The sequence below is a fragment of the Castor canadensis genome, chromosome 6 (genome assembly GCF_047511655.1).
Source record: "Castor canadensis chromosome 6, mCasCan1.hap1v2, whole genome shotgun sequence".
Lineage (NCBI taxonomy): Eukaryota > Metazoa > Chordata > Mammalia > Rodentia > Castoridae > Castor > Castor canadensis.
Genome location: NC_133391.1, coordinates 172,415,153 through 172,559,331, shown reverse-complemented (window position 1 = coordinate 172,559,331; position 144,179 = coordinate 172,415,153). Strand labels below are relative to the sequence as shown.

The following is a 144,179-nucleotide window of genomic DNA, read 5'->3' as shown; positions in this document are numbered from 1 at the left end:
TGTCTGGATCTAGAGACACCCCAGAGCTGGGTCCCCTGGCTCCTCTTCTTCCATTTTGCAAAGCAAGCCTGTGGTGGGAAAGCCAGAGAGTCAAAAGGTCTGGCTGTGTTTGGGATGGCCAGACTCTTTGAGTGACCTTGGACAAGTCGAGTGACCTTGGACAAGTCGTTTAACCTTTCATTTGCATCACCCTTTCACTGGTTTAAGCATTAAGACCCCACTGTGGACACTTTTACCCTGGCCACCAGAGGTGGAGAAGAGACACATCTTTCTGTAGAGATTTTGGCCTTCTGGGCAGAGATGGGCCCTGGCCTCACAGGGACAGCTGTAGGGCAGTACTGTGTGAACTGAGAACAGGTAATACCATCGCAGAGAAACTAGGCAGGGCTTCACAGAGGGCAGTGTTTGGGCAAAAATATGGAGAATGGAGGGGAGTTCACAAAAAAGTGCTCTGTAAGTGGGAGTCTGTATGTGTTTGGTGTGGGTGTGTTCGTGCCTGTGCGTGTGCATCTGTGTGATGTGTGTGAATGCATGTATGGTGTGTATGTCTATGTGTGTGTGTGCATGTGTGAGTATGTCTATGTGAGTGTGTCTTTGTGGTTGTGTATTGCCGCAGTCCAGCTACAGCGAGGGCTCCAACTCCGGTCTTGGGTGCTCAAGCAGTGAATAACGACACGAACTCAGGATTGTGCCGGGCAGCAATGGTGCAGTTTATTTTCTGAAGAGGGTATTTAAGCAGTGCAGACAAGCAGGAAGGAGTACATGGCAGTCCCCAGGTTTCCCTTGACCTCTGTACTAGGATTGGCTGTCACGTTGCTATGGCTACGAGCCCAAGTGCAGAACATCATGTTCTCAGGACCAGGTTTTCCCAGTCCCATGCAGAGAGAGAACAGGGGAGTTCAGCAACCGTCCTCTTGAACTGTTGCCATCTCTCTTAGGGCTGTTGCACAAACACTACAGTGACTCCGCTCCTTTCCAAGAGGCTTTGGGGGTCCTGAGGGTTTCCCACAGTGTATGTGTGTGGTGTGTGCATATGTGTGTGTATGTGTGAGTGTGTCTATGTGTGTGTACACACATCCACACAGGCACACACACATGCACACATGCCACACAAGGGAAGAGGCATGAGGTTTTCAGCTTCTCCAGATGACTACCAGGTGCAAGGGCTGGGTCTGGAAGAAACAGTGTCATCTGTTAATCATGAGTAGTCCAGGATTACAACAGAAAGGATGTCAGGGTGACAGTGCCCTGTACACTTCGCTGAGGACCGTGGATTGACTGCAGACATTCAGCAGTCAGCCCCCCTCCTTTGCTCCCCAGAGAAAAAAGCTTTGTTTCTCCAGTTCTATCACCAATCCAGCCCATTTTAAAAACTGAACATTGTAAAAAATGTTAGAGTTCTGGAGTCCCTGACTCCTTTGGTGGCCACGACCAGCATGGGATCGGCCCTTGCCTGTCTGTCCACACATCCACATGCAGGCACAGGTGGAGATCTCCAGGAAGGAGGTGTGTCATTCATGATGTTATCATCACCTGTCATTCATGTCTCCTCCCAGTCCCTGTTCCACAGCAATCCCATCTCACCCCCACCATCCTGGGGTATTTCCTTCCCTGTCTTCTCCATTCCATCCTCATGTAATCCACACAGACCATACACAGCTGTCCACATAGGTATGCATGCATCAGCACAGCTACATGTATGTGTGTGTGGGCATGCATGTATCCATCATGTACATTTGTGCTTTTAAATGTGTATGCATATTTGTGTGTATATTATACATATGTGAGAGCTGGCCATCTTCCGTCTCATAAACCTGTCTGCATACATCTTCTCTCTCTCTCTGCCCCTCCCCTCTCCCCCTCCCCCTCCATCTCCCTACCAGGGTGCTCCTGTCCCCATCAATGGTGGCATGCTGGATGATAACAACTTTCAGGTATACTTTCTTACAGAATGATAACTTGATTTCAGTGGGCTGGAATCACAGAAGTGGAATTTCTCAGATTAAAATCTGTATGTATTTTTACATTGTTAATATATTACTTTCCCAGAGGTTGTAAAAATTTGTATTCTATCAGCCATACAGCAGAGCACCCTTCCCCACACTTCAGTCAGCAACAGGTATCAGAACTGTCCTCAGTGTTTGCCAGTGTAAAGTGTTACCCTGCCATTACTCTAACTTATATTTCCCTTAGTATTGGTGCATTTGGGCATCTGTTTACATGATTGGTGCCCATTTGGTCTTCCTTTTCAGAACTTTGTCTTCTAATAAATTTTGTTCATTTAATATGTGAGGTGAGTTTTCTCTTTTTAATTTGTAGATCATAAAAATCAATATCTTATCATCTATCTTACAAGTATTTGTGATGGGTAGCTGACATTTGACTATTGTTTGGGTCCTCCTTTGCCATATGTAAATACTTAAATTGTCACCTTAGATACATTAAATATAAATTGTTCTCATAATATTTCTATTTTGTTTATATGAAAGAACTTATTCCATCTAGAATTTGCTGTTGTCTTATGGATAAGACAAACATTTACTTTTATTTCCTGCCAGTTAGCCAGTTGTGCTAACGCACATACAAAATAACCCATCATTCTTCCACTAAGGTGAGCTAAATGTTAGCTTCTCTAGCAGTCTAGGTCTTCCATGGAAACCTGTCCTTAGCAATACCTGACTCACACAGACTACTGACATGGCTTCGTAGCAAGATCCAGCACTGCTGGACAGCTGTCCATCTGGGTTCTTTAACTTCACAGCTTCGCTCAGGATTTCCTTCTTCCTCACCATTGATCAGTCATTCCCATGAGAAGCCCTGTTGGGATACTAACTGCAGTCCAACTAAACTTATAATTTTGTGGAAGTGAGGTTAAGCCTTCCATCTAAAATTACACCATCTTCCTATTTATTATTCTCTTGCTTTACACCTTTTAAAAAGATTTTGTGATTTTCTTCACTCTTCATAGTTTTTGCTATTTTCATTTCTAGTAACATACTGCCGAGCAGAGAACTGCTATTGATAATTGCATTTTTATCTCGCAAACAAATGTTCATATTAATTCTAATAGTCTCTTGGGTTTTCTAACACATAATATTCTTAGCAAGAAAGATGTAGTTCTACCATTTTCCCAGTGTTTATGCCAATTTTTCCATTTTATTACTGTATTTTTAGAATCTCCAAGACTATGTTAAACAAAAATCATAAGTCAGGCATTTCTGTATAATTCCTGGTTTTAATTAAAATGGTATTTGCTATTTAAAATAATATTGTTGGTGATTTTTAGAATCTTTATTGTAGTTAAGCTTTGTTTTCTATTCCTATTTGTCTTAAAGTCCTTATTAGAAATGACAAGTAAATGTTATCAGATATGCTAAATGTCTATTGATATATCATAAAATTTTCTTCCTTAATGCACTTATATAAATTAGACACTTTGATAGACTTTTAGGTCCTTAACCACTCTTGCTGAAATTGCTTAGGTAGACAGCTAGACAGCTAGCTAGCTGTTAGATAGAGATAGATATTGATGATAGGTAGGTAGGTAGATGGGTAGATAGATATCCTGTAACTGTCACTTTAAAATATTAGTGTTAGTGTTAGAAAATAAACTGGGAAATAAGTGTCATTCCATGTGACTCAGGCTACCAAGGGAAGTTTTAGTCTTCACATATTTTATAAAACTCAGCTTAGAAGCGGAGGTCCTGGGTCTTTTTCAATCACAGTCAATCTCCTCCATGCAATGCTCTGTATTTGGTTCTCCCACTCTGTCCTCTGCAGCCTTTGCTCTGCTCACAGCCTGGAGTCCTCCCTCTGCACGTCTGTGCAGACATCCACCCCATCACTTGCCCAGGCTCATCTGCCTTACTTTCCTGTTGGCCCTTGGGGTCTCAGCTTTTGGACCTACTTAGCCTTCTTCTTCCCAGTTTCATTAATTACACCTTTATATTAATTCCTTCGCTCAGTTGTTTAAGGTTTATTTGTTATTTTGTGAGATTTATACAGTAAATTATTAAAATCTTTATTGTTCTCCTTTCTGTGTTCCCCCACATAGTAATTTTCCCTTTAATTCTTTGATATCAAGAGGTGTCAAGAGCTATCATAGTTGTTTATCTCCACTTAATTCCACTTTCTTGGTTTATGACCAGAGAATGTAGCCTGAACACTTTAATTTTTAGAATATATTAGGATTTTCTCTCTAGCAAAATATAATACTCTGCTTTTATAAGTATTCCTTGAACCCATCAGTAAAATGATGTACATTGCTTTCCAGCAGACCTGTGGCTTATTTGTATCTATTACATCAAGTATGCTGATTGCATTTTTTAAATCCTGAATGTCTTGGTTATTTGTGTTATTGGTGAATATCTAATCCTGATAAAACACATGGAAATTCTCCCCTCATTGTACTTTTTTCACCAGATTCTTTTTTATCTCTAGGAGTTTTTTTGCTTTATATATTTCAACCCTTATTGGTTGGAGCATACAGTTCCATTAGGATAACATCTCTTCCCAACATAATGTTTAGTGCTCATCTCATCTAAAGTTGCCACTCCTGCTTCCTCTCAGTCAGCATCCCCTAATACCCGTTTATCCACTTTCTGTTTCAAAACCTTATTGCTATATATGGGCTTCTTGGTTTTACCTCTTATCTCAAACACTAGACCTTTAACGGTGGGGTGTCTCTCAGGGCAAATGCACCCCACTCCCATGAGGTGTAAGGGTTGTGCTCTTGATTTCATTGCTTCAGTCTGATTTCCCTGATGCTTATTTTCAATTATTGCTCTCTTTTTTTCTTTTTTCACTCTTCCTTCTGCTTTGACCTGACTCTCAATGGCTCCTTGTTAATTTTGGTGAGCTACGGTGTTTTTCAATTCCACAGATGGTCACCATCCATTTCTGCTCTCTTGCTGAGTTAAGCATGACCACATTAGGCAAGCAACATATCAGCTCCATCTTTAGTCCACACCAGGACTTCTACATCCCTCCATCCTCTTGACTATAACTCTTCAAGTATTTTTCCTTATCTCCCAAAAAGATTTAGAAAACATTTGTTTCCTCCCAGCTCTTCTCCTATTCATGCATTTTGCTACGATATTGTGTTCTTTTTAGAATTCCCCTCGTAATTATACCTCTTTCACAAATCCTCCATTAGCAATTGTGTGACAGTCTCACAAAGTCCATTCACAAATGTACAATCCTATGTTCAGGCTCCAGCCAGGTACTATCTCCAGAGAGGCTCTTTCTCCATCGCTCCCCATGACAGAGTCCTTGGCAGGTCCACCCTTGAGGGTATTGCTGGCTGTCTTCCACCCCAACAGATGTGCTGGCCAACAGGACTGTGGGCTCCTGGCCCTTTCTGTGGGTGCTATCCCACCTTGTAGCAGCAAGTGACGTTGTTTAAGGATTCAGATCAGTAGGACTTTTTCCCACTACAGGAATCCTTTCCTTTAGCCTAGACATTTGTAACCTTTTTCTCTTTCTAAGAGTTTATAGTGAGTCAGGAAATGGCCCCCAAAAGATATATCCAAATCCTAAATCCCCAACGTGAATGTGGCCTTTTTGGAGAAAGAGCCTTTGATCTTTATGTCATTACATTTAGAATCTCAAGATGGACTTGACTTGGGGCCCAAGGCCAATAACTGCTGTCTCAGAGAAAGTGTCAGGGGATCTGAGACATGGACACAAAGAAAAAGTCTGACACAGTAGGCAGACTGATGCTGCCAGGAAACACCAAGAGCTATGAGAAGCTGTAGGAGGTTGGTTGCTCCCGGAAGCCTTCGGAGGGATTCTGTGACATATACTGTGAAAGAAATAGGAAAGGACCCTCAAGAGTGACTTCCTGTTCTATAACTTCATCCCCTCCAATGGCCCCACCCGTTCAGGCTGAAGGCCAAGGATGGCAGCAGTCACTTCTCCAGTGTAGCCACGTAGTACTATCTGGGAACAAGCTGGAATGAGACTGGGACACAGAGAAGAGGGAATGTTGGTCCAGGGGTGTGTGTCTGGACTACATGGGCCTCCCCCAAAGCCCAGGCTCCTCCTACTACAGGACCAATCCCATGCAGCTAAGGCCAGTTCTCCTCCAAGCTCTGACAGCATTACCACATAGACTGCCACAGATAAATAGCTCTCAGTGCCTTCGTAAAAATGAGGGGAAACCAAGAGCAAGTCACTGTCACCAGCCTGCAAATGGCCTCATTGAGGTAGCTCTTCCTGGGACAATGTGGGTGTCCCTGAGAGCAAGTCGGTGCAGACCCATCTTCCGGATTCATCCTTCCTCACGTCTTTGCAAGCCCCCTTTAGCCCAGAGCCAACACGGGGCCACCAGTGAGGCAGCAGGGCTGTCCCTCTCAGGGGCTACAGTGAGCCCAGGACTGGGCAGCCCAAGTGAAATTGAAAAGTGGACAAAGGCCCTCAGGTGACTGTACTTCTACCTCCAAAAGCTGAGTTTCCTTCTACTGTAAAATGACCAGTCCCCAGTTTCCTCTCCTCCTACAAAGCAGCTTCCCTTCCCATCCCCAGGTCCTCCTGGTTGTCCTGCCTGGACTGAACACACATAAACACATCAGGAGTCTCGCTTCTCTCAGGTCCAGGCTTATGTCCCGCAGAGGTGGATGGAGGGTGACATTCCCTGGAGGGGGCAATCTACCAGGGCACCTTTCTTGCCCAGGGCAGTGTCAGGAGGGAGTTAGTTCCTCGCCAGCTCTGGGAACACCGCACCACATCTGCCACCTCCTCCCTTCATTTGATGTGGGCTCCAGGTCTTGGTAAGCTGGCTGTCTAGACAGTAGGGCTCTGGCCAAGAAGAGCCTTTCAGAAACTGTTTTTCCAAAAGATATTGCAGCTTTCCTGGCAGAGATGAAAAAGAATGGCCTTTAGCAGCTCAGCATGGTAATGCTTGAAGAGCAACTGACATTAGGAAGCCATGGCCAAGGGCTTCCCTCCAGCAGAGTCCTTGGAGGCTGGGCTTCTCTGGGAACCACGCCTCGACTCAGACAGTCCCTAATGTCCCTGACAGCAACAAATGGGAGAGGTGAGACCTGGCTGTCTTCAACTTCCTCTATCATGGTGCTACATGGGCAGGCAGGTGTGGTGTCAAGAGGCATGGGTAGCTTGGAGCCCCTGGGCTGAAGCTCTCAACTGCTGCAGGCTCCACTGGCTCCAGTGGCAAGAGCCCAGCAGGCCTCCTGCTTCTCCATGGGCCGTGCTCATGGCTGTCAGCATTGCTCCTAAGCCCCAAGGGGATCAGAAACATTCATATTTTCACAGGATGTGCTATGGCTTCAAATGGTGTCTAGTGCTTGTTGGTAAGGAAGGGGGACGGGGACCCTGGACAGACAAGTAGCAAAGTATGTCTCAAATGCTGAAAAACTCCTCAGAAACAGAGGAGTGGCTCTGTGACCTTGCAAGGGAGGGACAGAGATACAGCTTCCAGGAACTGAGAAGCAATGGCGGCCAGGAAGGGCAGGCCATGTCCTCAGGTGGCAGAGGGGAAGGAAAAAAAAACAGTCAGGGGTCAGATAGAGGACATTTGTCACCAAGTATGGACAAGAGTGGGGCATCACAGCCTGAGGACCAGAAGTTGCTGGGGGATGACTGAGTGGTGGAGGAAGTGATTCACTGATGAACACCATCTCCAGGAACAGAAGGAGGTCTTGAGCTCAAACCCCAGTACTGCCAAAAAAACCCCTAAAAAACAAAAACAGAATACTCCAAAAACAGAAGGGTTGTGGATCCCAACCTGGATGGGAGGCAAGAGGAAGATGGATCTCTTGGGCTGGGGGGAACTGCCTATCGGCTTTCAATTCCTGCCCGAGCTGGGGTAAGTGTGGAGTTCTGCCCTACAGTTGGATCCCCTCCCATTTTGTCCTCTTCAGTCACATTTTGAGGTATGGTTTGGTTCTGAGAAGACTGACTTAAACCCAAAATCCCATGTACAATCTTTCAGAAAATCCATAGGTGGTGACAAGGCTTTTCCTGGTGGAAGGGTACCCCCCCCGACTTGACTCGGGCACGGCAGGTGCACTGCAGTCTCTGCAGAAGTGCAGCCAAAGGTTCAAGTCCCCTAGGCCAGATAAGTTCATCCACATATCTGAATTCCAAGCCCAGGTACCTAGCAACCTCATCAAGGACTTTGATCAAGGTCCTTGCTCCACACTGACACAGTGCTTGTCCACTCTTGCCCTTCCTTTCCTCTTCACCCAGGATCTGAGCCCTTAGTTTTTCTTGGTTGTGAGATGATCCCTCATCTGTGCTGGTCCACCTGCCCTTCACTTGGTGCTGTTCCATGGGGAAGCGATGAACCCTAGAAGCCAGGGCCTGCTGGAGCAATGAGTAAAGGATTAGTCACTGCTTTCAGTCTGATTGCCTCCACCCCCAATTGTCTGACAGTGTCCTTGTCCTTGAGGCCAATCTGGGAGCCTCTGACCTCCTGCCAGGAGATGGGGAGGAGATTCTGGAGAGAGCTGACTAGGAGCCAGCATCAGTAGGGACAGCAGTTGAATCCTTCCAGGAAGAGCCATGCAGCAACGTCTTCCAGGATCTCCCAGAAAGGCCAACCCACTGCAAGCTCTGGGTGCCATGGGTTTCAGCAGTGTGGCAACTTTCAAAGGCACAATTTTACATACTTTCTGGGAGCAAGCATGGCTGACTCCTCACACTGCACTCTGAGCAGTGGGCCATCACTGAGGGCCACCTGGACTGAATCTGTGCTGCAGCCCTGCTGTGTTTTCAATTCCAGGCACAGTGACCAGCACAGGTATTCTGTAGACACTCACTGACTGAGTAAATGGATGAAGCCCTATACTCTCCAAAGAGATCAAGCGACAGTCATTTGCTGCACTGCTCATGTCCCCATACCCCAAGCCCTGTGCCAGGCATGAGACAGGAGCAGAGCCCCACCTTTGGTACTAACTTTGAAGTCACCCATCTGGAGCCCCTTTACAAACTCCTCCTTTCCTGAGTGCTCTGGATTCCTTCCCTAGGTGTTCCATTCTGTTCCTGAAGCACGGTATGACCCTAGAGTCAACTTCCAAGCCAGGCCTTGAGAAAGACAAGGCTTCTACTTCCTGTACTTTGAGACATGCTGTCCATCACCTGCCATGCTTATGAGGAAGCACAGTCATCATGGAGAGGCCACATGGAGGCACTCTAGTCCACAGTCCTACCTGAGGTCCTGGCTGACAGCCAGCGTCAGCACCAGGTGTGAGTGAGGATGCCTCTGAGATGACTCCTGCTCCCATCGCCATCTGACTGCAATACTTTAAGGTACCCCAAGCAAGAACCACCCTGTCAACCCCAGTAAACTCCCTAAAGGAGTAGGAGAAGAGAGAATAATATAAATACAGAGAGTAGCAAAAACTATTTTTTTGCTTTAAATTGCTCAGTTTTGTGGTGAGTAGATGTTCAATAGTATTAATTTATTAGAAGGCCAATAAGGGTGTGGAAACTGAGATGACAGCGTCTGTCCATCCTTGAATAAGCCTCCTCCACCCTCCCACCTTAGTGCAAATAGGTGAACCTCTTAGCAGGACTACCCTGCTCTTTTCTTTTTTAAAATCACTTTGACTCTTTTTTGAAAGACTCTACCACTCTGTGCTAGAGAAGAGAGGAGATAGGTCGTGTAGAAGGTCTTTAAATTTCAAAACATGTGTTCACAAAGCCTGCCCTAGAGGCCCGTCACACTAAATATCAGGGTCTATTCAATTTGCTCACTAATGCAGTGTTTTCTACCAGGCTCTTTCTTCGTGCGATGTAAAATTGTTTGCTCCAAGACCCAATATTTGAGCATGAATAGAATTGCTTTAATAATTGATCATTAAATAACTTCAATATAGAATATAAGTCAGAGTGGAAACACAAGATTACTGTATGAATAAATATGAGTGGGTTAACAGCATCACTATAGAAAAGATATCCCCACCCTCATGTCAAGCAGATTTAATGTTTGCATGACAAGAAAAGTTGATTACCTCCAAACTCCTTTGGAAGAGAGTCAGAATGCGTCAACCAAAACCAGGAGAGTAAAGGAGCAGTTTCGCTGGTGTGGAAAGGAAGTTTTTCAGGGTTGGGGGACTTACTCAAACAGTGGAGCTTGGATGGGGCATTGCCAGCCACTACACCAAGCCCCTGGGGAGGTGACACTCCTTCCTGTTCTCAGAAAGACAAAAGCAACACAAATGCTTTCAGGGGACTTTTGACAGAGGCATGATGGTTCCGTCCAGACCCGGATCTGTGGCTATGTTAAGGTGAAGCACAGGCTTCATTTTAAGGGGACGATCAAGATGTCAGAAAGGCTTTCACAGTGTTGTATTTCAAACCTTTACATTTTGCACAACACTCCCTTAGAACCAAGGGTGGCTGCCTATCCTGGCAAATGGAATTTGGAACTGAAGCTAATTCACAAGCTTTATAAACCTGCATCTCAACACATGATGGCTCAGTTAAGATAAGGTTTCTTCTCTCTTTCTCCTTCTTTAACTGGACCTTAGGTGCATATAACTGGGGTCAGCATAGTCCTTGATTCTGCCTATGATGTCACCATTGGTCCATGTTCTATTCTCTCGGTCTTGTGAGTCTGTCTGTGTCGTGTAGGGAACATCCTCTAGCCCACTAGTCAACCAAGAATGAGAGTTCCACTAGCACTAGTCTCCTTCCCCAGAGACAACTAACTATCTGGAATTCAGGATTCATTATTTCTTCATTTTTTAAAGCATTACTGCATACACATGTATGTCTAAACATATTTTCTTAGCCGTGTATTTTAAAAATTTATATCCTAGCCAGAGCACATAGGCAAGAAAAAGAAATAAAGGGTATCTAGATCATAAAAGAAGTAAAATGACCTCTTTTTGTAAATGACATAGTCTGATATGCAGAAAGCCTTAAAAACTGTACACACAAAAAAAACTTTTAGAGCTGATACACAAACTCAGTTATGTTTCATGATACAAAATCAGTGGCATTTTTATACAGCAATAAAGAGATTGCTGAGAATGAGTGGACTTTTCTCAAAGAAGATTACACATCGCCAACAGGTGTATGAAAAGCAGACAAGACCACAGTGCGGTGTCACCTCCCACCTGTTAGGATAGATTTTTAAAACATAATATTGTGAAAGATAAATGAGTATTGGGGAGGATGTAGTGAAATTTGAGCCCTAATGCACTGTTGGTGAGAATGTAAAATGGTGCAGACTCTATAGGAAACAATATGGAGGTTCCTCAAAATTAAAAATAGAAATTCCATACTAAATCACAACTATCGGATATTTATCCAATAGGATTGAAATCAGAATATCAAAGAGCTATTTTCTCTTCCATGCTCATTGCAGCATTATTCACAATAGCCAAATGTGGAAATAACCAAAATATGCAAATGCCCATCAGTGCTTATAGTACACACTAACTTTTCTATGTACAATGAACAAGCTGAGAAAGAAATCAGGAAAGATTACCCATGTATAATAAGCAAGGAAGATAAAGACTTCCGCAGTGAAAACTAAAACTTTGAGGAATGACATTGGATGGAAAGACCTCCCACATTCACAGACTGGTAGACTTAATATCACGAAAATGGCTATACCGCCAAAAGTAATCTACAGACTCAATGCAATATCCATCTAAATCCCAAAGTCATTTTTCACAGAAATAGAAAAAATGATCCTAAACTTCATATGGAAGCATAAAAGACCCCAAATAGCAAAAGGAATCCTGAGCAAAAAAAGTAACCCTAGAACTATCACAATACCAGTCTTCAAATTATACTACAGAGACATAGTAACAAAAACAACATGGTACTGACCCAAAAACAAACAAAAAGACCAATGGAACAGAAAGGATGACTGAGAAATCAAACCACACAACTGCAGCCATCTGATCTTTGACAAAGGAGTCAAAGCCATACACGGGAGAAAGACAGCCTCTTCAACAAATGGTGCCAGGAAAACTGGATATCCATCTGTAGATGACTGAAACTAGACCCTATCTCTCACCTTGTACAAAAATCAACTCCAAATGTATCAAATATCTTAATGTAAGACCTAAAACTTTGAAACTACTACAGGAGAAAAAGGGAAAACTGTAGAAGACATACACATAGGTAATTATTTTCTGAATAAGACTCCAATTGCCCAAGAAATAAGAGCAAGAACTGACAGATGGGACTGTGATAATTTTTTTTAAAAATCTGCATATCAAAAGAAATAGTTACCAAAATCAAGGACAACCTACAGAATGAGAGAAAATCTTCAACAGATAATATCCAGATTAATATTCAGAATATACAAAGAACTCAAAAAACTAAACAGCAAAGAACAAATAATCCAATTAATAAATGGATAAATAAATTAAACAAATAGTTCTCAGAAGGAGAAATACAAATGGCTCATAAACACATGGAGAATTCTTCAACATTCTTAGCCCTAAAGGGAATGTAAGTCAAAACCACACTCAGATTCCATCCCTTCCCAGTCAAACTGACAAACAGTAAGAAATCCTGGTGAGGATTCGGGGCAAAGGAGCGCTTATGTGCTATAGGTGGGAATGTAAACTAGTGTAACCTCTATGGAAATCAGTATGGAGGGTCCTCTAAAAACTAAAAATAGACTCACCTTAGGACCCCACCATACAACTCTTGAGCACATCTAAAGGAGCGTAAACCAATATACAAGAGAGAAACCTGCACACTCATGTGTAGCCGCAGCTTTCTTCACAACAGCCAAACTGTGGAAACAGTCAAGGTGTCCAACAACCAATGAGTGAATAAAAGAAAATATATGTACATGAAATATACATATAATGGAATATTGCAGCCATAGCAAAAACGTAAATTATGTCATTTGCAGGAAAATGGATGGACCTGGAGATCGTCATGCTGAGTGTCACAGGTCAAGCTCAAAAGACCAAATATCACATGTTCTCACTCATTTGTGGAACCTAACATGATGTTAACAACAATAATGATAATGATGAATGTAAATGAGGGACTGTCTAGTGAGGGATCAGAGAGACGGGAAGGAGAGGGAAAGGCTACTGAGGGGTGTGTACACATATAAACACTGTGCAAAAAAGGTGGGAGGAGTGAGGGGGATAAATGAGGTAGAGGGGGGTGAACTTGTTCAAAGTACACTGTACACATGTATGGAGTTTTTGCAATGAAATCCCATATTATTAATGAATGTTAGTTCAAAAATAAAATAAAAATTTTAAAAGATTAATGGCCTGGTTAATGATTTAAAGTAGCTCAATAAATTTAAGTTGAAATTTAAAAGAAAAGAAAAGAAGATACAGGGTAGGCATGGTGGCACATGCCTGTAGTCCCAGCTATTACAGAGGTAGAGGCAGGAGGATCTTGAGCTCAAGGCCAGCCTAGGCAGAGTTACTGAGACACTGTCTCAAAACAAAATGAAAACAAAAGGACTTGGGGCATAGCTCAAGTAGTAGAAGTTTGCTGAGCAAACATGAGGCCCTCAGTTCAAATCCAAGTACCACCCAAAATAAAGAAAATGTGATACACACACACACAAATGGCACACTGTTTAGTCTTAAAAGAGACAACAGAAATGAAACTGTAGGACACTGTGCTAGTGGAAATGGCTAATCACAAAAGGACAAATACTTTGATTCCATTTATATGAGGTGTCTAAAACAATCAAACATACAGAGACTAGGAGAAGAATAGTGCTTGCCAAGGGCTGGAAGAAGGCAGAAATGGGGAGTTCCTATTGATGAACATAAAATTGAGTTATGCAGGATGATAAACTCTAAGTTCCACTGTACAATACATGCCTATAGTTAACTTCATACTGTACATTGAAAACTCGGTTAAGAGGGTGCCTCTCGTGTGGAGTGAGCTGATCACTGTCTGAATGGACTGCACACTAAATTAAGACTTTGGGGACCTGCTGGCTTGTGCAATATTACATTACCATGATGCAACCATGCCCTGAATGTGGCTGTAATTCTTTCCTTCCCAATCCTGTCTATAATTTCTACAGACATGTGGGATGTTTTCACTTTGTTGCTATTAGAAACAGTGCTGCTGCAAGCATTCTTGCTCATGGCTTACTATATGCTATTACAAGAATTTCTCTTAGATACATACCCAAGAGTGAAACTGCCAGATTGTAGCATCTGCTACTATTCAAATTGACAAGGTTGATTTCCAATATGGTTGCACCAGGGGACTTTCCCTACACACTGTGAAAAACATGCTCTCCATCCACTTTCTCCCAATAGCTGATGTTATCAGGCTTCTTGATGTCACCAATCAGATATGGCCGTGCAATGCTTCATTATTGTGTGACTTATATGTCCCTAATTATTAATGGTTTATCATCTCCTTCAAATTTTTTTGGCCCCATGTATTTCTTTCCCTTTGAATGCCTGTTTATATGTGTCTTATCCATTTTTTTTAATTCAGCTGTCTTTTTCTAATTACTCTGTAAAAGATTTTTATATAACCTGTATGTAACGTGCACATAAAATATCTTCTTTTCCCCAGCTTGCCATATTCGTCAATGTTTTAGAATTAGGCTTTCTCTTATATTCTTAAAGAATACTCTTGTTATTATAGGATAAGGAAAATAATCACCTGTAATTTCCTCTAAGAACTTTATGTTTTGTTCTTGATATTTCTATTTTTTCTTTCAAAGTAAAGCTAACTTTCATTTATGTTGTGAGGTAGGGATCCAACTTCACTATTTTCTACGTGGGCAATGGAAAGTCTACTTTTCCAGGTCCATCTGCTAAAGTGCCCCCTTCAACTCAGAACTTCTATCCCAGTATCATATCTGAGGTGGCCGTAAGCCTGTGGTTCAGTTTCAGGGTTCTCTGTTTTGTCCTGCTGATCAAGTTGTTATACTGATGCCAACCCCATATTTATTACAGCTCCAAAATAAAACTGTATGACCACTAGGCAAGTCCCCCTTTTCCTCATTTATAGAAGATTCATGTTTATTCTTAAACCTTTTTTTCCCTGCACGTCAAAGTCAAGTTCATGGATCTTTGTGATTCCAAGTTGAGATGCATGAAATCTAGACATTCGTAGAGGATTTATATCATGACAGGGGCGTACCTCCAATGACCTAATTTCATTCTACTGGGACGTACTTCCTAAAGGTTCTGAGACAGATCTGGAGAACCCAACCCTTCCTAAGGGCATTTGACTGGAAATTAAGAATTATTAGAAAAAGTTCACTAAAAAAAATTGTTAACTGCATGTTAAGTCTTTGTTGTAAGCATCACTTAATGTATTTCCTTTTTAAATGACCTAAGCTATCTGCTTAAGGGCAATTCAGCTGCTTGATTGACAGCAGCTGGGCAACAGAGGCCTTTCTGGGGAATGAAACTGAAAGACTGCACTAGGACAGATGGAGACAAAGCAGGGACGGAAGAGGCCAGTGCCATCTCCGTGGCTTCTGAGTCTGCCAAGACTGAACAATACTGCTGCCATTCCTGAGGGTGGGCCAGGGTGGCGGTTGCAGCTTCATTCCCTGCATCCTCATGGGAAAGGTGAGGACACTGTTGATGGATGCCATGGAGCTGTCAATCAAGAAGCCATGCTCTCGGTGGGCTGTAGGACAATCAAGGCTGCTGCTATTTTAAATCCCTCCCAGTTGCCTGGGGAAGACTGCTTCGGTCCAGCCACCAATGCACAGAGAACACATCACACACCAGCCCCTTATGCCCCAAAGAGACTTCCTTCCAGTGTGGGGAACCACTGCAACTGTCACGGCTGCTGCCCCAACTACAACTTTGCCTCAGGAGGCTCCACGTGGGCTGCGACAGCTTCTGATCATCCTGCCCACAGCACTCCAGACCGCATTGCAGCAGTCCTCACTCTCCTCGAGAAGGAGACCGCCCCCACCTGTGACAACTAGCACACCTGCATAGCTGGCTGTATGAGCAGCACTCCTCTCACCCTGGGGGCTGCAAGTCCCCTGTGCTGCTGCCCTGGCCCCAGTAAAGCCTCATTCCATTCAAGTGGTTTTATCATCTATGTGATCTGTTATCACAGGCAGAGTGGGCTGTGCTGGTTTCATGAAGAAACCAGCCTCACGGGGCTCTGATGGCCCAGCAGCAGAAGAGTTCCAGGGAGCAGCTGGAAGTAGGAATGGCATTGCTGAGACTATGAAACACTGGAAGTGCTGAGAAGTGACAGGCAGCAGAGACTGCAGCAGGTGAAGGACCTGGAAGAGCCAAGACTGGAAGGGGATTGACTGTGGAGAGCGGAAGTTTGAGAGAGCTGCAGACCTCCAGCTGCTTCTGGGGAGCACCAAGAACTGAGGGTCCCAACACCCTAGGCTCTGGCTATAACACGAGCTGCTGGGTCACAGGCACTTACAGCCTAAAGCTACAACACTAAGAGCAATGGGTTCCCAACACCCCAAAATTGGAGCTGCTGACACAAGGAAGCTACGCTTTGCTTATTTGTGATTTCTGTTCTAATAGAGAGGAGGAGCCAGTTGGTGACAGTTCCACCATCTCTCCATAGTTCTGGGATCAAGTCTTCAATACATGCCATTTGGGGACATTCAAAATCATACTATTACGTCAGCTTAGAAACACTGTTACTCCTAATTTAAAAAGAAGTTTTAATTTTTCATTTTCAATGGGTAATTTCATCAGATGTTTTACTATATCTACTGAGATGATTTCCTCCTTCAAAACGACAATTTTTACATTTTCTCATATTAAATCCTTGGGTTCTGAGCATCTTCTAGGTATCCATCATTATCATTTTTCACACACTGTGGGTTCCATTCACTAACACCTTATTAGGATTATTGTAAGTGTCTTTGTAAAGAGGATGGACCTGCAATTTGGCTTTCTGATACTGTTCTTTAGTTTGGGTTTCAAGGTCAGACCTGGACATAAAATAAGCAAGGGTCTAATTCCTCCAATAAACTGATTTTTCTATCCCAGTTTGTTGGCCTTCTCAAATTTACCTGCCCACCGCAGTGAGCAAGATGGGAAGCAATTCAAAACAGGGCATAGAGGGTCTGACAAGTTACTGGTACAGGAGCAAGCACCTGCTTTATGCTACCTCAACCCCAGCTACTGCAGCTAGCACCACTCAGGGAGATATTTTTTAATGCTTAAAGGGCTGTATCAAAAGGGTAGAGAAATTGTCGAGCATTCATAAAACCCTATCTTGATCCTCAGCATCACCCAAAAAAAGAAATGCTTACGAGGGACCCATCCAGGTCAATTAAGTCTGAATCTCAGGTTGGAACCCAGCCAGTGTAGTTATTAAAATCCCCCTGAGGGAATCTAATCCACAGCCAGGATTAGCAACACTGGTTTATAAAAATCCGAATTTTTCTCTCCCTGTAGCAATCTCACATGTTGTCATCTTGTCCATCAGCTTATCAGATGACTATGTGTCAAATGCTGGCATATTTTGGGAACATATCAGGCTTGACGGAATTACTGGGATATAGTTGCTGCCTCCATGTGCAGGCTCATTGGGAGAGAAAGACACCACCTTAGTTCTATCTGGTTAGAGAACAATCAGTGAAATCTGTGTGGGTCCAAGGATGCTGACCACAGCATAAACACGTAACTCCCTAATACTGTACTAGAACAAATCAGGGCTCATTTAGCCAACAAAAATCTACCCAGACACAAAAAGGAAGTTCCATAAAGAGGTTAATGAGCTGGTGCCCCTGCAGAGTCAGAAACTATGGCTGCTGATAATCACATTTTGTAACATTTTGATACAAGAGAAAAAGTTGGGTAAGCCAGGAATAGTCATGTCAATTGTTTGGTGTTGAAAACAATTTTCACAGGATACAAAGTGTCAGAAAGGAGAAATAAGTTTTAATGATTTATTGTACAGGATGATGACAATAGTTAATAATCCATTGCATATTTCAAAATTTCTAAAAAAAAACATTTTAAGTGCTCTTACCATGAAGAAATGATGTGTGAAGTTACAGATATGCTAATAGTTTCCTTTAATCATTCCTCAACGTACACCTGTATCATAATTTATTATGTCACATTGCACTCTATAAATATATGCAATTTTTATTTGTCAATTAAATGTAAAATAAAATAAGAAAATAAGAATTGTTTCAATTTGCTTTTATGTTTTGTCCTAGCCTCTTTAAAATGCATTGGAATTTCTTGCAAATTAAAACCACACTAAGATTCCACCTCACCCCTGTTAGAATAGCCATCATTAGCAACACCACCAACAACAGGTGTTGGCGAGGATGCGGGGAAAAAGGAACCCTCTTACACTGTTGGTGGGAATGTAAACTAGTACAACCACTCAGGAAAAAAATTGGAGGCTACTTAAAAAGCTAAACATCGATCTACCATTTGATCCAGCAATACCACTCTTGGGGATATACCCAAAAGACTGTGACACAGGTTACTCCAGAGGCACCTGCACACCCATGTTTATTGCGGCACTATTCACAATAGCCAAGCTATGGAAACAGCCAAGATGCCCCACCACTGACGAATGGATTAAGAAAATGTGGTATCTATACACAATGGAATTTTATGCAGCCATGAAGAAGAATGAAATGTTACCATTCACTGGTAAATGGATGGAATTGGAGAACATCATTCTGAGTGAGGTTAGCCTGGCCCAAAAGACCAAAAATTGTATGTTCTCCCTCATATGTGGACATTAGATCAAGGGCAAACACAACAAGGGGATTGGACTTTGAGCACATGATAAAAGCGAGAGCACACAAGGGAGGGGTGAGGATAGGTAAGACACCTAAAAAATTAGCTAGCATTTGTTGCCCTTAACGCAGAGAAACTAAAGCAGATACCTTAAAAGCAACTGAGGCCAATAGGAGAAGGGGACCAGGAACTAGAGAAAAGGTTAGATCAAAAAGAATTAACCTAGAAGGTAACACCCACGCACAGGAAATCAATGTGAGTCAACTCCCTGTATAGCTATCCTTATCTCAACCAGCAAAAACCCTTGTTCCTTCCTATTATTGCTTATACTCTCTCTACAACAAAATTAGAAATAAGGGCAAAATAGTTTCTGCTGGGTATTGAGGGGGTGGGGGTGGAGTGGGTGGTAAGGGAGGGGGTGGGGGCAGGGAGGAGAAATGACCCAAGCATTGTATGCACATATGAATAATAAAACAATTAAAAAATGCATTGGCATTTCTTAAGCAATAATAAAAAAATAGAATAAAATACAATCAGATAGTAACATAGTATAATCAGATAGTTAACTTTACCTAAAGCACTTTATTACAAGGAAAGTTTTATTCATTTTGATTCCTAGGTAAGAGGAGGGGGGTTTGCATGGAGCTTTCACAGACATTAAGAACCACATGCGCCAAGGCGTACAACCTGGACGTGAAATTCAGTGTGGCTCCTTCTCTGAACAGCCCTCTCCAAGAGCCCACCCCTTGCTCAGTCTCCCCAGAGGTGGCTTGCTCAAGGCTGTGCCTTGCTGTGGGTTGACCCAGACTTCAGCCACGACCATTTGACTTCTTGCACTCAGTATCCATCCTTTAAGCAAGTTGCTGAGTCTTCTCAAACCTGCTGGAAGCCTTCTAGAACACTTGAGAAGGTAGCAGAATGACCTCAAACACATACTTAAGAATGAAATTCTTAGCAAAGCATCTGTTGTTGCATACAAAACTTTCAACAACTGTTTGCTATGAACTGTTTGCCCATCACTTGTTAAATCAAACCTTGGCATGTTAGCAGCATGGCTGGCGGTCTCAGGTAAGTCATGAACCAAAGCCCTTCAGGACCTCGAGGCTAGGGGAATGTTTTGGACGCCCTCCACGTCCACAGAAGCCATGCTCATGGTTCTGAGTGCCTTTGCCACCTCCACCCCATCACCATCTGCCCGGATTTTACTATCCTGGCCAACGTGGCCTGAGGAGAGAGGGGGGACTTGCCGGTCCTGGGAGTCCCAGCCTCACAGAGGACGCTATGGTCTCCATTAACAGAGGAAGGGAGCAAGGCCCAGAGGACACACCTCAACCTCCAAGAGCAAATTCTGCATGTCCAACTGACTGCACTCCCGGACCCCTCAGAGCCTGAGTGTCCCTGAGATTATACATGGGAAGTGTCACCCTCCAAAGCTCACACTCCCTCTCGCCTGCTGCACATCCAAGCACACTTGAACTTGGGTCTCTCCCTTTTCCTGTCCCCATGGTCACATCTCATCCATGCCTCTCCGAATGGCTGTATTAACCTTGAGATGTCTAGGTCCCCATTCAGCCTTGGCCCATGTCACCTAAAGGCCATTGAGACCATTCTGAGTGTCTTAACAACCACATAGCACTGGTTCCCAGGGCAAAGCCACTGCCAGGCTCCCATTACCTGCAGCCTATCTCCCCATGCAAGGTCTTGGGGTGCTCTTCCTGGGCTATGCTCTTGAGGAAAGTACTTTGGGATGAATCTATTGGTGAAAGCAGCACCCAGCCTGCCCTTCCTGGGATCCACAGTCACGGCCATATTCCAGGCTCTCTAAGAACAGAGTGCATACAAGGCTTGTTTGTTGAGCCCTTCCCTCCCCACCTTGCAGGGCACGCCTGGTATATCCTTGCACAGCATGACTTAGAAGGCATCTCTGGCCTGGCTCCGTCCACCTCCACACCTCACTTTCATCCAGGTCTCCATTCATATCCCCATCCTGGCAACTATGAAGCACTCCCTAAGTACATGGTGCCTTGTCCAGCTCACTTTACCTGTGTGCCCCAATGCTTGGCCAGTGTGGACCTTCAATAGCTTATAGTTGACTCCGATTCAGTGAGTCTCTAGCACAAAATCCACATCTGTGCCTTCTATTCTTAGCCTCGTTTTGGGCTGGGCTACAATTCTGTAAACAAAGCTGTCATGCTAAAAATGTCTCAATTTTCATGGGTGTGAGCTATGGCCTAATTTAAAGTGCAAAGATACCCCCAAATTCATCACTTGCTTCCAGACACCCCCAAAATTTATACTAACAATATCACCTGCTCTCAGAGCCGCCATCCTGAATGTGGGACACGCACGTAGAAATATCTTTCCAGAGGCAAACTATCCATTTGATTTTGAAATACATGCTGTATGCCAGGAATAGTGGTACACAGCTGTAATCCCAGCTACTCAGAACGTAGAGGCAGGAGGATCTTGATTTGAAGACAGCCTATGTAAAATTAGACCCTATCTCAAAAAACAAAAACTAAAAGCAAAAAAGCTGATAGATTGTTTGCCTAGCATTTGGGAGGCCCTGGTTCAATCCCCAGTACTGAAAAAAAATTATCCTTTTGCTGTTTCCAAAGAACTATTTTCAAAAATTTATATTCATCATTCTAAAGGATCTTACTTTTTAAAATTAGCATATACTAGTTGTACATGGGGATACATTGTGATATTTACATATGTGCTTATCATATATTTTAGTTGGATTTACCCCCTCCATCGTTCTCCCTCTCCCACCCACCCCCACTTTTTAAAACAATTTTCAGGCTTCATTCTTCTATTTTCGTAAATGAATACAGAATATCTCCATCATATTTCATGCCTGTATTTCTTGTGGGAACTCTTTAGTCAGAGTCACTGAGTCACTGTCAGTCACTTCCCAGGTCATACACCCTCCACCTGCAGAATGGCGAAGCCCATGGCAGATCCCAGATAACACTGGAGCCAACCCGGGCTTCAAGGATGGAGGGTAATCTTGAATGTAGCTGTCCCCAGCCCAAGACCCCAGGCCATAGGGACACAGCCATCTGCAGGAGGCTAGGGGAAGAGGGAGTGTGTGCAGCCACCATTCTCTCATTTTGGGTAAGTCACTTAGACTTTGTCTTCTCCACCTTTGGCTGCTGGGAATAAGACCAACGCGTGAAAGCTCTGACAAGGTTAGCAGGGCTCTACAAATGCAGCAAGGCACGATTTCCTTTGAGAACCTGGCTTCGTCCTCTATAGGTTTTCTGTTGCTACAGAACAAATTACAAAACAAACAAAAACCTCAGCAACTGAGGTGCCAGGTCCAAGTACACCAATATACACAGTAGCATTTTTCACAACAGCCAAAAGGTGGAAGCAGCCATATGTCCTTCAACAGATGACAACACAATGTGGCAGGGCTATAGGATGCAATGTTAGTCAGTCACAAAAAGGGAGGGAATTCAGGAACGTGTGCAACACAGGTGAACCTTGAGTGCATTATCTTCAGTGAGGCACACCACACTCAGAAAACAAAGGCTATATGGCTCTACCTGTACGAGAACTGACCGACTCATAGAGACAGAGATAGACTGGAGGTTGAGCACTGGTGTCTTGTGCCTGTAATCCTGGTTACTTGGCTGGCTGAGATCAGGAGGCTCATCTCAACCAATAGCTGAGCATGATGGCTTGTGCCTGTCATCCCGAACTACACGGGAGGCTACATCTAGAGGACCCAAGTTCCAAACCAGTCCAGGCAAAAGGGTTGGTGAGCTGGAGGTGTGGCTTAAGCAGTAGAAGCACCTGCCTAGCAAGTGCAAAGCTCTGAGTTCAAACCCCAGTACCACCACCAAAAAAAAACAAAGTTAGTGAGACCCCATCTCAATGGAAAGAATCTGGGTGTGGTGGTAAGACAGCAGGAAACATAAAATAGGAGGACTGTGATCCAGGCAGGCCTGGGCAAAAAGAGAGACTGCATGTCCAAATAGCTAGAGCAAAAAGGGCTGGAGGTGTGTGGGGGTGTGGCTCAAGCAGTTGAGCCCCTGTGCAAGGCCCTGAGTTCAAACCCCAGCACTGCCAAAAGAAAGTAGTCCGGAGGCTACCAGGGCTGAGGGGAAAATGGAAGGAGAGTTTTTGTTCAATGGGCATAGAGGGGTCAATCTAGGGCAATAAGAACTTTCTGAAACTTGATAGTGGGGATAATTGTACAACACTGAATTACTGTATGCCTGTGAATTGAAAAATTATTAAGGTGGTGACATTTATATTATGCATGTTTTACCACAATAAAATAAATTAAAAAGCCAAGAAAGCCCACAAATATCTCATCTCACAGCTCCATCCAGTCTGAACTTGGTCTCACCAAGAAACTGTGCCCCATCTGGAGGCTTCACTGGGACAAGATCCAATTCTCAGCTCTACCAGGTTGTTGATAGAATTTACCAGGACTGTGGTCCCTGCTATCTTGCCAGCTGTTGTCTGGTACCCAATCTCATCATTTGCAGGCCCCTTGACCCTTTTCCTCATCTCTCCATAGTCCCCACCCTTGTGCAATCCCTTAGTCCAGGAAAGACCAAATTCCTTATAAGTACTCACCTGATGAGGCCCAGCCCACCGCAACAATCTCACTCTTGATTAACTCAAGATCAACTCATGAGTGACCTAATCACAGACATGACATCCTGTCACATTTCTGGTTCTGTCTGCCATCCAGGGACGGAGATGATGTGGGGCATGCCCATTAGGGGGTGGGATCTTGGGAGCCATCTCAGAATTTTACCCAGCCCACCTTGGCACACACAGTAGACCCTTGGCATCCGAGGATATAAGGTTCCAAAAAGATCACTGTGGAGGACAAACCACGATGCTATAGATGTGTGGAGTAGGGTGCTGTGTTCTGGATGCTCCATCCATTTTTCCATAACACCACCCAACTTCTGCTGAAGACAAATCTCAAATTTTCACCTTATCACTTACAGTAAGCACATTACTTGCTCTTTTTGGTTTGAGAGGGAGGATTGCTGTAAGTTTTACCTTGCTTTTGGGACACCATTTGCTTTTTGGGAGGCAGATTTCCTCAAAATCAAGGGCAGGGAAACACTCAGCAGATCACAGGATGATTTAAACACAACTGACAATAACACGGGACTGACCAAGAGCTTCTCCTCATCAGCTGAGCTGTGTATCATATGTGCGGGATTTTAAAATTTTTGCTTTTGAAATTGCTTTTGATTTGAGAAAGAAGATTTTACTGTGAAGTGCAGAAGGAATAAATACAAATTTTTTTCTGGTAGGCCCAGCCTGGTTCTTAGACCGGGACTCCTCACTGATCACACATGCGAGGGTGACGAGAAGGGCCAGTGTGAGCGCCTCCATCTCTCCAGGAAAGGCCCCCTTGTGGTTTTCAATTAGGCTGTGCCTGCCGCTTAATAGCCTGGCTCCAGCTGTTGCCAGGACTTGAAAGACATAAAACTGGGTCAAGCAAATGATTTCAGGCACTCAGGGCAGTTAACTCCAGCTAATCCATCTGTCTGTCCTCTGGAAGTGGTGAGTGTTTGGAGGACAAGCTGGCTGGTTGGTCTCCACTGTGGGTGTCATCAGGGTCACCTGGAGCACTCATGCCTGGCTCTATGCCACCAGCTCCTCCAGGGCAGGCCCAGGGTCTCCGCAAAGTTGCTCAGATGAGCATAATGGCAGCCAGGGTGAAGAGCCAGCAGGCTGGATAATCATTTGGGCAGCAACTTCTAATCACATAAAAACTAGAATACAGTTGGTTTCATTGAAGGTGTGTTTAGCTTATTAGAGCAAGAAGTGTAGCCCTTCAGGGAGTGGAAATGCATTTTGGAGAGAAATTGGCTGAGTGCAACTGGGAGGGGGGAACGGCTTCTTTCAGACATCCAGATTCAGCCAATGAGCACTTACTGAATACTTCCCAGTGCCTGTGTAGAGACACGGCCAATTGTGCAAAGGATTTCAGGGCCCTGTCTCTGGAAGCTCACCCTGTCTTGGAAGTGCACTGCAGAACATAGTGTGTCCTTGCAGTGGCTAAGGGCCCAGATTCTTTTATCTTAACTGCAGCACAAGAGAATTCAATGCTATTACCTTGTACTTGGTTTTAAGTGAGAAAATCACATTATTGCTGTAGTGAGATGAAACATATCCTGGTCTCCTTTTCACGATAGAATGTAGTGGGGGGGGGCAAGCAAGCGTGCATGTGTGACTGCAGGGGACCCGTGCTCGTGGACCGTGCAAGCTGTGGCTTGCTGGAGGTGGGTGACGGCTGCATGAGCTTTGTCCTACCATTCTCACACTTCTGTAGGTTTGAAATTTTCTGTGATGAAAAAATGCTGACAAAACTCAATTTAATTAAGGTGGTGAATTGAAAGACAAAATAATAACACATTAATTAAAACTTTAAAGACAAATTAAATGGAAAAGTCCAAGAGTTTAAAGTGAAGTGGAGAGCCAGCGCTGGACAGGAAGGCCCTTTGCAGGGGGCGTTTTACCTGTGGGCATGTGAGAGCACAGGCTGACAGAGACCACCCATCCCGGGTGTGCCTCTCGTTTAGATGAGGTGCTGGGGGCAGACACGGCGTCAGGATCCAAGTGTCTGTACCCACCACTTGGTTCCGCATGAAGTGCCTAGAAAATCAATGGAGATTTATATTTATAGAATTGAAATGAACCAACGCAAGTACTCCTTTCCTCTCCTACTAAATCTGGTCAGGCCCCTGTGCAAAACATTTCCAGTTTGGGTATCTGCATTTCAGGAGAATGCAAGCACAGTGGAGACAGTCAAGAGAAAGAAAGCCCTTCACCATGGCCACAGGCCCATGCTGGTTGGAAAGTACAGTGACAAGAATCCAACAGAAGAGAAATGGGTTTCTCTTTTGGAAACCTGGCTGAGCTATGCCAGGACAGAAGACTCCTCTCATGGGACTCTGCATGGGCAGAGGATGGCACCATCAGCTCACCAGCTTTTCTGAGCACATAGCAGGGTGCCGGGCATGGGAGACACTGTGCAGGGAGGGAGGCTGAGAGGGAGGAATTAAGGGAAGTTATGGTGTATTTTCTACAGGTGACTTCTAACAAGGACTAAAACCCTTTTTAGATTTGGACCACTGAATTGCAATATTGACAACACAGGATTCTAATTGGTCCTGAGCCTAAAGGGGTTTTGAAGAAACACACAAAAGGACATAGGGATGACAAAACCAGAGATGGCAGCTCAGGCTTTGCATGTTATACAGCCAGCTTCCTCCTCATGGGAGGCCTCAGGCCTCTCCACTGTGGAGCCTCAGAGACCATGGTGTAAGCAGGACAATACCCAGCACTGTCCCCGGGAAAGTCCGGGGTCATGGCTTTGTGACTATGGACCTGGCTGGGCTGAATACATTTCCAGAATCCCTTTGCCCATGTGATCGGGTGAAGTGGACTGTGAAGCATGCTGTCCTCTGAGCACTGGAGGGGGCAAGAGTCAGAGACCTCTGTGTGGGTCACCTGCCTTGTTGATCGGCCCGCTCACCTGTGGGCACGGTGCAGCAGAAGGACTTACAGATGCTCCACCGCCCACAACATCCTCCTTCCACTTAACTTCTGAGTCAGGACTGGCCGGTCAGCTCGATGATGAAAGGCCTCAACTTCTGCAGGACCACAGCTGACTGACACCAGTGTGGTCACCGCGGTGGTCCTGGGGAGGAGACCTAAGTATCCTCAGACCCCTCACTCCTGCTTTCCCCGAGGTCTGTTTGCAGCCCTGGCTCTCCTTGTTTAGCAAAGCCAACGCCATCCTAATCTAATTTACCACATGTGCTTCTGCTCGTGAGGGCTCCGAAAGGCCATTCCCCAGCCTCTTCTTCACTCCGTGTCAGGCCTCTCTGGACAAGGCACTGCCTCCTTGCTTGACCAACAACTCAGAGGTCAGAAATGACCCATAGCACGTGGTGTCCACAGCTCAGCCTCACATGCCTGTCTCCTTACTTTTGCTCCCATGGGTAGCCCCCATGGGTGGACCCCACCTGTTCTTCCCCAGCCTTTCTGGTTAATCATCCATCACCGAGAAAACCCAGTTCTGATAGAATATTCACTTCTAGCATCTCTCACTAGAGACAAGGGACCCTCCCGGGGGGTGGTGTCAGCACCCCAGGGCTTGTCCCCCCCCACACACTCTGTCACACACATGGATGTGTCTCTGCTGGCCTCATTCTCCAGAAGTTCAGGACCTGCCTGCTTCATTCGCTGCCGTGGCCCCCATCTTGGCATGTGCACATACTCAACAGGTTTGTGTTGAATTAATGAAAGGACAAACAGCTGGGGATAATCCTCCCCACACCCAGTTCTTGTCCGGACCCCTCCCTCAGTAATGTCAGATAACAGCAAACAGTGATGTTCACATTTTTATTCCCTGTGGCACCTCCTGTGTGCTGTAGAGTCATTGTGAATAACTGGATGGGTTTAAAGTAGACTTGAAAAAGAGATGGGAGCCAGACCACTGCACGCTTAGAACCTTAGCATGGGCCCGAAGGAGTCAAACAGGGGAAGTAGCTCCTTCTTGAGCTCCAGCTGGGGTATCCAGTCCTGATACCATCAGGACTGATGCTTGCATTCAGTGGGGAAAGGGCACAAAGGTGGCACCAGCAAGTGGACCAGTCCCCCTCGTTAGGAGGAAACCAGAGAGGTCCAAAGGCCCTGGAGCACTGGTGCAGCGCAGTAGAGGAAGCTGGGTTTCCACCCTGGCCCAGGGGGAGGCAGGACATGGCCTGTAACCCTGGCTTCTCACTCTGGACACTTGCTGCAAGGATGTTCTGTGTGCTGTGTAAGGTTTGGGGCCTTGGCCTTTGCTCACCTGCTGAGGAGGCCTAGTCACTGCCCTGTTGGGGGAAGGCTGCCTCGGAGTTGCAGGGTCAGTATTTCCTGCTGGTGGGGTGTCCATGGTCCATTCACGCTCTCTTGAGTCAATGGCGACCATGCAGAACACTTGCATTCAATGATCCCTCCTGACCTCTCAATCACGTTTCTGTTCCTAGGATCACTAAGAAGAACTGAGAGGAGCACAGGGCAGAATGATAAGGATGACAAAGGAAGCAGCAGGCAGGCCAGAGCTGTCTGAGTGGCTGAGGCTCTGGATGTGGCTCTGGCAAAAGGTCCAGCTGGGGAAGCCAGGTAGAGTTACAGCATTCCTCAAATGAAAACACAGCAGTTAAATTTGACCATCAAAAAAGCCACACACATAGCTTCTCTAAGCTTAAGTGTATCCCATGCAATATTTGGGCTATACTTACACCTAAAAAGGTCTCTGAGAACTGTTAATCCCTACTAAGGATGGTTGCCCAGCAATATCATTACCTTCCACTGGGCCCCACCTCTTAAAGCATCCACTACCCCAATACTGCCACACTGGGTGTCAGGTTTTCGCCACATGAACCTTTGGGGAACACACTCAAATCACAGAAGCAAAGTTTCATATATGCTAGAAATCAAGCAATGTTTCTAGAACAGAACATTTAATAAAGGTCTCATAGTATGTGTGATTCATCAACAGGCTGATATTTATCTTGTTGTCGTATACCAATATTAATTACCCTTTCTGAAGAAAGAAAAGGAAAGACTCACCAAGGCAAGGAGAAACAGCAGCAGACAGAGCCTTGGAACTTGCCCTTGGAAGGAAGATTGTCCAGAAGATTTTGTGCCACTTCCCAGTGTCACTACAGTCTGTTCAGGGGTGTATTTCACATGTTGCCATCTTCTACATCCAGAAAACCTAGGCGAGTCAGAGCTATTGGGAGAATCAGTCATTGCAGAAGGTCCTCTCAAGCAACCTAGTGAGAACGGGAATGGGAGGCCCAGATGTGTCCTGCTCCAGAGCCTTGGGCTGAGGTCCTACTTGGACCCTGGCAGACAAAGGTGCTGTAAGGTCCAGCCATGGGGGAGTCTATTTCAGAATTCCTAGGAGCAAAGTTCTGGTAGTCAAAATAAGAAGCCTAACAGCATTCCAAGAAAGCCCAGATTTTTCATAGCTCATGGCTATGAGACATTAAAAAGGAAAACTTATCTTCTGAGCTGGGGATGGTCCACCACCCCTCACCACCAGCATTCAAGGGCCAGTCACGCCACATCACTTCCTCCTCAAGAAAATTTTCTATGATTCACAGCAACAAGAAAAGGAAAAATCATTTCTCCTTCCTATACCTCTCTCTTCCTAAGTGATTTCAGATCTCCATAGATTGGAAAATGTATAATAAGAACCATGTGGCTTGAATGACAAATGAAAATGAGTGCTTACAGTGGTGCAGTGGCTTATGCCTGTAATCCTAGCTACTTGGGAAGTAGAGATGGGGAGGATCAAGGTTCCAGGCCAGCAGTGGGTAAAATGTTCACAAGACCCCCATCTCAACCAATGGCTGGGTGTGGTGGTACATACCTATCATCCCAGCTATGTGGTGAAGTGCAAATAGGAGAATCACTGTCCAGGCCACCAGGGCATAAAGTGAGACCCTATCTCAAAAATAACTAAGGCAAAAAGGGCTGGCAAAATGGCTCAAGCAGTAGAGAGCCTCTGCCCGGCAAGCTCAAGCCTCTGAGTTCAAACATCAGTACAACCAAAAGGAAGGAGGAGGGAAGGAACAAAGGAAAGAAGAAAGGAGGTAGGGAGCGGGGAGGGAAAGAGGGAAGGAAGGAGGGAGGGAGGGAGGGAGGGAGAGGAAGGAGGGAGGGAAGGAAGGAAATGCTCACAGTTTGGAAAGTCCTCTGTCTCCTGGAGTTCCAACCAAGAGACAAAGAACTAGGAATATATACAGCCATGTACTGTATCACCACGAGTCACTCAACAAGGGGCCACATATACCCTAGTGGTCCCATACAATTGTAAGAGCTGAAACTTTCCAGTCTCCCAGTGGCATCACAGCCATTGTGACTACAAGGCACATGATCACCCAGGTGTCTGTGGTGCCTGGCATGTAAAGCATGAAACACCAACTGTGTACAGTGTGTCCTCCTTGATCATGACAGTTACGACCATGATTCTGGGTTATGTATTTGCCACACTCTACTTTGGGTCTTTATTCTAGAGTGTACTCCTGCTGTGCAGAAGAAAAGGAAGTTGGCTGTGCAAGGGTCACTGTGTTATGCCAGCAGCGGCCGTGTGCTCTTCGTGTTAAGTGCATCTGTCAATTGCTCATTTCCCCTGGTTTGATTTACTCTCATGTAGTTCTGTTCATCTCAGCCCCAAAGCTCAAAATCCCCTGCTAACACTGCCGGTTCAGGGTCACACAGAGTGAGTGAGAGATCTGGAAGGGAAATTGAAGGTGACTGAGGACTGTGAGGGTGGACAGACAGTAGTCGCTATTGCTCACAGGTCAGGCATGACATATTCCTTACTGCCAAGATCCTGAAGGGCAAAAACCAAGTGATGGCAGGGATGTGCTTCCCTGAAGTCAACAAGACTGTATACGATATGGAGAAAACCAACAGCTGGATTGGTGACCAAATACAGAAGCAAGTCCCTCTCACACCATGAGGAAAGCAGAAGCCTATGATGTTGAAAGAAAAGGCAGGACCTGACTGTGGTGCTGAATTTACTGCCAGCTCTAGGGGTCTAAGAGTCAAGAGTCATTATTCTTTATACAGTGGGAAAGTGAGTGCTGTGGCAACGAAGCAGGCTACAAATGGGAACCTCTGGGGCCTGGCCCAGTGCACGCTCCTGGTCCTTCAAGTACTTCAATACGTACTGCAGCCAACGCACTGCGGCAGCAGTAAGAAGTCACGGTGACCAGCTCCTCCTCCAGGGTGCCCTCTGGAATGGCTCTGCCAGCGAAGTGGAGCGGCTGTGTTTGGAGGATGACATACCTTTCACAGTTCCCCTTCCCTGGGCTCGTGTAAGCATCTCTATGGTATCTGCACAATGAAGCTGCTGAAAGCCGCATTTCTCAAAACATATCCCTGTCAGTAAGAAACACCTGACTGGATAGACAGACACAAAGCCCCAGTGAAAGGAACTGCCTTATGCAGTCATGGGTGCCAGTGACTTTAAAATCCGTTAGGCAGGCTGGAAACTGCAGCAGAAGCTAATGCTGCAGAATTTCTTCCTCCAGAAACTTCAGTTGTGCTCTTCCACTGATTGGATGAGACCCACCCACGTCTTTGAGGGTGACCGCCTTGACCTAAAGTCAACTGATTGAAGATGCTGACCACAACTACAATATCCCTCTGCAGCAACAACTAGACTCATGAATGATTAAGCAACTGGGTGCGACAGTTTAGCCACGGTGACACATAAAATGGACCATCCAAGACACTAGAGATATCACCTGGACTCATCCATGGAGAGTACTCATCACTGTGTGGACATCTGCCTGAGCAGGTAACAAAGACTGGCATCCAGAGAGGTGTGAAGCATTGGGGAATGGTTGCCGCCAGAGAGCAGGATACACACAATGGGTCCTAGTCACCCACAGGTCCTCTCTGGATGTTCATGAACAAAAAGAAAACCCTATCCTCCACCCCTTACAACCAAAGTGAGAGACAGCAGGTGTACTCTCAAGAGATGATTTCAGCTCCTCCCAGTCCCTGCACAACCCCTACTGTGCATCCGAGAAACTGAGGCTGCAAGGGAGCCCGTGTGACTCTCCCAGGTGGTGACAGATGGCAGGATTAAACACCAGGCCCCATACACTGAGATTTGTTTGGGGACACAGGTGAGTCCCTGACTCCGAACACCGTTGGCATCAGCTCTCAGTTCCTCTTTGCCCTGGATAGGTCTGAAGGGTTAAGGGTCTTCCAAATAATCCCCCAGTTCCCCCAGCTCAAAATCCTTCTTCACCCAAATGTAAGAAAGATTGTTACGTGCAAGTCTATGCAAAGGCATAGCCCCCAGCCCAGTCGGGGTTCGGAATCCCAGGAAGGGTGTTCCCGCATGTGGGTGCCTACAGTGGCCCTCAGGAGCCAGAGGGAGATCTGTGTGCTGGCCCTGCCTGGCAGCCCCAACCCTGTGTCCTGATGGAAGATAAATGTCATTCTCAGTCAAGAGTGCTACTTCCTGAGCTCTAGAAAGAGGAGGGAGGCCTGACGAATTGAGCTCCAAAGCTGCTTATCATCTCCTGCGATGATGGAAGTTTATCCTTGTTCTTTTTTTTTTTTTTTTGCTTTCATGACATCTTTTGGTTTTAACTATGCCAAGTCAAGATGCCACCATCACTTTACACCATCTGGTATTTCCATGGTTCCCTTGGAAAATACAACCTGCCTTCCAAAGCAGTTTCTAGAAATACATTACAACAAAATGCCTGCAGTGTTTGTGCACTCCCTATCCCCGTCACCTGGTAAAGCTTTTGCAAAGTCCAGAAGATCCATCTGAGGGGTCTCTACTCTCAGGGCTCCCCAAAGCAATGGTTCCAGGGGTGCAGAGGAATAGGGAAGGCTTGAGAAAGAAAGGCCCCATGGGAAAATGGCTACACTTAAGCTAATTGCACACAATTGCACTAAGCATATCTGGTAGGTAGTGGCACAGCTGCTAGGTAACCACTCAAGGACAACTAGTTGTATAATTGTAGCAAGGCTGGCATGTGCAATAGATGTAACAACTTGGCAGAATGCCACTTTTGTCTATATCAGTATAAAAAGAGTAGCTGGGAGGCAGCAATGAACAATAAAGCAAATCAAAACTCCCTACAGCTCCATGTTTCTTCTTCAGACTGCCTGATCACAGACCGACCTGCCTGGTGCAGAGCACCTGATTCACAGCCCCCAAATTATACCACCTCCAAGTCACTTCTTATCACCCCTGATGGCATGACAGTACATGTGCAAGCATTTCTCAAAACCACCACACTCACTCCCAAAGCAATCCGTCCTCCTGGGCATTCCTGTGTGTCTGGGAAGCTACTGCAATGCCAGCAGTATCTACTCACTAGTTCCAGCCAGACTCAAAGTTGCCTCCCAGCAAACAGGAAAGCATCTGATCCATCCTGCACATTGGTTCCGGTGGAAGGAGGACCGTGGGCAAGAGCTGTGGCCATTGTCCCCATGAGGTTTGTGGGCTTACCAATTGGGGCCCAAACAATTGTTTCAAAGGAGGCTCAGCTAGAGAGAGGGGCTGCAGCTCGCGGTCTGTGGTTTCTAACCACTCTCAGGAGCCTCCACCTTGCAGGTCTTAGTGGGCAAGGGCCATCTCTGTCGTAGGCAGGACATCTCCAGGGGTGCTTTGTGAGGACCACAAACCAGCCCTGACCTCTTGTGGTTGTCCAGACAGCTTTGCCCAAGGACCAAGATAGTCTGACAAAGCCCAGATGGCATTAGATGACACACACCTTCAATGCCCCTCCAAAAGGCAAGGGAACCAGCTCAAGAAAACCAGGAATCCCACCCCCATGAGGCTCCATGGGAGGTACCCTTGTACAAGGAGTGTGGCCTGAGGACCAGACTCAGCACTCACTATGGGCAGCCCCATTCCCATCTGGAGTGGGAGGATTTGTTTTCCCCAAGCCACATTCTTCACTGGGCTCAGGTGAACAAGTAATACAGGGACATGAAAGAAAATGTAAAAGTATACGTTTGTGTTCCACTCTGATTCCTATACAGCTAACACAGGGTCTCCCCTCCTGTACTGAGCTCTGTGCACACCGGAACAGGGCCAAGGCTGGTGGCTGTCTGCCTGTTTGTACTTACTGATACATATTGGAGGTGCACATCAGGGAACAGGAAGCCACCTTACTCTTTTAGCAATTGCATAATATTGTTCTGTTTTGTGGATATACATGTAATTGATTGTCATAATTGGTATTATAGGCTCACACTACCATGCCTAGTTTGTTTGTTGAGATGGGAGTCCTGTTAACTTTTTTTCTTGGCATAGCATCTATCCAACTGCATTCCTTCTTGATCTCTGCCTCCCCGGTAGCTGGGATTATAGCTGTGAGCCATCACACCCAGCTTAATCATTGATTTAATCAATTCTCTATTGACAAGTGGTTTCCAGTCTTTTGTTTTACAATGCTGCAAGGATTACCTACCCTTTCACATTTAGTAAAATAGGCATCAGAGAGCTTTGTGGAAGTGTAATTTCCTAATCCAAAGACATGGGCACTTTTAATTTGTCAAATTGCCATCCAGGGATGTTTAATAAACATGTGCCCCCACTAGTGGGGGTGTCTGGCCAATCCAATGTGACAGAGACAAAAACTAACTGCTTAAACTGCATTCTCTAACGAGACTGGGCAGATCTTCCCATGCGAACCTTCTGTTTATATGTATATTTTTTTCTGGTTTCTCTGTTTGGTGACCTTTTTCTGTTTGATTTGGAAGCACTCCAAATTTATGAAAGAAATTAGGACTTTGATTCAGCATGCTTTTCAATTTGTCTCTTTGTCTTGACCATTTTTTAAAACCTTTTTCCTCCAAGATTAGAAATCAGTAGACATTAAGCCCCTTCTCCCACCTACTGTACATGTAACTACTGCAGTCACCTTACTGCATGTCCATCCTTGGCGTCCCCATCTTCTCAGCTGGGAGGGACATGGAGACCAGTAGCCACCTCTCACACCATCCCCTGTGAGGCAACACCCAGAGAATGAGACCCCATGAGGTAACTGTTGTCACTGGAGGTCACCCAGCCAGCTGGGGGATGGGAGGGGCACAGGCCCCAGGGAACCCATCCTTTGTCTCTCCCCAACTCTGCACAGCCCCACACCCTACCTGCTTCTTGGCGGAGCCCAGAAGCCATCCTAAGAAGTAACTTCACTTTATAATCTTCATATTTCTTTTCTGGGTGAATTTCGAGTGATTTAAAAATGACACAACATCTCTGATTGTGAGCTGGCAGGAATTTGGAGTTACAGATAAAATTCTAGGGAGCAAGGGAGGACCAGGAAAGTGCACTCTTGAAACAGCTCTCCCTGGCTCTCCTCTCCCTGAGAGTGAAGCATACAAATGACATGGGCTTAATTGCTCAGGAAGGAGCTGGGGCCACACTGTGCCCTTCTGCAGTGCCCTGCCCCAGGCCATGAGGTGGAGAGGAGGGTGGAGGGACAGAGGTCCTCGAGGCTCTTTTTGGACAATGAGGGTTAATTTTTGCTTATTGGCAGCTTCATGGTGTCCAGTCTGCTGAACTGGTTTAAGAGAAGCCCCAGAACACAGTTAGAAGGTCACTGATTTGCTGGCTTGGTTTTCTTCATTATCCATCCCATGGGGGCAATTCATGCCCTGATGCCCCTGAAACCATCAGCAACTTTCTGTGACCCTTGGTACCTGATCTCACATAGATTCACGTGTGCATCCTTTTGTTGGGTGCTGTCACTTTTGAGCCTGCAGAAGCACATGGGTCAGAGAAGTGAGTTTGGGGATGTTGACCCCAAACAGCTCTTATGCCAAAGGGAATAGAGATAGTTTACTCTAGCCAAATATGAGTGACCATGGACTGGGAATATGGATTTGGCATGTCCCATGGTGGAAGAGGTGACATGACCTTGTATCGTCACAGAACGACAAATCAATGCAGTAACTAAATACACGGGAGATGGCATCAGGCAGGTATTCTACAGCGGGGTGGGGGGGTCCTTTCTGCAGGCTTCTGGTGTTACCTTACAGGATGCTTAGCTTTAGGGTTTGTGGGAGCTAGAGGTGTGCTAAGTTTAACAATACTGCCCCAAAGTTTTACCTAATAGTCACAAGGACTTTAACTCAGATACAGAAGTTGGTAATGAATGGCTGATCAGAGGACTAAAGAGAGCCCAAGATAATTTTGGCTCTCAGTCTGTGACATTCCATCTCTCCATAGTCATGAGGTTCTAGTCAGTCAGTCTGTGGGATCTACAACACAGGCGTGGCTTCTTCAGGGAACCTCAGTTCACAGGGACTTTTGTTGGACCCCAGTTCTACTACTGGATCAGCCCTGGGGGGGCTCTAAGACAGTCACAGGTGCGAAGGGTTAGACCAGCGCAGTGGTGGTCACAGTTAACAAAGCAGAGGGTAGGGTGAGTGCCTGACTAATCAGTCAGCCTACTGCTCTTTTCGGGTCAACCACAGGAGTCCCTTTCAGTGAGGCTTCTGCCCAACTCCATCAGTGCCCAGAGCTGTGGCTCCCTTAGGACGAGTCTCCATCCCTCCACCCCTCAGAGCACTGAGTACAGTCCAATGCTGGCTTCTAAGGGACATCATATTCACAGGATGAGATTGAGACAGTAGAGATCAGAATCAGTGACTTCTTACTCACCATGCCCCTAAATGCCTGGCACACAACAGTGACTGAATAAAGATATTCCTTTAAGGCCTGAGGGCGCAGCTAAGTGGTAGAACACTTACCTACCACGAGCAAGGCACTAGGTTCAACCGCCGGCACTGCAAAAACAAACAAAAGATACTCATTTAATGAACACATGTCCTTTATTCCTTCCTACCAGGTGGCATCACAGCCAGCTGGGCCCCAGCTCTCATTCCCCCAGGAAGTGGTGTCCCTCCCAGCCAGGTGGGGGTCAACATCAGCAAGCCAAGCTTTCATCCTGTCTGTTCAGAAGCTCCCAGTGACCCTTTTTTACTTATGGAGTATTTTCTGAACACCTCGTGTGGGCTTATCCTCAGTCACAGCAATTAAGAACTTCCAGGAACAAAAACTTCCATGCTCACGAGCTGCTGTTCTCCTGATAGGCCAGACACTACAAACAAAGCCATCACACACACACAAGTTTTGGAGAAGCCAGCTGCAACTGTTTTATGAATGAAACCAGTAAGTTGTCGAGACAAGACAACCTGAGAAATCCACTATGGACAGGTAACCAGCAAAAGCCCCTCTGAGTAGGTGAGATCTAAGCTGAGACCTGCGTGACTGGGGTGGAGAGTCAGGTGGGGAGGAACCCTTCTAGGCACAGGCTCATCATGGACAGTCTTTGGCCCAAAGGTGAAGGTGTGGCTGAGGGTGGGTGTGGGACCCAGGAAGTGAGGGTGAGCTATTCAGTCAGGTGGGTGGGGCCAGATGGTGGGGGCGGGGACACATGAAAGATGGGGGCTGGGTGGAAGCCTTTGTGGCCACAGAAGTTTTCACTTGCTTGGAAAGTCCTTCCTACTTCCTCTCCATCACCATTTCTCTAACAGTTTCTTTATTTGGGTAGAAAAATTTGGGCCCAGGAATCAGGAAACCTTGATTTTGTTGGAATTAAAAACCCTCCAGTGCCGAAAACAGTCACACGAGAGACAGAGAAAATCTTGACAAGGCAAAGGGTGCAAGCATGTACTCACTCCAGCTGAGCAGACACATGAGCACAAAATGGCTCGCAGTGGCTTCTCCTTATATCACTGACACAGATGTATTTGCCCCTTACCTGTGATTTGTCCAGGTCAAAGATTCACAATCTTTCTGGATTGGCTAAAAGGCTTAGGGGATGGGTTAGGGCACATAATTTCTGGAGCAATGGGGCTGTATAAGAATCCAGAAGAAGAAACAGGAACCCTAAGATGGCGACCTGAGGAATTTTAAGTAATCTTAGAGGGTGACATATACTTTGATAGAAAAGATAATTTTTTTTACAATTTCCTCTCAGGTAAAAATATCCTAAAATGAGCCCTGCAGTGGCTGACTTGCCCTGAGCTGATAGGAACTCCTTGCAGGAGGCACCACACAGACCTCGTGTGAAAATAAAATTAAATGCTGCATCTTGGTCCTCTGGAAAGTTATGCTGTGTCCAAGGAGAGCCTTTCCATGTGGTCTCCTGAACATGTCCTAGTGAGGGAAGACAGGCTCCCCTCCTAGGCAAGCCCCTCTGCTTCTCCTCACCCTCTCACATATCATTACAACGCTGCAAGGGTCTGTGTGTGTTCCCCAAAATGCTCACGTTGAGCCCTAACCACCAGGGTGGTGCTGTTACAGGGTGGGGCCTGTGGTAGGTGTCAGATCGTAAGGGTGGAACACTGTGAATGAGATTAGTGCCCTTCTGGAAGACACTCCAGAGAGTTTGCCTTGGCCTTTTTGCCACAAAAGATGAAGCAAGAAGTCACCATCTGTGAACCAGGAAGTGGCTCTCACCAGGCACTGAATCTGCCAGTGCCTTGCTCACAGACATTCAGTCTCCAGAACTGTGGAAAGGAATTTCTGTTGTTTATAAACTTGTTCATGAGCTTGGCACCAGTGACTCAGACCTGTAATCCTAGCTACTTGGGAGGCTGAGATCAGGAGGATTATGGTTTGAAGCCAGCCCAGGCAAATAGTTCTTGAGACCCTATCTCTAACACAACCAGAGCAAAATGGACTAGAGGCATGACTCAAGCAGTAAAGGGTCTGCTTTGCAAGGGCAAAGCCCCGAGTTTGAATCCCAGATACTCCAAAGAAAAAAAACAAAAGCAAGCTTTTTGGTTTTTCATTCTAACAACCTGAATGGACTAAGGCGAACTCCTCCCTTGGAGCATATTTCCATATTTCCATGTCAAAAGGAGATACTAAGCTCACAAAAGATGGACAGGGGAAGACAAGAGGGGATCACCACTGAGCTGGGAGTGGGCAAGCACAACTGGGATCTGATCCTACTACTCCACTGGCTATGATCCCTCTTCTTGAAACAATGCTGGTAACTCACACATACCTGGATGTTTTTGTCCTGTACACCTGCAAATGCACTGGTGTGAAAGACTTCACAGGCTCTTTCAGGTTTAACTCTTCAGTAGTACATGCACTTTCTCACTTTTTAAACAAGGAGTTACCAAAGATTTATCTGTTTTATCATTCAAGAGAGTGAAATTCTGAATTATTAATCACACTCTTCTATTTCATGGTCTTGTGTTTACTCAACCCTGTTAATTGACATGCAAATACCTATATGCTGATTGTCAACTTCTCATAGATATTAAAATTTCTAGATATAACTGTGGGTTTATCATATTCTTCGTGTATTGCTAATAGATTTTTTTTGCCTTTTTTCCATATTTTGTTGCAAGGTGCTTTAAGATTGAAGGTTAAGGTTTGGATGGGTTATTCCTTTTAGTATTTCTTCTGTGTACTGACTTGCCATGAATTCTAGTTTGGTACATCGACATGCTTAATGCCTACTATGAAGTGCACGTACTTCCTGACCAATAAACATTACCTGTAGAAATTTATCCTAACCTATACGCACATGTAGAATTTGAAGTGAAATGCACCATGTTATTCATGGCAGGCTTTCGGAGGAACAAGAGGGCTGGAAACAACCCAAACATCCATTCAGTGGGTCTGGTTGTGGAGGATCGCCTGATACTCAAGGGAAGAATGAGGCTCCTTCCGTATTGGTGGGAAAAGCTATCTAAAATCTATCATGCAATTAAAACGAAGTCTAGCAGCAGAACATTCTGTACACAGGTCAGTATTTGCAGAAAAGGTGAGAATGCTATTTTCTCATTTCTTATCTCCACACCATCTCTCTGTGGAAGGGAAGGGGAACTGGAACCAAGGGGTCAGGGTTCACTGAGCTGAACCTCTCAAAACATGGAACTGTTCATTCAGAACACAGAATAACATCCTGCGTGTTGCATTGGCATTTGCCTATGTCAGTCTTGTTTCAGATTTTCGGGCTGTTTTGTCTTTTCTGTTTAGGATGTTTGCTTGCTATTCCACCCTATTTCCCCTTTCCTTACATGGACGCGGTTTTGTTACTTTCGGAGATTATTCTTCCCATCTGTTTCTCTAATCACTATTGTAGTCTGTCAGCAAGCATGGAATAGTGGAGAGATGTGCTGTGCAGGGTCTGAAGTTGTCCTCTCCCAGCAGGAGTTCCAGAGTCAGGGCTCTGGGCCTCTATCACTTGGGGAGTGGGCCACTGCAGAACACTCTTCCTGGTTCCACATCGTGCTCCCTCCCCAAAGCAGCCAACCTCACAACTGGTTGAAGGTAGCAATATGAAGGCCTGGTTCCTTCACCCCCAACTCTGCAATGCCATCGCAGCTCCAGAGCACCCCACAGACACACGGAGGCTCTGTTGCACCCACGACACAGCCCCTCTCCCTGGGTCCCATTTTTGCTCCACTCATGGCCACAGGTTCTGATTCAAGTTTCCTGCATGCAAATCTCCAGCATGGAGTGTTTCCTAGGGGCCTGCCTTCTCCAAAGCTTACCTCCTAAACGCCAGCACACACAATGGAACAATGCGAATGTGGAAGACACCACCACAGAAAGGCGTATGGTTGCCTTGCTTCTGGCGGTATCCCATTGGCACACTCTCTGGACCCTTTACACACTTTTGATGTTGTCATTGTTGAAAACTGGTTGAAACGTTTAGAGATCTTTTTATTGGCAAATACTATTTCTTGTAACAAAACTCCATTTGGAAGAACAAATATTTGCTTTTACTACAAAAAGTGGTCATTGTGACCCAACAATCTTGGAAATAACCCAGGCACTTACATACTTTTAACATGGGGCCAATGGCTTCCAGTTTTTATCAATTTTTCATTTATAAATAAATGAAAGCTTTGAGGATGGGAGACCTAAGTAGCAGAAATTAGTGTATAGGGTTAAAAAGTGGCTGTTAGGCAATTCCCTATTCCCTGCTGCGGCCAGGTCCTGGGCTGTTCCACCACTGACAGCTTAGCTGTCACCTGAAACATCCCCTCCCCAGGAGATAAAAAGAAATTAGAGGCTGGGAGTGGCTCAAGTGGTAAGTGCCTGCCTCGCAAGCATGAAGCCCTGAGTTCAAACGCAGTGCTGCCGAAAAGCAATGAGAACAAGAATGTGTGAATCGCACGGGGCTACTTGGTTCTTGGGGCTTCGATCTGGTAACGGACTGCATCAGACACCGTAAGAACCAAGGACTTTGCAGTGGCAGAATGTATGAACAGAGATGATTTAATCTCTATATCCTTCACCCACCTCAACCTTGGCCGCCCTAACCAAAAGAGAAGCAGATTATCAGTGAACACAGTGTCTTAGCAAATCCCCTCTTCCAAATCAGCCTCAGCCTTGAAATGCTTGCTGCCAGGTGCTGTTCTCAGCATGCCAGTGTGGCAGCCAGCCACTGTGCCCCTCAGTGGGACTGCTGCTATGCCCATATAACAGTCAAGGAAATGGAGGCCAGAACTGAGCAATTCAGTCAGCCTGCTGTGGCTCTGTAACAAATTACCCCAGAGCTCAGGGGCTTGAGGATCATTATCTGTTTCTGTGGGTCAGGAAAGCTGACATGACTTAGCTGACATTCTGCTTCTCATCCGCCTCCGAGGCTGTGGTCAGTTCACAGATCCTCACAGCGCTGTCGGCAGGATTCAGTTCCTCAGGTGTGGTGGGGCTGAGGGCCTCAGCTCCATGCCTCCCCAACAGGGCGTCCTGCTCCATGGCAGCAACACATTCACACACGGGTGTACACAGCAGACCTGTGGAAATTCTTGGGGGCCCACGTGCACGGCTCTGGCCACTTGTATCTCAGAAGTGTACCCACCAACTAAATCACTTATGCACAATGTGCTGAACACACTTGCCTCCTCACGGGAGTCTGGAAATTGGAATGTACCAGACAGAAGGTGGCTATGTGAGCCCAGTAAAAACCCTGGGCAGAGTCCCTGCTGAGTCTCCCTAGAAGACACTGCTCCATGCTGTCACAACTCTCTGCATGAAGTGAATCTTGTGTGACTCCACAGAAGACTCTTGGAAGCTCACACCTGCTCTCTTCTGGACGTCACCAGGGGCCTTCCCTTTGCTGTGTGCAGACCTTTCACTATAATAAATCATAGCTGTGAAGATGACTACATGTAAGTCCTGGGAGTCCTCATAGAGAATCATCAAATTTAACAGTGCCCTCAGGGGTTCAACACAGGAAGAGGGAGAGTGCTATGAGCAAGATGGAAACCATCTTTCATAACCACATCCTGGATGTCACAACCAACACTGTCATCCCCTGCATTAGGAACAAGTCACTAGGTGCAGCTCCACTAAGAACGTACAAGGGCATGAATCCTACCGCTGGTGATCAAGAAGGGGACCAATGCTGAAGCACAAAGATCAACATGGAAGCACCCATACTTCATACCAAAATTGCTAACTACTCCCCAACGTGAGCAAGAACAGTTGACGGCTTTGTGCTCCATTTCCCAGAAAGTGCTGCAAGAGTCCTACTCTCTTGAGATGAAATGTATTTTAGACATTCCAGAGGTTAGGAATATTATGAAGAACCTTGTCCTTTGGACTCACATATGCATCTCTTGTGCACCATGTATTCATTTAATCATTCACTTATCAATTTATTGAACTATCTACAGTCCCCATGGATCAATATTTAAAATCTACTGGCCTCAGTCTCAGCATTGTTAGCTTATAAATCCTTCCAGGTATTTTACTGACTTCCTCTTCTTTGCACAAACAGAAGCAGAGGGAACAGTTCCCTGCCCCTTGCATCTCCCTGGCTTTCTCAATGTTCCTGTTCTCAAGAACACTGAGCCACTTCAACTCCTTGATGCCGCAGCATTCCGCTTGGTGGCTGCACCAAGTGTTGCCGGAGCCTAGGTCACATGTGGCCTTTCTGGTTGGCTTTGTAGACAGAGTATTCTACACACCTGCAGGTCTGTGAAGTATTCAAAGTTAGGCACCTGTGTCATTCTTTCCTTAGGGGATAAAATTTTATTCGTGAACAACAGGTCCTAAGTGAAAAGTTCAGGTTACTTATTCTCCACCCAGGAGGCAAGCGCAGTTCCCAATCCATCAGGCTGCCCCACTGAGGCCTTTCGGAAAGACAAGAGTACTGGTGCCGGGGCAAGAAGTCCTTCTCCAGACAGATCTTTTCTTCCACCACAAGCTTTTTGGTGATGAGAACTCCCTCACCAAGATGCTGATTATAATTACACACAAAAGACTCTTCAGTGTGAGCAATCATGTCAGAAACATCCTCCTTTTCTAAACTGCACATATATGCCCGGGATTTGAGGGAAGTGTAGCCTGAGGACTGTCATTGACCCCTGCACCAGTGTGGCACCCAGGTCCAACACCACCCCAGTCTAAGGACTCAGCCAGCAAGGGTCACAAGGCAAGTTCTGTCTGCTGAGAAGGTCTCTGAAAAGTGACATCTCTTAGTAATGAACACACCTGCTACCAGATGTGGTTTTGACCTCCAAGCTCCACTAACAGCCAGTGTACCAGGGTTTTTCTTGCTGTGCCAGAAAGTAGGATGCGGCATATAAAAAATTGGTCCCCAGTAGAAGCAGCTTTTAATGGTCAATTCTGGGACAATTTAAGCATCAAAGTAACTGACAGTAACAAACTAGAACTGACTGAATAATGTAGAATCCTTGAATCCATAGCGACAAAAAATAAACAAAGCAATAGAGGCAGGTGAGAGCACGCTGAGGATGAACAACTTGAAGTACCTCTCTGCAAGGTACCTGCCAGTGTTTTAGTGGGCAAGCCAGCAGGCAGTCACCTACCTAACCAGCACAGCTTACACTACAACCATAGGAGACAAACACCACAGTGAGCTGAGTGCCTTGCTACAACGGAAACACACCATGTGTGTACTCTTGTCAAAAGTGCATGAATCGTGAAGACAACAAACAAACCCAAACCAAAGGACATCCTACAAAGTAACCAACGCATCCAGCAAAACTATGTCCTTTACAAGACACCAAGCACAGTGAGCTGGAGGAGGTGGCCAGGGCACTGGCTGATGGTGTCTCTGGGCCTGCTGCACTTTGCTGCACTGGCTTTGGCTCAGTGGTGATCTCGTGTCAACATCACGCTTGTGATTAAGATCTGTTTTTAGGAAAGATGGGGAGATGCAGTATAGATTGATGGAATGCATCCACAACTGACTCTCAGATGGTTCAGAGAAAAGTGGGTCACACACACAAAAGAAACAGGAAAACAGTACCAGAAATGTGGAAAAATGTGAACCAGACAACTCAGATGAAGCATAAACACTGCATTTCAAAACAGAGACTCGGAGACAAATGAACCCAATGCAATGTGAGGCCTGTATTTGTACAAACCAGTAACAGGAAGTCAACAGACAAATGTGAGTGTGAAGCTGTCTGGGTTTGGTGGGAAGATGCTGAGACACTCCTCCTCTTTGGAAATGTTCACAGGTAGAATGCTGTGATTTGGAGAAGAGATAAAGTAGGGCTCAAGGTGGACAGCTAGTAACTGCTGAAACCAGGCCACAGGACTCAGAGCCTCAGCACCCCACTCTACTGCACTTCTAAAATCACCTGTCTTAATAAGCTGCATCACTGCCACCCATATTCGATTTGTACATGCACGGGCCTGGCCGCACCAACTACAGATTCTCTGCCAGAGCCACAACCTCATCACACCTGTCCTAGCGTGCTGTGGAAGGGAAGAGCCTCACCAGCTGTCCACGATACTGGCTGACAAATGGACAGCAAGAAGCCTCTCTACAATTCCTTTTACTGGCAAGGACAAGAGGGCTTTGGTTCTACCATGTCCATTTACAAACATGTTTCTTCTTTCTGCTTCACAAGACCAAAAGCAAGAATCACATGCATACATATATCATTAACTGCTCTTTATTTAATCATTCTGAGGATCCTTGACCCCATTTAAAAATAAACACTGAGCAACACCCCCTGCATAAAAAAGCACATCAAAGCCCCCCATCACAATTCCCAACAGAACTCATACTCAGAAAGTTTATTTCACCCTTTATTCAAAAGGCACTTGAGGCCTCACATGTCAACTCCACTACTCGTTACTGCTGCAAAGCCAACTTGCAATTCAAAATCATTCTTAAAGCTTACAGTACAGTTCCCTAAGACTTCATAAGGAGTTGTCCTTTAAATAATTATTTTAAAAAGACTGGACCTTGAGATTAATACAGAACAAACGGATCTGAATTTTCTGCAAGGACAGCATTCTTTCCTGACAGAAGGACAATGTTATGGTGAAAGTCTGTTGCTTTAAAAATATATACTTTACAGCTCAGGAGGTTCTGAATTTGGCTTCTGACATCAAGGGCCAGCGGGGGCCGGTTTAGTGAGAGGTGTCCTCACCGGGGTGGCTCGGCTGCAGTTGGGTCACAGCCTGGGGTGGTATCCAGGATTTCAGCCTCTTCTGCTCTTGGCTCAGTACTCTCCTGGTCCTCTCGCTGTGCAGAACCAACCTTGCTCTCATTGGTAAGAATGACCCCTTCTTTCTTCTTCTCTCCCAACACCTCCAGCCCCATCATCCTCAAGTAATGAAGCCGCTCATTCTTGGGCACAAAAGTTCGAATGGAGGCCTTTCCCCGCCATCCACACAGCACAATGGGACACTGAAGAGCATCTGGATTCCTACAAACAAAGATGGTGTCACAGAAACAAACATTCTCATAACTACGTCAAAAGAGAATGATGGGTACCGCTCAAAACCATCCCTCAAACTACTGGGCGTTTGAGTGTGCTCTCCATGATCTTATGGAGCACCATGTCCCAAGAATCCAGCTTTCCAGCATTCAGGAGTAATCACCTCCAGACTTCATTCACACAGTTGGTGTTGGCATCCTAATCCTTTCTTCTCTTACATTCAAAGTCCCACCTGTGCTACTGTGTCGTGAATAAAAAGCACCTCTTATCCTGCCCTCATGGTTCACCTTGCAGTGCCACACAGGAGCAAACTGCAGCTCCTTGGAGACTGGGGATTCTGCCACTCAGTAGGTGGCAGGTCTGGGAACAGGATACCCTTTCTTTGCCTCCTCAATGCTCCAAACAGTGTGATCTGTGTCTAGTGACCCTGACCACGAATGGAGCCCTGCCTGGCAGGCTGTGCACTTTTCTTCTCCCACTAGGCAGTGTCACTGGTGTTGCATGCTCCATTCCATGCACAGCCTCACATACAGGCTGCTCCTGGGTGCCTGGGGGGCCAGCACTTCGCCTTTCCCTGTCGCCTGTCTACTACCAACACTGCTCACAGTGCCATTTTCTTTCTCCAGAGATGCGTGTGGTTTAGCCTTTAGGTCCCTAGAGGCCCTGTTTAATTAAGCACATGGAGCACCAGTGACACAGGCTGAGGAAGGAGTGCAGGAGACTTCTAATATGTTTTGTTAAAAAACAGAGAAGGGTCTGAAAAAGATGTGCTAAAAAGCCACATTGGCTTTCCATTTTTCCCTAGTATAAAAATAAAGCATGGACAATAAGTTCATAAAAAGCGAGAGGAAAATGCAGGAAATTCGCAGACTACACCTTAAAAATAAATAAATAAGCCTAATAATTTATTCCCGAAGCTGTCTTTCTCGTGAATCCAAGTTTACACCAGGGCATTCTTTCCCCTGAATTCCTAACACCTCTCTTGAGTGGCTGACCCTAAAGTCCATCTTCACGTCCATTCAAGCATCTTAATTCAAATACGTTAATCCTTCCCTTGATTTCTGTTTTAGGAGAGGACAACTGATCAACTCAAAACCCAGGAGCCGTCATGAGTGCTCCTGCATGTCACTGCCACACAGTCCATCTCAACCAGGCCCCAATGGAGCCACTGCATGGCACAACCAGTGTCCAGCCCTTGGTCATCTCCATCCACTTCCCAGCTGACCTGTTTGTTGCTCTTCTTGCCCCACTCCACACCCTCTCCTCTTTCCCCTCCACTCCCCCCAAACACACCTCCATGCTCCTAGAGTGCATGCCCTACACAGCAGAGACCATCAGAAACCCAGGGACATACAACACCGAAGCCCACAGAGGGGGTTCAGATACCCACCCTCTACCCGGAGCTTCCCTCCAGCCCTTCCCTCTAGCCCTTCATACCACTGGTTCAATACTGACTTCCCAAGAAATGAAACTTTGGCTCTACCTAGCCACTCCCCAATCCCACTTAGTCCCATACCCTATTTCACCTCCTCCTTTTGCAAATGGCATTTTATTTACAAATAGGTTACTGCTAGAGGTGAGGCTGATTCCTCCACTCACTAGTTGGAGAGTTCTGGATAAGCAACCGGATTTGGTCCTGGTTCCCACACCTGGCAAGCAATACTAATACCAGGATCCCATCCCTATCCTCAACCCAGATGAATATGTGTGAGCACCAAACAGAGGCTCCAGGGACACGATAAATGCCCCAACAGGCTCATCCTTTCTGTGTCTTCCTTAGCACTGGATCAACACCTGATGCATTGCAGATCAAACACCCTAGCTGAATCAATGAGGAAAAAGGACTCAACCTCATCTACCTGACCAAGGTTACAATATTCTGTACCATCAATTTTTAATGTACAGAGAGTAAGTACCAAGCATTTTATTCTCCATAACTATAAGTATGCTTGTTTGTCTTGGCTGACTTCTACAATGAAGTATCTTCACAATGACCTACAAGAATACTACTTTAGTTCTGAAGCTTTCAGGAGCCTCCTTTTAATGGAACATTCTTAACAGGCAACAGGTCAAGAAGGTTCCCACCACTCAACATTCCCTTCACCCGCAAGGACAAGGACACAACACATCCCACGGCAAGGTGTGGACAACTTACGAGGAATCTGGTTCATACTTCAGCACGACACTTCCCTTCACTGCAGAGAAAGATAGGTGTTTTTCAGTTAGTAGTCACAACTGTTGACACATTGTGTGTTGTTCTGTTGTTCTCAAGGATCCAAGTGGAAGAAAGGTCTTGTGAACACATGTAGCTGAGCTTAAGTGATGCAGCAAGGACTAAGGCAGAAGCCTGAGGCAAACCACATGTGTACCTACAGTGACACAACTCAGCAAGAGCCTTGCAGGAGCAGAGATTAATTCAAGATTGGATAAAGGAGAGCTCCAACTCCTAGAAAGAGCAGGAGGTAACACATAAAAATTATCAAGAAAACATACTACAATCACCTAACTATAGAACTAAAAGAAAAAAGACAATTCTCTTATCTTTTACACTAATTTCCTTTGAACTGTGGTTCTTGCCTGGAGACAGCAGGAAGTAGTAGACTCAAGAGTATTTTGCACTCTGCAGGCAGAAATGACTCTACAAGCCAAGGTCTGATTGTGCAGTTTCCACCAAACTAAGCCAGACACACTGAACAACCAGTTGGAAAAAAAAAAAAGAAAAAAGAATGAAAACAAAGGAAAAAAATTACAATGCAATAGCACAGCAAAATTACTTTTGTGCTCAGGGGAAAATGTCACTAGGGTGGCCTAAAGAGGAAGTTAAAATATATAAAATATAATAAATATGAAATATAGTAATATAAAATAATAACAATGATACAAAATATAAATATAATCAACAAATAAAATATAAAGCTAAGGGAGAGCAATGGAAGGGGTTGAACAAACCAAAGTGGACTCATGGCAGGGAAGAGTGAGAAGCCCCTTGGAACAATGACTTAAATATTAATAACAAAGACAGGACTAAAAATAAGTACAGTGTGTGTGTTGGGGGTGGTACCTGTGGGGGGGGAGAGGGTGAATGGAGGAGATGAAGGTAAGGGAGTATGGTGGATGGACTCCATATACTTGCATGAAACAGAACAAAGAAATCTCTTGCAATTGCTTTAAGTGGGGGCAGGAAAGAAGTAGATGGGGAGAGATGATGGGGGTGGATCTAACCAATGGACACTATAAGCCTATTTAGAATTGTCACAATGAATCTCCCTGTACAACATATATATCCTAATTAAAAAAAAAATAACAAGAGCAAAATATGTATATATATATACATGTATGTGTGTTTTGTATACACACGCACACATATATATACATACATACATACATACATACAAAACCAACAATAAACCAGTAATTTTGGCTGGCTACCAGAACTTTAACAAGGTTGGCTAAGATGTCAAGTAAACCAGATACTTTATTAGCTGGTCTCATGTGCCTTGTAACAGGTGAACCCAAGCCCGACAGACCTCTTTCCATCTCTAGTAGCAGTTGACCAGTAGAGGGTCAAGAGGGCTGGCTTATGGGCTATCTAGCCAGGTTCTGCAGAGATTCTCTCCAGCTCAGCATGGTCACCAAGTGGCTCAAGAGGACAACCCAAATGCCTCAGACTTAGCATGAGCTGGTGGGTGGCACCAGGGGCTCCAGGGCCAAGAGAGCAGAGCAACTCCCAAATAAGGAATTTGATCCTTCACACTTTCAATTAGCTTCTGCAGAGCCCTCTGGTGTTTATAACATAGTCAGTAAAGAGAGCCACGACACACAGCCGTCCCTTGGCATACATGCGGGATGGATTCCAGGACCCACACAGACACCAATATGCTTGGAGGCTCAAATGCTTTATAGAAGCACGGAAACCACCCACATTCCCCCATATCCTTCAACCATCCTGCTGTGTATACTTGCAAATACAATGCAGATGCCACATGAACAGTTGTGATACCGTATTTAGGGAACGATGACAAGTTCAATTGTCCATGCTCAGGACAGACACAATTTTTTCCCTGAGTATTTTTAATCCATGACCGGCTGAATCTGAGGATGTGGAAGCCACACTCAGAAAAAGGACTGGTTATAATGATATGATTCGAAACCACGCTCCCCACCCCCAGCCCAAAGCAGAACTACCTGTATTTCTGCTGTTCTTATAAAGAGAATGCAAGTTATGCCCTTTGGCAATTCAAACCACTTACCCAGGTCCTTGGCTTGACTGTACGTATCACTGCTGAGTTTTCTAAAAAACGGGTTTTCCTGGGTCAACAGTATCTTCACATCTTCCATGGATACAGTAATAATTCTTGAATTAATGAATGGATACAATGTATATATTCCCTGTGGGAACAGACAGAGATCACTGAGAGGCCTGCCACCCATAAGTGCCAATAATCACCTACACTCAGGGCTTTCCTGCATAGGGTACGGCTCTCACCATGACCCCAGGAAAATGCCAAGTTTCCACAGGAGGAAAGCCAAGTCTTCGGAGCTCAATAACCCTCAAGGGTCCAAAGCTGGTAGGCACTAGTCAGGCTCTGAAATACTTGGACCCTGCTGGCTGGCCAGAAAGCCCCAAACATTAACCCAGGGCTGGAGCTTTGAAATCCTTCAAGATTACCTCCTGTGCCAATCGGAAAGCACAATCGAAGTCTTCACCACTGTTATTTCGACACCAAACTTTTATCCCCGTGTTAATAACCTGTAAGCAGGAAAACGAGACAAACAAGCAAATTCAGGATAACCATTAGAATAATCCCTTCTACAAGGCAGCAAGGCTGTATGTGAACAGCTGCAGAAGAAGGGGAAGGAGAAACAGCTGCTCACTACAGACGGTTTTCAAGAACTGATGGACAGTCACAGATGGCTTCTGTGTACACAGCTCTGGTGACAAATAATTACCAGAACAGAAATTATAACTGGTACACTTAGAAAACACTAGAAAACAGGTCAGCACATATTCTACCATCCATCAAGGCAAGGTGACGTCACAGGGTGCCCTGCAGCCCTGTAGATGCTGGAGAGAATGAGTGAGGCAGATCGCGTCTCAGTCATGAAAACACGTGTGAACAAGTGGACCCTCTGAGCATTCTTGGTGATGTGCTGCAGTACACGAATGGGCAGAGGAAAACAGATGCAGGAGGTAAGAAAGCAAATGAAAAAGGACCTAAAACGACAAGAGGACAAAGCACAAAGCCCCCAAGGGACAGCAGGAACAGCTCCAGGATGCGGCCAATGGCTCTGAAGGCAGAGGCAGGCATGGGGCCTCAGCCTGTGCTCCACAGGGACACAGTGGCACCAGCCTCTGCCCCTCCCCAAATCAGCCCAAACACCAGTCCCGAGTCTGCGTTAGGCTAAAACCTTCATCCTCTCGCTGTTGTTTAGCAGCACGTTCCGCAGCTCCTTAGAAACCATGTAGAGCTGCCTTTTCTTCCCTTCTGTGGTTCGAGTTAACAAATTCATCCTTGGGAATGAAGGATCCAAAGCATAAAACTTCCTGTAAAAAAGTAATGCTGTTTATGCTTCAGCTCGAAATTCAGTACACTGTGTCTAAGCTGCTTTCTCTCTCCTACAAAACCCAACTTCTACAGCTGTAGGGTTGTTCCTGAACATTCGAGTGATGCCTGTGACTTCCTCCTACCTGCTTTACTTTCTCCACCTCACCTGAAACCACCAGGCCAGATTCAGTTGGGCTCAACTAGATCAGGAGCCTCTGTTACCAAGAGCATCTTCTTTCTCAACTGCTCCAATGACAAGGGCTAGAGATACAGACTTTTACACATTTATCCAAAGGACCAGTCATCCAAAAGGCAGTATGTATGGCCACTCTGGTGACAACACCCTGACATTTGATGAGTGAGAAACAGGTAAACCGGGCACTTTTCCACTGCTCCTATTCAGGGTTCTCCCACCCCCAACTCAGAACTACTCTTCTTCATTTCCTCAGTAAGAACTGAGCGAGGCAACCTTGACCACTAACTCTACATTCAACTGAGAGCTACGCTTGGGATCACAACTTAGTAACTTACACTGAGAATCACAGTTGAGTATTCTCGCCTCTCCATCATCTTTACCTTCAACCAGTTTACTTTCTCTTTGTTTGGAAGGTTGGAAAAACCTCTCTCAAGTTTTACCCAGCTCTAACACACCATTAAAAATAGAAAAGCAAGCTACAAAAGCAAGCTAACTACAAAATAGTCAAATGTGACTAGTTGTGCATTTATTACTCTGAAATAAAACATTTTTGAATGACAAATTAAAAGGGATGAATTAATTCTTACTCAATAGGTGGAAACAACGGATCATCTTCAGGAATAAATACAAACGGATCTTCTTTAAATCCAAATAACTTCATTTTCTTTGATGGAGGAGGACTAAAAAGGGCATCAGTATGCAACAGTCAGTTAGTACCACAGGCAGGAACGTACCATACCAAAAGCACACTCCCACCCTTCCCCCATGCGGATGAGGAAGCCTTCCTTCTAAATGCACAGACAGGGCACAGCACATTTCCTGCCCTTAATGCTACTCCCAGCACAAGCCACATCCTCATTCCCCAATGCAAAATCACTATGGCAAAGGCTTTGGGGTCTCCTTTGATCTAACAGGGCAGTGAAGACAACAGATCACCAGAATCAGACATAACTTCTCCTTACCCACACACGCCATCTTTCTTATTTTCATTATTCTCTAGGCTCTCAGTTGTCTGAGTGATTTCTGTGTCACCAGTTCCGGTGACTGACTGACTTTCCACCTCGCAGGAGTCTATGGGTCTCTCTTGTACGGGAGCTGCAGGGCTGGGTGTTGTGATTTCTCTGGTCTCTGCAGATCTGCCCTGCACCTGTCATAAGGAACAAGTTCATTTTCACACAATAAGCAACATTCTTCACTGCTACAAGAAAATTAAAACCACCCTATTCACAGTACCAGTTATATTTTTCTGCAACAATGGATAAAATAACACAATTAAAAAAATGTGCCACTTTAAATATCTGCTCTTATAAATGAAAGCCACAGACAGTTTCTTCCCTAATCCCATAAAGAGAATACACAGCTTAACACTTGGTAGAAGCCCATAGCACCAGCCCATTCTGGTACACGTACTGCAAGGAAGGACATAGAATGTACCAAACAGGAGCATCATAATATCAGGCAGGGGCAAAAACATAAGCACACAAATGATGGGAATTTAAGAAAGGGAGATAAGAATGGTTCCAGAGTGTCTGGGTTAGGAGGAGGAAGAACATACTTCCAGGGCCCAAAGAACTACCTGGTGAAGAATGAGCTACTGGATTTGGTCAATAGTGTAATGTATACCTGGCTTTAAGTAGCAACAAAACACTTTATTTGTACTACAAGTCTTCCAGGGCCAGGGACATAGCTTAGTGGTACAGTACCCATGTTCAGGGTCTTGAGTTCAATCCCCAGCAACACATGCACACACACAAAGAAAAACAGAAACAAAAACAAAAAAATCCAAACTTTTAAAAACTATGTGTCCTTTGTAACAGGTCTCAAGATAGGCAGAAGTAATAATTTTCAGTCCCATTATTTGAAAAGTTTTCAACTCTGGATGCCTCTACGCAGAAAAGATCCACATTTTCCCCAGGCCACAAAGCTATTAAGTGGAGGAACAGAGGTTTGCCTCACAGTCTGAGTGCAAGTCACTTAGCAGTATGGCCTGTCAGAGCACTTTCCACTTCAGTGCAAAAGAGTGGCTTCAGTGGTAGACCACCTGGCTAGCTCAAATCCAAGTCCCACAAAAGAAGCACAAAAAATAAAATTACTCCCATTCCTTGGACAAGGTGAGTGATGTGTGTTCATCCTTTCAATCCCAATCAGAGGTTGAGTCAAATCAAAGAGCCGACCCTCCATGGCAACAGTCTTCATTTCCCTCGAAATACCAACTTTGGTGTGGGGTTCTGTGGTCTGAGTTCTAGTGGGAAGTTCTCATGCCTCCCAGTGACTTTGATTAGATCAGCGTGGCCCCTGGCAGCACACTCTGGCATAGCACAAATGACCAAAGTACAGCTGAACTAAGTAAGGAACAGACCACACAACAGCAGCTATGAGAAAAGACGCATTAGTATAAAACTGAGCCAATGATACCACACTGTTCTAAATCAGGACAACACATCAGAGGCAACTGAAAGAAAACTTAAAACCCACTTATGTAGCTAAGACCATCACAAAACCAATCAGGCAGTGCCAAGTGCAAGTCAGTCAGCAGCTTGTTCACAGCAGGCTCTAAACCTAGGAGCTGCTGGCCAGCTGTGGACACTGAGCATGGAAAAATACCACGAATGCAGAGTAAGATGGATTTTAAAGCTTAAAACACACACTACTGAGGCTAGGGTTATAGCTCAGTGGGAGAGTAGATGCTTAGCATGTGTGAGGGCCCTGGGTTCAATCCCTGCACTGAACAAATAATAAACTACACACTATTGTTAAAACACAGTATGAATTAATACAACATATGTCAATACTAATTTCTTACACTGATTACCCAGAAATACATTTTAAATACAGTGGAATACATAAAATATATTAGTAATGTTACTTCTTTTAGTGTGGCTGTTGGAAAATGAAGATTACACACATGGCTGGCATTCTCTTTCCATTAGGAGCACAGCTCTAAGCATTCACAGCTTTACTCCTGAAGAGCTGGGACTTGCAGACTCACAGTGAGACCTTTCCTAACTGACTACAAAACATGGTGACTACTGGAAGCCAAGAGCTCCTGCCTTTACCACCTGGAGGCTGAACATAAAGTTAAGCTAGACCAGTTGCACCCAGAAAATACTGGCGCCTTGAGGAAACACTTACTTTCTGTTTCTCTGAAGATAAAGGCTAAGTGTCACTTGTCCTAACTTTCAAGCATGGATCTTAAAGAAATACAGTCATACTGATTTCAGGACATATTCTAAACTCACGGTAGGTTGACTTAAGAACTAATAAAACAATGGCAGCAATGACAGGGACAAGAACAGCACACCTTAAGGGGACCCTGTGTCAAGACTAGGATGGCCTCCCACTAAGGGAACCAGCAGGCAGATTATAATCATTACACATAGGTTTGGGCTGCTCACAGCCTAAGAGAAACAGCTACCTTGTGGCCAGCAGTGTGGACATGCGGTGGGCAGAAAGGAAATACCATGGCACACTTCACATATGGGGCCACAGGGCAGTCTTTATGTCTTTTCAACAGTTAGTAAATAAGTGGATTTAAGATGAAAACAGAATGTGTTCTTCAAACACTGCTTTTCCACTATCTAGCCCCTCTGAGAAATGTCTGCATTTTTTGAAAACTTGGAACTTAAATGAACTCCTTTCATCCAGGTTCAGGTCCTCTCAATCCTCCCACACCCTAAACTCTCCTCTCTCTTCCAGAGAACTCTTGTTAGCTTCTGTCTTAAATGCACAAAAAGACGAAGTATTATTCTGTTTTTTGGGGGAAAAAAACCTTACCTTTGGTTGACGTTTATTCCATGGCATTGAAGATTTTTTGACTAATACTGCCACAAAAAACCCTCCAGTATTCTGATGATGGGGCAATATTCTAAGGCTAAAAATACAGATATAGAATTCATATTTTACAAATGATGCAAAAGCATTCTTTTAGTATTAAAACAGACTATAAAGATATCTGAGGTCAAGTCTTATTGCAAATACTCAAGCAGTCCTCCCTCATAGAACAGCCAAAATATAACCTTTAAGAAGTTTATGGAGAGGTAATGGAGATAAGAAAGGTAAATAGAGGTGGAGAATAAGATCAAAGGACATTATATGCATAGAAATGTCATTGTGAAATCCATCACTCTTTGTATAACTAACACATACCAATTAAAAAAAATCCCAAAAAGTTCGTGAAATTTCCAAAGTATGAACACTGAAGTTCTAACCAATTCCACTACTTATAAATACCCTATGACAGCAACTAATAGGCACCAAGAACTCCTTACTTGCTGGAAGGTTCCCACATATAGGACTGGAGGAAGGCACAGCCCAGACCTCACAGCAAAGTTACATGCTGCCTAGTAAATTCTGCCTAATAAAGCCCATCAGGTGACGCACCACCCGGTCCCCAAACCCTGGAGTGTCCATAAACTTACCATCGCTCTAGGTGCATTTCCTCTAACTTTTCTGGGTCTTTTGGTGGGAACATGGTGGGTCGGATTTGGGTATGCCTGCTGTGGGGAACATCGTCCCAGTCAGCAAACCACTGCCCATCTCTTGTCATGACCTGCAAATAAGAGCACCTTTCTATACAAACAGCACCACCACTAAGCAAAACCACAGGGTACAGTGTGAATGCTCCCAAGCATATGCAAATATAAACATAAAGTGCCCTTTACAAAAAAATCCTCAAGTAACATATTCTCTATTAACAAGAATGAAATACTTTCATTCACAAAACCAGGATATCCATTGCAAAAGAACATTTTCCATATAGGTTTCTTTTTTGCTTTTCCAGCAAGTGTCACATGGTTTTGGGCCTGTCAATGTAATGTGATAGGAAACAAAGCTTGAATCCCAGGCCATCCATCAATAAGTAAAGCAAAGTTGTACTTATGGGAATGAGAACAAGAAAGCTGGTTTCTACAGAAGAAATAAAGGCAAGAGAACGTTTCCACTGCCAGAGAAAAACATATGTATAATCAGACCATTTGTCATTAAATATCACTTGGACACTAACTCTAAACTGTATGAGCAGATAAGTATTGATCTGTGTTACCCAGACACAAATGCAACTTCTATGGCTCTTATGTCTGTCACACTGTCCTCACTCTTTTGAATTAAAGTTCTCATAGCAGGATTACCTTCCACTGTGTGACTCCAGGCATCCACTTCAATCCTGGCAATTCACCAGATACATCAGCAAGCTCTAGAGCACCTACACAGTGAAAAGAAAAAGAAAAAAAGAAAAATTCCCAAAAGGCATGGCACACTATGCCCTATGAAAGAAACCAGACATAAAAGATTACACATAGTATGAATCCACTTACAGCCAATGTCCAGGGAAGGCAAATACACTGGCAGAAAGCAGGTCAGTGGCAGCTGGGGGCTGGCGTGGGACAGGAAGTGAATGCACGAGTGAATGGGCATGAGGGTCCTTCTTGAGGTGCACAAAATGGTGAAACCAGGCTAAACCTGCAAGCCTACTGTACACTTAAAACCGGGTGAATGTCATGCTGTGCAATTACAGCTCAATAAGGCTACTAAAGGTATTGTAGAGTCCACGAGGGCAAGGCTAACCCCAGCGAGAACAACCTACATGCTGCATGCAGCTAGGATTCAGAGTGCCCCAGAACCAGGTTTTTTTAGTGCCCAGAGTCAATTCTAGACATTTAGTTTTAGGTCCAGTATGTTTCCTAAAATTGCCCATCAGGACACTGTTGGCCCATATTTTCAAACAAAGTACAACAGTTGTGAACACATACTCTGGCCTTCTAAGTGTCTACAACGTGACCCCTAAGAAGCTGTGAGGTGGTCACTTCAGGAAACCCTGAAGCCAGCTAGTACCACTGAACAGCTTTGACACCTTCACAGAAAAGGAAACGCCAGCAAGGACCCATGGAGAAGCTACACAAGCCCACATACTTATAAAGACAAAGCAAAGCATCCCTGAGGCAGCTGTGCAGGGGAAGAGCCTCTCACGCAAGAATCTTCCTGCCTTCTGCTGTCACTCCTGCATGTTCTTCCTTTAGAGTTAACATGAACCAACAGTGCAGGCACACACAAACTATTTCCTCAGACACTGTCCAGAGCCTCAGAAACAAGCAGAGCTGGCCTAGTTGACTTCTGACCCTCATATGGGGTGGGAGCTATCAACACTGACTCGCTATTTGTAGTCTGCACATTTATCAGATGCCATTTCTCCAGCTAAGGTTTTGAGTACATTCAAGTGAGAACTACACCAAGTCAAAATCCCAGCAATACTATTAAGAACAAGGTTCAGTGACAGTCTGCTCCTTCTTCAAGGAAGCCTCCTCTGTGCACAATGCCTTTGACAGAGAATCAGGATGAGGCATCTACAATGCGGTCTGCAAACAATTGCACGCAGGTGGCTATAACATCTTATCAGACAGGTACAACCAGAAACCCCTGGCCCAACAAGAAACAGGAGACTTGCTCAATAAATCGTATGCTGCCTTGAATTTATTTTGACACTTATCAAAAGAAAACCTATTACATCTAGAAATGATTGAAAAAGTACAATACAATATTTACATAGTCAAAACTCTTTAACACAGTAAAGATGAAATGAAAATATGGCAAAAATCTACCCAGTTCACTAAGAAAATAATCCCATTATTTCTTTCTGAAATAAGAAAGCCCTCAAACATAAAGCCAGTTGGCCCAACAGTGTTGTCGCTCTTTCACACTCTTATGTGGAGGCAGAGGTCAGCTCTTAACCAAGCACCTTCTCTCCCCGCGACCCCTAAAACATTTCCTCTGGGACTCTGGAGAGCTACAATGATTCCTGGGTTTGGAACAAAAACATGAGGGCCCTCTCTCCACTCTGTCTTTCTCCTCCAAGCTTTACTGGCAAGCTTGCCCTTAACACAAAGGCTACTGTATTCCACAGGTGAGCACCTTTGTGATCCAGGATACAGAAGACCTAATCCTTAAGACCAGAATTTGAAATCACATACCAGTTTTATTAGTAAAGTTACAGGTGAGATTCCAGCCTGAATCAACTCTACTCTGTTACCTCATTTGTCAACTGGTTTAAGAATCTGACTAGAGAAGGAAGGTGCTACTTATTGGGATTCTAAGAGACACCCTTCCATCTCTCAGATACATTAAATATACACAGAGAGGTAAATAAAGCCAGCTACTGCCTAGAAAACACCTAAACAGATTCTCAGGCACTCGTCAGAAAACCAGCAAGGAGATTCTAAATACATAAAAAGGAGCAAGCCAGTCTCATGAGGAAGACTGCCAAAGAGCCAATTAAAAGGTTTCAGACAGGATGAGGACTGCACCACTCTCCCCTCACCCAATAGTGACAGTCTTCAATGTCCACTCATCCCCTCTCTTGACCCCAACCTCCAGCATTTTCTCACTCTCTTAAGTTACCAACTCCTCCTCACTCCACTTTGCCAGGGTTTGCTCTTGCTTATTCTTAACTTTTAAACAGATGCATTGCATGTGAGATTCTGCTCACTCATCCCACTCCCGCCCCACCTCAGTGGGTTTGCAAAATGATGCCTTCCTACAAAGGCTATGGAGACTCATGGGACAAAAAACTAGAATGTGAATTCTAATTCAGGGTAACACCTGTTTACCTAAGCTAGTCATCAACAGTGGGAACATATAGAAACATGATTTGAAATTTCTCATTATGTTCTGTTAGGAAATCCTACCACAGCAAAGTTAAGGGGGAGAGTTACCATTTCAGTAAAATACAAAAGGAGGAAAAGCATTTTATATCAAAGCATTGTGGAAATTGCTATCTTATGGTATTTTATACTATGTCTGGTTCCCCAATATAAAAATGTATTAAGACCTTACAACCATTAGAATGTTACTAATGAATAAACAAACCCAAGAAATTGCTGGCACAATGTGCACAAAATGGAGCACTGTGCACTGTGGAATGTGAAATGATGCTGCAGTTAAAGAAAACTATCTGGTGGGTCCTCAAAAAACTAAAAACAATTTCCATAAGATCCAGCAATCCCACTTTTGGATTTGCTCACCCAAAACACTTAAAAAGAGATCTTTATTTACAGTCTCGTAGTTTTTGTTCACAAGAGCCAAAAGGAAGAAGCCCAAGTGTCCCTCCACAGATAAATTACTAAACAAAAATGTGGCTTATATACAACCGAGTACCAATTACAGCAGAGGTAGATCTTGAGGACATTATGGTAAGTAAAATACACCAATTACAAAAAGAAAATTATGATATGATTCTATGTACATAGATACCTAGAGTAGTAGAAGTCCCAAAGACAGAAAATAGAGTAGCAGTGGCCAGGGCTGAGGAAGAATGGAATGAGACTTTTTAATGAGACCAGAGCTTCAGTTTTGCAGAATAAAGAATTCTGGAAAGGAATAGAGGTAGCAGTTGCACAATGTGAATCTACCTATCACTACTGAACAGTGCAGTTAAAAGTAGTTCAAGATGATAAACTCTGTTATGTATGTCTTATCACAAATAAAAACTTTTTAAAATAAACCCATGTGATAAGGATCTGACATAATTAGAAAAAATGAACAAAGTTTCTTTTGTTATAAAGACCACCACCTTCCAAATAATTCACAAAATATGATAAACCCATTATAGAAGACTGTCTTCAACTAGGACGTCTCATTTGAGAGGCTATGGCTTCAGATTAAATATATAAGCAACAGCTCAGGAAAAGGTCTACAGGAGCACACAATGGCAAAACCATCTCTGAGAAGCATGCATCTCTGCTGAACAATTGGCAAGCATGCTCACCTTCACTCTTCTCCAGCAAAGAGGCTATGACTGCTTCGTCCTCGATGGGGTTCAGTGAACAAGTGGAGTACACCATCCTCCCACCTTCTGCCAGCTGCTCAGCACCTCGAGTTGCAATCCGTAGCTGTAAGCTAAGGGTCGATGTCAGGTTACCCCAGACTGAACATATCCACAAATGCTATAAAGTACCTATTTATTGTGTCATACATTTATTACAATTTATATGACACTCATAACTTTAAAAAAAAATTCTGTAAGGTTGTAGGTGAAGTTAAGGTAAACATCTATAAGCTATTTGGTGATAGTGAAAAGAATATGTATTTATACACATCCTACTAATCTTCCCCAAGATGGGGACAAGTGAAACACAAAGCTGATCAGCAGCTGAGTTTAACATGAAAAAAACTTACATATTTGAACAGAGATGTGGTTTTTTCCTCTGGAAAATTGTGGCCCCCTCCTCATACATTCTAATCCTACCTTTGCCTGCATTAGCACTTACTTAACTTAAAAGCAGTTACTATTCCTGAAAGGTTTTCAGAGCAACTCCACCATGAGAGCAAACTATCATGAGGTGACTGCTAACTACCACTCCCAGATGCTGACATGTGGAGCAAGCACTGTGTGCTCAGCTGCATCTTTGCTGACCTAAGTGTACTCAGCTTCACGCTCACTCACCCATGCAGCTGCAAGCTGTTTAAGGTGGACCACTTCTTCCAAACATCAATGTTTTTTCTCATAGTGCCATCTCCACTGCAAAGAAAGTATTTAACAACTTGAAATTCCGCACAGACAGAAGACTAAAGTTTTACTGGGTATGTCATATTCAAAGTGAATTACAAAACAGATATTACTATAAATACCAATCTTAATTCTCACAAATGACAACCACCTTTGTATTTGGTACTATACTTTTAAATTATACTTTAACTTTCAATTCAAAAGAGAAATAATAGGTTGAACAGGAAACCTCACTCAACTCTAAAGAGGATTAATTTCTTCCATTTGGGAGAAACCCAGGTTGGATATCCCTTATCCAAAATATTGTTCTTCAGATTTTTCAGTACATACATGTACACAATGAGATACCTTGGGAGTGACCCAAGTCTAAACATGAAATTCATTTGTTTCATAAACTCCTGAAGGTATTCTTATATAATATGCACAGTACACCTGTGCTTTGACAGAATCCACCACGAGGTCCACATGAGGTATGGAATTTGTCACTTGTGGCATCTGATAAGCATTCAAAAAGCTTCAGATTTTGGAGCTGTTTTAATTTTCAGATTAGGGATACTCAACCTATATTAGCAAAACTAATTTGCATACCTAGGGTACAGAACCTTGAATGATGGTATTCAGAAACACGGTCAAACAACAGTGACATTTTAATCAGAATTACATGAATAATGATAAATTTATACTCATACAGGCTTTCCCACAGCAAATTCTATGAGATAACTTAATTCCATTAAAAATTTTTTCTATAATCACAGTTAAAATATTTCTGACTTTCATTGCTGGAAATTAATCCCATGTACATTTTACAACAGACTCTTATACATGTCTAGTGTTATCTACTTTGTTTCTTCAGGGCTTGCTCCTGCCTTGGCTGACTTTCCTAGGCGACATTTAATTTTCCTCGGTGGTCTAGTCACCAGTGCTTGGTGGTGGTACAGTGCACTGTACCGTGATATATAATCCCTACTTTCAAATAATGTCCCTGGCTGGATGCTGGTGACTTGTATGGCAGGAACTCCACCATCAATCCATAAATTTACAACCAATCCAATTGCTCTTAAGGTCATTTTATCCTCAGAGTGTAGGAGAGGAGCTATTTCTGATCAAAAGCACACAGAGGTAGGAAAAACTACCCCAGGTTAAGGTAGAAAACTGCAATCTAGAGAAGAAAGAACTTAGTTCATGACTAATGTATTTAGGTTATGAAGTCTATTTGACACAGCGTAGCAGCTGTTTTATTTACCATGCTCCAAGCTATTTAAGGTGGTCCATGTTTTAAGTTTTTACTTAATTCTAAATTTTACTTTAACTCAGCCATGTTCAGTGTTATCAGATGTAATATTCAAACTGAGTTCTGCCATGAGCAGTGAATGTGCCAGTGGTTTAAACAAAGTGGAATTCTTACACAAGAAGGCATCCTATTTAAACACCCTATAGAGTGTGGAGCAGTTCTGTGGCCGTTTTTGAGCTCTGATCTCAACAAATCCATGCTACTCAGGTGTTAACTCCTAGGACCATGCCTGCCTCTGAACACACATATGGTACATATGGTACTCTAATGGTGCACATTTTTGCCTGGAGAATTATTCATTCATGTTATGAATATTTTCACACATAAACTCTAAATACCTAGTATTGCATAAAATTTGAAGTATAAAGATATGGGTAAAATGAGTTACTCAAAGGTTTCCACTCCTAAATTTCTTTCATTGGAATAAGTAACAAAATTTAGCAGAAAAACTCAATGTGATTATGCATTATTCACATATATACTGGAACAACAGAAAAACTTGGGATACAAAACGGTTCCAGGTAATATCCTAAAATCACCACTGTGGGAGTTTTTGATTCTACATTCCTTAGGTGCTTTCTTCAAATCTTTTTTAGGACTATTTATCAAAAACACCCCTTCCTATATCTCTCTGTTCTGTATCCAATGTCATGCTGAGCTGTTTCACTAACAGCTCATGTCTCTTTCTCCATACTTGTGGCCACAAGAATCACTCATACACTCCTGTTGGCTCTTGTGCAGCTTCACGTCAGTCTATACTTGATTTCCTGGTGGATGTGGGGCTTTCTGCCTTTTAATAATATAAATACCTGCAAGGGACATCACATAAAATTCGATCATAGAAGAGAATCTCTTTCCTTCCGTCCACATCTATTGTGAGTCTAGGAATGCTGGATGCGTCATGGTTTACCACCATGATGCAGGGACTGCTCAACCTTTTGGCTTGATGAACGAGCAGATAGCAGCGCTTGTTGTCCACATCATTAGCGATAACGAATCCCTCTGGTAACATAAAATTGTAGTGTCGAGTGAGATGTAGCAGAAGTGGAATAATTTCCTGAAACACATAACCTCTAGAGGTAAGAGGCAGCAATTCACCAAACTTAAGACCCGAGGTCAAGATTTCCTAGAACTATGTAAGCGGTCCCCAAAAAGGAGCCAGGTGGCTTGGCATGGACTTTATGGACACCTGAAATTTAAAACCTCAAGATTAATTTGTTAACAACTATTCACTTTGTACCAATTACTATGCCAATGATTTCTTTCCCATCATTAGGAACTAATAATTACAAAGGAGGGTGAGGAGAGAAAGGAAAACCAAACAATAATCACTGGACCAGTGTTAAAATATTGCCATGTGCCAAGGCTCTGCTCTAGACTGAGAATCCAGCCCTGAGGTGGGGCTGAAGCACCTAGTCCTGGGACAGTCTCCCCAGGATGAGAACCACTGCTGGGAAGTTTACTGGGTGCTGCCTGTGCTCACTTCTGGTTCTTCCCATTCGCTCTGCAATAAGGCAAATGTATCTAATAACATTTGTTATCAAAATAATTCTTCAAAACAATATGAAATGCAAAAATAATGCGAAAACTAATACAAAGAGAAAACACTGCTCCTTCTAGCATATTGAGGCTTTTTACTACCAATTTGGTGAATACTAAAAATAAGGAATAAAGACTTGTTAAAAACTTGTTAGCAAAAAGGTCATCTCAATAACGTAAAAAAGAAAACTTTTTAAACACACACACACACACAACTAAGGAGTATGCAGCTGGCTCAAGGAAAGCAAGCAGGAGAGACAAAGACTAACTAACACACACCATGGGCAATGTTTGTCTTCCTCTCCTTAAGAGAACCCCTTTTCCAGGGCATGGGCGATGCTGAGAAGAGCCACTTGGCAAGCACTGAAGCTTCCTGACATCTGTGACAGGAAAATGGCTCACCATTCACTATGAATGTGATAAATGCAATGTCCCCCATCACCACCATTTGTCTACTGAATGCTGATGGGATCTGGACCAAGGCAGCCTCAGCTCTTAAGAACCCACTACTGTCCAGCACACAAGCCAGAAAGTAACTAAACAAGGGGGTGTAGGTTGGGGGCGTTGCTTTTGCTAGAAATTCAAAGTATGAAATCTAGTGTTAGTAGGCCTGACAAATAAAAACCATTTGGTTTTATAGAAAACACGTGTAATCCTAAAATAAACCCCCTCCCAAAGTACAAATGTGTTGGTTTGAGAAATCCTGGTCACAATGGACAAAATGCTTGGTGACAGTGTATTTCAGGGCCCAAGGGATAGAAAACACGAAGGTCTTTCCCTCACCTACAGCTCACCAGAGTACCTTTCCTACTCTGCAATGAATACCTGGGAAGGGGACATTCATGTCAGCATGAAGCATCTCAATCAACTGCGTGGTCTTCGATCCAGGTGCTGCACACATATCTAAGATCTATTAACAAAGCAAGAAAACACTTGATGTTTTTAAAAAATCAAATATTCTAGATTCAATTTAATACAATTTTATAAGTTATTCTAGTATTCTGATTTCTATCTCCATACCTAAACACACTTTCTGGAATGAACCTATAGCACGTTGTGTTACTTTTGAGGGATCACATAATATCTAATGCCCCCCACCCCAAATCAGGATGGGAACATACATTTAGAGATGAATACTAAGGATGGTGACACAGTAATGCTAAATGACAGCTTTAGCTTTGAATTTCAGCTCAGCTACTTGCCAGCTCTGTAACTTGGGGCCAATTACATCACTTCCTCTGCTTCCTTTTCCTCATCTGGAAAAATAGAGTGATAGCATCTACCCTCAGAGGGTTGTGCAGATCACAAAAGGAAGGGTACTGAACAGTGCTTGGCATGTAATGAGCTCTCACTGTGACTTTCAAAGGTTATTTGGCCAGTGAAGATCACTGAAGACAGTTGTACAGTAAACAAACCAATAAAACTTTAAGATGGGAAGTTATGTGAATTATAAAAATGAAATAGGACAAAAATACAAGAGCCTAAAATAAATACATACTATTCTCCACGCAAAGTATTTAAAAAAAAGGGATTGTATTAAAAGATTTGAACAAAACAGGCACATTGCCAACAACCCACCCGCCATGCTGTGCTTCCACCTAGTGCACTACCTTGTGATGCGGCTGAACGTCCAGCAGCAGGGGTGGTATCATGCTGACAGCCTCCTGACGACTGATATTTCCCTGGGGGAGAAAAAATCAGCAACCACAAAAATGGCAGAGAATTTCCATACTGGGCATTACATGAAATGCAACAGAGAAAGATCACGTAATTTCGCAGAGAACATAGAACACTAACTGTAAATGAGAACAGATCTTTACACTAAAGGATAAATGGTTGCTATCTGAAGGCCAATTGAGAATGACACTCACACCAAAACTGATCATTAGAATGGTAGAAATTCAGGCAGGACAATGAATTTTAGCATTATGGTAAGAATGGGCTGGGCGAGCATCTCTCCAAAGCAGGTAGGCCTGTTATCTCTATACCAATGGAACACAAGACAAGGTGGTTTGTCCAGGCAGTGTTCCCTTCTTAAATATGATTTCTATTTCTTGGTCCTGTTTTGTTTTCAATAACCACCCATGGACACTTTCTAATTCTTCATAACTGCCTTTCACAGAGAAGAACACAGCTATTGCTCCCATCTTCACTCTTAGCCAACTAATACCCAACCTTCCTCACTAATCTCCAATCTCACATCTTAAGATGGCCAGTGCAGGGGTCACAAGAGACAGTATTCAGACACAGACAATTCTGCTGTTGCAGGCCAGCACTGCTTCAACCACAGCTCTACCAGCAGCTGGATACCATACTGGCTCCCCAGGCTGCTGCTCCACACAACCTGGGTCTGGAGTACCAAAACTGCTAGACATCGTTCATCTTCTCACAGTCAGATAGACTTTTATGTTTTTATCTGCCAATTTCACCTCAGGCATTTCCGGCCAGGAGCGAGTCTGTGAAGACTACCTGAGCCACTTACTAGGCACAAGGATTCCCAAGCTTTAGGGTTATGAATGTGATTCTGATAAGCCTGCTGTTCCCATCCAAGTTTTCAATTAAAGCATTAATGAGGATGGGGACGCCAGGCCCTTGACTACAGACATTCCAGCAATTAGTCACTTGATTCATAAACACTCTGAAAAGATTTGTAGCCAGTTCTGAATAGCCAAGAGGGTATTGCTGTTATTCTCAAGAGCTCTCATCACTCTAGTTCCTGATTAAAACCTAGACTAGTTTTTACAACACCTTCCCACTTTGAACTCTCAGCTGAAATTCCCATCTCCTCTATTTCCAAGCTGCTAAAACATGGTTCTTCAAACCTGTGTATGACACTGGTGCCCACAAACCTTCTGCTCCATTCAAAGCACAAGCCTGAATTGTGTCCTGAAAGTTTGCTTATCTTTACTTGATCCTTCCATCTGGATTAAGAGCTGAGCGAAAGACAGGGTGTGTGGCTGCACTTAGTTCTTAGTTTTTGTTAACAACCAGGAAGAAAAAGTCAAGCAAACAGGAGCCTAGTTTAACTGATTACCTATATGGACAGAAAGTCACACTGGTAGTAAACAGCTGTGGGTCCAGTAGAAATTAGAACAGGTGAATTGGTTAAGGCTTCAGAGAAGAAACTTGGGAAAGATGTATAATTTAGTGGATTTCCTTGGTGATTAGAAAAGAGGAAGGAGGAAACCTGACTTTAAATGTGAAATTCAGAACCGCAGGAGAATAAAAAGGAAACAGCAAAGTTTCCAATACTCACACTGCAGGGGCATTCATGTAACTTTTACTGCATGACTGAACAGCTCTTCTGTTGGGGATGGTTCTGTGCTAAATGAAGGAGTTCAGTGACCAAACTGAACTCAAAGCATGGGGTAGGAAAGAAATCAAGAAGGAACATAGCTTCAGAGAACAAAGCTGTACTTATATTGTGTGGGGTTTTTTTTTGGCAAAGGTGGAGCAATATGGGGCAAGAAAAAATATAAGTGATAAGAAGTGGACTTGTCTCCTTTTTAATATAATAGATTTTGGACAATCCCTATAGTCCAAAAATATGGACTTAAAAATCTGTATTTCATATGTACAACAGGAACCTGTAATGTGCCCCTAAGATAGAAATTGGAGTAGACTCAGCAACCACCTCACAAGAACAGCCTGTCACTTATGACAGAGGGCAAAGTGCTTTCGCCCAAGTCCTACAGCTAACCAAATCCTCGTGTTAAAAGGAGACTACAAATCAAACTGACATTTATGACTGATATCCTTACTAAATTTCATGATCACACACTACAAACAAGGTCATTGGTAAATAAATAACCAGAAATTAAAGATGATGTGTTTACTTACAGGTGTCTTTGCTGTATGCTTAATCTACTTTTGCTCCAGTAATAAGCATAGCACAAATACAGCTATGATACATCTTTGCATTTAATGCTTTAAGAACACCAACAAATCCAGACATCTACTTACAGATTCAGTTTCGCTAACCAGGAACTGATGAAACCGTTCCAACTGTGGAGACTTTCTCAAGATTTTTCGACTTAAATTTGTGTGCCAGGCAAGTTCTTCAGGATACCTGACCAAAAAGAAAGTAAATACTCATGGATTATATACACTGAAGTGCTCTCTGACAACCTACTGCTCCTACAGATCATATGTTAAATCAGATACCTCATTTCATTACACTTGCTCACATCTCTCAAGTGCAGCTGGCAGCACTCACCTATGTCCCTAGGACACGATACTGTGATTTTAAGAAGACCATGAGCCAGCAGGAAAAAGACAAGTCATGTAGGGGATTATAAGAAATACATATATAATGTTACATTAAAACTGTATTGGCCAAGTGCCAGTGGCTCATGCCTGTAATTCTAGCTACTCAGGAGGCAGAGATCAGGAGGATCCCAGTTTGAAGCCAGCCCCGACAAACAGTTCTCAAGACCCTATCTCAAAAAACCTGGTGGAGGTGGCTCAAAAAAAGGGCTGGAAGAGTGGCTCAAGGTTTAGGCCCTGAGTTCAAACCCCAGTACCACAAAAAACTAAATAAATAAAACTACAATAAGGGAGATGAAAAAGTGGAAAGTGCTCTGCTCCTCACAATGTAAGTTCACGATAGTGTAGAAGACAGCAGAAAAAAAAGACACAAGAAGGATAAATTACTTAAAATACAGATCACACAGCATCAAAATAACACAGTAGGGAATGTTTAACAGACATCTGATGTTTGACATGTATCTGACAAGAATCTTTTAAAGATAAGTATTTTTTTGCTATTCTGATCAATGAAGTTCAATAACTCACTGAAATGGTTTACATACCCAAAACAAACAAACAACAAAAAAACCTTGGAAACCACTGATTTGAACTCCTAGGTTCACTGTCATCTACGCAGAACTAAGAATGAGGCGTCTCAGCTGTCTCTGTGGGTACGTGTGAACTTTCTGTTAAGGGACGAGGTCATGATTGGGAAAGGAGTGTTGATCCTGGCCTGCACCTGTGCATTAGTTGTGCAACTACTAATGTGACACACAGCACTGTGCTCAATTAGTCTAATGGCAAGCTAAGCACATAGCAAGCAGTGATAAATCTTACTGTGGCTTTTGTGCTTACTGTGAAGTCTATGCTGCAATAACGAGCTCAATTAACAATAAAAGGTCACAACGGTTTCATACATCAAACTGCAACCAGAGTGGCAGCCATGAAACACGTGAAGAGTACTGTGTATCAAAATAGGAAAACTAAACTGGCGGAATGCACTCACAGCCATCCAACACAACCCTAGGGATTTGAATCTAGTTCCTATGCTGGGTTCCCTCTTCAATGTTTAACCTGTCTTAAAAATACAAAGCCAAAATAAAATCTTATCCATCAGGAAACTACAAAAGAACTTAAATATTCTTTTGGCTTTTCTAGAGGTAAAGTAGGATGGATGCACTCAATCTTGGCTTCTGCTGCAGTATTTGGCAAAATCTACTGCGCCACTGGGATGTCGACAACACAGAGAAGCCAAATGGCCACTTTTATATAACTTCTAGCACCCATGAACTTGTCTGCGATCAGTGACAGTTTTATCTCATAAGTTATAGTACCAAAACAACGCCAACACCACATGCCATTCAGATTTACTAGAAATAGCTGAATTTTCATATTCAAATATTGAAAGCAACTCACATACAACTTAAGCAAATATCTCTTTATGTGCCTTATGGGTAAATCTACATCTAAACAAAACAGTTCAATAATTTACTAAAATAGTAAATTTACTATTAAAAGCTTCAAGTTCTCCTGTAATTATGAGTGTGAAAGCAGCTGGTCTCACAATTAAAAATGGCTTAGAGATTTCGAATAGTAAAATAAAAAAGTCAGAATGAATGAAAACCATGTTTCTTATATAGCTTTAGAACAGCTTCATCTTTGCTGAGCCAGCATTTTCTTAAATCTTTGTAGATTTTAATATCAATAAAATATTAAAGAACCGCATTTAATTTTTATTTAATAATTCTTTTAAGAAAAAGTACAACTTGGACTTTTTTGAGGATAAATTAAAAGCACCAATGTCACCTTTGCACATCAAAAAATTTCACGGGGAAAAAGGCTCTGTAAATATATACATCTATGATAATAGTACTCAACCCAGGCAACAATCTGACTGGGAAAACAAGGCCTTAACATAATTCTCCACTGTTCCGAGTCTATGGAAAACAAGGAAAAAATTGAAATCTGGCTATTCATAATATTGCTACACATGGGATTCCTCTCATAACATTCCTTTCGAAAATCTACTTTGAAATGCTTTCCTAAATTATACTCCAAAGATCAGGAAGAATACTGTATGATCTATTTCTGCATTTTGAACAATACAGAAAACCACCAGAAGCCCTGGAAAGGTTCTGCTTTATTGCTCAGAGATTTACAAGTATCCAACAAGTGACAAACACATTTGATTAAATGTTTACAGAACAAAGCTGTCAAGAAACTGCCATTGCTAATGGAAAAGTAAGTATTAAAATCCAAACAATTCAATCTTTTCTTCATACACTTCAGCTGTGTTCAGAAAGCTAAAGCAAAATGACAGCATCGAATAGCGGGCTATTGGCAGTGACTTTCTTCAGGTGCAGGACCTTTTTCATGGCTTTGGAACCGCCTTGCCATTTACCCACACGTGATGTTCAACAAGAAAGATGGAAAAGTAACTGTTAAGTCTTAAAAGGCTGATCAAAATAAGAGTTTGAAATAACTCATAGAGATCAGAAAAATAAATAATTAGCAAAATCGATTACCAAGCTCTGGTTTCTGAGTTTTTCAGAAACTGAAGAAGATGACCACAGGACTGGGGCAGGGCTCAAGTGATAAAGCACTTACCTGACAAATGGGAGGCACCACTGAAAAAAAAGAAAGAAAAGAAATCAAGCACAACAATGTGCCTGTGAGAGTGCCCCTATGATGCTGGAATGTCCTCCTTCTGGCCAAGGATGGAGGACAAAGACTTCTTCATTTTCCTTACCCTTTCACATTTCTAGACACAAGGTTTAAGGAACAATTGTTTCCAGGTGATAGTATAAAGCAGCAAATCCATGCAAAACTAAACTGCCCAACAGTCTCTACTTAAAACAACGCACCAGCATTGCTATCACCAATCAAGTTGTCAAACCAAAACTGTCAAGGGGAGAGACCCTGTGAAGGTCATCTCATCTCAGCAATACCATGACCACAGCAGCTGAGAAGCAGCTTCCTTTTCCACGGACCTCATTACATTGCACATGCAATTAGTGATCACCAACAGCAACCTGGCATCTGAGTCATTTCCCTGTACTCTTCGAGCTTTTTAAATATAACTGAAATGTGTAATAATAATAATAGTAATAATAATGATAATAATAAACTCTGGCCTTTTTTTTGGCACAAAGTTGCAGGTTTACTTTAAGCCTGCAGAAATGCATTCTACAATGTTGATTACTTGGTTTTTGTCTTGCCTATAGATTGACTTTAGTGTCTGACCATTCAGCATTCATTCAAAATGCACATGATGTGCACATCTGTGACACAGATACTGAAAAAGCCAAGTGATCAGTGAAAGAAAGCAAAGCCGTACTCCCTGAGTAATGAAAACCTGATCTTGGCTTATGATCACTAAGTGTTATCTAACAAAAACAGTTAAAACCTCAAAACTGCCAGAAAAAATTGTTAAATTTGCCTCGAGATGGCACATATTCAAGGTATTTTTTTCTTTTGTGAGAATTCTCAATAATTCAAAGTTAATCTGAAATATGGAACTAGAGCAATTTGCTTTAACAACTTTTCTAAGTTAACTCAGGGCTTGGCACCTTCAGTTTGCATTCCAGTATTCCAGGCATTTCACAAAATAGCTTCTCACCCTCACACAACCGAGACAAGGAACAGGTAATATCTGGAGGACACTAAGAGCAGGCAAAGAAAGAAAGGGACCAGGACTGCCTGGGAGCCAAGAAACACTGGACATAATCCACAGTGGACTGTGTCAACCCTTGTCAAGTAGCATGTCCTTTTCCTGATGTGGAGAATCTACTTTGCAAGATTTCTGATGTGAGAAAGCACAGGCTGTAAACAGAAATGGCAGAAGACTAATGTCAGGGAAGGAAAGATGCTGCAAAAATTAACCAGACTCAGAGACTGAAATACAGAGAGCCACATGTCATTTGTGAAAACTTACATATCAACGTAATGCTGATTAAAAAAAAAAAAAGCAATGAGTAAAGAACATTAAGACGTACGGAAAGTACATTCACGATCTTTCATGTTGATAGCAAATGCAGTGTCAAGAAATACACTCAATGAACAAATATTAAAATCCCAAAGCAAAAGCTAACATGATGAAGTTTTGTGATACTTACCAACTTAGTGGCTGTGGAACTTCAACTTTCTGACCATCCACCTCCAAGTCCTCCAATTCCTTAAAATACTTGTTCTTCAAGCAATGGAGAATCTCTTTTGCATGGCTATTGAAAAATAAGCAAGCTTCATAATGATCTAAAAAGCTAATTTAATACATAACATCTTTACTTAAGACTGTAAATGCTTTAAAGCTAAAACCAACTTTGCATGAAGATATTCTTTAGTCACTGTCATCTGACTATATTCCTTTAAAATTTAAACAAGTCTCTTATTATTTAATCTTTAGAGAACTTCATCCTCTTTATCAGGTAAATAGGGCAGTTGCAGTAATGCATCCTTTCCCGCCTAAATATTTGCAGCTAATCTTGGAAATAAGTAACTACAGTGATGGAGACACGGCAAATGCGATGTCAGGTTGCACTGCCATTTCTTCTTATTCTGGCCTCACACATGCAATGTACACTTGAACTATGCCTATTTCCGCGGACCCTATGGTAGCAGCGGGAGTCCACCTCACTGCAAAGGAACAGGTAGGTGTCCAGCACTGCAGTACCTCCGGGAACAAACACCCCATTTCACTCCGGGCGCCAGCCAGACCCCTACCTCTTGTAACCAGTAATTCTCAGCGTGGCCGGGAGGGGCTCCCGGAGCGCGTCCATGAACTGGTCCCACTCGCCCTCGGGTACGATCTTCAGCTCCTGATAGTAGTGCTCGAACAGCTTGTTCTCCTTGACAATCTCGGGGTATCCCCCTTCCCAACCCTGAGAAGGAAAGGGACGTCTAACCAAGACCCGAGGTACCACCTGTCACAGGCGCCCCAGGCCTCCAAGTCTAGCGGCCCACGCGGTGTCCCCCGGACGGCCCGGCTCCTACCGCCTGGCTGCGTTTCCCGCCGCCCTCGGCTCCATCTACCGCACCCTCGGGACACTGCTGCTGCTGCTGCTGCTGCTGCTGCTGCTGCTGCTGCTGGAGCCTCCGTCCCCGTGCCCGCCGCCCCATGGCCCACGCGGTCGCGTACGCTGCGCGAATACACCGGCCCGCCACGGCCACGACGCTCGCGGGACTTCCGCCCGGAGTCCAAGGCCCCCGCGAGAGCCGGCCTGGTCCTTGCACAAGCCGTCGAGAAATATGCCCAAAACCCCATGATGCATTATCCAGGAAAAACGAGCATAAGAAAAACTCAGCCAACCTTAGGGAGAAGTATCTCTAGAAAGCGGCTGAAAAATCATCTCCGCGCGAAGCACCCCGCTTTCCACAGGGACTCAGGCAGCTCTGCGGACTGCCCGAAACCGACGCGTGCGCAGAACAGCGCAAGAGAGCTCGGGACGAGGCATAGACTGCCCGGGGGTGGGCGTGGCCAGGGAAAGGGTTGCGGAAGGCGCGTGGGCGTGGTCAGGGCGGGGCTCCGGGTGTCGAAACAGGCGGGGATTCTGGTTCCGCCCCCAGCAGGTGGCTCGCCCCACCCGTGGACCAGCGTTCGATGCCCGGGAGGAGCCAGCGGGATCGTTGGCACCGTGCGGGACTCTGGTAGCCGAGCCTCCCGCCCACTCACCGCCGCCCTATATGTGGCGGGCCGCGGCCGCCCGGGCATGGAGCGCGCCACCTGCCCTGGGCGATGGAGGTGGAGCTGGCGGAGCGGCGCCTGCTGGACGCACTCGCCTACCTGGAGTGCCTTCTGGGCTACCTGGGCTTGGTGATCCTCCCACGGACGGGCTCGCCCTACGGTCGCTACTCGCCGCATTGGTCCGGCCTGCGGGTGCCGGCCAGAGCCGCCTGGGTCCTGCAGGAGCTGCCCTCGCTGGTCTGGCCGCTATACGAGGGCGCCCGGCCATCCGCCCGGCGCCTCCACTGCTGGCCCAACCGCATTCTCCTGGCCATGTTCCTCGTCCACTACGTGCACCGGTAACGCCAGCACGGGCCCGGGTTTCATTTAAAAATGTAGGGGTCACTCTAGAAAGCCGCAGTGGCGGGACCGGGGTTGGGGGTGTGTTTGAAACTTTGATCTGGAAAGGGTCAGCCATACAGGATCCTTTTTTGTGCTCAGATGCACGACAGTTTTGGCCCCCAAGGTGTAACACTGGCCATCTCCAGTCACCTTAGTAGTTATGCTCTGCCCCTTCTCGACTGTTTCCATTTGGCGGTATCTTTGTTCCCTACATTTCCTCCTAGCTACGTAACCCAGCTGCAACCTGGGAACCCGTTCTCCCAAAATACTCTGGATTCCCCCAATATGGGTTTGACCGGTTTCAGACTTTAACAAACTCCACTGTTTGCAAAGGGTCCCAGGATGGCTTTCTAGGCAAAGACCTTAAACACAAGTAAGTCTTTAAAAGGTGACATATCCCCAGCCCTTACTTCATGCTTTTTAAAGAGGATTCCATTGAGCAAAGTTATTTGCAGACTGCTCAAAATTAGTGAAGTAATAGAGCATTACTGCAATTTAATATCAGTTGTACTCTGTCAATATATACCTCTCCATCAATATACCAGAACTGTGTCTGTCCGTTTTCTTTCTTTTTCTTGTCTTTTCTTGGAAGTACTGGGATTTGAACTTAGGGTCTTCCATTTGCCAGGCAGGTGTTCTACCACTTGAGCCACTCCCCCAGTGCCTTTTACTATCAATATTTTTCAAATAGGGTCTTACACTTATGCCTGGGCCAGCCTGGATCACGACCCTTCTAATTATGGTTCTGACTTAGCTGAGATGACAGGTACATGTCATCACACCCAGCTATTATTGGTTGAGACAGGGTCTCTCGAAATTTTTGTCCAGGTTGGCCTCAAATCTTGATCCTCCCAGTTTCTAACCCCTGAATACTAGGATTACACATGTGAGCCACTGTGCTGGGCTTTGACTGTTTCTCGAATGGATAAAAGCAAGTTCTGGAGTCAACTGCTACCTCCCACAACCTAAATAATAAACAGTGACCATTTGAGACCAGTCTGGGCAAAAAGTTCTCAAGACCCCACTCAACCAATAGCTGGATGCAGTGGTTTGCACCTGTCATCCCAGCTGCTCAGGAGGCTGAGATTGGGAGGATGGAGGTTCAAGTCTAGCCCAGGCAAAAAGTTTCCAAAACCCCATCTCAACAAAAAAGGTCTGGGGTGGTGGCATGCACGTGTCATCCCAGCTATGTTGGGAAGCATAAATAGATAGATGGATCATGGTCTAAACCAGTCAGGCATAAAGTGAAACCCTATCTCGAAAATAGCCACAGCAAAAAGAGCTGGAATCATGGCTCAAGTGGTAGAGCCCCTACCTGGCAATGCATGTGAAACCCTAAGTTTAAACCCTGATTCTCCCAAGTTTAATAAATTTGAGAGTAGCAGAGGCTTGCTACATGGTACCATATGTGTATCCAAAGAGGTAGCATAGGGAGGAGGAGTATATAAGATATTTTGTAACAATAATCCTTGTCTACAAGAGTGGCATTACTCCCAGGTTACACAGGGAATTGTTAGGGTTACATTCTTGCAGAAGTTGTGTGTATGATCCTGGCTGTTGTGCAAGGTTGTAGTGTAGTTCTAGAAGAGATTTCTGTGATGACTCATTATCTATCTGACATACCTGTACACAGTTCAACCCTTAACTTGTTGACTTTATTATTTTTTGTTGTTAGGACTTGACAAACATGATTCCATTTTCAGGGTAGCAACTTTCCCATTTCTACGTTTTTTTGATCAGGATCTTTCTCTGAAAGCATTGCTGATCACTCGTCTTGGAGATGGGTTTTGGTTGTTCCTGGGTGCCAGGATGGACCTGTCCAGTGGTTGGTCTTGTCCTGTGTTGGGGGGGAAGTGATTAGTTGCTAGGAATCAGGGTTAACAAGTTGCTACATGTTAGCCACATTTGAGCAGCAAAGCAGTTTAGAAGGTGTGTGTCTCAGTCTAAATTTTAACTAAGGTTGTCCTTAAGCCCAATATTTTTGTTTCATGGACATGGCTGTCATCTCTGAGTCTGGGTCACGTTATCGTGTGAGGAGCTGCACTTCTGCAGAAGTTTTTCAGGCAGCAGGCACAAAGTCCAAAAAGAAATAATACAGAACAAAATCACTCACAGCATAGGGAACTCAGTTTGCATAAACCCAGGCTTAAAGATGAGCAACTCATTGAATCATGTAACCAGTGGAAACTAGCAGAGACCACTGGACCTGTAACCACTGAACCTGTTCTCTTACTTTGTGGAGGTGGGTCTCAGTTTCCCCAGAGGTATTTATCCAGTACAACACATGGTATTAGCACTAGACATTTTATGTATCCACTAGATAATCAAGATCAATTTTATTGTTTAATATCCTGCAATTAGGTTGAATTAAGAGACTGTCACAAAAAGGACCACTAGAATAATTAGAATCAAAAGTTGTGTGGGGAGTGCTGCCAAAGTTACCCTCCAGACAAAATAAAGGATTTCTTTTGTGTGTGTGTGTGTGTGTGTGTGTGTGTGTGGACTGGGGTTTGAACTAAGGGTCTGCACCTTGATCCACTCTACCAGCCCTTTTTTGTCATGGGTGTTTTCCCAGATAGGATCTCATGAACTATTTGTGCAGGCTGGCCTCAAACTACCATCCTCCTGATTTCTGCCTCTTGAGTAGCTAGGATTTACAGATGTGAGTCCAGCTCAGAACAAAGGATTTCTCAGGCTCTGTCAAGTTACTTGAAGTAGGTATCAATTGTGAAATTTTAACTACACCTTTATGTTGTAATTAAGGAAAAATTCAGAGGAGCCAGAATCTCCTTGTGGTAAGGGAGTATTGTTCCGTCATCTTGAAAGTTTTGGGCAAAATGAGTTTAAACTTTAACAACTTTGGCTTGATTACTTATACAGGTGCAGCAGAAAAAGTGACTGGCAGTACTAAAATCTCAGATGCAGAAGCCTCTGGAGAGCACACACATGAAGTCTGATGTCTGGAGGTTCCTGGCTCTGGCTCAAACGCTAGGAACTCTAGAAGCCAGGCATTCTAGGCATATTCTCGTATGTGGCATCCCAGTCAAAGGCAGGGTTTCCAGTTTTTATTCTGTTACAGACAAAGCGGGTTGTTATTGAACTTACGCAAATGATCATGTTGATGTAAAAAATAAAACGTAAATAGCTGCTGAATGAGGAATCAAGTAAAAGGAAAAAGTAAACATTTCTCTCTGTTCATGAAAGTATACTTTACCAAATTACTATAAACTGTAGGTAGCATAGGGAAATTTACTTAAATCTTGAAAACAAATGTATTTAAGCAAAAAGCAAGAATTATTTCAAACAAAGACATAAAAACCTGTAAATATTCATCAGTTCAACACATCTCATGTGATGAGTCCTTGTTCAGTTTGATCTTGGTTAGTAGGTTCATGAACCCCTTATTTCTTCTTTCTGCTCCTAGAACATTAACTTGTTATTGGTACCCTGTCTTCAAGAGTACTTTTTAGCTTTGCTGCTGGGAGTTGGGAGGCAGTGATGGCTCTAGACCCTCAGAGGGTAGTATTTGTTTTGGGGATTGACCTGGCTGGGAGTAAGGATGATGGGAGAAACTGGGGGAGGTGTGATGTGAAGCTTCTTTTAAAAGTTGTGGAAAAGGGGGTAGATGGTGGGGCTCAAAAGCTAGCCTCAGTATTTTCCAGTATAAACTTTCTTACGTAGGAACTGATAATCCAAAAAGCATTCTGTTTCTGCTTGCCTCATAACTGTGGTTAGTAGGACACAGCTAGCATGTTGACTGACTTAGACACAGAAACTTTTATTATAGCCTGTTAGAGTCCCGTCCCCTCCTTTTCTGCTTTCTTCCTTATGACAGGAGAAAATTCTGCTTTGGTTCTCTTAACTGGAAAAGAAAAAAAATCCTGTAATTCTTCCACAACTGAAACAAAGCTCCTGTTTTTTGTTTGGTTGGGAAAACTACCCCTGGCAGGCAGTGACTTCTTGGCTCTTTATCAATGATAAACTTGAGGCTTTCCTGCTCTTATTATTCAAGGTTCCTCTATCTTGAGCAAAACAGTGGTCTAACTTCTGAGATAAGGTCTTTGAAGATGGCGGTCCTTCTTGGCTTGCTTCTCTTGATCTTCTAAGCTTTCGAATATTGTCTCTGGCAATAATCCACTGAGTTATACAAAAGTGGGAGCTGGTGTTCTCTTGCAAAATTCCAAACTCACATTCCAAAGAATGTGAGCTTAAATCGGGCAGAGTCCCTTACAGCAAATTGGGAGAGCCACATGTCTCAGCTGATTAGAATAAGCCAATGTGTTGACTGGGCCAGCAGAGGGTCGTTGATGTAGGAGCCTTCAAGATGAGTCTTTTCCCTCATGACTGTTACTCAGATCCCCAGAATCCAGTCAGTGTCTAGGTAGAAACTGGACTAACTGGGGTTTCTGACAACTCGTACCTGACTAGCTGTTAGAAGCTCCTGGTTAGCAAGACTGAGATGCCACCCATCGCTACTTCACCTGGGTAGCCCACAGATGTGACTACTACATCTCCAGTGTCTTGATGAGCCTGACCTGTGTCCTCTGGGCTATCATTTGTCCACAACGAGTGCTTTCTCTGGCAGCTCCCAGGAACTGGCTTTTGAGTGCAGGCTTAGTGCAGGGTGGTAAAGACAAACCCAGGTACAGAAGAACCAGAATCAAACAGGCTGGAAAGAGCTCCAGAGAAGTTAATGAAGGCTGTATGCTCAAACAGGAGCTCAAGAGAATTAACACCCTGCTTGATATGGCTGGCCTAAAATGCAGAAGAGGCAGAGGTCAGGAGATGACTCAACCTGCTCAAGTGGGAAACCAAGTAAAAAGGTGACACTGCAGTCAAAACTGGGCGAGGCCAGCTGGTGTAGAGTCTGCCTGGCTGGAGCAGTTCTGAGCCTAGCAATAAGGCTTCAATGCAAACTCCTAAGATAGCCTTTTGGAAGGTAGGCACAAGTGCTTCAGGAGCTGTGCATTCTCAGAAGGGAGGTAGGTGTGCTGGGGTCTGGATTCAGAGGTAGCTGACTTATAGTGGAGCTACTGCTGGCATAGGGCATCAGTCACTGACCACCTGGCTGGAAATGTCTAGGGGAGATGGGCTTGAGCTCACCTGGGTTCTGTCTCTGGCTGTCACTTACTAGATGTGTGAACTTGAGTGGTTTTGTTAGAGATAAGACTCACTAATAAAATTTTTTTTAAAAGAGTACTTTTTAGAGCCTTACTCATGAAACTGATTGTAAATGGGTTTAGAGAAATTTCAGAACTGGGGATGACAAAAGACTTAGAATAGCCCTGTTTAAAATCCTCATGAGATCTTATTCAGCAGCTGATAAGGAAATTAAGTTATTTTCATTACATAACACAGCATTGAAGATAACAATCATGATTGATATCATCACAGCAGGATAAATAATATATTCATCACTGGTCATGGTGATCCAATCCACACCTGTAATTCTGTCTAGTTGGGAGGCAGCAGCAGCAGGAGGATCACAAATCTGAGGCCAGCCTGGGCAAAGTCAGCCTGACACCCTCTCCGTGGTTCAAGTGATAGAGCACTTGTTTAGCAACCACAAGGCCCTGGCTTAAATCTCCAGTACCACAAAAAAAAAAATGAACAAATACTAACATGTTTACACAAATATAACTTTCAAAAGACTTAGCATCACCTTATTACTTGAAAAATGTTCCTGCATAATTCAGTCTACCAAAGGAGCCTGATAGGCTTCTTTCTTCACAAGACAAGAGACAAGTCCTTTGAAGGCCTCCAGTGGCCTGTGCTTGCCAGCTTTCCAGTACTATGATGAAACACCTGGCTCATAGCTTCAGAAGGTCCAGTCCATGGTCTCCTGGCTGTGTTTCTTTGGGTCTGTGGCAGCACAGTAGATCATGGCAGAAGTGCAGAGCAGAGGAGCTGCTTACCTCAAGGAAGTGAGAGAGAGAGAGAGAGAGAGAGAGAGAGAGAGAGTGCCAGGATCCCAATTTCTCCTTTAAGGGCATACCCCCAGTGATCTAACTTCCTCTAGAACCCAACTCCTAAAGGTTCCATCACCTCCAATAGCTCCAGGGGTTGGGGAGCAAGACTTCAAAACTGGGGCTTTGGTGAACATTCAAAATTCATGCCATAGCACAGCCCAGCTGGTGCCGTGCCAGGTTAATTCTAGGTCAAAAAGACTTACTTAGAACTTTAATCTGGGGAGACTGCCAAAAATGCCAAAAGTTTTAAAACATTCAGTGAAAATAGAGCCATAATCATTGTGAAATATGTCATTTACCTAATTAGAGTGATGATGAAAAGAATTTAAAAAGGAAATAGATGTGAGTGGAGTGAAAAAGCAAGGCTCACTTTTCCTAAGTTATGAAAAACCAATAACATGAAACACAGGAAATTACCTTGCTAAAGCATCAAACTCTTTGTTTCCTAGGTTAGTTACCAAAAAGTGAGAAAAGCAATCTTCCTACAGTGTGCTTGTTTCTCCTGATAGTCAGCCTATTTAAATAGCCTGGAAGTCAAACCCGATTAAATACTGGCGTTTAATTAGACACGGAGTATATGTCCTAGATTAAGAGTGATGTCATAGGAGTAGTAAACAAACAAACAAAAGCAGTGCCTTGAGCTGGGTAGTACATGACTCTTAGAAACAATAAAACCATAAAAAAATCATTCCGTGGAACATTTCAAATGCATCAAGAAAAGTTAAGGCCAGGTGCTGGTGACTCATGTATTTGGGAGGTAGAACTATAACATGGGTTTTATACCCATGTTTTTTTAAAAAAAAAAAAAAGCCCTCAGTTCAGACAAAAGAACGTATTTTATGTCTGTCTTAGGGTTTCTCTCATCAAAAATACATCTTAATTTTCTTCCTATATTCTTAGCATATGTAGTTACATATGTTAATAGCATTGTTAATGCTTGGTTGTCTGTGTTTCTAGTGAAGACCCAGAAAGAAAGCAATCAATCTTGAATTGTTTGTCATAGACCTATGTTTTATATCTGGAAACATGCTTCCTCATGGGACAATTGTTAAATGTGGAACAGAACATTCATGTTCGTAGGTAGGGAGGTAGATGGATGAATGTATACATGGCTTTTCTATGAAATTAAAGAAGCACTTGAATTTATATTTAGCATGGATGTTTCAGTATTTCACTTGCTTGGAGATGACTCAAGGGCTAAGGGCTTAGTGGTAGAGTGCATGCCTGCTACGTGAGGTGCTGGCTTCAGTTGCCAGCACCAGGAGGGGATGTAATGAGAAATGACTCAGAGATTTTATGAGTATTATTTAATTTCACATAACAACTTGGAATTTTTAAATTCCATGAAGTTCATTTATAATCATTGATGCCATTTATATTTACCTAATTTATGTAATAATTATACCTAGATTACTTATGGAAACTGAGGTTTTAGACAACCTAATCATGATTTTAAGTTACCTTTCTGTCAAAAAAAAAAAAAAAAACCCTAGAAAGGCAGATGTGGTGGCAGATGTCCATAATCCGAACACTGGGAAACTGAAGCAGGAGTATCACAAGTTAAAGGCCATCCTGGGCTATATAGCAAGACCCTTTCTCAAGGAACCAAAAAAAAAAAAAAAAAAGAAAGAAAGAAAAACCCTACAAGTGAAATGATATGCAAGAGGTGACACACAACCTGGCATTCTCATGTGCACACTTGATTTTAGGTAGAACTTACACTTTGATGATCTTAGTCCTCTAACAGCTAAGTCTATCTCTGCCTGACCGGCAACCCAGACAAAGCTGGACACTAATGATTCTAAGGACATCTTCATTTGTATTTTACCAACAAATTCAAATCCAAGTTATCAAATACCCACTTAAGTCACACAGACTCAAAGAGATTTGAGTTCATTATTGCTTTTTAACACTTTCAGTTTATTTGAACTCTCACTGAACTGTAGACCGATTTCTGTAGAATCTCTTAAGGGATTTTACTATGTTGACACAATGTACGACATACACACATGTAACATCCACAAACATGCATGTATCTACAAAGATCTTATAGCTCCCATTTTAGAATTTTAGTCATTAAACAGAAGAACAATAGTATAAACTCAACACAGCTTATTAAGAGGACTGATTTCAAATTATATTTCTGCCAAAAAGGAACCAGTTTAATTAAACTATGAGGTTTTGTTTTCCCTAATAACTAATCTTAGGAAGGTTGTGGACCAAAGTTTTGGGCAAAAAAGTACCCATTGCAGTTTGGTTTAAAGCTCTTCTTGTGGCATTTCCCCCTTGATTTCCTATCACAGGATTAAGGGTTAACCTTTAGATACTAGCCAGGTCGGCTGGAAACCAAACCCCACCCCACCTTGATTTTAGTAACGGAATTAGCTCTTCTGTTTCCAACAGATTAGTTGATACAGGCAAGAAACACTTTTGGAAATGATTTTTTAAAGATTATTTGCAGTTTTCTTGGCCCATGTGGCAGGCAAAGCAATGTTTGTGCTAGACAAAAGAATCTTTTATTACTGCTCTGATTTCTTGATTTGACCCAAGGCATGGGGATGGTTGAATAAAAAGGCAAAATGGTTTTGTCACCCTAAGCAATAGTTAGCCAGGCAAACCTAAATTCTTGTTACCATTTTTAGAAATAAATAACAGAGAAGGATTGTCTAATGACTAATAAGTTTATTTTGGGGTAGCAGAGCATGGCAGTGTGAAGGTGGCTGCCCTGACAAACCGGGTACCTATTCAAGGAGGTTGAGTCTTTAAAGGCAAAGGAGAATTGCACAAGCTATTTTGAAGCAGTGATCCTTGACCACAAGGATTATGACAAAGGTGGCATTGGTCCAAGACAGAACACACAGCTGCTGGGCAGATATCCTCGCAGAAGTGTTTTCTGTGTGATGGAGTGGTCATTGTGAAAGCTTGTGACTTTACTGAATCTTTTGTGAGTAGGTCTTCTTATGGGACGTAGGTACATGAGACCCTCCTTCCTATGCTCCTGGTGTGCTTTGTTTCTTGTTTATAGAGCTTGACAACAGTGACTCCATTTTGATTCTGACCACTTTGACCCAGTGCTATCCCAACCCCATCCCTCATGACCCCCCTGTAATGTGGGCTTCGTGGTGTACTGCCCTGTGGGATTGGCACATGGACAAATCATTCACTCACACTGCTGCCAGGGAGTGCCAGTGAAGAGCTGCTGAGGATATGGTATTGGAAACAAAGGCAGCACTTCCCCAAGTTGTGTGAGAGAGAGCATGAGCCAAAGCTTTTGAACTTGAGACATCCAATTAAATTGTGCCTGGGCTCACTCAAGTAAAAGGATGAAGGCAGACCCCCTTCCCCCACCCAAGGCCCAAAGTCACCACTAGAGTGCTAGAACCACAAAGCAAGGCACTGAGACAACATGCAGGTGCCTGATACAGGGCTGCTGGGACAAATGCCCCAATTCCTAGAATAGTGCTTTAAAAACTGTCCCAAGGGAATTTGCTGTACCCTGCGTCATTTTTGAAAATTAAAAAAAAATTAATATACATGTATAAGGTATACATGTCACCATACATAGAGCCCATGTAGTTTAGGGACATCTACATTTTCCACATAGAAAAGGTAGACAGTTTCCATTCTACCTAATCGACTTATTTATTAAACAGTCATTTGACCTGTGCAGCAAGTACTTGAAAGACAACCAAGTGGAAATGGCACTGAGCGTGAGCCATCCCCACCAACAGGGCAGATATCACCAAGCCCTTCATCTGTACTGAGCACTCAGGTGATTTAAGACTGAGTGAATGAGTAAGCAGGCGGAAGCCGGAAGTCCAAGGGTTGTCCACATTCTGTGGGATGGATGTCCCAGAGCAAATGAAAGTACTGAGATCAGTAACCACAGGGCCATTTGCTGAAAGAGAGAAGGCAGGTAAAGGACGAATATGTTTCCTTTTGGAATAAAGGACACCTGTGCAGTTTTATGTATTTGCTCAATGTCTGTACCAAGGTCAGATTTATGGACATGGCTGGCTCTGGGCTGGGGATAGAGAGAGAGTATTCCCTTTAGGAGGAGAGGAGTGGAAGAATCTCCAGGATCTTTTACACAAGAGCTCCAGGGAAGGAAGGGTAGCCTCACCTTTCCATCCAGAATGGAAGGAAGGGACAGCTATGATGAATGAGCCATGGGGATCCTGACTAGTTCCCCGAGGGAGAACAAGAATGTTTTCAGAGACATGTTTAATCTATAATATGTGACACGGGTGTTCTCAGCAATCAGCATTTACAGGGGTTGGTCACCTGCGTCATCTTTGCACTAGGACCTCCTGCTGGCTTGGGGTATTTGGGTTCTTGAGGGCAGAAGCAGTCTCTTCTTACTGTCCCAGTCTTCCTTTGTGAAAAGCAGTGTCTGGCATGCTACCAGCTACCTGCGATCTTCCAACTCTCATAGCCTCTAACCAGTCCTCCACGTTTTCCAAGGGGCCCTACCTACGTCTTATGTTACATGTGCCTATAAACATCTCCCTCTGCTCTCCTAGCTGCCTGGCTCTGAGCTCTGTAGTTATAGTAACTCTCCCTCTACTGCCCACCCTGTGGATGGTCACCATTGTGTTCCTAGCCCTGTTTTCTCTCTCCAGTGTTCACTCCTGGGCTGATGCCCTAGTCCAACTCCTGGCCATGTCTTTGTTCCTGCTGGGCTTCTTCACTCTTCTCCACTCTTACTTTTAAACCCTCTTTGCCAGACATTGGCAGCTCAGCCCTGCCTAATGTGTGGGAGTTCTTGGGTATGGCTGCTCAATTTATGCTCTTGCCAAACAAGTTTGGTCAGTATTTACTGAACCCTCTGCCTTTGCCCTTGACCCTCCTGCTCTGAGTCTTAGCAGTCAATTAGTCTGGGGATTATTTTTTCATTGCTTGTTCACAAGGTGCTACTTGCCCAGACCTCCCTCCGTAACCACAGAGAGAAGCTATGGAATGGCCATAGAGTGCTCATGAGGACTCATTCTTCCTAGTACTTGCCCAAAAGGTGTACTCAGTCAAATCCATGACCTTGTGTGACCTTGATCTGTCTCATCCTGATGGCGACGCTCAAAGACTCATGATTTCTCCTGTGGCACTCTGTTTATGGTCTCTTGAGGAGCCTGGCCTAGCCTGACTTTTAAACATGTCCTGTGGCATGTGTGACATTAGAACTGTAAGGACCTAAAAGAGTGAAGGGCATTAAAAGATAAACACAGGTGCATTACAATTGTAGCATTTATTGGAGCAAACAGTGGTTTGTGGAATAGGCAGCTCCAGGCCCCAGGGGTTTGGGCTCCACTGGAGGATATAAGGGGAAAGCTATTTTTAATTACTATTTACATATATTTATTGTACAAAATAGTGGGTTTCACTGTGACATTTTCATTGAATATACATTGAATGTATTCAAAACCTTCTATAAGGTGTTTACAGAAGCAAAACAAGAACATATTTGACTGATTAGCTACTTAATGGTTTCTGATTGGTCAAGTTTCCAGTTGGAGGATAGTTGGTAGTCACTGACTAGCTAAGCTAAAGTGTCCTTTAGTTGTTTATACTGAGTTGGGTTTTAGTTTGCTTACTAAGAACCCAAGTGCCAGAAGCAAATGGCTGTACAGTTTAATGGCACCCCCGCCCTTTTCTTGGCAGTGCTAGGGTTTGAACTCAGGACTTTGCACTTTAAGGCAGGCACCCTACTACTTCTGTCATGCCTCTAGCCCTTTTTGTTCTGGTTATCTTGGAGATAGGATCTGCTTTTGCCCAGGCCAGCATAGGCCACAATTTTTTCCATTTTAAGCCTTCTGACATGGCTGAGGTGATGGGTACATGCCACCCCATTGACATGGCAGCTTGCAAACTTTCTTTGCTCCCCTGGCCTGGAGCTGAGATCCTTCCTCCCATCTCAGCTTCCTACATAGATTGGGGTGACAGGTGCACCCCACCACATCCAGCTATTGGTTGAGATGGGGTCTCATAAGCCTCTTGCCCAGCTGGCCTTGAACTGTGCTCCTCCGAATCTCAGCCTCCCAAGTAGCTAGGACTGTAGGCATGAGCCACCACCCGTGTCTGGTCTGTGCTTTTGTTTTTTTTTAAACAAGGGCATACTGAATCCTTAGCCCTTGTCTTGTGGATCCAAATAATTTGAGGAAAACAAGAAAATCTTCATTAAAACTGTGGAATGATGAGAAGTAAAATATTCCTTATGATCATAATGCTGTCCTGAAAAAGCAAAGTGCATACTTAACTCTCATTTACTGGGGTCTGCGATTTGGTCAGCCCTGCCAGAGTCAGATTTTAGATCTGTTGACATTTTAGATCTCACATTGTTAAGGAAAAATTGAATGAAATTATTAAGATCAACCACTCTCAGTTTTAAACATTAGGAATGATCAAATCCACCATGACCTAAATCATTAGCTATTTCATTGCTCCCACACTTGAGGGAGTAAGGTTTCAAGTTGTGCTTGATGATGGTGCCCACTTGGTATTTCTCTCAAGAGTCAAGTCATTTGCTGATGAATGACTTGTCATTGCAAGAAAACTGCTATTATTCCAGTTTATGGGGAAGATATTTTAAGATGTATTTGTAGCGTTCACTATGTGAATTACCAAACCCAAGCATCCTACTGTAGATGTTTAAACAGTAATTTCAAGAGCCCTTGCTTGCGTGTGGCTCTAGGAACTTTCCTTTCCCTGCAGCCACCCCTCCCTGCAGGCACCTGAGGGAGGCAGAGGAGCATGGTGGTGGTGGCCAGTGACTTGGGGTGATAGAGGCATTGACCCTGATGGCTCTAACAGCACCAGAAGCCACACCGGTGCTGTGTAGGAGAAGCTGAGAGCCCCCTGTCCTATGGGGACACCTGAAGCTCTGGTGGAGAGTGACGTGGACATATGGCTCTGGTGATCTTGTTCTTTTCTGGTAATCCATTTTTCTTCCAGAGTGCTGATAGGGCGCTTTCTCTTTCTCCAGATTCAGAAACTTCCCATGGGATGATGCGTTTGCTTGTTTGTTACTTTTGCCTGATTGCTCTGAGCCATTACAATCAGCAACTGTATATCTGCAGCCCAGGAAACCCAATCTCTCCAGCTGGCTTACACAGTCTTTTCTGAAGCGTAAAGCATAGATAGGGCTTAAGGTGCAGGTTAATGCTGCATCCAAATAAACTACAGTTGAAATGCATGCTTGTTGTAGAAAATTTGTAAAATACCATACAGAGGAATTCAAGAAGCAAAGTAAAAGTCATCTGTAATTTTTATCACTAAAGATAACGCTGACAATGGCTTGGTATATCTTGTTCCTGTCTCATTCATTGCACTTGATAAGTTTCAGATCTTTTTTTCTAAGCAGAATGATACACAGAAAAATACTCAGAATCATGAGATATACTTTTGGCAGTCAATAATATAAGTATATTTCTGACTCCACAGAAACACTTAACAAAGTGACTGCTAACAGCTATTTAATATGCCAGTGGCCAGCCCTTCATACTTCTCCCTGGTCCTTGTGATGCTGTGAGTCGAATGATCTCCATGGGCCAAGTCACTGGATTCCTCTGAGTCTCTGTGTCTTAATCTGTAGAATAGTAATGACAGTAACACTTGGGATGTGTTTAAAACAAAAGGTATTTAGTATAAGATTAGAAACTACTAGAAACACTTCTATCAAAGTGTTGGAAGCACTTTTAGGTGATTTCTAAGCTTGTAAACTCAACCAGAAAGGAGGTAGACAGCAGATTGTGCTGGTCCTGGAAGCTTCAGAGAAGCTCCTTGAAGCTCTTGGCTCAATTCCATCATCCTGGTCACACCGTGGACACAAGGGTTTGTAGTTTCCATGAGAAATAAAAACAATTTTGTGAAAAGTGAGTTCTGTTTCTTTACATGCAAAAGAGAGAAAATAAAATAGAAAAATTGTAACCGAACAGAGAACATAGTGTCAAACTTAATATTACATTTAATCTGATTAGCTGGCAAATAGAAGCCCTTTGTTGCTCCCTGGGAATTCATGATTTTGTATCCTTTGAGTCCTTACCAGAACAGAAAATGATTTATAACACAATATCCGAATAAAGTATTTGTTAGTCCAGTGCTTCATACTTTCTGTTAAAGATAGTTTCCATTTTAGGAGATTTGCAACTAGTGGGTCCATGACTCCTTTTCTCCAAGAGGGTCAACAGTCATTTCCCATGGTTCTGTACAGAAGAGTGACTGCTTGGAGGAAACTGATAGAAGAGCTTGTGAATATTGGTGCCTGTCTAACCAAGATGGCTTAGGCCCCTACACCATGCTTATGTAGGTCCCTGGATGGTCTGTGTCCAGCTTCCTTACTGTCTGAGACTGGCCCCATGTCCCAGTGAGAGGCCCTGACAGTTTACCCTGTTAGACTGCTTGGGGTCCATAGCTGTCTGATGCTCTGTTGTCCTCTTAGAGTCTAAATGAACACTCAGATAAAACCCAGGCCCAGAACCTCCTGCTCTGTCTCCCATGCTAGCTCTGAACTGACCAGCCACAGCTACCTGATTTCCAAGAGTGGGAGAGAAGTAAAGCTGAAGGGAATGACCCCAAGGAAGGAACACCATCCCAAAGTTATCAGGAACAAGCTGTTCACTCCACTCTGGAAACCCCCCAGTATGTCCTCAGCACCAGCAGTGGCAAGTCCAAGCAGAAGACCTGAGGGAAGGAGCAGTGCGGGGGACAGATCTGACCTTTCTTTGAGAGGTGCAAGTGCTCAGGCAGCATCCACCCCTCCCACTGTCATCTCCTTCTCCTGGTTACCTCAGTGGTGGTTTTAGGACCAAGCCCACGGGCATCGGAGTTACTGCTGGGCAAGGATGAGAGAGCAACTGCAGTTTTCTGACATTCACGTGAGACCACAGAGAAAGGCAGAGAATGTCCAGGGTTCCTTGTCAATGTCCTTTCCAGGTTCCTCCAGTGCACAGGCTTGAGCTGAAGTCATGTTGTGTTTATTGGGTACATGCGAAACATGTCCTCCCCCACGGCACAAGCAAGCCCTGGCTGCCCCAGCTGCCTGCCGCCCACGTGCCAGCACACTGATCAAAGGCAGTGATGGTTCCAGCCTGAAACACCTTTTTAATCTAGAACACTGCTCAGCAGACTTCCTGGAAAGGGCCAGTTAGTGCATGTCTTCAGCTTTGTGGGTTTATAATGAGAGAAAATGGGCTGGGTGTGATGGTGCATGCCTGCAAATCCCAGCTACTCAGAAGGCATTGGTAGGAGGATTACAGTTTGAGTCTGGCCCCAGGCAAAAATGTGACACCCCATCTGAAAAAATAAAGAAGAAAAGGGCTGAGGGTGTGACCCAAGTGGTAGAGCAGCTGCCCAGCAAGCACAGGCCCTGAGTTCAAGCCCTGAACTACATATATGTACATACATATATATACATGTGCATATGTGTACATACTATATGCATACTATTTTATATTATTTATATGTAATATATGTCATATATATTATTACATATATAATGAGAGAAAACATTTTAGTGCCTAGTGTACCCAAGGACCTGGGTTTGATCCTCAGCACGTGTGGGTATGTACATGTAATTTTGTCATAGAGGCTTAATGCATGATTGTTACTGCTGTTGTAAGTCATGAACAATTAGCTAACTTCACCCTGGAGGAGATGGATGGAATGGAAGTGAGTGATGACGTTTAAAATCGCTCCTGCTTCATCTATTAAAATTTACAGAAATAAAAATTCACTCACTTAGGTTGACACTTTGATAAATTTTGGTGATTGTATATAGTTGTGTAATCACTGCCCAAGTCAAGATGTACAACAGTTGTTTCTTTCTTAAAAAAAAAAAATGTCCTGTTCTCTTTGCAGCCAACCCTTCCCTCCCCTGACTATAGTCTTGCCTTTTCTAAATTTTGTAAGTCAAAACTATTCCACAGTCCAGGCTCAGAGCAGTGATGAATGCTGTGTGTTTTCCTTGTGCCTCTTTGCAGAGGCCAGTTTTGCCTTTTCTAGAATTTTTTAAGTCTAAATTCAATTTATTTCACTGAGACAGCACTATTCAGGTTTATTTCTTCTTGGGTCAGTTTTGTTTTTTGTTTTTTGTTTTTTTTTTCTTGGTACTGGGGTTTGAAACTCAAGGCCTACACCATGAACTACTCCACTAACCTTTCTCTGTGAAGGGTTATTCTGAGATAGGGTCTCGCAAAATGTTTGCCTGGGCTGACTTCAAACTGTGATCCTCCTGATCAACTAGAATTATAGGCGTGAGTTACCAGCACCCAGCTCTTAGGTCAGTTTTGTTCATCTACATCTTTCAAGGACTTTTTTCATTGGGCTGTTAAATTTATTAGCACAAAGTTGTTCATTATAGTTCTTTGCTGCCTTCTTAAGGTCTATAAGATTTACAGTGAAGCCCCTTCTTTCAGTATATTACACATGATATTTAAGAGAAAATTCAAACACATAGTAAATTTTGCATCCTATTTTCTTCATAGGTATCTAATTTTTTGACCTTTGGTTGTCTCTCTTCAAACCTTTAGTAGGGGGTCACCTAAGCCAGTGTGATATAACAGAAGAACATAATGTCAGAATTCACCTGATCTGTACTTAAACTCAGCCACTCACTGGTCCTGTGACCTAGATCAGATTCTTTAGCCTCTCTGAGTCTTCATTTCATCCTGTGTCAAATGTGGGTGGCGGTCCTCCTGCCAGGCAGATGGGGACCTTATAGCTGATGGGTGCTGGATAGATGGGAGCCATTGTAATCATGATGGGCGATGTGACAGTATGGCCCAAACCCTCTGCTCACACCAGAATGGGTTAATGGTTTTAAAACAGCAGGAATTTTGAGAGCCTCCCGAGGCATCCAGTTTTCTCTGACTCGGTGTATCTGTTTCACATTTGGTATAATTAGAATCTAGAGTTTGTGTACTGTGATTGATGTACCTCACTGAAACATGGTTAATTTATTATCTAAAATTCTGACTTGTAGCATAGATAGTGCAAATCAGTATGAATGTAAACTAAGGATGACATTTGTACAAGAAAGCAGATTTTTTAAAAAGGCATTGAAAGCAGAATTGAAGAAATGTATTCCTTATCTCTGTTTTTTCACCCCTCCATCCTCCTCCTTTATCTCCCCTCCCCCATTCCAGGAACAGCTTCAACAGATCTTTATTTCTTTTAGCATTTGTTTGTTTCTTGTTTCCTAAGGGCCTTGATTTTCCCATTCCTGATTCGAGGCGGAAAGCCCACGTTGCTCTTTTCGTGTGTGTTGGCATTCATGTTCTGTACCTACAACGGCTACTTGCAAAGCAGGTACTTGAGCCAGTTTGCAGTGTATGCTGAAGACTGGGTGAGCCATCCCTGCTTTCTAACAGGTGAGTGAGGGTCCACAGAGATGAACTTCATTAACTCAGATCATCACTTGTTTTCATGCCCTGGTAGTTTCTAGTTCTAAAACCCAAACTACTTGGAAAACAAAGAGTTTGAGAGAGAGTAGCAGGGGGTCCAGAGCAGCCAGAGGGAGAGTCAGGCTGTCCTAGGATAGCACAGGGACCTGAAGTGGTCCCCCACACTGCACAAGCTGTGAAACAGATGCTGCTTCTACTGAGAACCTAAAAATAGCAGTGAGCTGCTTCTGTAGCATGAGCGGCCAGCTGGCATGGGGGGACCTGGGCACTCATTGACTGTGTAACCTAAGTCAGTCCTTATACCTTCCCTACTTTCTTCGGTAATGTGAGAAACAGTCAGCATGGCTCACCTTTCAGCAATGCAATTGGCTTTTATTATTATACTAAAACTTGTAGGACTGTGAAGTTTTGATTTTTAAAAAATTGGTACCAACTAATGTGAATTAATGTACATTTTCAAGTTCTAATTAAATCTTTACAGCTTCTGAACAGAAGTGAAAATAAAGCATTAGCAATCAAAAATATTTGTAAGAGCATTAAAAATACTTAATATAAGTAACGTCCTATGTGTTTATGAAGTGTGTTCTTGTAGCAATTAGAAATCACAAGTTCAAGGGTAGCTTATCAACATGGCGATATACCAAGAGTCCGGACTGGAGCTGCATAAAGTGACCCCACATTACATTGTGCTTTCTCTCAACGTATGTGAAGTTAAACAGGGAAATTAACCCTGGCCTACTACCTGTTGCTGAGAAGACAATTCCATACTTCTCGGTCCTGTTTTCTCAAAGAATGAAAATGTGATTCCTAGGACAGTACCCAAGTTGTCCCAGAGAACTGGCACAGTGAGAGGTCTTTGTCCTCCCCTGTTAAGTGACAGTATGATGACAAGGCCTTTCCAGATCCTTTGCTGCCTCAAAAACAGGTGCCTCCATGAAATGCTAGGCTTCATTCTCTGGGTTGTGTGGTAACTCTAAATAACTTTTTAATTTATCTGCTTCTCAACTGCCTTACTGTTTTCTGGCCCAAGGATCAGAAAAGAAAGAATGGAGTTGGGGGGAGGTGGCACAATGTATACCTATGTAAGTAAATGTAAAAATGATAAAAGGAGAAAAAAAAGTGATAGAAAAAAAGAAAGAATGGACTTTTGGAGTCCATCTTTATGGACACTCTTTATGCCTCCCCTCAGTCCATCAAGGCAGACATGGTGCCCGTTTTTGATGAAACACAGAAGGTCCGAGGTTAGTAGCTGGCCCAATATTGCAGTCCAGTAAATGGCTGAGCAGCAACTTCACCCACCCCACCATGCAGGTAGCCCCAAAGCCAGCAACCAAGAATAAGGGGAAGGGGGATTTCTTTTCTTTTTTTAAACTAAAATACAATGGTTTTAAATGTTTGAGATTCTCAGAGAGATCATTTCTGTGATGAATTGTCTGGATACTGTTGAGCAAGGGCAAAGGAATCCTCTTGGCCTGTGAACGTATCCATCATTTAAATTAGTTCTGCAGACAGATCATATCACCTGGAGGTTCCTTTAAAGCTGGTTTAAAATTTGAGACACTGAGACCCAGGCTTAGTGGCTCACACCTGTAATCCTAGCTACTTAGGAGGAGGAGATAGGGAGGACCTCGGTTTGAGGCCAGCCCCAGGCAAAAGGTTCACCAGATACCATCTTAGCCAATAAAAGTTGATATGATGTCACACACCTGCACCACTGGTCCAGGTAGTAGGATCTTGGTCAAAGTCCAGTCTGGGCAAAAATAACCCCAGGCAAAAATGGGAGACCATATTGGAAAACTAATTAAAGCATAAAAGGGGTGGGGGCATGGCTTAAGTGGTAGAGCCTCTGCTTAGCTTGTGCAAGACCATGAGTTCAAATATCATTACCGACAACAAAAACATTTTTTCATTATGTTCTTTCTTCTGAATTATTATTATCATGTCATATTATTGTTGTTCTGGGGGTACATTGTGACATGTACAAAAGTTCTTATAATATATTGTAGTTGAATTCACCCCCTCCATCACTCTCCTTTATCCTCCTCTCCCCATTCCTGGAATAGTTCAATATGTCTTATTGTTACATTTTGATACATGAATAAATAATATTTACACACATTCACCCTCCTATACTCTCTCCTTACATCCTCCCCTTTCCCTGGTACCAACAGGTTCCAGACAGGACCTGTTTTGCCCTCCTGTTCTTTGTTTTTGAGGAAAGGCATTTTAACAACAAAAAAGTTTGAGACACCAATAAATTGCATAAAAACCTCATGGTTTCTCTACCATTAAATGAAAGGATTTGAAAATGAAAAAAAAAGTCAATATGGAAACAAACTAGGTTACTTTTTTAATGTGTATTTCATAAAATTTATTATTATGTGAATAGACACATAGGAAATGACATGCATAATTAATTAGTTACACTTAAGATAATTCTTATCAAGAATGATGCAACTGCTGGATGGGGTAGCTCATGTCTGTAATCCTGGCTACTCAGGAGGCAGAGATCGAGAGTGGGGGGTGATTGTGGCTCAAAGCCAGCCCCCAGCATGGGGCCCAGACAAAAAAGGACTGACAGAGTGGCAAGCATAAGGTCCTGAGTTCAAACCCAAGTACCACCACCAAAAAAAAAAAAAGAGTGAAGCAGTTAATAATAATAAAATTAACAAGAAGTTTCCCATAACAATAAAAAGGATTAACCTAAAAGATTTGCCAACCTAAATAATAGAGAGAGATTCTCCAAGGGCCAAGGATAGGAATTTGGGGATAGAATAGCATTCCAATGGAAGCATACACGCCATCTTAAACTGTGAGTGCATTCAAGGAGGTTGAGACAGGGGGAAGATTTTAAGGGCAAAATGCAGAAGACTGCATAAGATGTTTCGAAAGGATGATCCTTGGCTACGTAGATCAACAACAATGGTAGATCTGGATCCAAGGTTACACAGACAGTTACAGGGCACATGTCCTGTGGAAGTGCTTTTCTGCCTGACGTGGTAACCATTGGGCAGGATGGTGGCTTTGCTAGAACCTTTTGTGGTGATTCTTGCTGTCATGCTCTTGGGCACAGGATAACCTCCTTCACCACCTCCAGCTGATTAACTTATTTATTTGTAGGACTTGACAAAGGTGACTCCATTTTAACTCTGACAGCTTTCACAGATTTTATACAAAGATTTTAAGATTCCCACATATGTAATTGAGTGTTGGGCTTAGATGTGCACAAATGATAGGGGAAGCTTGTCTCTCCGAAGAGAAGTAAAGTAAATATGATATTTAGAAAACGGGATTCATTCTGGAACTTTGTATCAGAAACCAGATCATGTAGGGTGACATACTGAAACCCACAAAAGCAGTGAATCCACTATAAACTTAGGCATCCAACGGGACCTATTACATACTTACTATAAACAAATAGCAAAGTAAAGGAAGCTACTTCTGGTGGCAATGTCAGGAGGAGGAAATCTTGAAACACTTGCTGTAGACCAGAAGCTTTCCCACATCCTTGTTCTGTGTCCCTGGGAGACGTGATGAGGAACTGATGCTATTCCAACTGTACCTTTCTTTGATACTAAGTTGAGGCAATATTTGCCTTTCACATTTGTTTATAATATCTCAGAAAATTGAAATGAACCTCTTTTTATCAGTTAGTTCCTCTTTCTTTTTTTGTTTTTGTTTTGTTTTGTGGTGGGACTAGAGTTTGAACTCAGGGGCCTCATGCCTGCAAAGCAGGTGCTCTATACCTCCAGCCCATTTTGCTCTGGTTATTTGGCCAGACTGTCCTCAAACCTTGATCCTCCTGATCTCAGCCTCCCAAGTAGCTAGGATTATAGGTTTGAGCCACTGGCATCTGGCTCATCAGCTATTTCTTTTACAAAAGAGCATTTGGGCATTTTGCCTTTTGTGGGCAGAATTAGTTGATGTGTTACTGAGAAAACTCCTTTACATGACGAAACCCCCTAAAGATTTGAACAATGGGGAGAAACCAGGGGACACTGTGGGAGTCTAGCAAGAGCCATGCAACCACTGTCCACAGGAATGAGAGCTGAAAAGGGAGTGACTGAGGAGTTAGCAGAAAATTAGCACTAGGAGTGGGGGGAGCCAGGGACATGCACAGAATCATTCAAAAGAAGTTGTTGCACAAGCTCTGGCTTGGCACCTAGGAACTGCCATGCCTTTAGGGGTCCGACTGCAGCTAGTAAAGGTTAGATGGTATAGACCCTACCCCTCTTCTTACCTAGAAGGTGGGGAATGGTGAGCATTGCCTGATACAGTTTTTAGGAGGGAATAGGAAGTAATTATACCTGCAGGTCAATTCCCCTTGGGCTGTGCCCAAGCCATAAGTCCTGTGTCTGGCCCTCTCTGTCATCCTAAAAAGTAGATTGAGTCCATCAGATCAAAGCTTTTTGAGTGGGTTAGCTTATCAACACTGTTATGAAAACAGGGCTCCCTATTAACAGAGCTGTTGTCAATGCCTGTGATTCTCATGACAGCTATGGTTCATATACACTGTCCTTATAATGATCATCTGAGAGATTGTGGTGCACTGGCCTATCCGGCTTGGCTTCTCACACCTTAACCATATCATCTTGGTTTCGCCTTTAGGTTTCGTGTTGTGGTTAACTGGCATGGTGATAAACATCCACTCAGACCACATCCTAAGGAATCTCAGAAAACCAGGGGAGACTGGATACAAAATACCCAGGGGTATGTACTGAGAGGGAAGCCTTTGTTTCAAAGCCACATTGCATGGGGCCCGGCAGGCTTGGCTTTGTCAGCTGTCTCACAATTCACAGCAGAGTATTTATTAAAGCAAGTTTTCAGTGTGAGTCACTGTTAAGAATGTTTTCTTAGAATAAGAAAAAGAGCCATTCTGACTCACAGGACAGTTAGTAAGCAAAAGAGGAGCATCTGTGTTTGGAAACAGGATGGAGGACCTGAAAGTCGCAGGACAGTCTGGCTCTTGAGTTCCAGAAATACGATGGAATGCACTCCTGGATGGCCCTTCTCCCTGGAAACTACTTAAACGTGTTGGATGGAATTTAAAGAAAAAATAACTTTTAGAATGCAAATAAAAGAAGTAATTAATCATGGGGATGCTCTAAGTGAGTGCTGGAACCCAGAGTGTACCGTGGGAGAATGTGTGACCATAGCTCCCCCAGGTTGTCTTGTAACCCAGATTCGCAGCCCTTGGAGATCAGAGAAACCTCACGTGTGGATTAAGTTCCATGTTGGCCTGGGGTGGTGCATGCATAGGCCTAACGGCAAAGACCTCAGTCCCCAGGGGACCTTCCTTCAACTTGGGTGTTGGGTGTTCTAGAACCCCATGGGTCACAGTCCCCAGAAGAAAAACTCAAGAGCTGCAGAACCCATTAGGAAATGTGGTACTATGAGTAAGAGTTTAATAGACCTGAATGATTTGGGATCCTGGAGTACGGAAGGAGTAATGAAGTGAATATTTACAGTGTTTTAGGAAGGGGAGATGAATTATGAATAAAGGAGTAAAATGCTATAAGGAAGACTAAGCAGGCCAGGCACAGTGTCTCACAACTATAATCCCAGCTGCTCAGGAGACAGAGATCCACAGGATTGTGGTTTAAGGTCAGCCTAGGCAAAAAAAGAAAGTAAGACCACCATCTCAAAAAGCAGCAGGACATAGTGACATGTGTCTGTCATCCCAGCTATAGTGGAAGCACAAGTAGGATGATTGTTGTCCACTGACTGGGCAAAAATGTGAGACCCTAAATCAAGCAAAAACAGACAGGTGTGGCTCAATTGGTAGAGTGCCTGCCTAGCAAACACAGGCTCTGAGTTCAAATCCAAGTCCTGAAAAAAAAGGGATGGAGGGGTGAAAGAAGGAGAAGAGAGGGGAAGGAATGGGAAGAAGGAAGACTAAGAAGATATAAAATAGACACCAGTAGAGTGTCTAAAAATAAAGAAACACAGTAAGCAAACCTAAAATTTTAATGGAGAAAACACATGATGTTGCTTAGTTTGGATACTTTCTACCATACAGGAATAACAACAAAATCAAACAAATGAACAAAAACCCTACAAATCTCAAATTACTTAAACTGTGGCCCAGAGAGCCTGGAATCAGCATAGCTAAACCCCTGATGTCACAATGCTGTTATGATAGATGTGGTGGAGAAGAGGAGACCTGGAGCCTTCAACAGGCTGCTGATGACCTCCCGCTCTGGTGGAAGGAAGAGATGCCCCTCAGTGATGGGCTTGTGAGTAGACTGGAGCCTTCTGTGGCAGTCCAAGAGAGCCCGTCCTCTGGAGAGTGCAGAGTGCAGGAGCCAGTGCCCCCTTGCTCCCCACCCTGCACCTGTGTGACACGCACCTGATTCCAGGTCTATGGGCAGTATCCATCCCCAGTATGAACCACATGAACTGGGCTGAAATGGCACAGGGAATGAACCCTGGGAGACAGAATGGAAGGATGTTAAGAGTGCCAGAAGCCATGACAGCAGCAGAGTTGAGAAACACTGCATTGAAAGCAAGGGCAGGAGCAGGACTAGGGGTACAGGGCTATCAGGCTAACCACAGGGAGACCCAGAGGGGCCCTGTCTGCAGGAACTTCTTTGCTGTACAGCAGAGATGCCACTCTGGCCCTTTCCTTCAATTTCATGCTGCCAGAGGCTGATCCGTGTTCTAATTAACATCTTCAAACCTGAAGGACCACACTTGCAAACATATTATAGGGACAAAAACAAACCAGTGGCAAAACTTGACAGGGCAGGAACCCATTTCACAAAGCAGAGGATGAGGATAGGTAAAAAACCTAAAAAATTGCTAGCATTTGTTGCCCTTAACTCAGAGAAACTAAAACAGATACCTTAAAAGCAACTGAGGCCAATAGGAAAAGGGGACCAGGAACTAGAGAAAAGGTGAGATCAAAAAGAATTAACTAGAAGGCAACACACATGCACAGGAAATTAATGTGAGTCAACTCCCTGTATAGCTATCCTTATCTGTACTAGCAAAAACCCTTGTTCCTTCCTATTATTGCTTATACTCTCTCTACAACAAAATTAGAAATAAGGGCAAAATAGTTTCTGCTGGGTATTGAGGCGGGGGAGGGAGGGGGTGGAGTGGGTGGTAAGGGAGGGGATAGGGGCAGGGGGGAGAAATGACCCAAGTGTTGTATGCACTTATGAATAATAAAACAATAAAAATTAAAAAAAAAAAGCAGAGGAAAATTGTGATCAGACTTTCAGTGATTTTAAAACAAGAATGAAGTGTTGAATATTAGGAGAATATGGTGATAAAGGAGTGAGTACCCAGGAGGAGGATGATTTGATTAAAGCACAATATACACAGGCCTGAAGTACCAAGGTGAACCCCCTTGGATTATCAATGTACACCCAAAAACATGAAGGATAGGAGGAAAAAATAGGTCTTTTCTGGGGGTGGGTACCAGTGGGAGGTCGGTGAGCACAAGGAGAGGGGGAATGAGGGTGAAGATGGTGGATGTGTTTTGTATCCATATATGAAAATAGAAGCATGTTGAAATTGTTCTAAGAAGGGGGAAGGGGAGAGCAAATGGAAGGAGTAAATCTAACTAAGATATAGTATAAGCACATACGTAAATATTACAATGTATTCCCCTGCACAAGTATTATATGCTAATAAGATAATTAGAAAAAATGGTGAATGAAGGGTTCTCAGAGTGGATCAGGTGGTAGAATGCCTTTCCATAGTTAAGGAGTACCTGAAAATTTCAATTGGTATTTCCTTTTCAAACAGCTTATGTTTGAGGCCCTGAGTTCAAATACCAATACCACCAAAAATAAATAAATAAAATATTAATAAAGTATTTGCAGCATTGATACCCACTGGCTGCAGAATACCTGCAGTGAGCCCATCTTCTGTTGCAGTCAGGGAGCCTCCTCTGTGCAACAGTCCCCACAGTGTGCAAGCCCTGTCTTTCAGCAAGGGATAAATTGCCTGCCTTGGCTCCAGCATGTCCCTGTCAGATGTGCCAATGGGCATCTGACACAGATTGAGCAGAGGCTGGGTGGCTCCCAGACAGCAGCAGATGCCAAGATGGGAAGCCGTAAAATGAAGGGAAGAAATTGCTTTACCACTGATCCTTAAATTAAGAGGCACATAAACAACAACATAAAGCCAAAACACCAGACACCACAGGAAGGGCATAAATAGGTAAAAAAGAAAAATGAGAGATTTTTTTCAGTGATAGCTGCAGAGGCAGAGAAGGGAGATCCATCTTGCATATTGGAGTGACGAAGGAGAAATCCAAAGCATCGGAACAGAACACACATTTCAAAATCGAATTCAAGAAAGGTTTTGTGAAGTGAGCACTCAAGTTCATTTGAAGGTTCAAGTCCACCTTTTGGAAGAGCACATCATATACCAGGGGAAACTGACACAGAAGGATCAGCCTTGTCCTTTGTGCTGAGAGTGGCTTGTCAGATCTTGAGCAGCCCACTAGGCACAGGAGGAGAGTGGAAGCCAGACTTTATGCCACTCCCTTGCATAAAACCTGCCAGTGGTTTCAGATACTCCAGGGCTTAAGTGGGGATGTAGCCACCATGCTCTGTGAGGGCTCCGCTGTGGTGATCTTTGAAATAACCACCTCCCTGCACACTCTGAATTTCAGGACGTTTTTCTACACAACGTGGCTATTTTTTCTAATAAATAGATGTGCCATCTGTGCTTAGCAACTGTGTCACATCTTTTAGAAATGCTGCCCAGAATTCTCTTAGTAATGGTGGTGTCACCAGCCCCACCAAAGGAATTATGTTGCAAAATGAATCAGATGAGAAGTCAAGAAGAGGTGCACTGATAAGATTCCTGGTTGGCAACACACACACACACACACGCACACACACACACACACATATGCAGGTGCAGATAAGATGCCCACTTGGCTGGACACACAAGCTGAATTAGGATAGAGAAAAAGGGCTGTGGGCTATGGGTGACAACTGGGGTTCACTGTTTTTTGGGGTTTGTTTTTTTTTTGTATAATTAAAGTAATTTTTTTAAAGAGCAGAGGAATGATAACATAAGCTGTTTGAAAGGGAAATACCAATTGAAATTTTCAGGTATTCCTTAACTATGGAAAGGCAAAGATTACTTTGATTGGAGTTGTAGAATTTCTCTTTCCTTGGCACCACCTCTAGTTTCCCTGGGAGAAGTGAATTCTGAAGAGATTATTGCTGTGGTCTCCTGGAAGTGGCTCATTCCAGAAACCCCTTCTGTGCCATCTACTGCACATGAATCCAGAGCATAGAATCAAAGACCATGGAAGTTATCCCTGATCCTAATAGGATCCTTAGATCCTTGATTGATCAAGGAAGATGTTGACATAAATAGTCCAGTTCACTTGGGTAGGGGTTAATGGCCATAGCTGTTATCTGTAGGGTGCTTTTTATTTTTACCAGGTTCTGGCACCCAGACCTGACCACAGACTTGTGAAGCTGTCATTCTGCACTGATTTACAGATGAGGTATCTGAGTTATAGAAGGCTGTGATAGTTATCCAGCAGCGTACGGGTTTTTATATTTCTTCTCTAGTGTTACTGTAGTCAGATGCTACATGAAAGATGAGAACTGTTTTTACTTTTCTTTTCTTTTGACAGTACTTGGGCTTAAACTCAGGGCCTCATGCTTGCTAGGCAGAGGCACTTTACTACTTGAGCCACTCCACCAGCTCACTTTTTTGTTTTTTGGGTTTTTTTTGGTGAGACTAGAGTTTGAACTCAGGACTTCACACTTGCAAAGCAGGCACTCTACCACTTGAGGCACACTTCCAGTCCATTTTACTGTGGTTATTTTGGAGATGGGATCTTGAGAACCATTTGCCCAGACTGGTCTTGAATCATGATCCTCCAGATCTCAGCCTTCCAAGTAGCTAGGATTACAGATGTAAGCTGCCAGTACCCGGCTTTTTACATTTTTTCATCAGTGTGTATTAATTGTATAAAGTAATGAGTTTCATTGTGACACTTTCATACATATATACTTGTATACACACACACACACACACACACACACTCACTGCTTTGTAATGTGGTGTCCTTAAGGTACCTGTGTATTAATGGAACATTTTCCAGAAGAATGGTGTCTTTGGGTTGTATTAGCTAATGACATGCTCACCAGCCTCCACCCGGCCCCCAGCCCCCACCATGTTTTTCCACCAAATACTGTGCTCTCCACACTGGACTCTCAGAGGGGAAGGTCACCAATGATGCACAGAAGCGTCCCGTCCCAGCCTCCACCTAAGCTCTGGTCTGGGCTGTGCCTTGGGATGACATGGCATTTGCAGGGAAGGTGCACAGGCTCTCTCACCTCTGGGATTCAGCTGCCCAGGACCCTGGTGAGAGATAGATGATAATGAGATATGTAAGAAATAAAGCAGTTACAGAAAAAGTTAACTGCCCTAAATCCCACAGCTCCAAAGGAGTACGGTGTTCCTTAGATGCTTTGGGGTTGTCTCTGCAGACACAGGTAGCACTTGTCTTATATGAGTGACATATTGACTATGCCTTGTATTTGAGATTTTTACATTTTATCTGATCATAAAAAGTAGTCAGTGAACATTGGCATAATTTTTCAATTACATATTACTTTTAGCTTAAAGAAGAGAGCACAATATTGCAAACTTCCATGCTCCCCACCTTCCTCAAATAAAATGAAAAGTACTCTGCTGACTCAGACTCAGCAAAGCCAACCTCTTTCTCTTTAAGAGGTCAGCCACCTCAACTCCTGCCAGGGCCTTGGTGTACTTCAGATGCTGTGAGCCCAAAGTGGAGGCTCCACAAGCTTCTGGAGTTTGTGTTGAAATTGGTTTTATGACTTGAAGTGTAATCACATTGTTTTTCAAGTTCTACCCACAGAGATTTTAGCTAGGCAGACAGGGCTGGGGAGTTGGAACCTGGAGGAGGTCACACCAGGCCACTCTGATGCACCCTTGAGCAATTTGTCCCACCCATCACCAGCCGCTAGAACCCTAGCCTGAAGGTGACCCCCCAAGGGGTCACCTGCCTCCTGCCCTCTCTATTCCTGCCCTGCTCCTTAGAGTGTGCTGGCTATTGCTATCCATCGTCAGGGACTTTGCTGTGGTTTCTTTTCTTGCCTGGAGTGCTCCTACCCCCAGACCAAACCCATCACTTGTAACCTGGAATGGGCCCAAAGACCTGTTCCCTGCCATCACTTCATTCCAACATCCCCTCAACTTGCCCTGCTCCTCACAGCCCTTCACCCTCTCCATGCTGTGTGCCTTCCTTGTTTGTCACTCTGGAGAAGAGGGCTATCCAAGTGCCTACAGCAGGGCCTAGCCTGAAACAGGGATTCCATGCATTTGTGAATGTTTGATGAGTGAACAAGTGGATCTCTACTTGAAAATGAGCATTTTCTTCACTGTTGCTCCATGTTGCTAAGACACATCTTTTTTGTTATTCTGGTGCCTGTGTCTTCTTAGGTGTGTCAGCCTGACCCTATAACTAGTGGCATAGTGAAGGCCTCTACCATAACTGCAGATTTGTGTATCGGATAAACAGTTAGGCATTGATTTAAGTATACAGTTCACTCTCAAAGCTGAAGCTATGCTCTCAAGTTGTAAAACATGTACTATGGAGTGTGTGTGTCACTGACTAACATAGTTGAATGTATGTTCTCGAAATAAGTATCCACTAGCATCTCTGTAATCCGTATTTCTTTAGCCAGCATTTTGTACTAAACACACTAATGTACTCTGTGTTTTTGTCTAGGAGGCTTGTTTGAATATGTGACCGGAGGCAACTATTTTGGGGAAATTGTGGAGTGGTGCGGCTTTGCACTCGCCAGCTGGTCTCTACAAGGCGGGGTGTTTGCTTTGTTCACATTTTGTATTTTATTCACCAGAGCAAAACAGCATCACCAGTAAGTTTTAAAGCACTTTCAGCACTCTTAATTTTTTCTCTGATTGTAGTATAATGATTTTCAGGTTAGATCTTTGAGATGCTAATATTAATTGATTTGCCAAATCTCAGTGTATGCCTTGCTTTAGTCAAATTAGCACAAAATGAAACAATACAACACATTGAAACTCTTTGTCCGCAGTGTAGTGCACTGCAGAGTCACGTCAGCACAGCTGTCTTTTCTAGCACATTCATGGCGTCTGAGTTTATGCTGCTGAGGTCCATACCAAGCCGGGAACTCGGCATCTGCAATGAAGACACTAATTGAAACTCAGAGTGCTGACGGAGCAGTAGCAAGACTGAGAATGCCTGACCAACAGACACTGGAGATGGGGTGAGTCCCAGAGCTGGATTGGGCTCCACACCACGCCCTCAGCATTGTCCACTCAGGCCTGTCATCAACGTCGTCATGGCTGCTGATGCTGCAGGACATGCAGAAATGCATGACGCCATCCCATTCCACAGTTCATCATCTCTTGGGATAAAGAACAAAGATAAAAAGCTAAAAGGAAGTCAGACCAATGTCATGGTACCGTGGAAATGTGCAGACCTTTAAAAGCTAAAATTTCTTGTGTCCTTTACAACCTCTTCATGTGTTAAAAGATGCAGTGGCTCCTTGTTGGGACAGGGAAGGGAAAGGCCATTGCCGGGTTGTCTGTGTGGCTACTATGTGAAGGAATTGCACATACACAGCACGAAAGCTGATGAGATCCCTAGAAGTGCCAGCATTTTTCAGGTACTCCGTGGGAGGAGAGAGGTCGATCAGAGAGCCAGGACCCATAAATCCTAGAGCTGCTGAGAAAGAAGTATGAAGAAAGATGGGCAAGGGTCTAAGAAAAAGAAGATTTCAAAAAAGGAATTGCATTGTTGGGAATGGCTGGCAACATAAGTGGTCAGAAATTACTTTGCTGCGATGACAGAATTGTCCACCGAAAGGAAAGACTGAAGTTCTAATCCCTGTTCCCTATGTTTGGGCCCTTATAAGGGAGTGGGGTTGCTGCAGATGTGATCAATAAAGACGAGACCATACTGGAGCAGGGGATCTAGCAGCATGACTGGTGTGCTTATAAAAAGGAGAAAATTGGACAGACATGCACACCCACAGAGGAGAATGCCATTTGAAGACACAGAGACAGAGGGAAGGCAGAGACAAAAGAGATGCATCCTCAAGCCCAGGAATGTCTGGGGTGACCAAAAGCTGGAGGAGACCAGCAGGATGCTCTCCTGAAGCCATCAGTTGGAGTGTGGCCCTGCTGTGCCTGCATTCCAGACTTCCGAGAGGTCTGTTGCTGTAGGCTTTAAGCCATCCGACTCCTGGTGCTTTGACCAGACTTCCACCATTTTAAGTTAACTGAGGCTTAAGAAAGTAAGTCTTGTTTTTGAAGGCCTCAGATTTCCCCTCTGCTAGGTGACTCTGTGGAAGGCTTGGCTGAAGTAATGCCCTACTGCTTTAAACTAAATATACATAGCAAAGCCTTAGAAATGCACAGAGCAAAGCTAGACCACACGCCACAGCACTGATAGGACAGCCAGCCGAGCCTGGTCCACCTGGAGTCCTGTACTCTCTATTCAGCCTCCCTCTCCAGCTCTGTGCCAGCCCCAGGCTTCCTGTGCACAGGGACCTTAGACCCTTCTTTTGGCTGTCATCACCTCCAGGGAAGATGCTATTCTTTCCATGCAATATTTGATCTGAAAAAGCAAATAATAGCTTGTTTCTAATAATAGACAGATGAAATGACACTGATGATTTTTAACTGGATCAGGGGAAGATGGAATGAGAGCCTGCCAAGTCTATTGTGAAGCTGTTTTCTCTGATGAAAATGGAACAGGAAAATCCCTCTCACCATTTGAATATGAAGCACACAGAAACAGAAAATAAATGTTTTCCAAATGAAACTGCCTGTTAATAAAAATCCTATAGTATTCTTTTCAGAATGAGTCAAAAGGTCTCTTTGTTACTCATTTGCTATTTAAATTACTGTCAGTGTGAAATCAGTTTTAAATCTTGAAGAATTAAAAGAATTAATCAGTTCATCTTATGGAATTATGTTCAGAAATGTTGTTGAGGTCAAAAATTAAAACTCCTTGTTTTAGACTTTTTTCTCCTCTCTTTTCTATCATTATTGTTATTATTATTATTTTGACGGGGGATCTCACTGTGTTGCCCAGGCTGGTCACTAACTCACTATCCTCCTGCCAAGTAGCTAAGATTATAGGTGCGGGCCACCATGACTGTTTTATCCTTTTTAAAATAATCTGGTAAATACATCTAATTAAACCACCAGGTAAATTGATTGCAGAAGAAAACATTCTGTAGATCTATTGTTTGCACTGTATTTATTGTAATGTTCTAAAATCAATACTGTATTACAATGAAATTCTACAACAGCTGGTACTTAAATCTGTAAATGATTGAATTGACAGTTCACCTCTAGGCTGGAAGCCTTGGACCAGTTGTTGTGGATTGCTAGTCAGTGTTCTCTTTGAAAGGCAGAACTTAGAGGAGTTCTGAGGGGAATGGCTGTCTTCCCCCCACTTACCTCCCCCAGCCAAAGTGAGTGGAGCAAGGTGGGACTGCCCCTGCTTCCCAGCTCCCTGTGAAGTAACAGACTGGGTGCGGGCTTGTTCATGCTCAGACTAACTGCTTGAACTTGGAGGCCAGCCTCCGAGGAACCAGACTGAAATTTTTCAATTGTAATACTTACCTATTTGTTAAGTTTAATTTCATCTACAAATGAATTCAACATGTCTTCAAGACACTGTGATTCACTGAGTAATGACTTAGAAAAATAAGCACAAACACTTTCTTATTCCTCCTCCCCCTCCCTGTTCTCCCCCTGCCGCCCAGGTTCATGAGCCTCAAATATAAAGGTCTGGTTTGTGATACCTGAAGTAGGTCATACAGTGACTTCCAAGATAAACCCATGGAGGGGATTTACTGTTAGAGAAAGTGGGAGTACCATGAAAAGTGGGTGTCATGAAAACAAAAACTGCCTTCAACACCCGTAAAAATATACCCAAAGGAATGTGAGTCAGGTTATAACAAACCACCAGCACACCCATGTTTACTGCAGCACTATTCACAATAGCTAAGCTATGGAAATAGCCAGGATGCCTCACTACTGACAAATGGATTAAGAAAATGTGGTTTTTATATACAATGGAATTGTACTCAGCCACAGGGAAGAATGAAATGTTGTCATTTGCTGGTCAATGGATGGAACCAGAGAACATCATCATAAGTGAAGTTAGCCAGACTCAGAAGGTCAAAAGCCACATGTTCTCTCTCATATGTGGAATATAGACCTAATACAAACTCAGCAATATTATGAAAAACAGGTCACACAGGGGAGGTCATGTACAAGAGGGGTAGGGTAAATGAAGGAAACTAAGAAGATAAATATGGTTGATATACTCTCTACATAAGAATGAAAATATAGAATTCTTAAACTGGTTGAAACCACCATAAGAAAGGGACTAAGGTAGAATGAAGAAAAATAGAGGAGATAACCCAATTGGGGTTATAATATATATGTACATGGAACTATTACAAGAAAACTCCCTGTGTAGCTACCTTTATCTCAAGTCTCAAAATGTCATTTTTTTCTTTTTTCTTCTGCAAAATTGAAGAACAGGAGGACAAAGCAGGTCCATGGGAGGCGGGGGGCTGTAACCACCAGGGAAAAGGGGGTAGGAGGGTGAATATAGTGCAAAAATGTGTACACATATATGTAAATGCAAAAATGATACCTGTTGAAACTATTCCAGGAATGGAATAGGGGATAAAGGAGAGCAGTGGAGGTATGATATATTTGATACATTGTAAGAACTTTTGTAAGTGCCACAATGTCTCCCACCCAGCACAACATTTTTGAAAAAAGAATAATTTGAAGAATGACCTCAATCTCAGCGTAATTCAGATGTGATGAAGTGGGCATTCAGCTCTCCACAAAAAGGAACAGGATGTGAGTGCAGGCTCGGAAGTAATAAAACCAAGACAAAAAGCCAGAGCCACAGTCAGCCCTGTTTAGGGTGACATCAGTGACAGCTGTAATTCTAGGCATGAAGAAATGAGAAAGAAAAGTAACAGCATGTACCTTGTCCCTTTAAAAACTATCTGTACATGTTTACAAATCCTGAAACATAGTTTCTTTTTTTTTTTTCTTTCCTTCAGTGGTGGGGACAGAATCCAGTGCCTTAAACAGGCTAGGCAAGCACTGCACCACTGAGCTACACCCCCAGCCCTTACAGTGTAATTTCTTGAGGTGGATTTATAGTTTCAGTGACTGAATGAGAAAAATGTACTCTAATCATTTAACAAATGTTCCTGTATAACGATTTCTGTGAAATAAATTCAACCCATTTGAAGGCAAACCCATTGGCCTTTTGAACACATTACAGAGGCAAACATGACTTTCTGTAGTGGTGAGCCTGTTTTGACCCCACACACGCTGTTTTTAACCTCCCATGGAGTCCAGTCCCATAGAGTCAGTCCAGTCCCATGCTGCCTCATACCCCTGCAGGTGCCCTGCACAGCTGCATTGTGGGGCAGCTTGATGAATGGCTGGGTCCCTAGTGGGCCTGCAGGAACTTTCAGGAGTCAACAACTGAGTTTATAGTGCAGGTCCACATACGTGGCTGAATTGTGCAATGAGCACCTTGTCTCTGAGGGTCATTACTAACCCCACTGCTGGGGAAGGCTGCTATCACTGGCCTCAAGCCAGGGAGGTGACACCAGATCCAGAGGTCCTGCCCAGCTTCTCAGTGTGACATACAAAAACAGTTATGTCAGTCTGATATGCTATAATTCTGTATTTGTGGATTACAGTGTTGAATGTTAAAAGCACCAGGATTTTCCAGGTTCCCTCTGAGTTTGTTGCCTTTGCATGTTTCTTTCCCATTAACAAGTAGCTAAATTGTTTTTCTTTGTGATTTTTAGTCTGTTTATCTGTTTAGCATTCTTTTGTGCTTGTGAAAACTCCTTTTTTTTGAGGGGTGGGGCGGGGACAGGATTTCACAATTGCCTTCTCGAAGGCAACACTAAACCTTTCCTCAGAGCTGCCCGAGAGCCAAGCAAGGTGCCCAGCTGGCTGTCTTCTCCACAGACTGTGGGTCAGGCCTCGCCCTCTGTGGGAGTGGGGAATGGCTGTTATGGTCACCAGAAGGTACTCAAGTCACACCAGTCTGCTTACTGCCCCAGGAGTGGAGAGAAGGTCCATGGTGACCAGTGTCCCCACCACAGCTCAGCAGTTTGCCTGAGAGGGGAGTCAGATGGGACCCTCTTCTGAACTCCACTGTTGATTTGCGTGTGATGCCAAAGATCTTTTACTGCTTTTTGAAGATCTCAGTATTCCTTTATAATGAAAAATACCATCACCTTGTTTAGCATTTGTGAAATGTTTAAGTGACATAATAATTTGCTTCATTTAATTTTTTTCTTATTGTAGGTGGTACCACGGGAAGTTTGAAGATTACCCAAAGTCCAGAAAGATTTTAATTCCATTTTTGTTTTAAGTGCACTGTCAGTGAAATCATCGTCAACTGGAAGTCTTTCAGTGATGTTCCTTGGGAGACATGAGTCCTATCTCTGCAGCTTTCCTGCTTTTTCATTGGATTCCGAATATCTATAGGGGTTTTTTTTCCTAGTGAACTACCTAATTAGTATGCATCATGCTGCATACCAGCCAAGAATCTGGACTCTCAGTAATGCCTGCTCGTAATCTCTCTAGTTTCTAATTTACCTCTGTGGGCTCTTATGGCTAACTGTGTGCAGGACTAGGACCTACATCCACCTCTGGTACCCCCCTAGGAAACAACAGACCTCCCCATTCCTTTTACAGCAACCCCGTAGAACTTTCTTCAGCACCCCCAGTGACTCTGCTCTTAAGTCCAGAGAGGCCTGGGCTGGTGGGGATAGTCATGGCCTGGGGCCCTGCTGCCTTGCACTAAGGTGCTGTGCATAGTAGGGAACTTGGGGATGAAAGGGGAGCCCTTCATCCATCAGGACTGGACCAAAGCCTCTAGCCCTTGTCCCAGCCTGCTTGCCAGGTGAGATGCCAGCCAAGACCAGTGCTCTGGCTGCTCCTGAAGAGCAGGTTGTCCAGTCCCTGTGCAAGTGTCTCTCTGCGTCAGCTGGAAGTGCAAAGCGTAGTCACTCAGCCAAGGCCGTAAGCCTTGCTCCCTGGCCATTAGTGATCAGTATCCTCCATGATCTTTTCTTCTATGAGTCTATAGAGAACTAGAATTTTCTAAGGCACTTAAAAAAAAGTATCAATAATGTAAAACAAAATCTTGAAATTCACTCAAGCTTCTGGGTGTGGTACTGCAGTTCTGTAATCCTGGAAGCCTGAGGCAGGAGGACTTTGAGTTCAAGACCAACCTGGGCAACACAAGGAGTCCTTGTCCCAAAAATCAAACAGTGACAAAAAATGATGTACCCTAAGTCCATGGAGATTAGTGGCAATAATAAAATGTACTGACTGTTCACCCAAGAACAGATGCTGAAGAGCCACCCTCAACTAAAAGGACACTGAGCCCCATTGCTGATCTGTGAAAATCTAAGAACACTTCATGACAGTCCCACCACCTGGACTGGCACTGCCTCGGTGGCTGCACATTCACTCTCACCAGTTCTTGGCCAGGGCCAAGTGGAATGATGAGACTGCGTTTGTGACCCACCATGATAAGGGACACATCGCCAATCTCTGCAGAATCACCCCCTCACCCTTGTGCCCTTCCCTGCTGACCTTCCAGCTACTCTGCTCTTCAGTTTCCATGTATAAATTTCTCCGGGCTCCAGCTTTGTAGAATCTCTTTTGGTTTGAGAATTGGCACAGAAAACTTTGTGGTGCAGGTGTCTCACTCTGACAAAAAGACAGTGTTTGGCAGTACTGGTTATTGATAAATGAACCTTTGCTTTTTTTCTAACCAAATAATTCCTTGATTACCTCGCTGAATTTACCTTTGGTTGGTACCTCCATTCTGTTTTTTTCTTTTCAATGCTGTGGATGGAATCCAGGACTTTGCATATCTACGTCTGAGTTACACCCCCAGCCCTTTCTCATGGAATGACCATGTGGGTAAACACCTATGTTAGCTTCAGATTTGATGCCTGCTACCTCTGACCGAGACAAGCTGGGTGAGTGATTCACATCTTACATCACATTCTTCTTTATTTCCTACAACTGTAATTTATTAAATTATGTGAATCATGATAATTAAGAAGATTAATAAATCCACAGTCCAGTTGTGTTTGTCTTCATTGTTAGTTTGGCTAATATCTTCAGCCCTGAAATCCATATCCCACCTGTCCCATAATTCCAGGTTGTCCTTTATATCTCTTGGAGAGGCCACATAACAGTCTCCATATAACACTTGTGTGTTTTTGACAGTACTGGAGTTTGAACTCAGGCCTCAGGTTTGATAGGCAGGCACTCTTTCACTTGGACACTCCACCAGCCCACTTGTGTGTTTCTATTAAGGTTATTTTGAGATGTTTGGTATTTTGTTTGTCATGAATACATTTTTAACTAAGATAAAGCTATTCGTGTTTGTGATCTGTCATATCCAGCTATGCTACTAAAATTTTTTTATGGAATCCAACTTTTTCCTTCTGTTATTCTTAGGATTACCAGCTCTACAGGCATTTGCAGATATATTAATTGTGTTTTTCAGCATCTGAAGCTGTTAGTTTTTTGTCATTTACTTCTAGAACTTGGAGAACAATTTTTAACAATAGACATGATTATCAGGACTCTTGTGTGATTTCATTGGGAATGACTTTTTTCAAGATTACTGTTGTAAGCATCCTTTGATTTTGTTACATGGCTATTGGTATCTTTTCTCCCCTAGCTATGTGGATATTGTCTTTGCATTTTAAAAAAAATCCTTTATTTCTTTTGAGATTTTTAAATGTCCTCCATACATATCAGAAATGACAAAGACGACTGCACAACAGATATCAAGGAGACTGGAAAATAGAACATACCTGCTTTGACATTCTGATCTAGTGGGCTGTTTTCTTCATTAGATTTTTCTCAAGTTTTTTTTTTTTTTTAATGTGAGCTCTCTTTCATTATGGTACCCTCCTCTGTATTTCTTAACTTTTAAATTTCTGCTTTATTTTTCTTGTCACTCTTCTAATTTATGTGGTTATTTCTGTTCCATTCATAACTGCATGAAAAGAGAAACATTCATTTCTTTTCTTAGCAAAGGGTTTTTAGGTTTTAATTAAAGCTGTGTATTTCTTACAAACAGCACTATGTTTCCTTAAGTTTACTTATGTTCCTAAAATTATGCTGAATAATCTCCAGTTTTACTTCTTGGATTTTCTTTGACTCAGAGATTTTGTAACAAAATAATTTATGTGTAGGATGATGCTTTTTATTTTTCATCCACTTGGGGGATTTGACTTAAAAGTTTTTGGTTGTTGTTGACCTTTTCCTCATGTATGGATATAGCAGAGATTATTCTCTGTAAATTTTCTCCTTTTGGGTTTTGAGTTTTCTTGATGGTCTCAAGAATGGGCACCTTTTACATCAATCACAGACCGCTTCCTAAAGTGAATCCTGTGTTTCTTTGTTTAATCCAAACACATTAATCATACTTTTAACTTCTCTTTCAATTTCTCCCATGTCTAATTTTCCTTATATTTCTAATCATTTTTGCTTTGTTTTATGCTGTTGGCATCAAGCTTTACCTCTAATAGCCTGGATCAGTAATCAACTTAAAATCATCTCCCTATCAAATGTTTCATGAATTGAATTCTTCTTTGATAAGAGTATTTCCACACTTCTTGTTTGTCTGTCTGTTTGTCTGAGACTTATCTCACTAGGTAGCCCTGGTCTTGAACTCAAGAGCCTCCTGCTTCAGCCTCTAGAGTGGTGAGATTATAAGCATGTGCCACTTTGACCAGCTGTGAAATATTCTTTATTATGTTTTCTGCTTTTCTTGTATTTCACAATTTCTTTGATTTACTATCTAGAGTGATTTGGAAAGGGGGGAGGAGGAGGTGGCACAAGCAATGTACACACATGTAAGTAAATGTAAAAATGGCAAAATAAAAGGAGAAACGAAAAGAAAAAAGAAAAAAAACTTACCTTGGTTGGCTTTTATGTTTTCAGATGTGCAGTTGAGAGTTCCCAGTTCAGCATACTAAAATGGCCACGTGCTCTTCCTTCTTTCCTATCCTGACCTTTGTGAAAATCATGTAAAAAAAATTTAGGGAGAGAGGTGGGCACTGGGGGCTCATGCCTGTAATCCTAGTTACATGGGAGACTGAGATTGAAAGGATCATGGTTCTAGGCCTAGAACCCTGAATCCACTGGGCCAGGAATCGCCTCTCCAACATGGGATCTGCTCTTATCTCAAAGTGCTCACTCAGCCCTGGTGAGTTTACGGGATGAGACTTGGCAGACCTTTGGGCTCTGAAGAAGTTCAGATTTCCAAACAAACTACAGCCCTAGAACCTGCAGCTTAGCCAGATCTTGTCCTGGATCTGCGAGGGCCTTTATTGCTGCTGTAATAAAATGCAATAAACTAGGTGTTTTTTTAACAACAAAAATTTATTTCTAGAGGCTGGGAAGTCCAAAATCAAGTGACTGATAGATCAGTGTGTAATGAAGGACTTCTTCCTAGTCCACAGACCACACCTTCTCACTACGTCCCAGAGCTGTCTGGGACCTCTCTTAAAGGAGTACTAATCCCATTTACCGTGGCTCCACCCTCATGACCTAATTACTTCCTGAATGCCTCATCTGAGTCTCTCCGCTTGGGGGCTACATTTCAGCATATGCACTGGGGGACACACAAATGCTGAGACATACCAGGCTCCCTGTCTGTTCATCTGTCCTCCTCCCCCACCATGGCCAGCCTTCACTGAGTAATTTGACTTGGGGACTCTGGTCTGTCCACCACCACATACCTTTTATGCAGGAGGCTGCTCTGCTTCCAAATGGCACTACAAGTGGCCCCAGAGCCTAGCAAGCATCTCTCTGGGTGGTCAGGGCCAATGGCCTGACCTTCTTCTTTCTGTGGAATCCCAGAGGACTCAACTGCCTTCAAGCGTGTGGCCTGCAGCCTGTGGTCTCCTTATGGCTTCCCATGGAACTGATCTAAGGCCCCCGTTCTTGCTAATTCCTCACACTGGGGCCTCCTTTGGCCCATCCGTGTTGGGAACAGAATCTCTTTGCAGGAGCCATCACCCAGGATGAGATGGCAGCAAAGCCCTTGTCCATAGGACTTCCCTCCATTTGCTACTTCCCTTCCAAACCTAGGATTGAGTTGGGAGAGAAGAGGTCAACAGCTAGTCTCTCACTTTTGGGCCCTCCTCTGCTCCATTGTACCCAGGTCTCCAGGTATAGGCCTCTGTCCTCTCATACTTAGCTCGGACATTTGTCGGAGGTCTCTCTGACCTTGAGCTTGCATTGGACAAGGTACAGGAGAGATCAGGAGTAGACTTAATAGGCAGAGGCTTAAATCTGACAGTGTTTCAGGAATTGTAATCTTGCAGCAATGCCAGTTGCCATACTCGTTTTAAACCCAAGCACTTTTTCAATCCATGGTGGCTCTTTTCCTTTAAGGCTAAGCCTTGGCAGCTTGGCTTGGTTGCCACCAGCCCCACTCTCTGGTAGGGGCTCTTGAGATGCTGTGTCGCCTGTCTTTCTGTCTTTCACTGCTGCTCACTCAAACCACCTCCTTCCTAGGCTGCTTTCTTGCAGACCACAGCGCAGACCTTAGCCACATGATACCTGCAGAACTCCCATTTCTCCCCTGCCTTCCTGACCTGCATCTGCTGCCCTCTGCAGGAAAATTACAGCCAGCACGTTGGCCCCAGATCAAATCCAACAAGGCAAAAAATTTACTGTCACATTATTTCCTCCTTACTGTAAGATTCATCGTGACCAGTGGTGCATGCATCTGTGCATACCACAGCATTTGTGAGTACTCAGCTGTGGGACTTATACAGTCCCTGCCCAGGTAAGGTGGCAAGAAGGTAGCTGAAATAATGTCGGGCAGGAAAAAGTGACAAAAATCAAAACAAGGCACAGAGAGAGGATTGTTTTTCTCACTGGTGTCTGGTTCAGCTGTCACCTCCGTCACTGGCCACAGCTGTGATCAAGCCTCAGCCACCTTTCACAGGCCCTTTCTACACCACAGAATCCATGGGACATATGGGGTGACCTCCATATCCCTGCCATGCTGTGTGCAGCAGGTCTGGATTTCCCACCATGCACTCCATCTCAAAGTCCTCCAGCCACTTCCATCTCCAGTGGATCTGGGCCAGGATTCTCCCCTGGATTCCAGGATCCTGCAGGTTGGATCATGTATTAGCTTTGTTACCCTAGCAAATACCTGAGATCATCAATTTATAAGGAGAAATGGGTTGTTCTGGCTCACAGTTTTAGAGGTTTCAGTCCACAATCAGGTGGACCATGCTTTATGCCTCTGGTGGGGTGAGGGGCCGTGCACCATAGTGGGAGCCTGTGGGACAGGCCTCGTGGCCAGGGTGCAAAAGACAGGGAAGAAGCGACTGGGATCCCACTCCAAGGGCACAGCCATAGCCCCATCTCTTAAATCAAGTCTTAAAGATACCTACTGAGCCCCGCCTCTTAGAGTTCTCACAGTGCCAAGCTGAGGGCCAAGTCCCTAACACATGGGCCTTTCAGGGACAATTAAGATCCAAACACCAGATCGCTCGAACCCACTGATTCCAGAGAGTCCCTCTTGACATTACAGAGCAGGGGAAAGAACTATCTCAGGGACCAGTTGCGTGGGTCCCTATCAGGGAGCATGTCACAAGAAAGCAGTTCCCTTTCCCCTTGGCCAGCCTGGAGAGGGGAGGGAGCCCCTGTTGATCAAGCTCAAGATCATCTTCCTCTGCTCGAAGATCTATAGCCACTATTGGGAGCCAAAGAAAGGATTTCCAGCTCTGAAAGGCTCACTTGAATCAAGCCTTCAAAAAATTCAGATTCCAAAAGCAACAAAATCCAAAAGTTTAGAAAGGCAAGTATTTTTAGAACAACTTGGAGAGGGCAAAAGACATCAGATACAATGCAAAAGGAGGGGGGAAAAGGTGAATTTATAGAAGATAGATAAGCTCACATCTTGCTTTTTCTCTGCAGATGTTTGGGGCTATTTTGACGGGCACAGGTGAGCTGGTCCCCTGAGACCACACCTCTCAGCACTTTTGGCCATATTCATCATAGAAGAGGTCTCAATTGTCCCATCTACCAGGCCATCCTGCTAGAGCTGTCACCCAGGCATTCATCCTGTGGATAGCACAGGCCTCTCATCCCAAGGCACACACTCTGGATGTCCAGGCAGCCAATGTGTAGCTCATCCCAGTTTCTAGCAGTGGCCACATTTCACGCTGCCCCTCATGCTGCCTCAACAGTCTTGAACATCAACACTTCTGCCTTGTTCTTCCCTCATGTCTCAGCCTGCCAGTTCCTAGTTTCAGGCGGCATGAATGAGCCATTAATTAGAAGTGGCCTTTTGCCCCCAGCCTCAGCCCCCAAGTTAATTATAGTGCAGAATAAGAGGACACACAGAGCACTTAAAAGCACTTAAAAGAGGTGTAGCTCAGTGGTAGAGCACTTGTCTACCATGTGCGAGGCTGGTGAGTTCAATTCCCAGCTCTCTCCCCCCCAAAAAACCACACTGATCTAAATCCTAGTTCCAACATTTCACATCTATGCAATCTTAAATAAGTCACACAAATGTTCTGTGCCTCAGCCTCCTCATTGGCAAAACATGATTGTCACTCCATGGTTCACCTGGGACAGTTGTAAGCAGTAAGTGAATAACATTTGGGAAGTTCTGAAACACTGTGTGGCACAGTGATGTACTTAGTAAATGTTAAACAATGTCATTTGCATCATTGGTGCATTTGAGAACCCTTCATTGACTGTACCCACAGTGCACTCAACTCTGTACCCTTATGCTCCTGAGTTCACCCGTTTATGAAAAAGATTCACTGCTGTCCCATGGTCTTAGTTGGTTGTTTCCTTTAAGTCCATGGGCACCTTCACCTCCTCATCCCATGATCTTAGAGATATTCTTCTGTATATGTATAAAAGATGTATTATTGTAGCAAATTGAACCTACGGTGGCCCCCATGGTCCTACCTTCTGGTGTTCACAATCTCACGGGACCTCCCTCGTGGTAAAGGTGACATGCTGTATGTGATAATCTTGTCATGTGATGATAATAGCCATATTGTGAGGAGACTCTCCTTTGATGGCTTTAAAGAAGCCACTGCCATATAGCGAACTTCCCTATGGAGAGACTTTTGTGGGAGGAACAAAGGCCATGCTCCAGCAGACACCTAGCAAGGGACAGGCCCTCACTTCTATAGTTGAAACCAGAATTTTGGACGCCAGACTCCTGGGCTTCCACATGTCAGGTCTGATCGCTTGCCCCTATGTGCCAAATAAAGAGCTATGGTGAAGAGCAGAGAAAGATTTATTATACAACTCAGGACACACCATGAAAAGAGGCAGAACAGGCACTCAGCCTATCTTCAGCCATCTTTGGGGTCCAGAGATGAGCTTTAGCTTTAGATAAAGAATTAGGGGCAGCAGACAAAAGGTATGCATAGCTAAACAGTACCAGTCACAGATGTGTTCCAGTGGTCAAGTGGGGCTTGGTTGACCATTATCTCAACCCTTGTTCTTTGAGGGTTCCAGAGAAGTTGTTATTGCTGTCATCACCTGAGGGGAGCAGTCTGGTTCCCAAGACATAATTGTTCCTGCTCCAGGGTGCACCCTCATCACTATAGGTAGTTGCCCTCATTTGGAGGGGTGGTTGTCCTGTAAGGCTCTGCTGTGCCTTATGGGAAGTTTCAATCCGTTGTCATAAAGATGTTGTTGATCATTCCTGTCCTTTCTTGATTCCAAGGTGACTGCAGGAGAGAAGAGCTCAGGCAAATAGATACAAAATAGAGGCACATATGCCAAGCTTTTCTCCCGTTTTTAGTTAGTTTATTGGTCCAAGTAAAGAGTCAGTGCTTTTCAGCGAAAGCAATTTAAATATCTCTTATACATTCAAAGAAGCAGAGTGCTGCCAACACCCCAGGATGAGGAATTGACAGTAGATATCAGGCTGTTCCCTGCTCTAAGTTACTCCACATTGTATAGAACAGAAGCTTTCAGGCTGTGCTTGCCCGAGGGACTCCATTTTATAAAACAGCAGTTCACCCCATTTCGAGTGCAAATGGCTGAGGCAGAATGACTCTGCATCTTGTTTGTGCCAGTAAACAGCCACTGTTGTCCAGCACAGACCATGGGACAGATTGATAAATCCTATGAACTTATCAAACTAAATCAGGAACACATTGGCATGTGTGTGTACCAAACCCATATCAGGAACACCAGGCCCATGAACTTACCAAACACACCAAACCAACGAATGATACAACTCCCTCCCTCAGGTCATATAAAAGGAGGGACACCTAACACTGGGATATCAGACCATCCAGTGCATGCATCATGGATGAAGAGGAAAGAACAACCATCTTTATCCCAGGGACTTTAGCTCAGCCCAATCCTCGTGCTTGACTTGACCCACTCAAATGACCAAATTGCCCTCTGTCCGGATTCAAGTAAGCTTGGAAACTGCCCTGAACTAGCATTGAACATAGAATTAGCTCTGCTTTTTTGACACCACTGTGCCTCAGTAGGTTTGTAACTGGGTTCCTCTAACCACCTGCGTTGACTGTCTGCATCTGTATCAGTTCCCTGTTGTTGCCTTCTGCAAAGCCTCTTTATAACCTACAGCCGGCTTTGACCTTTTCTTAGCAACTCTGTGAGTTCCATATTATTGTGAAGTATGATGTGTGCTCTGAGTAACTGAAGTTAGAATAAAAGAACCTGTTTTCCAATTGGCTCACAGCCATGAAGAAAAATCTGTAGTACTGATTATGCCAAGAAAATGACATAGCTTGTGAACTGTTACTCAGTAAATTCTGACGTTGTGGAAACACACAAGAATGTCTGCCTCTATTTCTGACATAGCTCTCTCATGACACAGATGCTTCTCCAGGTGAGCTCCCGACGAGACCACAGCTCACGTCACTTGACCTGAGCCTGGCAAGATCCCCAGCTAGTCAGGCCAGGCTAGTCCTGCCCACAGTCCTGACGTACAGACATTGAAATGACAAACATATGCTGTCTGACACCTTTGAGCTTGGGGTGCTACTGTTTCACTGCCACAGAAAACTAATGCAATGATAATAAGTATGATGGCTTGCTTTCTTTACAAACTATAATTGATCAGAGACAGAAAATTTTCAAAGCAGCTAAGACTAATACCTATGTGCTGTCAGAACACCAGGCTAACCTTACAAAGAACCAGACCTCTTCATTCCAAGACCAGTTGCTGTGGAGGTGCTGGCATAATCTCTTAGCTGATTTAGTTCATTGCAGAGCCCAGTTGTGTCAAGAAGAAAGTACATGGAACTGCTAAGTCAGCAAAACAGTTGTTCTGAACCCCTAGAACCTTCTCCACAGTGATGAAATCTAATTAGCACTACCAATCAACCGCAAAGCAGTTTATAAACTGTGGAAAGCAGACCCACTTTCCCAGGTTTTATTTTTTTAAATGACATATTCTACTTTTCTCTGAAGAAAATAGAGCTGAAGAGTCAAATTTATATCACTGCTGACTAACGGGATTCAAGAGCAATATTTCAGAACACTCACCTTTCATTTGTAAAAGCCTCATCTCTGTCAAAACAATACAGATGAAATATTATACTGTTACTTCTTCAATTCCTAGCTCTCCTAAAGTGGTCAGTTTTTATATACAGTGAATATATATCTAATGGAGAAATATAAATATTCCTCAGCATTTACTGGTCTGTCTGGACTTCCATTGGCAAATAGACAGGTGTCTGCTTACAGAGAAGTATATGAAGAAGTCAGCTCCATTCTCCTGATTTCTAGAAGGCCATTGAGCCTCTCCATCCCACTAAAGAAGAGAAAGGAAAAGGCATCCCACATAATAATGACATACGAAGCTGGCCGGGATGGCCTGGGAGGGTAGTAAGGGACTCATGAGCAGAAAGCCAGGGGCTTGGGATTTGCACCAGAACGTAGCTATTCCTCTTGTGAGGCGCTGTCTCTGCTCCAAATGGAAGAGGACAATTGTACTCTACATCTCTCATGGGCTATGTCCATGTAGCCCACAGAGAGAAGAAACCTGCCCACAGATGCCCTTGCCCAGCAAGCTTCCTCTAAACAAGGCAAGCACATGGGTTATGCTTGAAGAATGGATTTTTCACTATTTACAAATGAGCTGCTTCAGAAAGAGTGGCTGAGATTGTTAAAACGGTATGTTTTAGAGGAAATATTTGGAAAGCTTTATGTAATCTTCAGATCTGAATGAAAAGCATCATAGATGAAGGGTCTTTGGCAAAGTTAAACCTAGACAATATTAAGACATCACACTTCCCATCTCATTTTTTACTGTAAGAAATATTGTTTCTAGTTCCAACTGTCTGTGAGTGCTATGGTATTGTAATGACCTCAGTCTTTTTGGTACACTGTCTAAAATTAGAGCACTGCCCCAGTGGTGGGAAAAGGAAAATAAACAGGCAAAGTACAGTGGAGAAAGAGACTTTTATTGTGAATCAAAAGAAGCTTTTAGTAAAAGTGATAGAACACCACTGAAGAGATGTGGGGTGAAACAGCAATGGTACAGCTTGAGGCATGAGATCAGCAGCTCAGGTAAGGGACCAACTGCCCCACGTTGTTGTGGTCTGGGGCTTTTGTTCAGTGTCAGGGCAGAGAAATCCTGTTGGTGCCAACTCTTAGGTCCTCCTTTAACTCTGCCTAACAAGCCACGGCAGGGGCCCATGTTGTCCAGTTGTGGAGTTTTGTAGGAAGGTGTTTGTTAATCATAAACTTGGGGTGCTTACTACATTTGGAATGTGTCAGATGTGGGCCTTCCCTTTCCCACTCAAAGCTGGCCGGCTGCCTACGCTAACTATGCAGAAGGAGGATGAAGAGACACAGAGCTCTTACTTGGGCTCCACAGTCTGGGTGAATTTAGGAAAAGCCTGACCTGGTTCCTGAAAAGAGAAACTTTAGAGATCTGAACAATGTGGTCACTATTTCCTAATACTTAGGAAGAAAGTCACTGAAGCTGTGAGTCAGGAGGGACTTTAGGGACCATGCTGTCCAACTCACTGACCATTGCTGGCTCCTAACCAAGATCTTAGACTCATCAGCACCCCACGAGCCTTTGTTAATGGAACCCCCAAAGGCCAATTCCTACTTCAAGGCGGCACCTGTTGAAGCAGACAATTCAATATCAAACTAGAGATTGGAACAGCTCAAGTGTTGGCCATGACAGCTCCTGGTTGTTGTATTGTTTGCAGCTGCTGGCCATCTCTACTGTCACCTGCACATTTATTCCACCTTGCCAACGAGACTGCTAGCTCCTGGAAGTGCAACTTAAGCCACCGTTCTTTGTACCTCTTACTGAGACTGTATACCTTAACATGAATGTTAATTCCATCATCTTAACAAGTACAGTATGGTTTCTGAATTTAACTTCTTTGGTTTGATGGAACTAAAAACAAGCTGGTTGTTTCAATGAGATAATGATTTCCTTTCTTTATTAAAATCTAGCTGATCTGGTGTAAAATACACAAGTAGGAGGCAGGTCTACAAAAAAATCTCAAATTAATTAGTGTCTAGCTCAGTGCAAAGTATTTAACAGTCCAGGTTGGTTGCCTTCCCCATTGCAAAACTGCAAAATCTATTCCCAAAGGCTGCACATGACTGGGAAAGCTCTATTCCTCCTTCAGAGTCTCAGGGAGGGCATCAATTATTCTATTGTGAGCAATAATTTTTCTGCCTAATTTGAAACTTCCTGAAAAGGATTCATTCCCAATCAATCTTGAAATATGTGTTAAGGAAATGTTTGGACCAATCAGTCTAGAAACATTTCTTCCATAATAATAAGCTGATTCTTTTGCTTTCAATAAGAAATATCTTCATTAGGCCCATGGAGTGGGGGATAATGCAAACTGAATGGCAAGCATATGAAAAGCTCCTCTATACCGTATTGTCACCAGGACCAATTCAAACCCAGGAAGGTTCTCATGAGAGCTTGAACCTCAACCTGTGCCAAGCTTGTGGCATGGGATGCTGTGTTTGTGGCACCAATGCTGACTGCATTTATGACATTGGCATAAAAAAGAATTTAAGGACAAGTCTAGTTAGGTAAGAAATTTATAGACATTTTATTTAGCAAAACCAAAAAGCACATCTCAATAGGCAGAAGATCTGGGCACATGAGAAGCCAAGCCCTCTGTGTGAGACCTATTTATTTATAAGCCTCAAGTCAGTCTAGGAGTCTATAGGTTCTTATCTCTGTGCATGCTTTTTCTTTTTGACCATCTGACATGTTAATTACTTGCTGTGATAACCCTCCTTTAATTGTATATTATGCTTTTAAAACTGATCAAGTTTGAGAATCTCAAAGACCCAAGTCTCCTTAATTGACATAGGTTTAAATTCACCTTAGGATTTGCTCTGGACATTTAGTACATTCAATCATTCTTGCTGTCACACTGTTCTGACATTATCAGTTGGGTCCAGAAATATCAAGTCTGGTCAGTTTACTAAATGTGGGTGATTGTGACATAAATGTCCATTTCCCTTGAGCGTCCCTTTAAACAAAAGATGAGTTTCATCAGATGCTCCTTTTAAGCCAGGTGTTTTCCCTAAGATGAGACTTATTTAAGGCAGAAAATCCATGGCTAGAAGATATTTATTCTTCTTTAACAAGGTCTACTTTTAGTTCAAGGATGAGCTTTACCAGATATGTTTCATGGGATATTTACCCATCTAGTGCCCCAGGCAAATTATTAGTGCAAGGTTGCAGCATAATTAGCTTCTATACCTTGGTAAGGAGAGACAGACTTCAAGTTACTTATTAATACAATGCAATTCTTAGTGCCACGCTCTTAGCTCATTTTAATTTTTTAATGCCCTTCATTTTAGCTTGCTTTTAAAACATTTTGTCATCTGTCCCCATGTTAGCCTGCTTCAATATGTCTTTAGAGAACTGCAAATTGAAATGACAATGACACACCTTTTATAATGGCCACAACCCACAACAATGATGAAACCAAATTCTGGAGAGGATGTGAGCAACAGGGAACTCTTGTGCAAGATGGTGCAGCCACTGGGAAGACTATCTGGCAATTTCCAACAAAACTCAATGTACTCTGACCATTTGATCCAGCATTGGGCTCCTAGGTATGTATCCAAAGGGGCTGAAAACTTAAGTGCACACAACAACCTGCACAGAAGACAAGGAAGAACTTCAAGTGCATATTGCTAAGTGAAAGAAACTGATCTGAAAAGGCTACATGCTGTAAAAGCCCAACAGTATGATGTCCTAGAAAAGGCACAACTATGGATATAGTAAAAGACCAGTGGTTGCCAGAGGTTAGGATGGAGGGGTGAACAGGTGGAACACAAGGGAATTTTAGGGCAATGCAATGATCCCTCATGGTACTGTAGTGGTGGGTAGAGGACAGTATGCATTTGTCAAATCCCATAGAATAGGCAACAGCACAAGTTAACCCTAGCGTAAACCATGGGCTTCAGTTAATAATGTATTTTTATTATTGTTGTTCTATTGAAATTATTTTACTATTTTTAATTATTTAAAACATAAATTTATATTTAATGACTAAATTTACATGTTATTTAATTTTTACATATAATTATATTATTATTATCATCAGTTATAACAAATGTACCACACTAATGCTGGATATTCATAGTAGGCAGAAGTGTCGGGGAAAGGGAAGTATATGAGAACTCTGTGCTCAATTTTTCTGTTAACCTAAAACTGCTCTCAAAACAAAATGTATTAATTAAAGAAATAGTGGAAAGAGAACCCCTTTTGGTAGTTCGGCAGACATTTCGTCTGTCTCTGTGGTGAGTGGACCCATAGACATGAGCCTGCAGAAGAAGAAGGCAGTCTCTCCCAGTGTGGCTGCCCTGCTGCACTGCTGCCCTCTGTGGCTGGTAACTCAGTGAGATGCTGATTTTTCAAAGGCTGGTACATCAAGCACTACCAGAGGCCCTTTTCCCAGGAGTCACATTTCGGTTCACAGGGACCACCCCTCTGCATGATTTAATCCTCTCCTGAAGCCAGGACCCAGACAGGGGAGAGACAGGACTGGTGGGAGGGCTGTCCCTGTGGCTGTAGAGAGTTCGTGGGAGCTGAGCGAGGAATTATAAAATGGTACCATCCTTCAAGATGTTTTACATCTACTTGTCACAACATTTTGATTTTTTTTTGCACAAGACACTTCCATCTTGATAAATACAATGTGCAAGGTTGCGCCTGCATGTGGATGGTGGGATGGTGTCCCTTAGCTGTGGTTTGACACACCCCCAAAGTCCTGTCAGCAGATGGCACATATGACTCCTGGTGACAGGTTCCCTCTGTCTTTGAGGTCTGGATGGGGGGGGTGGGGCGGGCTCACTGAGAAGCCTCCTTCTCTGCACTATAGCCCTATTGCTGAGTGCCAGGAGATATCTAAGAGGAAGTTCAGAACCCTATCAGGCAACCTCATCATGAGCTCTTTGTTTCTTAGGTTAGGAACACACAAGTGGGCTATTGTTCCTTGTTTCTATTATTTTCATCATTTAATTAGAAATGGCTCTGCCTCAATAGGAAGGTTTTTCTGTCTGGATTCCTTGAACAGAAAAGTCTCTGAGCAAAATCCTAAACCTTCAGGGGACAGACACCTGTATATTACCCTTCCAGTACTGAATGAGACTTTGGTCCTGAGAAATTCCAGTAACCAGGGAAATGATAAACTACAAGTGAATGCCAGGTATTGGGATATGGGAGGAGAAGCAATTTTCCCATTTGAATAAATGAAAAGTAGCATAAAGATGCTTTTATTTTAATTAGAAGATGTTATATAGGAAACCCCAAATTTCCCCTTACTAATAAGGAATTCCCATCCTATTTTGCAAAGAGAACAGATTCCCCAGGCCAACTTGTAGCTTGGTCTCTCTCCCAGCTCAGTCTTTCCACAAACATTCATTTAGTACAGAACCTGGCACCAGAGCCACAGAGAGGAATACAGGACAGTTCTTAACTTTGAGGGGCTCATTGCCCAATGAGTCTGTATGTGACAGGTGCTTAAAAGTTGTCATTGCTGAAAAGCACTGACTCCTTACTTGAGCCTATGAACTAACTAAAAGCAGGAGAAAAACTTGCCATTCCTGCCTCTGTTTTGTATCTTTTGTCTAAGCCATTCACATGACGTGCAGTCACCTCAGAAAGTGACAGCATTTATGGGCACCATCTTTACAAGAAGGGATAGAGAAACTATGACCCAAAAAAGAAATAGCAGAGACCCACAGGACAGACCAGCTGCCAGGCAAAAATGGTATGTTTTTATCTTGACCAGTGATGACAGACATAACAACTCCAGAACCCCTCCCACAACAAGGACTGAGGTAATGGTCCACCAAGACTCACTTGTGACCAGGACTGTTAATAACTATATAACCTCTCTCCCCTTGTCCCCAATTCTTTACCTACTTAAAGCTAAAACTCCTATCTGTACCCCAAAGATAGCTGAAAATGGACTGAAGTGATTACTTCATCTCTTCCCATGACTGCCCGTGCCATGTAATATACCTCCTTTCTCTGTCCTTTACATGTCTCTTTATTTTCATATACAGGCAAGTGGCCAGACCTGAAATGTAGAATCCCAGGAATTTGGGTCTGGGACCTAAAACTCTAGTTTTACCTACAGTAAAATAATTTTTAATACAGCATGGTAGGTATAATAATATGAATTGTGTACAAGACATGTATAAGTGGAGGTGAAAGTGCCTGATTCTGCATGGGCTTTCGAAGAAAGCAAGTGACACTTCAGATTGATCTCTGATTGAAATAATTCTAACCCTTGCCATCCACTGAATTCTCTTCCTGGGCACCCAGGAGGATGTCATTTACTGGCTTTCTTGGACCCAAGTGGAGCCATGAAACTAATTCCAGCCCATACAGAATGTGGGCAAATATGATGTGTGATGCTTCCAGACCAGCCTATAAAATCCCTCTCACACCAATCCTTTTTCCTCCCATGGCAAATTTAGAGCCACATGTTGGGGATGGCACTATCCCAAGAAGGAAGGCCCCTGGATCACTGAGTCACTGCCTCGAGGAGAGTGACCTAAGTGGATAATCCTCATTGGACATCAGATAGGTAAGAAATAAACTTTTATTCTGTTGTGTGCTGAAATCTGGTTTTGTTTTTTTTTTTTTTGCAACAACTGGAGTGATTTATTTAATACCATGAAAATTGGTGTCCTAAAGTGGGTTGCTGCTGTAACAAAAATGTGTGGCCATATTTTTAGCAGTTGGGCAAGAGGTAGGGAGGACACAAAGCATGCTGGGTGACTAGATATCTGTTGTGTTATAACTGAACATTTGGAAAAGTGTGCATCAGCAGAGATTTTAAAGGCAGACTCCCATACTAGAGGCACTTGGGGTAGTCATTGGGAAGTGGAATATTAGATGTGTTTTAACTGGAACTGATTCTGCTTGGAAAGGTAAGAAATGCGCAAAGAAGTGAGCTCAGGAAATAATTGTCTTGAGTTCCAGCTGAATGCTGTGACTGCACAGGTACCCATGCTCTCTTCCTTGGGAAGAAGCTGAGCAAGTTGTATCAAGTGGGAAGGAAAATAAAGCAATTTTGAGACCAGATGGGTGGCCAGCAACTAGAACAATTCTATGCCTATATTAAAGAGTTTTGCTTTCCTTTGGGATACAGGAGACTTCATTTCCCAATCCTGTTGAATATGGGTAGGGGTTATGTGATGAGTTTTGACCTATGTGCTATGGGTAGAAACTAAGTGAGCCTGTGATGGCTTGTGCTATAAAAATACTTCCATCTTTGTGTAATTCTTCTGTAGTGCTATCAGAGGCCATGGTAGATGATGGCAGTGAATCAGTATGGAAAGAGATTCCTAAGTCACCACTTGGACCTTGCACCGAGAGCATCCTCAGAAGACCTTGACTGAGTGAGAAATGAGTCATTACTGGGTTAAGCCTCCATGACTCAGATGATTATGTGTCCACGGGTGACAAGAGGAAGTGGGCAAAGTGTTTCCAGTCTATTAAAGACAAAGATGGATGAGCATAGTTACCAGAGGAAGTTCATAACAGCAGCAGAACTTGACGATTCCAACGATGCTGTGGAAAAGAGGGTGAAAGGAAAGAAGGGATCAATGATAAGGGTATTATTATTCCTTAGTGATATGGAAACACAGATTGTAAGCCAGAATTAACCTGACATGATACTGCCTTTTAACTTATTTCACAGCACTCAAATTGAAGCACATTTTAAAATACCTAACTAGTATTGTTCAAAGGTCAGGAAAGACAGAAACACCAGACGAGAGGTGGCCAGGAAGACAACTAAACACACCGTGCAGTCCTTGACAGCATACCGGGACAGGAAAAGGACATGTGTGAACACACTGGTGGAACTTCACCATGATCTGTAGTTTAGCTAAGTGTCCTGTGTCTGCATCAACTTCTTGACTTCATAATTGCTTTAAAGGAACTCTCTGTACTATGTTGCAACATATCTATGACCATCTAAAACTGTTAGAAAATAAAAATTAAACAATAAAAAATGGGATCAGATTAAAAATCTTTATCACTATCAAGGAATTTTGTCAAAAGGACCTCAGCATAGAAGAGAGGGACTTGGGGAGGTGAAAGATGGGCGGAGGTACCAGGTGAAATGCTAGCCATCAAAGTATCACACAGGTTCTTAAGGCAAAGCCTCAGGCTCTGAAGCACCCAGATTCCTGTGTACACACAGCAAATGTCAAGCATAATGGCGTTCAGTCTCAGAGATCAGCATGGTGCTTCGTTAAGCTTTTTTGTGTTCAATACAAGTTCATCCTTGGAGCTGAGATATGGCTAAACCTAAAAACCTAAGGGTGGAAACCAACTAGCTAGATAGTAGAGATAAGGATGTCTCTGGTCAAAAAGGTTGAGAGATGGCCAAGATTCAGTATTCTGAACAATTGGCACCTGCTCCTGCATTCTGCCACCAGCTAGGGAGCCTGAGGAAGAAGGCACAAGTTTGGATACAGTACACTTTATAAGCAATGGATTTGTGGTCTCAGCTGGGCCCAACACTGAGTGCATTCCTTTCTGTCAGCCTGCCATAGTTAATTCATTCAGAAAGTGCTCCCATGCACCTCTGTGCCAGGCACACTGCTAGGATCAGGGAATATGAGAATGAGCTGAGCAGACAAGCCTTCTCTTTACAGAGCTTAGATTCGATGGGGAAGATAGTCCTTGAACAAATAGCCATGCAACTGAGGACCCTGCAACACTGTCATATATATATTCTGGGAACCTTTCTCTAAGAATTCTCCAAAGGACCAGAATCCATTTAGGAGACCAGATGTGTAGTGAGAAAGAGCAATGCTCAGACTTTTAAGGATTGCTAGACAATAGCTTTGAAGTGATATTAATTCATGGAAATAATAATGCCACTGTTTCACCAGACAGAGCGAGGCTTATGTTGGGGAAATGATAAATGGGGTTTGGCCTAAGTCCTACAATGGGTCCAGCTGGCAATAGAGTCATTTGGGTGTAACTTGCCCTCACAATATTAATTGGAAAACACACAGTCAGCAAATGGAAGACTATGCATATTGGTTCCCAATACTTGGTGTTCACTCATGCTAGTGTGACAAAAAGGGACAAGCAGAAGTCCTTGAACTTTTCTAAGTCAATAAGCCAAAAGCAATGCTGCATCTTTGGGTGGATTTACAGAGATTGGTTTGATCCTCAAAAACTTGAAAGATATAAGACTGGTGATACTGGTAATATCTGCAGTAAACTTTGGCCAGCTTACTCTTTCTGAGTAACCTGAAAGAGATACTACATCCCCGTTTAACTTACCTGTGGGGCATTTTCAGAAGGCAACTGAGCCATGGATTCCCATAAACTTAATCAGATGGTGATTCCAATAGCAGCCTCTCTTCCATGCGTGGTGCTTTTACCGGAGTGTCAATAGAGCTGCTGGCATTTTATATGCTGCGATTAATCTGACAAATTCTTTTATTTTCTCTTCCAATTTCCAAGTACCAAAAATTTTCTCTGGCCCATCAGGGCTAATAGTAGCTTCACAGTCTTGCCTCAGAATTATGCTCACTGTTTTTCTCCCTGCCGTGATCTACTCTTGGGAGAAATTGATTATTTTGATAACCCACAAAGTATCATACTAGTCCCCATTGTTGATTGAATTATGGGAGTTAGATTTGATGAATGGGATCTAACAAGTACCTTCGGTGCTGTATTGGTCAGTTTGGGCTGCCATAACAAAGTACTACACACTAAATGTCTTAAAAAATGAATTCATTTCCCCACAGTCCTGAAGGTTGGAAGTTAAGGTGCCAGGAGGCCTCATTTCTAGAAGAGAGGTTTAGGCTTCTCTTCCTGGCTTGCAGATAGCTTCCTTCTTGCTGTGTCCTCATGTGGCCTCTGTGCTCACAGACAAAGTGCAAGCTCTGGTTTCTCTCCCACTTCTTTTTTTTTTTTTTTCATTTTTCTTTTATTATTCATATGTGCATACAAGGCTTGGTTCATTTCTCCTCCCTGCCCCCATCCCCTCCCTTACCACCCACTCCACCCCCTTCCTCTCCCCCCACCCCCTCAATACCCAGCAGAAACTATTTTGCCCTTATTTCTAATTTTGTTGTAGAGAGAGTATAAGCAATAATAGGAAGGAACAAGGGTTTTTGCTGGTTGAGATAAGGATAGCTATACAGGGCATTGACTCACATTGATTTCCTGTGCGTGGGTGTTACCTTCTAGGTTAATTCTTTTTGATCTCACCTTTTCTCTAGTACCTGTTCCCCTTTTCCTATTGGCCTCAGTTGCTTTAAGGTATCTGCTTTAGTTTCTCTGCGTTAAGGGCAACAAATGCTAGCTAGTTTTTTAGGTGTCTTACCTATCCTCACCCCTCCCTTGTGTGCTCTCGCTTTTATCATGTGCTCATAGTCCAATCCCCTTGTTGTGTTTTCCCTTGATCTAATGTCCACATATGAGGGAGAACATACGATTTTTGGTCTTTTGGGCCAGGCTAACCTCACTCAGAATGATGTTCTCCAATTCCATCCATTTACCAGCGAATGATAACATTTCGTTCTTCTTCATGGCTGCATAAAATTCCATTGTGTATAGGTACCACATTTTCTTAATCCATTCGTCAGTGGTGGGGCATCTTGGCTGTTTCCATAACTTGGCTATTGTGAATAGTGCCGCAATAAACATGGATGTGCAGGTGCCTCTGGTCTCTCCCACTTCTTACAAGGCACACCAGTCCTGTCTGGGTAGGGATCCAACCTATGAACTCCTTGAAGGTCCTATCTTCAAATACAGTTACACTGAGAATTAGGGCTTCGACATGTGAATTTTGTAAGGACACAATTCCATCTGTACCAGATGCCTTCATAAGTTCATGACAGCCAGAGGGTGGGAGACAAATGCTAGGAAATCTCATGGGCTCACAACCTTGCTAAGTTCCTGAACACAAAGTGGCCTGGAGCACATCAGAATAATCTTTTTGAGCATAAAGAAAAGTTGCTGCGTGTTGTTTCACCTACAGCTAAAAAGAGGCTTATTGTGTGAATCTCCTAGGAAGACATTAAAGAAACACCTGCCTCTGAATTGGGATGACTCTGACAGACTAAAGAATGACTCATACAAGACCAGCTTGGTGAGCAAATGAGTTTATTACGGTTACTTACAGAGAATTGGACTTCTCGTAGGTGACTACACTCACCAAAGTAGCAACTTCCTCACCTACCAAGCACCTATTTTATTGAATCATAATTTATAGCTTATGTGGAATCCAGCAGAGGGCAGAAACAAACCAGACCTAGAGAAAAAGTGTGTTTGAGTGCACTCTATTCTTGTACTTACCAGAAATTTCAAAGGTCTCAGACAAACACTGTCAGATTGTGGGAAGGTTGGCTTTGTTTCAGTGCAGTCTGGCATAGCTTCAGTGTTCAAAGCAGATAAATAGTGGCCTGTTGCAAAAATGGCATTACTTTCACTAGAGTTCAGAAGAACTGTTTTTCCTACACTGCATCCCTTTCATTGGCTCTTACATTCTTTCCACTCCCTCTTCAGAGATGTTACTTGAGCCTTGGAGGTGATGTTACATGGTCGCCACCTTTTACGGAGAACTGAGGACTGGGTCGCTATGTCACAACCACAGTAACAGTTCCTTCCTTCTAGAATGGCACAAAAGCCAATCAAGAGTATGTGACCCAGTCACCCTGCAGAGATTCCAACCGATGTGCAGAAAGCATCATAGAGATCCAAATGACCTATATTACAAATATCTGTGTTTGGGCGATTCAAAACATCTGATATACTAGCCTCATTATCTGGGATATAAACACAACTTGGTGGTGATAATGAGGACAAGAATATGCTTTCATTTGTGTGGTTTATTGCTTTGGCAGTGAAGTTGGTGAGAGTCTTTATCTCAATTGAAGTGTCAGGCAGCCCCACCAGGGTGTGAACAGGACGAGGGGGTATTCCCACCATGCCAGTCCCTGGAGATAAATGGGCCTTCTGTGCTGTCAGGTTTCTGGGCTGAGTAGACAAGATATCATATATATGGCCAGACACAAAAGGCCACCCAAATGTGCACCTGCCAGTCCAGTTGTAGAAATATGGCTACAAGTGATTCTTGTTCAGCTATCCTGTACCTACTAGTGGGTAGAATGTTCCATGTCTATAGGAGGGCTAGGAGTCTCCTGGTCCACTCTGTATCCTAAACCTGTATGGTATTTAAACCTCTTCTTGGATGGTAACCATCCCATATGCCAATGAAGGCAGGTGTCATTTTTTGTGTCTTTAAAGACATAGGAGGCATAAGTGTACAGATGTCTATGGTCAGCTATCTCACAGGTTATTCCATCCTATACTGTGGTATGTACGAGTCAGGATTCATTTATGTGTGCTCTCATGTGTTCCCCCTCACTAATGTTACTTAAGGAAAGGCTGGGGTCCCCAGAAAGTTGCATGCCCACTTGGTTCAGTGGGGGAAGTTCACCATGCACACAGGGGGAAGTTCATATTTGTGTGAGTTGTTGCTGTGGTACCCATTGTAAAGCAGGTTCCCCTCGACTGTGGCTGAGAGCACAGATACAAGTGTTTAGGTAACAGTTACATTGGTACATCATGTTCACTTAATGAAAAAGTGACAGTGGCATGCTCACTTGGACCTAAGACTTCCCCAGCCAATGGTTTTGTTCTTGGCTTACAGTGATGGACATGGAGCCTGCCTCAGAGTCTATCAGAATGTGGTTGATTACAGCCCTATTAGTCTCAACACTAGTACATTGTGATAGTGTAACAAGTGGTGACCATAGCTGATCAGGACCATTGGCAACAAGTCACCCCATCTGCACAGTGCCTTCTGTACCAAGAATGCTAGCCAGCATGGAGGAAGTGTCTAGTTCAGCAGCCTTCCTCCATGTCTCACAGCCCGGGGCTGTTGTGTCTTCAGCAACAGAAACTTACTGCCAGCTACCATGACCACCCAATCAGAGCAGCAATGGTCACATGTTGTGGAGGCCTTGGGGTCTCCTTGACCAACTTGTAGAGAGATAGCCCACTCCTGGCACTGGATTTTTTATTTAGTGACCTTATAGCTTCTAGAAGTACCTTTTCTGACCCGTGAACAATGCCATCATTCAAATACTTCAGCTGTTGTTTTACCAACCCATTTTTCCTTGATTTAACCAGCTCCAGTGGGGTTATAAGACAGGTGAAAATACCATTGCATTTGGCTGTCCTCTGCCCTATTTTGCATACCAGTGTTTGTGAAATGGGTGCCCCTGTTACTGTCAATCCTCTGTGGACACCCATACAAAATATTGAGCTGGGTAAAACCTCTATTAGTAACTTCACCAGTGACCTATTTACAGGGGAATGCTTTCGAGAGGCCCATGGAGAGAGCCATCCACACAGGTGAGGGCATATTTGCATATTTGCATCCTTCACTTATGGACATGGCCTTATGTAATCCACCTGCTAATCTCTTAGCAGGCATATTGATTTATATATCTGTCCAGCTACTGCATCCATCTTTTGAAGACATAGGTGTGAACAGGCCTTGCATGTTTGCATAGTATGTAAAATGTCAATACTTTATGGAAATATCTGCAGCTTTTGCTATTTCCTAGCCTGTGTTGCCCTCCCCCCACCACGTGCCCTTAGTTTACATGTACCCAATGGGCAGCTTCCTTGGGTATTTGGGGACAAATGCCTCACTCCTTTGTAAGGACATCAGCCTCCTGGTTACCAGGGGGTGGCTTAGTGGGCTGTATAGGTGGTCACATGGTATCACTGATTCATTTTGTATTCTCTTATAAATTCCCCTCTACATCTCTTGTAAGCATAATGGCTTACTAAGTGTTTGCCAGTGTTCCCTTTCCCACTGTGACCATTCCTTGTGAGTCATCACTAAGAGCAGTCACATACGACTATTGGTTCAGCCCACTGGCTTCTCTTCCCTTCTCCTCTCTCCAACCAGATAGAAACTATCTTTATTCATTTGTATCACTACTGCCACCCATTCCTATTTCATACCCTGGCTAGTGTCACTGGTGTACCAAACATCTTCAGGTTGGGTGCTGTCTCTTTCAGCACCTTGTCTGGTCTAAAGTTTGTTCAAGGGACTTTAGTCAGGGTGAGTCATTTCACTTCTTCTAATGCCTTGATGATGACAATGATCTTCATGTCCCCCAGCAGTCTATACTGCTTGGTGTTAACTACCCTGTGTGGGACAGGCAGCTTCACCTGCTCCCATTTCACGCAGCTGCATGTCACTGCCTTTGCCATTTGTACCCTTTGTTGAAATTCTCTGACTATGGTGTGCAGGGTGTGCCCCAGAAGTACATTACCCCTAGTATGCTTTCATGAAGAGGAGAAATACAAACTATATACTCCCAGGGTGGGGGGATATTTGCCCATCCCCAGGATAAGCTTGGTCTTCTTTACTTGTTCTGCTGCAGCTCTGTATCAGTCTGTAGCTGTCCATTGCCCTTGGAATTGCCATGAACTTCTGGTGTGCACCAGAGCCCATGTGATCTGCACATTAGTAGGAGACCAATACATAATTCAATCTATATAGACCTCACTTGTAGGCAACCTTGGCTACCCCATCAAACCAGCTGCTGGGAGGGAGTCCTACCCCATGAGCTTCCAGCATGGAGCATGTCACAGCTATGACTGGCACCTCCTCATCTTCCCCTGCCTTGGTGAACTGATACTTTGGCCTCTGAGTGTTCCATAAACTTACAAAGGTGGCACTGGCTTTCTTCATCAATTATAGCTCATGACACAAATACTGACACCTTTGCTTCATGGTCACTTGAATGGGGCCTCTCAATTATTTCCCCTTCAGGATGACCCCTCTTGTCTGCCTTAATGTTCTGTATACTGGTTCACCTGGCATCCAAGTCACTTAGGTCAGAGATTTCCCCAACTTCATAGCAGACTTAGTTAGATCTGTGTGCATTTCCTGGGTCCCTGTTGGAATAATTTCTTCCTCAGATCTTCAGTAAAATGGTCCTATCTGAACCAGTGAATTAGATATCAAATTCCACCCCCTTCATCCCCAGCTCTTGTGATGTCACTTGTCCCTCCTTGAAGGTCTTGCAGTCTTTCATTGGGACCTCAGGAGGTGACATCCAATTGTCCCTAACGCCCATTGAGCCAGTTCATAATGGAATTATTACCTTAGTACTGCCAGAAATTGTGCAGCCTTTGCCTTAGGGAGGAGTGGGTCACCATGTCAGTAAGGTGCGTGGCCTCTGCAGTGTTTAAGCTGACTCCATCTGCCACAGCATGCCAGAGCCTCACAAGGCAAGCATTACCTGTTTAAAAGTTTTCCCCAATTCAAGTAGCAGCATATTCCCAAGTGACCAAAGTCTCTTGAATGGGACCATTTTAACACCTCCTTCCACATGCCAAATCATGGGCTTTCCCCTTCTCTACACCAGGTGTCAGACTTTGGGGCAGTATTGTCAAAGACTTTGACTTCATTTTCCCATTCTTACTGTCTGGCTTTTCCCATGGTTTACAGGTCTTTGAGTCCCAGGAAGGATCTTTCAGTACAGCACAGACCTGTACTCTCTTTTACATTTGCAGCCCCAGTCATAAGAAATGACATGCCAGAACTTCTATTTCATTCTTCCTTTTATCTAAGTTTACTGCCAACTCAGAGGCTAATGTAGAGGATGTTACTTGCATATGTCTTTTTAGCTGGAGTTCCTCTTTCCAGTAAGTGATTTCCCTCCAGGCAGATAGCTCTGGGCAGGTAGCATGTCTTTTTGCCCACAGCAGGGGCCATGCAACCACAGTCATAGCTCTTCTGCAATCCCATCACTTATGTACTACTTTTAGGGATTGCATTATACTCTCTGGCCTGTGAGATGTTTTCAGGGTATCCCCGTACTCATGAGACAGAGTACAGTAATCAAGGAGGGGCATCACTCCATACCACATGAGGGAGGATAGGCAACCTGGGATTTCCCCCACAGATTCTCCATCCTGACTCATTCTTGGGTCTGTTTGTTTCCTGTTCAGGTTCTGAGTGTGTGAACTTCCCAGGAAGACACAAAAGAAACACTTGCCTTCAAATTTGGATGGCACCAACAGACCAAAGAATGATTTGGATTTGTCCAGCTTGATGACTGCCTAAGTTTATCAGGGCTTACTTACAGAGCATTGGCGGGCTGTGGACAGGTGCACTCACTGAAGTTGTCACTCCCCACCTATCAAGGTCTTATTTTATAGAGCTCTAAGTTTGCATCCGACAGAGGGCAGAAGAAAACCAGACCTAAAGAGGAATTTTGTGGTGGGAGCACTCCATCCTTGTCCTTATCAAAAAATTTTAAGGACTTAGCCAAACACTGTCAGACTGTGGGAAGGATGACTTTGTTTAGCTGCAGTCTGGCATGTAGCTTTCAGTGTACAGAACAGCTAAATAGTGGCCTGTGAAAAACAGTGTTACTATGGCTAGAATTGGAGGACTATTCTCCCTACCTTGCTTACATTGTAGGGGCCCCAGGGACTTTGGAGTCAACACATCTCACATCTGAGTGTGCTACTCACACTCAGTGTCCAGGAGGCCTGAGCTTCCTCTAATTGTCTGGACGCTATCTGAACTACCAAGCCAGAAGTTTGGGACTATGTGACAACACTTAATTACCAGCAGTTATAAAGGCACATGAGCTGCATGAATGCGTGGTCTGAGTGACAGCCCCACCCCTGCTCTGGTGCCTCCTTTCTCTATGACCACATGGGGATTTCTTTCATCTTAGTTCCTGATGGAGGTGGAGCCCTTATGTTTCCCAGGAACTACCTGGGAGGGGGGCTGCTGCACTTATCAACCCAACCAGGAAGGACTCAGAAAGAGCATGTGGAGGGGATCTTCCATAGGGCAGAACACCTATGTTCATTTGCTTGTCCACTACGTCTGGATTGCGAAGCACCCAGAAGTAGTACAGATTTGCACTTATTTAATGAGAGTAGCTGATGACTAAGCAGAACAGGCAGACACCAGAGAGGCAGATGATTGGAAGACTGGGGACAAGAAGTGTCCTCTCAGAATTTTGTGTGAAATCTTTGTGCTGTTAGTTGTGAGTGAAGTAACTAAAAAGTTCAAAAGCACCACACAGGCCAAACAATACATGTTCTGGAACTTAAACTAAGCCTTAGGACACTGGTAAGTAATAAAGACAGGATTAAACAAAGGAAAACCAAGTGTCAGAGACCTGACAAACTTCCCAGTGTCAAGTGAAAATAAATAAAGCAGACAGAGAACAAATGTGGGAGTTCAGGGGAGTAGGAGATGCTGTGCTTTCTCCATAATTATCACCAGGAAAGGGCTGCACCTGACTCTCTCCGTGGCCGGAAGCATGTCATATTTGATGATATAAGCCAGCTCTTGTTATTTGCATTAGTTATTTCTAATGAAAGCCACCACAAATGCTGAATACCAAATAGTGAATACCAAAGGATAGTTCTTAAAGGAAAAAGAGTGAGGGTCCTATGAGTGTCTTGTCACCGTTTCATCAACTGATCAATAAATTACTTGGGTTTATTGCTAATTAACTAATTGTTTTTAATAAACAAGACACTTTAAGATATTTTTATCAAGCAATTGACCCAAACTCACACCAACAACCCTGTAGTTCACGTCTGAGCAAAGCTGATCTAGCACATGTATATCCCCCATAAGGCACATCACAAGAATACCAGAACTGCTACATAGCACTTCAGCACTAGGCTTGCACACCATTTTAAACAATGAAATCGCCAACAGAAAACATGAAAATGTGAGAAACATGGCACTAAATAAACCATAGGAAGGATGTTTGTGAGCTGAAACAAGAAGGCAGAACATTGAGTGACTCAATTCTTTGATCACATGGCACATACCAACAAGTGACCATGAAAGTGTCGTGAGTATTGACTTGGAGTTACAAGTAAATTTTATAGTGAGCAGGTGAATTTGTGAATATGGAGCCCATGAGCGATGAGGATCGACTATATACGTACATGTCTATGTGTGTGAAAATTACGTTATGCGTATGGTGTGTGGTGTGTGTGTTTGGTGTGTAGTGTGTGTGAAAACTGTATGTGTGCATGCAAACGTGATGTATGTATGGGGAGTAGTGTGTATGCGTGTCTGTGCATATGTGTATTTATTGGGAATGAATGTATGTGTATAATGTGTGTCTGTGGTGTACATGTGTATAGTGTGGTGTGTGTATGTATGTATGGTGTGTGCATATCTGTGTGCATAGTGTAGCTTGTGTTTTTGTGTGTGGTGTGCATGTGTCCATGTGTGCATAGTCAACAAAGGCTGGCTAATGTGCACAGCAGATGAATTAACCTCTCATTCTCTCAACATGTAGAGTCCCAAACCGCCTATGAGGAGGGCACTAGAAAAGGTGCAGAAGCCAAATTCAAGGTCTTGTTCAAATCCCTCATGGAGCAAAGTAGCTCAGGTGAGTGTGACCACAGAGCAGTGGAGCTGTGACTCAGAAGGGAGACAGACAAGATCAAAGACAGATCAGATCAGCAGGTTCCTTGAAGCCCGTGGCCTTACCTGCTCCCCAGACAAGACTCTGGTACATTGTTGGTAGCATATTTAATGGACAGAATCTGGGAGGGATGGAATGTGGATGAGATTTTAAAAATCTCGGTAGATTTCACTCTGTGATGAACCCCAGAAGCTGTGTCTTTGGAGCATTTGAAGCACCCAGGATGAGGAGAAACAAATGCTGAGATTAACTGGTGGTGCCTGCCCAGGTGCTGGAGTGGAGGGGGGAACATCTGTGACATTTGTCAATTGCAACTCTGGTCTGTGTTACGCCTTTGTCAGCTTTCTCACTGAGTTTCCTGCCATATACTGCAAGAGTTGTGACAGTAAAGATTTTATTTTCAAATTCAGATGATGTTGCATTTGTTGATAGTCAAAAAAATCATTTTTAGGCAAAGAAAGAAATACTTAACTGAGTGTGGTGGTCCACACCTCTAATCCCAGCTCTCTGGAGGTTGAGGCAGAAGGATCTTGAGTCTGAAGCCAGCCTGGGGTACACAGGGAGTTGGGGCCAGATTGAACTCTGTAGTGAGACCCTTTTGTCAAAAAAAAAAAACGAAGTAATAAAGAGCTTTATTTTAATATTTTGAAGAGAAAGAACACATGCCTTACATTTATACAAATCGGTGAAAAACAAGTTACCCATCCATCTTAGAAGGACCAGTTCAGGAAAAATGCAAAGGTCTATACAGCTCATATTTCTATTCATAGTGAAGGAACTTTGTTAGACCTCCTGGTAATAAAAAATGTAGATTTTTACAAATTAGACTTCATATTCAATGATACAAGAACATCATTGATGTTCTTTCTGCAATGTTCTTTGTCTAACCATCCAGTCATCTGGGGGCCCGGATGGAACAAAGGGGGAAGAAGGAGTTATGAGCTCCTCCTTGCTGCCTGGTTGCCATGGGGTGGCCAGTATTCCTCTGCCGTGCCCATCTGCCATGATGTTTCTACTTGCCACGGCCTAAAGGCAATGCAGCCTGCTGACCGTGACTGCAATCCGAGTCCAAAATAAATCTTTTCTCCTTTAAATTGTTTGTATCAGTTATTTGTCCTAGTGATGAAAAAGTTTGACTAACAGAAAATTGGTGGCAGAGAACTGGGATCACTGTGACTATTTCAAGTGGCTTGCAACTTGAAACTGATTTGCAGGAGGAATTTGCAAAAGTTTGGAGATGCAGGCGAGAGAAGTCCCGGAATGCTGTTGGCAGAGCTTACGGGCGATTCCGGTGGGAGCTCACAAGATCAGAGTGGGCCAGCAAGAATGCAGACAGTAAAGGTGGTGCTCATGGAGTTTCCAAAGAGAATCGGGATGGGATTGGGAATTGGAGCAAATGCCATTCATGCTACATCATTACATTTCGTTCACACTCTGAGACTTTGTGGGAGTCTGAATTTAAAGGTGAAAGACAAATTAATGGCAGCAGAAAGTTTAAGGCCACCCAAGATCATGGATATTGCTGTTTGCTTTTAGCAGGTCTATAGTGAGATTAAGAGCAAAAAATCAGAGCAGAAAGGTTTGAAAATTTTAATTTGGTCATAAAAGAAGTATGTGTAGAGTTGAGAACAACAAAAGTGAAGTTGCTACTTACTCTCACTACAAAGGACCATATATTTTGCACCAGGAAAATAGGAAGGAGGCCTTGAGGGCATCTCAGGAATGAGCTAGACTCATTGCATTGCAGGTTCCCAGGGTATAAATCTACACACTTGTTTGAAAGACTGTCTCTTGAGAAGAGAGCCCCGCCAGGACATCCTGCTTGCAAAGGACTGCCTAGGAAGTTGTTTCTGGATTCATTTCCCTGTGTTCATCCACCCAGACTCTCAGAACGGCAGTAGCCACAGTCCAAGGGGACCCAGCTATTGTGTGAATGGTGAAAGACCTTGGTGTCACCCATATGATACTGCTTTTCAGTCAAGCAGAATCTAAGAGTTACAGGTAATGGAGCCTTCCACCCAAATTTCAAAAGAAAGTCTCAAAGGCCAGGCAATAGGTTTTTATGTCCTCAAACCCTACACTTGTGTGAGTCTTCCTTTCAAAATGAATTTAGTATTTAGTATTAGTGAGCACCTACTGGGTGCAAACCCTGAAGTGAGCTCCAGGGTGGCAAGAATGAGGACACTATGGGTCTTTCCTGGGGATGCAAGGAGGCCATGGGTTTTGCCTCAACGGGAGGCAGCCAGGCAAACCATAGACACAACTCTGGATGGAATGATTTCTGGGATAGATTAGCTGGGGTACAATGATAACTCTGAGGTGTGTGTATTCCCTCCCACACCTTAGGGAAGCCAGGAAGGCTCTGGAAGGTGGTGACCCTTGGGAAGTCTTGGGAATCTTTCAGCAACTTCATAAAAATAAAATCACAAATACCCTGAGACTGTTATAGTTCAAAATGATTGTTGGAAAAGTGCATTTTGTGAAAGAAAGACAGTGATTCATTTTCCACAAGGCAAATTATATAACTAGTCTGAGTCAAGTATCACCAAATCCTAACCCCAGTTTCCTACCTCTCTCTCCTTTCCTGTGTTTCTGATTTGAAATCACTGGGAATCATCTCCAGGAGTGTTATAAAAAACCTCTTTAAAACAATTCACTGCATTTAATATGTAATATGATAAGGCAGCTTAAAGTTGAGCATATTAGAAGAAAGTGATTAAAAAATCCAATAAGCAAGAAGAGCATTTAACATTTCCAAAAAGTATGAAATTCCCCACCACAGTGAAAAGCAGGTTGGATAACATCTGAACCAGTCAAGTGCCTTTGAAAAGGTAACCAAGACATGGACTAGAAAACTGAGCCAGGTGGGGAATATTTTTAGTATGCATTCCCTGCCATTACACATGGAGGAAATTAACAGCTCCTTATCATGCCTTGCCTATTTACCAAGTCACTTCTTTGCTAACTAAACCATGGGAGCCCCTAGCCTCATGGAACTTGGAATGGGAAAGCCAATGAGCCAGTACACAAGAAGACAAATGTGTGATTAGATGTCTGATTCATGCACAGGAGAAACTAACAGGGCACAGTGACTGGGATAAGAGAAGGCTTACTTTCAAGGCCTCTCTAAGAAGGTAACATAATTGCAAAAGCATGGCAGGTAAGAAAGGAAGGAAGGGGCCAACAATGGTGGGTTTCCAGAAAGGGAATAGGACTCCAAAGTGGATGGGCTGGAGCGGGATTTGGGCTAGGCCTACAGGGGCACACAGAGTGTCTAAAGGAGTCCAGAGAATGTCACCCCAAAACGTGGTCCTTAGAAGACTGATTATTTTAAATCAAGGCTAGTTGGGGATCAACAGATGCTAGATGTGGCTCTCTGAAGCTTCATCTACCCAAAGGTTGCACCCACCAAAGGGAAACACGGTTGCCTTCAATCTTCTTACTGAAATGTTATTACCTAAAGGAACTTTAAACTCATGTCACAGAGGAGACTAAAATTCAAGTGCCACACAGAGAGCCCCGAGAACTTTTTTCCAGGCCACTGTCCATGCTCTGGGTTCACTTATTCCCCCCTTAATTGCCTCTAACCCTGCTTCCCTCTTTCCTATGCAGACATGGGTACAAGCTCTCGAGTCTCACTGGGTTATTAGGTACCCACCTCCGTAAGCAAGTTAATGAACTGTAGGCTTTTTCTCCTGGTAAGCTATTATCAATTCGTTTCAGTGAAACTTCAGGGGCAAGAGGGGTTTGACCTGCCCGCCCCCTCAGGTCAAACTTGATGGAAACAAAGAGGAGGACTGATAGAGTTCTAACCCAGACATTTTTCTGCCTTTTCTGTTGGACATTTGCTATTAGGCGTGGCAGAATTGGATACTTGAGATGTTTTCTTAGTCAAGTAATTTGGATAGGAATTCCTTCCTGTCCTCAAGGTCGGGCTACCGTGCCCCCTTTCCCCATTACTCCCAAGACTAGGTCATCTTCATAAGTGTACTAGACCCCTGGGTTCCACTCATCTCACCCATTAAAACTTCCTGTCTGTGAGAGGAACACTCTGTATTTCTGGTGTTTCCATTTCTTTCTCTCATGCAGAGGTATATCTAGGCCTGTATCCTGCTCAAGGCAAGAAAGTCTGAATCCTAGGGCTCTGCAGCAGAACCACCATAGGACACTAAAGTGTCTGTGCAGGGCCAGAGTCCCATCAACCTTTCCGAGCTATCCTGGCCCCAGCTTCTCTTAGGCCCTTGGACATTGAGAAAGAAGAGCCAAGGTCAACCAAATTTATGTCAAAAAATGACCAGATTTCTTCTAGAATAGTATAAACATTTTCTTGTGTGTGTGTCCCAAATTATACTCTAAATGCTGTTTCGTGTGCTTGCATATTCCATTCTGAGAAGCAGTGCTTTCGCAGGTGTACAGCGAGGTGTTTTAACACCATGGACAGCGCCCTGTGGTCCTCTACCAGGACAGGCTCAAAAAGGATACCATAGGTTCTAAAAGCATTGCAGCAAGACAGGTTTAGAAAAACCAAATTCAAGAGAATTGCTATTGCACGCAAATATATTTTAAAGCAGATTATATAGTGTAACAACTGAAATTTAGAGGCGAGGTAAAAGTGTCTCTGTTAACATGTAAGTGCCTATCTCCGAGGCCTGCATTCACCCACACACGGGGTATAGTCCAAGAGCTGGCCTGGGGACAGCCCAGAAGGGACCAAGACTATCGAGGGGCAAGGGACTGGTTTTGAGTTCAGCCCACCCGAGGCTGACATCTTAGGAAGAACATTTAACCCTTGGAGTTGTGCTGTTCTTGCCTGTGAAGGCAATGCTCTGGTTTAGACTTATGAGCATCAAAAGCACCCTGTGCATAAAGCCTAGCAGAAAACTGCACATTGTCTTAGGATCCCCTATGCCATCATGTTCCTCTGAACTGTTTTTGTTCAGCCTTTTTGTTTGTTTGTTTGAGCTTTTTAAAATAGAAAAGGAAGGAACACTGCCTAATTCATTTTATGAAGCCAGTATTACACTCATTCCAAAATTGAACAAGAACACATCCAAAAATAGAGAACTACAGGCCAATCTCCTTAATGAATATTGATGTAAAAATCCTCAATAAAATAATGACAAAAAATATGCAATGGAGAAAAGGCAGCCTCTTCAACAAATGTGGCTGGGAAAAGTGGTTATCCGCCTGCAGAAAACTGAAACTAGATCCATGTTTGTCATTCTGTGCTAATATCAACTCAAAGTAGATTAAAGACCTTAATATCAGACCTGAAACCTTGAAGCTAGTACAGGAAAGTGCAGGGAATACACTGGAAACCACAGGAACAGGCAATGACTTCCTCGTAGTTCAATGTCATCACCAGAGTCCTTATAAGATGGAAGCAACAGGGTCAGGGGCAGAGGAGAGCCAACAGAGGGTCAGATGTAGCAACAGAGGACAGAGTGAGGCCCCTTGAGGAAGGAGGAAGGGACCAAAAGCGAAGGCTGCGGGCTTGGATTTTTCATCCACTAGAAGCTGAAAAGGACAAGGAGACTGACTCGCTCCTCAGAGCCTCTAGAAGAAAGTGGCCCTGCTGAGCTCTTGATTTCAGCCAACAAAAATGATTTTGGATTTTTGATCTCTAGAGCTGCAAGATAGTTTATAGGATTTTAAGTCATTAAGTTTGTGGTGATTCATTGCAGCAGCAATAGAAGAAAAAGGAAATCTTTAAAGAAGGGAGGAAACAACAAAGAAGTAAAAGATAAATTCAAAGAACAAGAAAATAGAAGGATGCTGGAGAGAAGCTCAGTGGTAGAGGGCTTACCCGGCACGCACAAGGCCCTGAGTTCAATTCTCAGCTCTGCCAAAAAAAAAAGTAATGCAAGTAAGCAGAAGATATCAATCAGAATAACATCATAAATGGTACATGGCCCCACGGTCAGGAAGAAAACCTTTCGGAACTTTCTTTAAAAGAAGCTCAAGCGTGTGCTATTTAGCATCATCAACAAAAAGCTGTCGCTAACAGGTTGAGGGAAAGTGCTGGGGTCCACAGGTCTCCAACTTTGCTCTTTTAATTCAAGCTTCCCTTAGTTAATTTAGGATTTTGCATTTCTGTGAACTTTAGAAGCAGAAGTGGGTCTTCGCAATAATAAACATGCTGGAGTGCTACTTGGGATTGAGGTATGAGAGGACTGTTGTTCTCACCTCCATGCCGGTTTTCCTGATCCGTGAAGATGATAAGCCTCTCCTGATTCAGTTTTTAATGCGAAGACTTACCTATTTTTGGTATATCTACCTCTATGTATTTTGTTTTTATTCTATTGTAAATGATGTATTTTTGTTTGGTTGGTTTTGAGATGGGCTCTCACTATATAGTCTAGGCTGGCCTTAAACTCATGCCTCATCCTCCTGCGTGCTAGGATTACAGGTGTGTACCACTATTCCTGGCTGTAAGTGTAGTTTTTAAACTTCATATTTTACCTGTTTATTGTTGATATATGTAGAAATATAATTGATCATTTGGTATACTGATTTTGTATTCACTGATCTTGTTGAATTTGGTTATTGATCTGAGTGCTTATCTACATACATGTTTGTTTCATCAGCAAATAATGGGCTTATTTCTTTATGTTTTTTGTCTTTTTCTTTCTTGGCTTATATCTAACACAATGGTGGGTGTGAGTGTGGTAAGGACAACCTTGCTCATTCCTCATTTCATGGGAAAAGTTTTAAAAATTATATTAAGTTTAGTTTTTTTTATTAGATTAAAGATGCACCATTTTATACTTGGTATTCCAAGAGGGTTTTTTAAAATTATGAATAGGTGTTAAGTCTTATAAAATGTTTTTTTTTGCAACTATCTAGATGACCATATGGTTTTTCTGTTTTTTATATTGTAGAAAATCACACAGGTTGACTTACAATCTTACATTGCAATCAATGCAAATGAGACTTGTATCATCATTTTTACATGTTGTTAGAATTAACTTATATTTTATCTGGGATTTTTGCATCTGGATACCTAAGAGAGATTGGACCATAATGCTTCTGTTTTATAACATCCATGACAGATTTGGTAGCAAGATTATGCTGTCCTCAAAAATGACTTGAGAGATGTCCCCCTCCTCTGTCCTCTCAAGGACAGTGTAAGATTGATGGCTGTAATGTAGTCAGTTTTCCTTCTCTTCCATTTCTAAGGTTGTGTTTTTATTGTTTTCGAACCAGGCTCTCACTCTATATCCCAGGTGAGCCTTGAACTCATGACCTTCCAGCCTCAGGTTGTGAATGCTTGGATTACAGGTGTACACCAGTATATCAAGTTGGTTATAGATTTTTTTTCTTTTCCCTTTTTTATCAATTTTACTAATATTGTGTTGGAGTGGGCTTTTTGTTTTGTTGATTATTTCCTGTTGAAGGTTTACTTTCTATTCATTGTTCCATTTGTTTTGTTTAACTTGTATTCTTTCTTCTATTTTGAAATTTTGCTATTCTTTTCC

At 43.6% G+C, this 144,179-nt stretch overlaps 2 protein-coding genes across 4 annotated transcripts; one reads left to right on the top strand and one right to left on the bottom strand.

Moving 5' to 3' along the window:
* Positions 1-44,083: 44,083 nt before the first annotated feature.
* Nsun2 (NOP2/Sun RNA methyltransferase 2) lies at positions 44,084-72,389 on the bottom strand. The gene is made up of 19 exons (XM_020175385.2): positions 72,179-72,389; positions 71,909-72,066; positions 71,305-71,409; positions 66,905-67,010; positions 64,552-64,623; positions 63,767-63,851; positions 62,212-62,404; positions 60,049-60,123; positions 59,371-59,501; positions 55,742-55,815; positions 55,034-55,164; positions 54,390-54,486; positions 51,578-51,762; positions 51,203-51,295; positions 50,283-50,418; positions 49,543-49,623; positions 49,124-49,262; positions 47,029-47,068; positions 44,084-44,861 (listed from the first exon to the last, which is right to left on the bottom strand). Exons 1-19 carry the CDS (start codon positions 72,302-72,304, stop codon positions 44,579-44,581), a joined length of 2,310 nt encoding a protein of 769 aa, XP_020030974.2. The 5' UTR covers positions 72,305-72,389; the 3' UTR covers positions 44,084-44,578.
* Positions 72,390-72,725: 336 nt separating this feature from the next.
* Srd5a1 (steroid 5 alpha-reductase 1) lies at positions 72,726-137,110 on the top strand. 3 transcript variants are annotated; one of them, XR_012449251.1, is made up of 7 exons: positions 72,731-73,207; positions 90,413-90,579; positions 95,221-95,322; positions 102,356-102,506; positions 107,992-109,682; positions 124,693-124,802; positions 134,237-137,110. XR_012449251.1 is itself a non-coding variant. In XM_020175386.2 (5 exons), the coding sequence occupies exons 1-5, from the start codon at positions 72,921-72,923 to the stop codon at positions 102,810-102,812; spliced, it is 789 nt and encodes a 262-aa protein (XP_020030975.2). In that variant the 5' UTR covers positions 72,726-72,920; the 3' UTR covers positions 102,813-106,208. The 3 variants fall into 3 exon arrangements, 2 of the variants coding, with proteins under 2 accessions (XP_020030975.2, XP_020030976.1); XM_020175386.2 differs by lacking the exons at positions 107,992-109,682; positions 124,693-124,802; positions 134,237-137,110 and adding an exon at positions 102,731-106,208 and having other exon boundaries at positions 72,726-73,207; XM_020175387.2 differs by lacking the exons at positions 124,693-124,802; positions 134,237-137,110 and having other exon boundaries at positions 107,992-111,641.
* The last annotated feature ends 7,069 nt before the right edge of the window (positions 137,111-144,179 follow it).

Bases quoted from the DNA above. Each gene is read 5' to 3' on its own strand.
- Srd5a1 (XM_020175386.2), top strand. From the start codon at position 72,921: ATGGAGGTGGAGCTGGCGGAGCGGCGCCTGCTGGACGCACTCGCCTAC. The intron at 73,208-90,412 runs GTAACGCCAGCA...TTGTTTCCTAAG, and splicing joins CTCGTCCACTACGTGCACCG to GGCCTTGATTTTCCCATTCC. The intron at 95,323-102,355 runs GTATGTACTGAG...GTTTTTGTCTAG, and splicing joins TGGATACAAAATACCCAGGG to GAGGCTTGTTTGAATATGTG.
- Nsun2 (XM_020175385.2), bottom strand. From the start codon at position 72,304: ATGGGGCGGCGGGCACGGGGACGGAGGCTCCAGCAGCAGCAGCAGCAG. The intron at 63,852-64,551 runs GTAGTGCACTAG...CTTTGTTAATAG, and splicing joins ACGTTCAGCCGCATCACAAG to ATCTTAGATATGTGTGCAGC. The intron at 55,816-59,370 runs GTGAGCATGCTT...TTCACTGTGTAG, and splicing joins TTTGCTGGAGAAGAGTGAAG to GTGCTCTAGAGCTTGCTGAT.